This window comes from Thermobia domestica, chromosome 16 (genome assembly GCF_964235325.1).
Source record: "Thermobia domestica chromosome 16, izTheDome1.hap1.1, whole genome shotgun sequence".
NCBI classification, from domain to species: Eukaryota; Metazoa; Arthropoda; class Insecta; order Zygentoma; family Lepismatidae; genus Thermobia; species Thermobia domestica.
This window is the reverse complement of record NC_137469.1, coordinates 55,337,121-55,474,102: the sequence shown is the minus strand read 5'-3', so window position 1 is coordinate 55,474,102 and position 136,982 is coordinate 55,337,121. Positions and strand designations below refer to the sequence as shown.

The window sequence follows — 136,982 nt, the reverse complement described above, 5'->3', positions numbered from 1 at the left end:
CAATCCTTCTATGGTAACCTTTATCATAATCACTTGAAAGCGAAAAAGTAAAAATTATCTAAGTAACAAGTTTTACTTCGCGTTCCGGGGTGACCGCAGCGAAGCGGGGGCGGTTAACATAAATGACAGGCGATATAATGTTAACATTTACTGCAATCTTCTATGGTTTTTATCATATCACTTGAAAGCGAAAAAGTAAAAATTATCTAAGTAACAAAGTTTATTGCGTTCCGGGGTGACCGCAGCGAAGCGGGGCGGGTTAACATAAATGACAGGCGATATAATGTTAACATTTACTGCAATCTTCTATGGTTTTTATCATATCACTTGAAAGCGAAAAAGTAAAAATTATCTAAGTAACAAAGTTTATTGCGTTCCGGGGTGACCGCAGCGAAGCGGGGGCGGGTTAACATAAATGACAGGCGATATAATGTTAAGATTTACTGCAATCTTCTATGGTTTTTATCATATCACTTGAAAGCGAAAAAGTAAAATTATCTAAGTAACAAAGTTTATTGCGTTCCGGGGTGACCGCAGCGAAGCGGGGCGGGTTAACATAAATGACAGGCGATATAATGTTAACATTTACTGCAATCTTCTATGGTTTTTATCATATCACTTGAAAGCGAAAAAAGTAAAAATTATCTAAGTAACAAAGTTTATTGCGTTCCGGGGTGACCGCAGCGAAGCGGGGCGGGTTAACATAAATGACAGGCGATATAATGTTAAGATTTACTGCAATCTTCTATGGTTTTTATCATATCACTTGAAAGCGAAAAAGTAAAAATTATCTAAGTAACAAAGTTTATTGCGTTCCGGGGTGACCGCAGCGAAGCGGGGCGGGTTAACATAAATGACAGGCGATATAATGTTAAGATTTACTGCAATCTTCTATGGTTTTTATCATATCACTTGAAAGCGAAAAAGTAAAAATTATCTAAGTAACAAAGTTTATTGCGTTCCGGGGTGACCGCAGCGAAGCGGGGCGGGTTAACATAAATGACAGGCGATATAATGTTAACATTTACTGCAATCTTCTATGGTTTTTATCATATCACTTGAAAGCGAAAAAGTAAAAATTATCTAAGTAACAAAGTTTATTGCGTTCCGGGGTGACCGCAGCGAAGCGGGGCGGGTTAACATAAATGACAGGCGATATAATGTTAACATTTACTGCAATCTTCTATGGTTTTTATCATATCACTTGAAAGCGAAAAAGTAAAAATTATCTAAGTAACAAAGTTTATTGCGTTCCGGGGTGACCGCAGCGAAGCGGGGCGGGTTAACATAAATGACAGGCGATATAATGTTAACATTTACTGCAATCTTCTATGGTTTTTATCATATCACTTGAAAGCGAAAAAGTTAAAAATTATCTAAGTAACAAAGTTTATTGCGTTCCGGGGTGACCGCAGCGAAGCGGGGCGGGTTAACATAAATGACAGGCGATATAATGTTAACATTTACTGCAATCTTCTATGGTTTTTATCATATCACTTGAAAGCGAAAAAGTAAAAATTATCTAAGTAACAAAGTTTATTGCGTTCCGGGGTGACCGCAGCGAAGCGGGGCGGGTTAACATAAATGACAGGCGATATAATGTTAACATTTACTGCAATCTTCTATGGTTTTTATCATATCACTTGAAAGCGAAAAAGTAAAAATTATCTAAGTAACAAAGTTTATTGCGTTCCGGGGTGACCGCAGCGAAGCGGGGCGGGTTAACATAAATGACAGGCGATATAATGTTAACATTTACTGCAATCTTCTATGGTTTTTATCATATCACTTGAAAGCGAAAAAGTAAAAATTATCTAAGTAACAAAGTTTATTGCGTTCCGGGGTGACCGCAGCGAAGCGGGGCGGGTTAACATAAATGACAGGCGATATAATGTTAAGATTTACTGCAATCTTCTATGGTTTTTATCATATCACTTGAAAGCGAAAAAGTAAAAATTATCTAAGTAACAAAGTTTATTGCGTTCCGGGGTGACCGCAGCGAAGCGGGGCGGGTTAACATAAATGACAGGCGATATAATGTTAACATTTACTGCAATCTTCTATGGTTTTTATCATATCACTTGAAAGCGAAAAAGTAAAAATTATCTAAGTAACAAAGTTTATTGCGTTCCGGGGTGACCGCAGCGAAGCGGGGCGGGTTAACATAAATGACAGGCGATATAATGTTAACATTTACTGCAATCTTCTATGGTTTTTATCATATCACTTGAAAGCGAAAAAGTAAAAATTATCTAAGTAACAAAGTTTATTGCGTTCCGGGGTGACCGCAGCGAAGCGGGGCGGGTTAACATAAATGACAGGCGATATAATGTTAACATTTACTGCAATCTTCTATGGTTTTTATCATATCACTTGAAAGCGAAAAAGTAAAAATTATCTAAGTAACAAAGTTTATTGCGTTCCGGGGTGACCGCAGCGAAGCGGGGCGGGTTAACATAAATGACAGGCGATATAATGTTAACATTTACTGCAATCTTCTATGGTTTTTATCATATCACTTGAAAGCGAAAAAGTAAAAATTATCTAAGTAACAAAGTTTATTGCGTTCCGGGGTGACCGCAGCGAAGCGGGGCGGGTTAACATAAATGACAGGCGATATAATGTTAACATTTACTGCAATCTTCTATGGTTTTTATCATATCACTTGAAAGCGAAAAAGTAAAAATTATCTAAGTAACAAAGTTTATTGCGTTCCGGGGTGACCGCAGCGAAGCGGGGCGGGTTAACATAAATGACAGGCGATATAATGTTAACATTTACTGCAATCTTCTATGGTTTTTATCATATCACTTGAAAGCGAAAAAGTAAAAATTATCTAAGTAACAAAGTTTATTGCGTTCCGGGGTGACCGCAGCGAAGCGGGGCGGGTTAACATAAATGACAGGCGATATAATGTTAACATTTACTGCAATCTTCTATGGTTTTTATCATATCACTTGAAAGCGAAAAAGTAAAAATTATCTAAGTAACAAAGTTTATTGCGTTCCGGGGTGACCGCAGCGAAGCGGGGCGGGTTAACATAAATGACAGGCGATATAATGTTAACATTTACTGCAATCTTCTATGGTTTTTATCATATCACTTGAAAGCGAAAAAGTAAAAATTATCTAAGTAACAAAGTTTATTGCGTTCCGGGGTGACCGCAGCGAAGCGGGGCGGGTTAACATAAATGACAGGCGATATAATGTTAACATTTACTGCAATCTTCTATGGTTTTTATCATATCACTTGAAAGCGAAAAAGTAAAAATTATCTAAGTAACAAAGTTTATTGCGTTCCGGGGTGACCGCAGCGAAGCGGGGCGGGTTAACATAAATGACAGGCGATATAATGTTAACATTTACTGCAATCTTCTATGGTTTTTATCATATCACTTGAAAGCGAAAAAGTAAAAATTATCTAAGTAACAAAGTTTATTGCGTTCCGGGGTGACCGCAGCGAAGCGGGGCGGGTTAACATAAATGACAGGCGATATAATGTTAACATTTACTGCAATCTTCTATGGTTTTTATCATATCACTTGAAAGCGAAAAAGTAAAAATTATCTAAGTAACAAAGTTTATTGCGTTCCGGGGTGACCGCAGCGAAGCGGGGCGGGTTAACATAAATGACAGGCGATATAATGTTAACATTTACTGCAATCTTCTATGGTTTTTATCATATCACTTGAAAGCGAAAAAGTAAAAATTATCTAAGTAACAAAGTTTATTGCGTTCCGGGGTGACCGCAGCGAAGCGGGGCGGGTTAACATAAATGACAGGCGATATAATGTTAACATTTACTGCAATCTTCTATGGTTTTTATCATATCACTTGAAAGCGAAAAAGTAAAAATTATCTAAGTAACAAAGTTTATTGCGTTCCGGGGTGACCGCAGCGAAGCGGGGCGGGTTAACATAAATGACAGGCGATATAATGTTAACATTTACTGCAATCTTCTATGGTTTTTATCATATCACTTGAAAGCGAAAAAGTAAAAATTATCTAAGTAACAAAGTTTATTGCGTTCCGGGGTGACCGCAGCGAAGCGGGGCGGGTTAACATAAATGACAGGCGATATAATGTTAACATTTACTGCAATCTTCTATGGTTTTTATCATATCACTTGAAAGCGAAAAAGTAAAAATTATCTAAGTAACAAAGTTTATTGCGTTCCGGGGTGACCGCAGCGAAGCGGGGCGGGTTAACATAAATGACAGGCGATATAATGTTAACATTTACTGCAATCTTCTATGGTTTTTATCATATCACTTGAAAGCGAAAAAGTAAAAATTATCTAAGTAACAAAGTTTATTGCGTTCCGGGGTGACCGCAGCGAAGCGGGGCGGGTTAACATAAATGACAGGCGATATAATGTTAACATTTACTGCAATCTTCTATGGTTTTTATCATATCACTTGAAAGCGAAAAAGTAAAAATTATCTAAGTAACAAAGTTTATTGCGTTCCGGGGTGACCGCAGCGAAGCGGGGCGGGTTAACATAAATGACAGGCGATATAATGTTAACATTTACTGCAATCTTCTATGGTTTTTATCATATCACTTGAAAGCGAAAAAGTAAAAATTATCTAAGTAACAAAGTTTATTGCGTTCCGGGGTGACCGCAGCGAAGCGGGGCGGGTTAACATAAATGACAGGCGATATAATGTTAACATTTACTGCAATCTTCTATGGTTTTTATCATATCACTTGAAAGCGAAAAAGTAAAAATTATCTAAGTAACAAAGTTTATTGCGTTCCGGGGTGACCGCAGCGAAGCGGGGCGGGTTAACATAAATGACAGGCGATATAATGTTAACATTTACTGCAATCTTCTATGGTTTTTATCATATCACTTGAAAGCGAAAAAGTAAAAATTATCTAAGTAACAAAGTTTATTGCGTTCCGGGGTGACCGCAGCGAAGCGGGGCGGGTTAACATAAATGACAGGCGATATAATGTTAACATTTACTGCAATCTTCTATGGTTTTTATCATATCACTTGAAAGCGAAAAAGTAAAAATTATCTAAGTAACAAAGTTTATTGCGTTCCGGGGTGACCGCAGCGAAGCGGGGCGGGTTAACATAAATGACAGGCGATATAATGTTAACATTTACTGCAATCTTCTATGGTTTTTATCATATCACTTGAAAGCGAAAAAGTAAAAATTATCTAAGTAACAAAGTTTATTGCGTTCCGGGGTGACCGCAGCGAAGCGGGGCGGGTTAACATAAATGACAGGCGATATAATGTTAACATTTACTGCAATCTTCTATGGTTTTTATCATATCACTTGAAAGCGAAAAAGTAAAAATTATCTAAGTAACAAAGTTTATTGCGTTCCGGGGTGACCGCAGCGAAGCGGGGCGGGTTAACATAAATGACAGGCGATATAATGTTAACATTTACTGCAATCTTCTATGGTTTTTATCATATCACTTGAAAGCGAAAAAGTAAAAATTATCTAAGTAACAAAGTTTATTGCGTTCCGGGGTGACCGCAGCGAAGCGGGGCGGGTTAACATAAATGACAGGCGATATAATGTTAACATTTACTGCAATCTTCTATGGTTTTTATCATATCACTTGAAAGCGAAAAAGTAAAAATTATCTAAGTAACAAAGTTTATTGCGTTCCGGGGTGACCGCAGCGAAGCGGGGCGGGTTAACATAAATGACAGGCGATATAATGTTAACATTTACTGCAATCTTCTATGGTTTTTATCATATCACTTGAAAGCGAAAAAGTAAAAATTATCTAAGTAACAAAGTTTATTGCGTTCCGGGGTGACCGCAGCGAAGCGGGGCGGGTTAACATAAATGACAGGCGATATAATGTTAACATTTACTGCAATCTTCTATGGTTTTTATCATATCACTTGAAAGCGAAAAAGTAAAAATTATCTAAGTAACAAAGTTTATTGCGTTCCGGGGTGACCGCAGCGAAGCGGGGCGGGTTAACATAAATGACAGGCGATATAATGTTAACATTTACTGCAATCTTCTATGGTTTTTATCATATCACTTGAAAGCGAAAAAGTAAAAATTATCTAAGTAACAAAGTTTATTGCGTTCCGGGGTGACCGCAGCGAAGCGGGGCGGGTTAACATAAATGACAGGCGATATAATGTTAACATTTACTGCAATCTTCTATGGTTTTTATCATATCACTTGAAAGCGAAAAAGTAAAAATTATCTAAGTAACAACGTTTATTGCGTTCCGGGGTGACCGCAGCGAAGCGGGGTGAACGCTGCTAGTATTAAGATATGTAGGAAGATATTGTTTAGTGGTTACAACGTTGGACTCACATTCGCGTGGTCCTGGGTTCGATTCCCGGCCGGTGCTTCCTAATTTTCGGCGTCAACCCAGCGTCGTGAGGTAAACTGGGGAGCCACGCGAAAACAAGACGTGACGGTCACTAGGTGTGGAAAGCTCCTGATGTGCCTGTTAGGGACAGGGCATCGCAGCGCACTGACCAAGTGCTCGCCGTTAGGCTGGGCGCAGTTCAGTCGGTCACAAGCAGATGGCGCTGGAGCAGGCTTAGGCGGTTACGCCAAGTGAGTTGGTATATTAAGATATGTATAGAAAAAATACATATGACCTGGAGTCATGTAAGCTTGGAGGCTTGAACTGGCATTGATGAAATTTTGTGTACGCCACTGCTTATGCACCATCTGGCCAGCTACAATTTTCTTTTTCTAGACCAATGTTGTTAATTTGGGGGAAAAGTCGATAAATCTAGGGGATTCGACTACCAGGATAGCGACAAAATTTTTTTTTTCCGATTAGCGACTTTTTTGGTGATTTTTGAATGACAATTTGGCGACTTAGATACAAATCTAGCGACTTTCGTGCTGCGAAACTAGTCCTGTAGACAAGTACTATTAGCTCGAATAGTTCAGATATATATTTATTTCCCTTTTGCCTATTTGAATCAGCGCAAGTGTTGAGAAGCTGCCAAAGTACGTAGCATTTATTTCCTTATTCCCGCTTTGATTGCTGGTATCCCTTGCCCCCTAACGGGAACCAACTCCAATCTTCAATGTCTCTTAGTTTGCAGAGCTTCCGTTTAGAGGCACAAAGAATGCATTACCGATAGCAAGCTGATTATCTGTAGAAACTTCAGTAAAAGGGGATAGGAAATAAGTTTTTTTGTGTCTGTGTATACTTTTACTTTTATTCATTTTTCTAAACTAATTTTTGATTTTGTTGAAGTTAAATTGACCATAAAGTAAAATATATATATATATTGTACTAAAAGTGAAATTGTTATTTGTTATATGTGATTGATTTACGTTTTTACGTATACGCTTTCCTAGCTCAGATATATTATGCCTTGAATTAATCACATATCTGATATATATGATCACACACTTGATGAGAGAGAACGAGAGAAAGAAAGACGGAATGTCAGGAATATATATATATATTTTTTTTTTTTTTTTAGCGACTTTTCACCCAAAATTGGAGTCATTTCATCTCTCATTTAACTACTTTTTATATCAACTTGTTGGCAACTCTGTTCTAGACTAACGACAGGCAGTGAAACTTCAGTGTTAACAATTGAATGTGAAGCCTTTTGTTCACAAGATATTTGAATAAATTAATTTGGTATACAAATATAATTCATCTGTTAAAAATATAATATATCACGGAAACGAAATGAAATAGTGACATTAATTTACAAGATGAAATACATATCTGCTTTAGTCTTTCGGGTCTCATAACACAAGATAAATTTATGTCGTATATCTAGATTAAAAAGATGGAAAGAATAAAAAGATTAAAACTTTCAAACTAGTCTAACCTCTTAGTAATCAAATTACGAGAAATTAAGTACCTGTACGTAGACGTCTATAGCCACTTTTTCGTCCTTGGGTGTGCCTCAGGTTGAAAAAGAAGGGGAAAAAATAATACTTGGTTCAATTTCAAACACATTGGTATAGGAAAAACGTCAAAGGTGTTTTTGCAATAAATATTGGTGGCAAACAATACATTTGCCTAGGTTATTTATATGCACCAACGTAATACAATTCTAAAGGAAAGACCAGCGATTGTGTTCCGTGTGTGATTTTTTTTTTAAATAATTTATTCTATACAAGGTTATTTTATGAATTTTATTTTTGCAAACACAATGAATGTGTGTACGTAGGTATAAATATAAATAATTACATAAGAATGAATTTAAACAACAAATTATAAAATTGTATAGGCCTAATCTACGGAAGAATCTTTCAGTAGTTGCATACTAATAAAGGACATAATTACAACATTGAACACTTATACAAGTACTAGCAGCGTTCACCCCGCTTCGCTGCGGTCACCCCGGAACGCAATAAACGTTGTTACTTAGATAATTTTTACTTTTTCGCTTTCAAGTGATATGATAAAAACCATAGAAGATTGCATTAAATGTTAACATTATATCGCCTGTCATTTATGTTAACCCGCCCCGCTTCGCTGCGGTCACCCCGGAACGCAATAAACTTTGTTACTTAGATAATTTTTACTTTTTCGCTTTCAAGTGATTGCAGTAAATGTTAACATTATAGCGCCTGTCATTTATGTTAACCCGCCGAGTGACACGGTCATGCGGGTTGCATATAAATACGTTTATTTTTACCTATGATGATCTAACAAAGGATTTGTGGACACCTGAATGGTCAATTATCTCAAGACACTGGTAATTGAAAATTAAAGTGATATGATAAAAACCATCTAGGGTCCAAATCCTAATAACCCCCCAAAAATGAAAGAAATTGGTTCAGCCGTATTAGCGTGATGAGCGGACAAAGGATTTTGTACGTTCTCTTTTATATATATAGATTACTTATATACTATAACATTAATATGGACAGGAATTAAAAAGATTAATGCCTTGTACACGTTTCTTACAAGTGATAATAAAATAATAACTATGAACCGAAGCGCAATGTCCCAAATTAATGGATCACATTTTAAATTCAAATATTTTGAGTTTTAATCATCCAATTTACTACAAATTTAGTTTACGCGACCTTCCGAAACGGGCGCTAATGTAAAAAGTATTCCCATAATACTTTTCTGGTGTAATTTACATATGCCATATGTCTTGTTTTTTTTCCCCATTAACGATATATTTAATAATAGGTCCATCAGCCTTCAGGCATAATATGCTACAAATAAGTTTGTTTTGAATTGCTTGGATGAGATTTGAATTATTTGGATAAGAAAGTGTATAAAAATTTTACAAGTGGTGGATGACGCCATTTGCATTGTTGCCTGACTTTCTATAGTCGCATTGCCTGTAATATACATTAAATAAAAATGAAGTAAAGTAAAATTATAATTCGGCACAGTCATGATCAGGTAGATTAAGTTGTCAAGATCAGGAAAATAATTGAATAGTCACAATAAGATACAATAGTGGTCAAATTCGGGAAGGAGTTTGAGCGGGATGAAAAGAGCCAGCTACCCAGATGGTCGGGGTGAAAAATTGGGAAAAATGAATATTGAAAACAATTAAGAGTATGATACTTGTTGTTGTATGTATGTGTAGTCACGTGTGACAGTATGTAGACAGTGTAAAGTGTAGAATTTTCACTAAATCACACTAGAGGATGTTAACACTATCACGTTCACCGCGGAAATCCTATGCCAATTGCTCATGCTGCTAATGCTTAGTATGCTATGACATTGAAATTGTCGCGCTTTTTGCAACATGCCTGTTCTCAGATATTTTGTTAAATGTCGACGTATAATATTTTTAAAACATATTGTTACAATAAACACAACGTAATGTAAAAATGTAGATATTTAAATGAAACATGTAAGTGTCAATGAATCCCTATGTATAAAAGAAATCCTGACTTATCAATACCCAGATCAAACTGCTTAAGCTAGAAACTTGAAATTTTGAAATTGCATAAAATTTGAGACGTAAGGTATCAATAAGGAAGGATATTCGGAAAATTCGACAGGAAAGGGGAAATGGGGGTTGGCAATTATTAGAGTAAAATGTCCATATCTCTGAATCTCTGAAGGGTAAACACATGAAATTTGGTGTATATATTTTCCATTTTAAATAATTAGATGCGTGTTTCACCTTTTTTCGATATTTCCCTAAAGGGAAGAAACAAGTGGGGTTACAATTGCTATAACAAGATGACTTAAGTCGAAATCTTTTAAGATCAGAGACTCAAGACATGAAATTTGGTCTTTAGACCAGAGATGCAAATAAGCAACAAAATTTTACTAGCCCACGGAAAAAGCTACTAGCCCACATCCCATAATAAAAATCATTTACTTACCTTCGGTATTTTAATAGTGATATTAAAAACTCGCGAGCACCGATGAACCACTCGCCCCGGGTCTTTAATTACCACTTAAATCCACTTAGTACCACTTAAATCAATTTCTTTGATGTGCCCCCCAAATTTTACATGCCAGAAACGCCAGTGGTTATTTGCACCCCTGCTTTAGACTTTTCATTTAAAATAATTAAAGATGTGTTTCGGCACTTTTTTTTTTTTTTTTTTTTTTTGTCCTAGAAGGGAAGAGGAAAGGATGGGTATTGTAATTGTTATAATAAGATGGCCAGAGATATAAGAAGTTTCGAGGCCGTAGTCCGAGCAAATGCAGGGAGCTAAGCAGTGCTGGCTTTACGTATAAGCTAAACAAGCTATAGCTTAGGGTCCCCTCTCTCTTGGGGGCCCCAAAAATTAAAGGAAAAAATTGAATGTACATTGCCAAATATAAGAAAAACAATAAATAAAATAAAATATACATATAGCAACAGTGTTTATGGTCTGTAGCAACTGTAGGCTCCTATGGTGTAAGTAATGGGGTCCCTTCTGCTAGCTTGCTTCCTAAAATATCTCTAGTTTTTCATTTCTGTATATAGCATGCCTATGTTTATCTGGACACATAAAGGGCCCCCATTACCTTCAGTAGCTTAAGGCCCCACGAAACCTAAATCCAGCTCTGGAGCTGAGGGAGAAATTCCGTTAGTATACGATATGCAGTCTCGAGCAAATGTATAGTAATAAAGTTTATCATACATAGAAATTCTCTGTGGTATAATATATATATATATATAGAGAGAGAGAGAGAGAGCGAGAGAGAGAGAGAGATCGCACCCGTTTTCGCGTTTTATACTACGCCGTTTACCTGGCTTTTTTTATGTTTGTTTTATTTATATATGGCATAATAACACAGAGGAACATATGATTATATATGCCAAATCACAAGTACATGTCAATAAAGATCAAATAAATACTTTAGTAAACGAAATAAGATAAAATCAAATGAAATCACAGAATTTAGTGGTGGTATAATAAACCACGTGCAAAAATTTGAGATAATTTGTTTTTATGCAAATATTTGCTGTTTTTTATCGCAAATGTTTGCATAAAAGTTCAAGTTCTCAATTACGTGCAAATTCTCATTGCTTGTCATTAACCTAAAATTCTACAACAACAGTGTTGGCAGGGGCCATGTTTCTGTAAAAAAAAAAAAAACACCCATTTTAAGGACTTGCATTAAATAGACTTTTTACGTGGCAACACTGCATCAACTTTGGTACAGTTTCGCATTAATGGATAAATGTTGACACATACTGCATCTATGAACACGAGTCCACCGGCAGGAAAGGAGAGACATCAGTAGGTGGGAGTCACTTGACACCCGGTAGCTGAAAAATCGCCTTTTCTTCCATGGTCTCCTGAGAGCAAGGACTCAATTTTCCACTGTCTCACGATACGCTATGACCCACGCCCCGTCAACCCATGATCTTTTACGACCTCCATGTTAGGGGTGTATTTGTTCCCTTTTATGAGCACTTTTAAGGGGGTGTACTCGTTCCCTTTTATGAGCACTTTTTAGGGGTGAACTCGTTCCCTTTTATGAGCACTTTTTCCACCCCCTATTTTAACATAACAGAAATTACACTGAGACTATGAACATACAGCAGAACAGATAATACATAAGACTCGTTCCCTTTTATGAACACTCTTTCAGGGGTGAACTCGTCCCTTTTATGAGCACATTTTAAGGGTGTACTCGTTCTCTTTTATGAGCATATTTTTTAACCCTTATTTTAATTACGAACACATAGAAGAGCAGATAACACATAACACTACGTAACACACAGCAGAACAGATAACACATAAGACTCGTTCCCTTTTATGAACACTTTTTCAGGGGTGAACTCGTTCTCTTTTATGAGCACATTTTAAGGGTGTACTCGTTCTCTTTTATGAGCATATTTTTCAACCCCTATTTTAACATAGGAGATAACACATAAGATTACGAACACATAGAAGAGCTGATAACACATAGCACTATTTTAACATAGCAGAACATAAGACTACGTAACATAGCAAGGGTGTACTCGTTCCCTTTTATGAGCATATTTTTTCAACCCTTATTTTAACATAGCAGAAATTACAGTGAGAACACATAGCACAGCATAAGACTACGTAACACACAACAACTTCCATTTTAGGGGTGGACTCGTTCTCTTTTATGAGCATATTTTCCAACCCCTACGAACACATAGCAGAGGTGTATTCGTTTTCAACCCCTTAGCATAAGAGTATGTAACATAGCAGTTACGAACACATAGCAGAGCAGATAATAAACAAAACCACCTCCATTTTACGGGTGTATTCATTCCCTTTTATGAGCATATTTTCCAACCCTTATTTTACCATAACAGAGACTACGAAACATAGCACAGGGGGTGTATTCATTTTCTCCACCCCTAATTGAACATAGCAGAAATTACACTGAGACTACGAACACACAGCAGACCAGAGAATACATAAAATTCATGTATTACGACCATGCTGAGTACGAATATCATGCTTATTTTTACCTGGGTCGTATAGTTTATGTGGCATACGCCCTTTGTATGACTCGAAAACGAACCAACGTATTGAGGTGCTGTTTTCACATTTAGTAATTGGTCATCAACCACTGCAAGTTCCAAAAATAATGACCATCGAGGTCAAAGGTCAAAATACTTAAAACCTAATAACTCGAAAACGGATCCACATATTGAGATGGTGTTTCCAAATTTAGTAATTGGTCATCAGGTGCTACAAGTTCCAAAATAATGACCATCGAGGTCAAAGGTCAAAATACTTAAAACCTAATAACTCGAAAATGGATCCACATACTCAGGTGCTGTTTCCACATTTAGTAATTGGTCATCAACCACTGCAAGTTCCAAAAATAATGATCATCGAGGTCAAAGGTCAAAATACTTAAAACCTAACAACTCGAAAACGGAGCCAAATATCGAACTGGTGTTTTCATATTTAGTAATTGGTCATCAGGTACCACAAGTTCCAAAATTAGTGGTCATCGAGGTCAAAGGTCAAAATACTTAAAACCTAATAACTCGAAAATGGATCCACATACTGAGGTGCTGTTTCCACATTTAGTAATTGGTCATCAGCTACCACAAGTTCCAAAAATAATGACAATCGAGGTCAAAGGTCAACATACTTAAAACCTAATAACTCGAAAACGGAGCCAAATATTGAGGTGCTGTTTCCAAATCTAGTAATAGGTCATCAACTAGTACAAGTTCCAAAATAGTGACCATCGAGGTCAAAGGTCAAAGTACTTTTTAAAACCCAATAACTCGGAAACGGAGCCAAGTATTGAGGTGCTGTTTCCAAATCTGGTAATTGGTCATCAACTAGTACAAGTTCCAAAATAGTGACCATCAAGGTCAAAGGTCAAAATACTTAAAACCTAATAACTCGAAAACGGAGCCAAATATCGAAGTGGTGTTTCCATATTTAGTAATTGGTCATCAGGTACCACAAGTTCCAAAATTAGTGGTCATCGAGGTCAAAGGTCAAAATACTTAAAACCCAATAACTCGAAAACGAAGCAACGTATTGAGGTGATGTTTCCCCATTTAGTAATTGGTCAACAGGTACTACAACTTCCAAAATAATGACCATCGAGGTCAAAGGTCAAAATACTTAAAACCTAATAACTCGTAAACGGACCCACATATTGAGATGGTGTTTCCAAATCTAGTAATTGGTCATCAGGTACTACAAGTTCCAAAATAATGATCATCGAGGTCAAAGGTCAACATACTTAAAACCTAATCACTCGAAAACGGATCCACTTATTGAGATGGTGTTTCCAAATTTAGTAATTGGTCAACAGGTACTACAAGTTCCAAAATAATGACCATCGAGGTCAAAGGTCAAAATACTTAAAACCTAATAACTCGAAAATGCATCCACATACTCAGGTGCTGTTTCCACATTTAGTAATTGGTCATCAACCACTGCAAGTTCCAAAAATAATGATCATCGAGGTCAAAGGTCAAAATACTTAAAACCTAACAACTCGAAAACGGAGCCAAATATCGAAGTGGTGTTTCTATATTTAGTAATTGGTCATCAGGTACCACAAGTTCCAAAATTAGTGGCCATCGAGGTCAAAGGTCAAAATACTTAAAACCTTATAACTCGAAAATGGATAAACATACTGAGGTGCTGTTTCCACATTTAGTAATTGGTCATCAGCTACCACAAGTTCCAAAAATAATGACCATCGAGGTCAAAGGTCAACATACTTAAAACCTAATAACTCGAAAACGGAGCCAAATATTCAGGTGCTGTTTCCAAATCTAGTAATAGGTCATCAACTAGTACAAGTTCCAAAATAGTGACCATCGAGGTCAAAGGTCAAAGTACTTAAAACCCAATAACTCGGAAACGGAGCCAAGTATTGAGGTGCTGTTTCCAAATCTGGTAATTGGTCATCAACTAGTACAAGTTCCAAAATAGTGACCATCGAGGTCAAAGGTCAAAATACTTAAAAACCTAATAACTCGAAAACGGAGCCAAATATCGAAGTGGTGTTTCCATATTTAGTAATTGGTCATCAGGTACCACAAGTTCCAAAATTAGTGGTCATCGAGGTCAAAGGTCAAAATACTTAAAACCTAATAACTCGAAAATGGATAAACATACTGAGGTGCTGTTTCCACATTTAGTAATTGGTCATCAGCTACCACAAGTTCCAAAAATAATGACCATCGAGGTCAAAGGTCAACATACTTAAAACCTAATAACTCGAAAACGGAGCCAAATATTGAGGTGCTGTTTCCAAATCTAGTAATAGGTCATCAACTAGTACAAGTTCCAAAATAGTGACCATCGAGGTCAAAGGTCAAAGTACTTAAAACCCAATAACTCGGAAACGGAGCCAAGTATTGAGGTGCTGTTTCCAAATCTGGTAATTGGTCATCAACTAGTACAAGTTCCAAAATAGTGACCATCGAGGTCAAAGGTCAAAATACTTAAAAACCTAATAACTCGAAAACGGAGCCAAATATCGAAGTGGTGTTTCCATATTTAGTAATTGGTCATCAGGTACCACAAGTTCCAAAATTAGTGGTCATCGAGGTCAAAGGTCAAAATACTTAAAACCCAATAACTCGAAAACGAAGCAACGTATTGAGGTGATGTTTCCCCATTTAGTAATTGGTCAACAGGTACTACAACTTCCAAAATAATGACCATCGAGGTCAAAGGTCAAAATACTTAAAACCTAATAACTCGTAAACGGACCCACATATTGAGATGGTGTTTCCAAATCTAGTAATTGGTCATCAGGTACTACAAGTTCCAAAATAATGATCATCGAGGTCAAAGGTCAACATACTTAAAACCTAATCACTCGAAAACGGATCCATTTATTGAGATGGTGTTTCCAAATTTAGTAATTGGTCAACAGGTACTACAAGTTCCAAAATAATGACCATCGAGGTCAAAGGTCAAAATACTTAAAACCTAATAACTCGAAAATGGATCCACATACTCAGGTGCTGTTTCCACATTTAGTAATTGGTCATCAACCACTGCAAGTTCCAAAAATAATGATCATCGAGGTCAAAGGTCAAAATACTTAAAACCTAACAACTCGAAAACGGAGCCAAATATCGAAGTGGTGTTTCTATATTTAGTAATTGGTCATCAGGTACCACAAGTTCCAAAATTAGTGGCCATCGAGGTCAAAGGTCAAAATACTTAAAACCTTATAACTCGAAAATGGATAAACATACTGAGGTGCTGTTTCCACATTTAGTAATTGGTCATCAGCTACCACAAGTTCCAAAAATAATGACCATCGAGGTCAAAGGTCAACATACTTAAAACCTAATAACTCGAAAACGGAGCCAAATATTGAGGTGCTGTTTCCAAATCTAGTAATAGGTCATCAACTAGTACAAGTTCCAAAATAGTGACCATCGAGGTCAAAGGTCAAAGTACTTAAAACCCAATAACTCGGAAACGGAGCCAAGTATTGAGGTGCTGTTTCCAAATCTGGTAATTGGTCATCAACTAGTACAAGTTCCAAAATAGTGACCATCGAGGTCAAAGGTCAAAATACTTAAAAACCTAATAACTCGAAAACGGAGCCAAATATCGAAGTGGTGTTTCCATATTTAGTAATTGGTCATCAGGTACCACAAGTTCCAAAATTAGTGGTCATCGAGGTCAAAGGTCAAAATACTTAAAACCCAATAACTCGAAAACGAAGCAACGTATTGAGGTGATGTTTCCCCATTTAGTAATTGGTCAACAGGTACTACAACTTCCAAAATAATGACCATCGAGGTCAAAGGTCAAAATACTTAAAACCTAATAACTCGTAAACGGACCCACATATTGAGATGGTGTTTCCAAATCTAGTAATTGGTCATCAGGTACTACAAGTTCCAAAATAATGATCATCGAGGTCAAAGGTCAACATACTTAAAACCTAATCACTCGAAAACGGATCCACTTATTGAGATGGTGTTTCCAAATCTAGTAATTGGTCATCAGGTACCACAAGTTCCAAAATTAGTGGTCATCGAGGTCAAAGGTCAAAATACTTAAAACCCAATAACTCGAAAACGAAGCAACGTATTGAGGTGCTGTTTCCACATTTAGTAATAGGTCATCAACTAGTACAAGTTCCAAAATAGTGACCATCGAGGTCAAAGGTCAAAGTACTTAAAACCCAATAACTCGGAAACGGAGCCATGTATTAAGGTGCTGTTTTCAAATCTGGTAATTGGTCATCAACTAGTACAAGTTCCAAAATAGTGACCATCGAGGTCAAAATACTTAAAACCTAATAACTCGAAAATGGATCCACATACTGAGGTGCTGTTTCCACATTTAGTAATTGGTCGTCAGGTACCACAAGTTTAAAAACTAATGGTCATCGAGGTCAAAGGTCAAAAACTCGAAAGCGGAGCCAAGTATTGAGGTGTTGTTTCTACATTTAGTAATTGGTTATCAACTACTACAAGTTCCAAAATAATGACCCTCTAGGTCAAAGGTCAAATATTTAAACGCAAATAACCCTTAAACAGAGCAACGTATTGAGGTGCTGTTTCCACATTTAGTAATTGGTTATCAACTACTACAAGTTCCAAAATAATTACCATCGAGGTCAAAGGTCAAATATTTAAACGCAAATAACCCTTAAACAGAGCAACGTATTTTCAAATTAAATACCTCACTCAAATGCATTACTTTGTTTAATTGATTTTGTGTTGACACAAATTATAAGTCCTTTGTTTATTTGAATACTCCAAAATGGTGCAAAACTAAATACTCCATTGTTTATTTGAGTAGTAAAATTCTGAGCCAGTTAAATGACTTTTCTCATTGGTACAAAATTGAATAGGTCACTTAAATTTATTCTTTCGTATATTTGATTAGTAGAAAATGTATATAAATTCTGAGCTAGTTAAAGTAGCTCTTCTTCTCTTTTCCAGTTGGTACAAAAGAAAATAATTCACCTAATCTTCGCTTCTTTTTTATTGGAGTAGTACAAAATGGTATTTCTCGTTGGTACAAAATTGGTCACTCAAATTTATCCTTTCTTTTGTTTAAATAGTTAAAATGGCATATCTTTGCTTTTCTTCTGATTGGTACAAAAACTAAAATAGACCACTGAAATTTGTTCCCTCTATTATTTGAATAGCACAAAAAAGGTATAAAATGACCCTTCTTTGATTTTCTTGTGATTGATACAAAAATAAAATTTCGTTTATTTGAGTAGTACAAAATTGTACAGAAATATTGAACTAGTTAAAACGGACCTTCTTCATTTTTTCTGGTTCATACAAAGATGAATACTCCATCCAAATTTGAGTAAAATTGTCCATGTTCGCTTTCTTCGTTTTGCTTAAATAATACAAGATGACATATAATTCTCAGCTAGTTAATATGGCATATCTTTACTTGCTTTCTTGTTAATCCATTTGAATAGCCTAAAAAGGTACAGAAATTCTGCGCTAGTTAAAATTGGATTTCTTTCTCATTAATACAAAAGTAAATAAGCCACTCAAATTTATTCCTTCTTCACTTGTACAAAATTGAATAGATCACACAGGCTTTGTTTAAAGTTATTAAGGCTTAAATATTTGACCATTGACCTCGATAGTCAATACTTTTGGAACATGTAATAGTTGATGACGTATTACTAGATTTGGAAACAGCACCTCAATACGTTGCTCTGTTTAAGGGTTATTTGCGTTTAAATATTTGACCTTTGACCTCGATGGTAATTATTTTGGAACTTGTAGTAGTTGATAACCAATTACTAAATGTGGAAACAGCACCTCAATACGTTGCTCTGTTTAAGGGTTATTTGCGTTTAAATATTTGACCTTTGACCTAGAGGGTCATTATTTTGGAACTTGTAGTAGTTGATAACCAATTACTAAATGTAGAAACAACACCTCATTACTTGGCTCCGCTTTCGAGTTTTTGACCTTTGACCTCGATGACCATTAGTTTTTAAACTTGTGGTACCTGATGACCAATTACTAAATGTGGAAACAGCACCTCAGTATGTGGATCCATTTTCGAGTTATTAGGTTTTAAGTATTTTGACCTCGATGGTCACTATTTTGGAACTTGTACTAGTTGATGACCAATTACCAGATTTGAAAACAGCACCTTAATACTTGGCTCCGTTTCCGAGTTATTGGGTTTTAAGTACTTTGACCTTTGACCTCGATGGTCACTATTTTGGAACTTGTACTAGTTGATGACCTATTACTAAATGTGGAAACAGCACCTCAATACGTTGCTTCGTTTTCGAGTTATTGGGTTTTAAGTATTTTGACCTTTGACCTCGATGACCACTAATTTTGGAACTTGTGGTACCTGATGACCAATTACTAGATTTGGAAACACCGTCTCAATAAGTGGATCCGTTTTCGAGTGATTAGGTTTTAAGTATGTTGACCTTTGACCTCGATGATCATTATTTTGGAACTTGTAGTACCTGATGACCAATTACTAGATTTGGAAACACCATCTCAATATGTGGGTCCGTTTACGAGTTATTAGGTTTTAAGTATTTTGACCTTTGACCTCGATGGTCATTATTTTGGAAGTTGTAGTACCTGTTGACCAATTACTAAATGGGGAAACATCACCTCAATACGTTGCTTCGTTTTCGAGTTATTGGGTTTTAAGTATTTTGACCTTTGACCTCGATGACCACTAATTTTGGAACTTGTGGTACCTGATGACCAATTACTAAATATGGAAACACCACTTCGATATTTGGCTCCGTTTTCGAGTTATTAGGTTTTAAGTATTTTGACCTTTGACCTTGATGGTCACTATTTTGGAACTTGTACTAGTTGATGACCAATTACCAGATTTGGAAACAGCACCTCAATACTTGGCTCCGTTTCCGAGTTATTGGGTTTTAAAAAGTACTTTGACCTTTGACCTCGATGGTCACTATTTTGGAACTTGTACTAGTTGATGACCTATTACTAGATTTGGAAACAGCACCTCAATATTTGGCTCCGTTTTCGAGTTATTAGGTTTTAAGTATGTTGACCTTTGACCTCGATTGTCATTATTTTTGGAACTTGTGGTAGCTGATGACCAATTACTAAATGTGGAAACAGCACCTCAGTATGTGGATCCATTTTCGAGTTATTAGGTTTTAAGTATTTTGACCTTTGACCTCGATGACCACTAATTTTGGAACTTGTGGTACCTGATGACCAATTACTAAATATGAAAACACCAGTTCGATATTTGGCTCCGTTTTCGAGTTGTTAGGTTTTAAGTATTTTGACCTTTGACCTCGATGATCATTATTTTTGGAACTTGCAGTGGTTGATGACCAATTACTAAATGTGGAAACAGCACCTGAGTATGTGGATCCATTTTCGAGTTATTAGGTTTTAAGTATTTTGACCTTTGACCTCGATGGTCATTATTTTGGAACTTGTAGTACCTGTTGACCAATTACTAAATTTGGAAACACCATCTCAATATGTGGATCCGTTTTCGAGTTATTAGGTTTTAAGTATTTTGACCTTTGACCTCGATGGTCATTATTTTTGGAACTTGCAGTGGTTGATGACCAATTACTAAATGTGGAAACAGCACCTCAATACGTTGCTTCGTTTTCGAGTTATTGGGTTTTAAGTGTCATACAAAGGGCGTATGCCACATAAACTATAGGACCCAGGTAAAAATAAGTATGATATTCGTACTCAGCATGGTCGTAAACCCCCATATGCCGAGTTTCATCCAAATCGGTTCAAAGAGCGTATCGAATCGCTGTTACATAGGTATTCATTGTCTTAAAATAGAGGTTGAAAAAAAATCTTATGTAATTTCTGCTATGGTAAAATAGGGGTTGCAAAAGTAATTATAAAAGAGAACGAGTACACCCCTTAAAATGTACTCATAAAACGGAATGAATTTTATGTATTCTCTGGTCTGCTGTGTGTTCGTAGTCTCAGTGTAATTTCTGCTATGTTCAATTAGGGGTGGAGAAAATGAATACACCCCCTGTGCTATGTTTCGTAGTCTCTGTTATGGTAAAATAAGGGTTGGAAAATATGCTCATAAAAGGGAATGAATACACCCCCTAAAATGGAGGTGGTTTTGTTTATTATCTGCTCTGCTATGTGTTCGTAACTGCTATGTTACATACTCTTATGCTAAGGGGTTGAAAACGAATACACCTCTGCTGTGTTCGTAGGGGTTGGAAAATATGCTCATAAAAGAGAACGAGTCCACCCCTAAAATGGAAGTTGTTGTGTGTTACGTAGTCTTATGCTGTGCTATGTGTTCTCACTGTAATTTCTGCTATGTTAAAATAAGGGTTGAAAAAATATGCTCATAAAAGGGAACGAGTACACCCTTGCTATGTTACGTAGTCTTATGTTCTGCTATGTTAAAATAGTGCTATGTGTTATCAGCTCTTCTATGTGTTCGTAATCTTATGTGTTATCTCCTATGTTAAAATAGGGGTTGAAAAATATGCTCATAAAAGAGAACGAGTACACCCTTGTTATGTTACGTACTCTTTTGTGTTATCTGTTCTGCTGTGTGTTACGTAGTGTTATGTGTTATCTTCTCTTCTATGTGTTCGTAATCTTATGTGTTATCTCCTATGTTAAAATAGGGGTTGAAAAATATGCTTATAAAAGAGAACGAGTACACCCTTAAAATGTGCTCATAAAAGAGAACGAGTTCACCCCTGAAAAAGTGTTCATAAAAGGGAACGAGTCTTATGTGTTATCTGTTCTGCTGTGTGTTACGTAGTGTTATGTGTTATCTGCTCTTCTATGTGTTCGTAATTAAAATAAGGGTTAAAAAATATGCTCATAAAAGAGAACGAGTACACCCTTAAAATGTGCTCATAAAAGAGGACGAGTTCACCCCTGAAAGAGTGTTCATAAAAGGGAACGAGTCTTATGTATTATCTGTTCTGCTGTATGTTCATAGTCTCAGTGTAATTTCTGTTATGTTAAAATAGGGGGTGGAAAAAGTGCTCATAAAAGGGAACGAGTTCACCCCTAAAAAGTGCTCATAAAAGGGAACGAGTACACCCCCTTAAAAGTGCTCATAAAAGGGAACAAATACACCCCTAACATGGAGGTCGTAAAAGATCATGGGTTGACGGGGCGTGGGTCATAGCGTATCGTGAGACAGTGGAAAATTGAGTCCTTGCTCTCAGGAGACCATGGAAGAAAAGGCGATTTTTCAGCTGCCGGGTGTCAAGTGACTCCCACCTACTGACATCTATAAAAATAAATAAAACTTAACTTTTAAACCACCCGACCGATCTCGATCAAGTATTCAACATAGATGAGGTTCGGACCTGGAATGTTTTTGAAATATTTTTACTTTGACGGTAGAACTTAGGGAAGGGGGATAGGGATATTTATATATAAACTTAGCACTTCAACCACCCAGCCGATCTCATCAAATTTTTAACATAGATGACGTTCGGGCCTAAGAAAATTTTTGTCATTTAACTTTGTGCAACGTAGGGAAGGGGAGATATATCAGGACTCATAGTGGTCTGGTCTCTTGTAAATAGTTGAAAAGTGACCAAAAACTCATCATGCACCTTTTCTCTTTTGTCAATTTCCCCATCGCCTCTCTCTTTGTTTGTTGTTTTGTTTCATGTTTTCTTCTTTACTTCTTTTTGAGCTTCCTTCTTTCTTAGGTTCTCTAAGTATGGTTTGTAGTTACGGTAAGCAGACTTAGCAGATGTAAGAAGCTTCTGAGTAAGTAGAACCAGTTCTGGCCTATTTCCGAATTTCTTCATCCCAGACATTATATTTAACTTAGCATTAAGAGTTCTCAAAGTCATGGAATATTAAAATTCATCACCTACTCTTAAGAACATGCCAGAAGAATAACACAAGACGAACATGATGAACCACACACACACACAACGTTGAGCGGAGCGTTAACTATTATGACAGAAAACTAAAAGACTACTATAATAGAAGAAAGAATTGACACAAAAGGGTTCTCAACTCCATTCATTGTGCTTTAGAAAGAATAAAAGCTGAAGTGAGAATAAAACTGACTGTTTCACATATGACAGCAAGTACTGAAGCTTTCAGAAGAGTAATGAGTTACAAGTTTCTGCCTTTTTCCATTTATTTTTATATTTTTCTTAGAAAACTGCCAATGTAAAACATAAATTATACGAAAAAGTCACTTTACCTCCCAAAAAAGTAACTTTTAGTGACAAATTTGTAAAAAAGTAACTTTTAGTGACCAACTTGAAGAAAAGTAATCTTTAGTTAAAAAAGTGACTCGCTATGAGCCCTGATATATGTAAAATGGCATTTATTCCGAAGTTGGGCGTCCGCTTTCGACACATTTATTCGCTGTTATCTCCTTTCCACACTTTCTGCAATTTGTTATTAGGTTCATCAATCCGTGCTCTTCACAAACTTTTAAAAGATTTTGCTCGTTATCAACGTATTGCTTCACAAATGTTAAAACTGTTAGTTCATTGCCCTTGTACATTCGCCATGTTGATAACATAAATGCTCGTTTCTTTCCCACAATGCAACTGTTCGGTTACATTGCGCCAAGTATTTCCCTCCGCTCGCCGTATAGTACCATGTTTATAACTGCTTATATATAACAAATAAACAGATTTTTCGAGATTCCTATATATTAGCAAGCACACAAACGATCAAATTATTCATATCTTTCCTGTAAATTTTAAAAATTTTGCTGGAAACGGACGCCCAACTTTGGAACTTAACCCTGTAAAATAATAATAATAATAAAGTGTCTGTCTTTGTGACTTCATCATTCTTGAACCATGCGACCGGTCTCGATCAAGTTTTCAACATAAATGAGGTTTGGGCCTGGGATGGTATTTATCTATTCACATTGATGATAGAACTTCGGGGATGGAGAGGGGCGTTAAAAAATAAATAAAACTTAGTAACTCTTAAACCAAACGATCGATCTCTATCAAATTTTTAACGTAGGTGAGGTTCGGGCCTGAGATGTTTTTTTCTATCATTTCATTTTGACGGTAGAACTTAGGGGAGGGGGAGATATATAAAAATAAATAAAACTCTTAAACCAGCGCACCAATCTCAATCAAAGTTACAACCTAGATGAAATTTAAACTTGAGATGAATTTTGTTATATCATTTTTACGGTGTAATTTAAAGATCTGAGGAGAGAGACATTTAAAAATGATCGATAATAGTGTCGAAACCATAGTTTTCGGGGTCTCTGAGATAAACGGTGACACTTCTGATGCCGCTTAAAATCCAAATTCAGACCCGCAATTGGGGAAAGGGGAGAGTATATACAAAAATCAAATATGACCGATACCAAAGAGCGCTTTAGTAATAGTAACAGTGACTGACTAACGGAACATATTACGATTTTTTTTTCTTAATTTAACCCAGCGAAGCGGATAATTGATGCTAGTATAATTTATTTACGAAAAAGAGTAACGAAAAAGCTGAAAATAGTATCTAGGTCGGGTCGGTATGTGGCAGACTATTGAAACTACCGTACGATATACATGATGGATCGAAGTGAAATTTAACCTTTTCTTTCCTTCAGTGCCTCAATTGGTTTTGTCTTGCTCATGTAAAAGCGTAGCTTTCAGCTCTGTTCTGGAACTATAGACACAAAGTAATGAAGCAAGAATAAATTTATAAATTTTGAAATCAAAAAACAGAACAAACTCTCGAGGATCAAGGACATCTTATTCAGAATTATCTTACGTTTTTATTATTCTTGTTTCTTCAACGATGATCAAGACTTCATAAGAGAACAGAATGTTACGTACTTATAGCCTCCTGCAGAATTTGAATCAGTGAAATTCCTATGTGTGCTATGAATACAAATTATAAATATTATGGTAATTATTCCAACAAATTGTGTATACAGAAGAATTAGAATAAATGAATAAAAAGAAAGTTCTCTTTCCTTAAAGCCTTTTATTCACAATTTAGATTATAATATATCGTATAATTGACATAAAAAATAATAAAGAAACGCACATACTTTTATATTACAAGATTCGATACAATAAGGAAACAGCTCATTTAAATACGACCAGATTGAAGTAATTATGTACAGGGTGTTTGCAAATTTCTATTATGATGCGGGGAGGTGATCCTGTCCACAAAGAAAGAAAAATATACATTAAAAAAATGTTGAAATCGCCTTCGTTTCTGAGTTACAACCCCCCAATAAGTTGAGAAATAAACTTTGGAGATCACAAATAACACATGCAACTACACACTATAGAAATCATTCGAATTGCTGCGGAAGGCGATCCTCAAAGAGAATCTCAAATAATAGGCCCAGAAAAGACAATCAAAATGAAAGGCCTGTTGCGGACCATTCTCAAATTTCTAACTTTAACATCACTGTTTCACGCATAAGTTTCTGTAAAGTTTCATACTTCGTTTTTTCTCTAAGACCAGAGGCAATCCAATGGCGTTTCTGGCCACTCGATCCCGAAGTTATCGCCGCAATCGATGGCTCGCTTTAGACTCAATTTTAACTTAATTACAACAGGAAACTTTAGAATGAAGTGTGTTAAAACTAATTTGATGTTAATATTTTGCATTAAATTTACCTAATTACGAATGTATATATTTTTTTCACGCACTACTCTAGCGAACTCTTTTACGTTGGTCACAAGGAAGAACCGGGTGAGCTTACATTTACATCGAAGTTGCATCACCCGAGTGTGACCGAAATATTATCATGGGGCAAAGGTGGAATTAAACGAACCCTGCGGGGTTTCTAGCCCTCTTCAATCGCTCAGTCATGTTTCGTAACGTAAGTAAAATCACTTTTTTTTTTTTTTTTATCAATATAAGTTTTGTGTGCAAAATAGACTAATTACCACGTGACATTACGTCACGACCGGATGATGCGACTTCAAGGTAAATTTAACTACACCCTCAGGGAAGGCAAGGAAGCGTATGCCTACCTTTCCCCCTCCTAGTGCCTCCTCCCCTTCCTACAACCCCATGCTTCGCGAAAGCTCTACTTCTTACTCTTCTCTTTGTTTATAAGGGCTATAAAAATCTGTATGTAAATAGTGGAAACAGCACAATTTATGCATTATATATTACGTACAAGGGAAAATGAGTATCATTTTCATCTTATTTTAATTATAAAAGTGTTATAGAAATTTTTACAAAAATAAATTAAAAAAAACTTCCCTTGGGCCGGGTTTGAACCCACGCCAAAAGCGATTTTCATTACTAGCCCACTCGGCTACGAGGACAGACAGCAGCTGGCGTTTGATTTGTGCTATATGTATGCTACGTTGCAAGAAACGGATAACTCCAACCAATCAGTAGCTCCTATAGCTAGGGTCAAGCGTGATTCAAATAAATGCGTTACGAATGCGAAATTGCAACAGTAGTAACATTTACAAACTCTGATAAATAATCTTCTGCTTTCCATCAATCGAAAATTGCACCACTATGTGACAGAACTGTGCCCTGAAATCCGTTTTGCTTCTTCACAAGTAGTGTAAATGACAGGAATATACTACCACTTGTGACGCGATTGTGGCAAGATAAGAAGTACGTGAGTAGTCAACGGCGACACGACAAGTGATTATTCGATTCTATAGCAGGGTGTCTACTAAAATTCCAAAATGAAATTTCGTGACTTTTTCGTGACCTTTTCTTTACCAAATCATAAAATTTCCTAACATTTTCAAGTGCAAATTTGGGTGCGAATTAGGTCGAATTTTCATCCATGAGATAGAAACGTACTTTCCTTGCGATTTGGTAGCGTTTAAAGCCGACCATAGACATTTTTTGTGGTTAATTTCGACGTTTTATAGAACGAAATTTTCCAATCTGTACTTATATTTGTACAGTTTAAAAAAATCGTGACCCAAAAGGTAAATTTCGTGACTTTCATGACCGTTTTCTGAGTTCGTGACTTCTTCGTGACCGATAGACACCCTGTATAGTAGATAATTTGTGATCGTGTTATATATATCCATTTTAGTTTTCGACATATTGTGAGGCTCAAAATTCAGAAATTAAGCCGATTTCAACGACCCTTCTGAGAGATTTTAGTCTCATTTTTGTGAATACAAACCTCCCAAATATTAAAACCTCTGTAACACCTTCTATGTATATAGCTACATAGTAGCAATGAACGTTTTTTTCTTTCTTTATATTATAATACATATTTACAACTTCAGTGTAGCAAGATTAACACGGTGTTTGTTGATGTAAATAATAACAGATTTTACACATTAAAATATGGAACAGTACATGACTTTAAAAAAATAACAACATGCTACACAACCACAATAATCAGCTGACAAAAATCATTCACATTATTATTACATGTGTCAATGCAATTAATTCATCTTTGTATTTTATGAACACAAACTTTAAAAAGAAAAAAAAAATACTGTACTATTCACGAAATAAATCAGAGCACATAATCATATACGCAAATTCAACTTAAATGTTTCAGGTTTTAGAGTGCGGAAACGAGCACGAACAGGGAACAATATAACAAAAGAAGGAACATAGTAATTTATTTACAGTACATGCAACCCCAAAGAAAGAATGGGACGATATAGCTGTTTAAGAAGCTGATTTGTACGATAACCAGCACAAGCGCACACCTTTCCCGTACATGTATTCTGTTATCAGTACTTTGAAACTAGAAGCCAATTTCTTAACTCAGAGATAAATACCTCTCTCTGTGTCAAAGATTGTCCTCAAAATCCTTTGTTCATTTCGAAATTATTGATTAAAGAATATGTACGTGAATGTGTACACTTTTGATGGCATCTATTTTATAACCATGACGATGATTCAGGCAGTCGAAAAGTATTTTTTTTTCAGGAAAAATAACCTGAAATATTGGGGACTTCTCTGTTCTTTTACGCATGTAACTAATCAATCATTATTTATTGATCTAGAGCAGCTGGGCGTCACTACACCTTCTTCAGGGAGAATATGCTCATCCAACGCTAACCAAAAGTGCATATTCTCTCTGAACAGGTTTCTTTACTATATAACTTCTGAATAAATACATACCACTGAGTATACCCTCTTTTGATGCAGAAAGAACTTGTTTGTTTGAAGTTTAGCGTGTCTTATCAGCACCGAGGCTATATGAGACGTGGACCTACAGTTCAAAGTGGAATTCGAACCACTGTAATGTGTTCAAATGCTCTCCCACCAGGAATCGAACTAAGCTAGCTCATCCACTGGGCATGTAGAAAGAACGTCATTGTCTATCAGACACTGTACGCAAATATTTCAAGCTCTTCCTGCTGGTTTAGTGGCTACCACGCGTCCCTTTAATGGAAAGGGGTTCCAGTGTTCGATTCTCGGTGAGAAGCCCTGAAGTCTGAAAATATTATGGTGGTTCGGATTCCACCTTAAACTGTAGGTTTAAGTCTCATATAACCTCGGTGTTGAAAAGGGACTCTAAATTCCAACCAATCAATCAATGGCGGCTTTAGCGGGTAGGTCGGGTAGGCACGGGCCTGGCCAAAAATGTTGAAAATATATAAACGCTAAAAAAATACAATATTTTTTTCGGCCCGAGCCCGCTAAAGCCGCCATTTTTCGGCCCGAGCCCAATCCAGCCCGAATGTACGTAGGCCCGGCCCAGCCCAGCCCGGGCCTGAAAAGTTTTGAAGATTTTTGGCCCGGCCCGGCCCGATAAGTTTTTTAAAATTCTTGGCCCAAGCCCGGCCCAATAAATTTTAAGTTTCATTTTGTAACATTTTTCACGGACACACTTTTACAAAGTTTGCCTATATGCATATTATTGTTTAACGAAAGTCAATAATTATCAAAGAATTGCAATTAATCGGCCCCAGCCCGGCCCAAAGAAATAACAGAGTCGGTCCGCCCAAGCCCGGTCCGTGCAGGTCTCTAATATGTATCTATAAGCAAGGGAGCGGGCCTACCCAAAATTAAAATCCTAAAGCCGCCCCTGCAATCAAATATTTCAATACTCTTAAATGGTTTCATAGCCACCTGTCATGGAAGTGCTCTTCAATCATTCATTGAAACAAGTTCGATCACTAGCATAGCTACGCTCTTGGTAATGCTACGAACATACATCAAGTCGAGAGTCCACAGAATAATCTTACAGGTAACGTAACTTTAATAAAACATTTTTTTTTTTAAAAAAAAAGGAATTTTAAATTACCACTAGTCAAAAACCCTACAAAAGTTGAATTTCTAGCGACGCCATTGCTCAATAACACATATTCTACCTTATAATTAAACTGGAAGATTAACTTCCAAATGGAATGAAATTACGCTAGATAATAAATAAAATCCATATCTAAAAATAACAGTATCTGATCACGAGTACTTGTAATACTTTTTTATTTTCATTAATCGAGAATAAAGCATACTAGAGGCACAAGTTATATTTCTTACAAATCATAAGAAGCGAACACTATTCATAACTTGCACACCTTTTTGTTTTTATTAAAGATGTTCAGGTACAATCCAGTCTTGGATCAAACATAATTTTACAAGCGAAAAATAGAATGATTTCTATCAAAATTTCATGAAAAGCAACGCTACATAAACAGTTAGTACATAAAGTAATTTACACATGAAATTCAAGGTACGTAAGGGTACTCGCAATGGTACTACAGAACAGGTCACTTATTTCAAGAAACCAGCCACAATTCAAATATACGCAATGTATTCCACATGAATACTCAATAACAGACGGTGGTTTTGTTTTTTCTAAGAATTATAGGAAGTGTTTCGGGGCACAAAACGTAAACAGTTGATCACTATACAAAAATAAAATAAAGTGATAAAACAGCAGAAACAAAATAAATTGTATCATAGAAAAAATTTAAACAAGGGAACTGAAAGTTTGGCGCTCAATTGAATCAAATGGTGCTGAGGTACCTCGGATCTTTCTTGAGTTAACGATGAAAACTATAGGACACTTTTAAAATTGATATGTCATACTGATCTTGTAAAACACTGATATCTCAAAGGCAAACACCCGCAAATGTCACGTTAACGTTTCAATAGTAGACCCAAAGTCAGATGGCATTCGGACCGAGGATTCTGCTTATTAATTTCTGTACGCACTTCCACCTTTTCATATGAAAGTCACGTAGCTTATTTTTTCATAAATTAATAGATACTGACGTTTCTTACAGTGTGTGTGTTTTGTATTAAACGATTTTCTCACTGAAACTGCATTAAGTTCAATATGATCCAATCTTACCGCATGTGATCTCGAGTGCACCTTAGAATTGCAGGGTTAAACGTGTAATGACGCTAGTTGCAGAAATCTGTCAATACATACAGTTGGTCTTTCATACTTATTGACAAATCCTTTTCCACCACGAAGGAACTGCTCACGTACCATATCTACAATTCAATTTAGAATATACGGGTAAGGGTGGACTAGGCATTATAAAATGCAGTCATATTGGATAGTGCACCGTTGAAAACTAAGCTCTCACAAGATTTATACGAAATAATACGAACGTGCGAGTACTCAGTATCATATGACGCGAATGGATTAACAATTTTAAATGTACAAAGTATGACAACAGAAGTGACAACTCAGAAACATGACGGACAAAAATACAAAAAGAAAATTATTTTGACCTGTCCGAGGATTCTGTATATTTTACGCGTAAGAATGCGGTCGTACAACAGGCAGTGTGAACGTAACTTCTGAAGCTGAATCGATATATGACCTAGTTATCATCTTCATTACTATAAACTGTGGTCACTAATCGAGATCCACTTAATCATTTACGCAACTCATGAAACTAACAACAATGGGCAGGTGCGAACTCAGTCAGAATGGACAGAACAACAAACATTTCTCTATTGATGAATCAACAAGCAACAATCTTATTCAGACATTTCATACACAAAATAACTTGCGATAAAATAAATAATTATGTGTCGTCCCCAACACACAGTGGCCTGCCTGTTCCACATGAATTCGCTACAAATTTTCCGAATTACACAAAGATGACTCAGTTCTATGTTTTCTAGAAAGACTGAATTCTACTTTTTGCGCCTGTCGCCGTTCATCAATTTCTCAGCAAGGTGTTACCTCCTCATTCGATTGGTTGCAGCAAACTATATGACTTGGTTATTAGCAACTAGCCTACGTTCCACACTGATCACTAGTTTATCTGCTATGCTGGTATATTTTTATTTTTTATATATTTTGTTACAACTTCATATATTAATTTATAATAAAGAGCTTCTTATGATTATTCCTACAGATGTAAAACTTAAATTGTTATGAACTATCCGCTTCGGAAATACTACTTGAAGGTTTGAAACAATTCACCCTGTGTCTATTCAAGTTCGGAAACTGGTCGAACTACATGTATAAAGTTCCCAGTGCTTCTCCTCATGTTTTCTAGTACTTATAAATGAGGAAGTATATTAAATTTTTCAGATTCGAGTTGTCATGTTATAGCTTTTTTAAGTTTCAGATTACTACGATTAGGAACCATGTATTCCTGACATACTATGCGGAGTTTGTACTTCATGACTATCAATTTTTTGAATTATTACGAAAATGGTGTCTTCACGACATTGACTCGATTTTCTCCTTCCTAAATATCTCGATTTGCTTATTACATGTTGTACTCATTTTCATTGTCACGATATATTACTTTCGACAATATACTAGTCTTCGGAACAAGGTATTTCGTGACTTATTAAGTTCCAAATCACAATGAACGAACCTATTATACGTCTCTGATTCCATTTCTTCCTTCTCATTTGACCTATTATGAATTAGGATTACTAACATCGTAACTAAAAACCGAGACCTAAGAGCAACTGGCTCTAGTTCTTCCTTTGTAAATACTTTTTCTATCACCCTCATGTTTTCTATTCGTGTATTCAAAGTTTAGCTAGAAACTAAGTACTTTTATATCGTTAACAATACGAAACATTGATTAAAGCTATGAGAAAGAAATAAATTATTCGTAATAAAATGTTATTTATATTACTATTTCTGCTATAGCTAGTAATCCTCCAAAACGAAAACTCCTATATCATGAAATACAATTCCAGCCCAAGAAACGTCTTCTTACGTAAAACCATAGCAGCCATTTTTGGGTCTACTACCTACACATATATTTTAAACTAAATAGCAAAAAGGAATGTAATTGGCACAAGTTAGTTTCAGGAAAAAGTCTTATATATTATCACCAAAATGACCGCTCAATTTCACGTAGTGGAGAGCGGTGCTCTTTCTATCTATTTATGAAAACAATTACTTACACGGTGTAAAAGAAAATCTATTATAAAATCCTATGGCGGAGATTCACCGAGCTACAGTACAAAAAAGAAAGAAAAAAAAAAAAAAAAAACCGGAACCTCAAAAGGCACATGTAGATCATATTCCGACAGATTTGTTCAAAACTGCTCGGTGTGTTGTACTGAACGCAGTGATGCAATCTTTGCCATGAGGTTCTTTTTTCAACCAGATTGAACAGGTGCTCATAAATGGAACTATTCTTTTGCCTCAGGAAAAAGTCTATAGAGTTAAATCTGGAGATCGGAGAGACCGTGTCACTTGACATATCTTTCCATTTTCTCGCATAGGCTACAGCGAGGTGAGTGAATGCTAGCAGAGAAATGAGAGACGAGGATACGTATATTGGCATGAACAAACTGTTGAGGCTTCTAACTCGCAAACGAGACTTCCAGATATAGATCTGTAAGGGAATGGTGGTCATGTGATAGCTGTACGAAATCTAGACATTTATAATAAATATTCCTTTACACCCTTCACAAATAATTGTTTTTATAACGAATTTCTATTATTTCTAAGGCACATACCTTTTTCAAAAAGGCATGAACCATTAAATATGAAAATTCACACAGCTAGTTCATCCTATAGTGTTTAGTACCGTGACTGTCATGGAAGTTTTAACATACACACAACAGTAGCGGTTATTCAGTATGTTATCACATTGCTTCTTCTCTCCTTGAAAGTTCAGATCACACTAAGTTTAGTCGGATTCTTCTTGTTCCTCTTGTCAACTTCTAGCTACTTACAATTTACTCTGGTAATCCATCATCCAACTAAATACGAACTACCATCACTTTAGAATGTCGGAGCGTTTAGAATAAATAAATGATCCTCTTCTTTTTTGATCCACCTAAGGAGTTTGTTCACTGCATTAATAGCACTAAGCTTCGTGACCAGAGGTTCAAAGGTTATATATAGTTCGAACCCCGATGTAACCTATAAAGGAAAGAAAAAATTACAATGCTCAATTTATTTAATTAACACTTATCTACTACTATGTGCCCTAAATATCCTAATCGTATTTTTGTATTCCTAGTACGATTTTGGCTACTAATTCTCTTTCCTTCGACATTTACACACTAATGAAAGCTTCGGTCCCACAAATATTTAATTTAGTCCTGGGTCAATCCAAATGAAATCGACCAATGATGGTTGCTGACAAAATTTAGTTTTTGATTATTTTTTACCTAAGTTTGTACCATATTCTGGGAGTTGAAAACGGGTATTCACTTATTTTTTAGCCGCGCAGGTTTTGTCGTAGCGGCCATTTTGTATAGGCGCCTGAGCGTATTTTGAACTTTTTAGTGCATTCTGTTAAACACTGTAACTTCTTAGGTGTTAAAGATAATGAGTTCACACCAAAACTATATGAAAGATAATGGAATGGACAAGATTCTGTGTTCTGTGGACATTGAGACGTATTTTAGAACGTCGGGGGAAAAAGCTCTGAACATTGGTGTTGGAAACCTAAAAATGTTCGTTTTGGAATATACAGTTTGAAACGAAATAAATGAGACTCACCTTCAATTTTTTGTCTACATAGAGACTAGATAATAATAGACAACGGTCCAAACAAGTTTCAAATCTGAGAACCATATACTTGATTTCTTGGAAATTTTTAAAACATTGCGTATTTTCGAAAATCGTGTATTTTCACCATCAAATATCTCAAGAACGGCGCGAGTGAAATCTAAAATTTGCATAAAATACACGATAGTTTTGCAGTAACAAGTGGGTAAAATTCCATCACTGAGACTTGAGTGGTTTCTGAGTTATAAGTTTTTACTTTACTGGGACTTAATATCATGAAGCGCGGATATAAACTTTGTAGCAAAAGTCAAAATAGCACGACAGTCATGTTAAATTGGTAAAATGAGCACAATTTATGAATCATATCTTGTACAAAAAAACGAAAAGCGTCTGTTATTTCTTTTCTGCCTATAGCGCTGCTGTTAAGACATCAGTGAGGTAAACAGTTTACTAATTTGCGTAGAGGGTTTGGCACTGATGTTGAAAGTACGACCTGTAGGAATTGTGAACTCTGTGGGTATTAGTTTCCGAAGAACCTTAGTGATTGACACCCACACCTTGTCATTCGTAGGTAGTCTAAAAGAGGTTCTTGGGACATGGGGATGGAAAAAGTGAACAAAAAGATCGTCCTGACTGATGTCTTCAATTCTCCCAATCCGTCATTTCTCGTCGTAAATACAGACTACGCTATCATTAGGTAAAATTACAACATGTTATGTTCTGGAAGTACTGAAGTACTGCAATCAGTAAATTCATCTGGTTGTGACAATTCATAACATATGATATGATCTGGTATTGATAATTCTTTTACAAGCAGCAAATCTCGAATTTCTTGCTGTTTGACTGCACTTCTGATGAAACATAGATAAATTGTATGCCTGAGATACTATCAACACAAAACCTATACATCTGTTCAACTGTTAAAATTTCGAATTTCACATCATTGTAACAACTTGTAACTCAGGAACTACTCGTCTCACTGATGCAATTTTACCTACGTGTTACTGCACAAATGTTGTGCAATTTTGGGATTTTTCACTTACGTCCTACCTGAGATATTTGATGGTGAAAATAAACGATTTTCGAAAATTCAAAATGTATAAAAGCTTCCAAAAAATCAAGTACAGTGAAACCTCTTCTAACGGACACCTCTGTAAAGCGGACACCTCCCGTAATGGACATATTTTGTAATCCCCAAACACTGTAATAGGAAAAAACATATTGGCAAACCTCTCTAAAGCGGACACTCTCTAGTACGGACACGGACAGTCTTCTCTGTCTTTTATAGTTATTATTTATCTACGTATTACCGACACTTTCTCTAGAAACAAGTTGAAAAGTACAGTAAAAATACATTTTTAGTAATTCATGCATGTGTCACCAAGGAAGCATTATGACAGCATTTTGCCTTCTCAACTGTCTGCTTCCAATCCAGACGAAGCACCTCTGTTTAACAACACTCTCACGTCTTTTGCTTGCATCCCACTCCCACCCAGGCTGTTTTAGACACAAAAGTGATTGATAATTGTCCGCCGTTTGGAATGACATGCTATTCTACTAACCCGCTGGAATCTCTAACCAAACAAAAGACAAATTTGGTATTTTTTTGCCCGCGGGCACGTATATTGTCCCAAAAAAAGACACTACTGGACTGTAATTAAACACAAATTAAAGTGACATACTGAAAACGTAGTAAAGTGATAAGTGCAAAGTGCAGAGAACTATAACATGTTATTTTCATGTTATCCCTCGAACATAGAGTATTGGATGGCGGAGGATAATGCGGGTACAGTAACATTTTCGCAACATTCGTAAATTTATGATTCATGCAAAAATATTTGTTTCGAATTGCATATTACCTTGTTTACTCATTTACGTAAGAAAATATTGAAACCTCCCTAAGGCGAACACCTCTCTATAGCGGACAATTTTTTATTCCCCACGGCTGTCCGCTTTAGAGAGGTTTCACAGTATATGGTTCTCAAATCTGAAACTCGTTTGTGACGTTGTCTGTTATCTAGTCTCTATGTAGACAAAAATTGAAGGTGAGTCTCATTTCAAAATATACATTCCAAAACGGTCATTTTTAGATTTCTAACATCAATGTTCAGGGCTTTTCCCCCGACGTTCTAAAGTACACCTCAATGTCCACAGAACACAGAATCTTGTCCATTCCATTATCTTTCATATGGTTTTGGTTTGAACTCATTATCTTTAAAACCTAAAACGTTACAGCGTTTAACGGAATCCTCTGAAAAGTGCTGAATGCGCACACGCGCCTATACAAAATGGCCGCTACAAACCTGCGCGGCTAAAAAATAAATGAATACTTGTTTACAACTCCCTGAATGTGGTACAATCTTAGGTAAAAAATAAAAAATAATAAATAAATAAATTTTGTCAGCAACCTGTGACCAGGAAATTGGTCGATTTCATTTGGATTGCCCCTCCTTTTTCCCAGAGAACATTAAAATCAGCAGTAAGTTGCTAAAATACTAGTGATCACTACACACACTAACTTACTGCTGATTTTAATGTTATATACAGGGTGCTTCAAAGCAACACCGACAACGTTTAGGAGGTGATTCCTGTCATCAAGATAAGACAATAAGTATAGACCAACCTGGGTGCACAAACGCTTCCTTCCGGAGTTATGGGCTACCGAAAACATGAAAAAATGAATTTTAAAGGTTCACAGCTCCAAAACTATGGGACCTGCTGTAGTCAGGTCAAGACTATTTAGGAATTAGTATGTGCCCTATCCAAATATCTATGTTTCAGAATCCTGTGGTACTCCGCAACAATTTTTAGAGATATACTTGCTGAATACTTCAAATTATATGCCCGTAGCCAAACCGCCTCTACAAACATTGTTGCGTGAGTACCTTAGGATTCTGAAACATGTATTTTTGGATACCGCACATAATATTTTCTAAGTGAAGTCTTGATCCGACTACGGTAGTCTCATAGTTTTGGAGCTACGGACCTTTAAGTTTCTTCTTCCTTTTTTTCTTATTTTTTGTAAAACGTTTTTGACAGCCTGTAACTCCGAAAGGAAGCATTTGTGCACCTAGGCTGGTCTATACTTTTCGTCTTATCTTCCATGCCAGGAATCACCTCCCAAACGTTGATGTTTTGAAACATCCTATATATATATATATATTAGTGAAGGAAACTCTCTATTAGTGTCTAGTTATCGAAGGCAACAAGATTGGCTGCCGGAATTATACTAGGAATATAAAAATCCGATTACGACTCCAAGAGCACATACTAGGGAGCGTTATTTAAGCTTAACAAAATGTGCCAGACTGAATCTGTATTAGAGTTCTAAAGTTACTTATTATTGGCAAAGTTAAGATATTACAGTCTTGCATCTTATTTAGTCGCGTATAATTATGGGAACATAAATAATAAACATTAAAAGATAAAATCTTCTCTACGCATGTGGTTTTACTAAGAAAGATGATATAAGTTCACACACATTTTCCAACAAATACAAACACACACACTATCTTACAATTATTGCTCAATTTTCATTCATGATAGCAAACAATGAGGATGATTAGGAATTAATTTCTGTACTTTCAGCATGTACGACCATGTTAGCCCGTCATACATGAGGGATGATGTCCCTCGGCGATCATACCGCCAATGTAATTGAGGTGAAAGAAAGGAATGGAAAGGAAGGAATGCGACCTCGGAATGTGAGGTACCATCCCAACATTTGCCTGGTATGACTGAGGAAAATACAGGCAACCTCATTCAGGATGGCTGGTTAGTGTTCCCACCGGAAATCGAACCCGGAACCCTCGTACCAAAGGCGCCAATAAGGATGAGATGTCACAATGCAGTTTTTGGCAATTAAATTCTTTTTTCTACTCAAATACTTTACGCGGGTATTTGTTACAAATAGTACTAGCGAAATTATTACTACTTGCCATGTTTGCTCTCTTGCTCCTGCAGTACACTTTCGTTCTAGAACTGCCCCACCGAGTAACCACACAAATGCCAATTACGAAATGAAATCTTTAAGTTTTACGTCCCACGGTTATCCTGGTTAGGCTAAAGGAGACGGTGATTATGAGAGATGAGTGAAATGGTGAAATGAAGAAAGTGGGAGGAAACGGGAGAACCCCGAGAAAACCCACGAACACGGTGTTTGTCCACCACAAAGTTCACTTGGCGGGGGCTGGGATCGAACCCGGGACCCCAAGCACCAGAGGTGAACGCTCTACCACAGAGCCACCGCGCCCCCAAATGCCAATTACGAACTTTCCTTTATATCCCCCCCTTTCCTCCATAAAAAACCTAATTAATAACGAAAATAAAATGAATATATTTCCTGAAATATTTATATAAAGCCATAGCTACCGATGAAAAGTCCCTTATACATACCCTTCGTAAGAAACAACCCCTTCCGCAAGCACAACCACAAACGAATATGGAAGTCTTTTTTGCACTCACAGAGGGACAAGGTTCTCATATCTTTCTTTGAAAATGTGTGGACATCATACGTTCTTTCTTTTAGAGAAAACCATTGAGAAAACCGTAACAGAAGCATACTGTTCGCGTGAATGTGTGATGAAAAAACGTTCCAAGAAAAAATGTTAAATAATCCAGTACCTACAATATAATATTATAGAACGAAAATATCAAAACTAAACATGAATCATTCAAGAGTTTACTTTAAAGAACTATTATAGATAGAAACTATTATAGATGAATTTGTGCAGAATATTCCTTTGTCAGAAAAGCAAGAGCTAAAAGATTTTTCGAAATATATGTCCTATAGGGAAGCGAAAGAGGGTTCAAACAGATTTTGCTAAGAACAGAGTATCTCACGAATTCTTCAAGTGAGAAAGATGAAATTAGGTGGATCAACTTTTCATTAAAATTAACCGAAAGCATGTTTCAACGTTTTAGAAAAAAAAAAATCACTATAGGGGAAAAGAGGGGACTCTGTACTAATATTCAAATTTCCGATTTTACGTTCAGAAAATTCGAACGGAACTGGTTATTAAGGCCTGAAATTCAGTGCATACATTTTCCATTAAAACTGATAGACCGCAAGTTTCAGACTTAATTTTATTTTTAATTCCATTGCTGAGAAGGGGAAATGGGGTCAATTTCTGTAATATTATAATTTTAGTTTTATTAAAGAAGTTTTATTCTTAGGTAATTAAAAACAAACGTTAGTGTAAAATGTCAGCAAAACTGCATATTTTATTAGCACTTGATTGATAATGCTGTCACTGTAAAAAATTTAAAATAAAACTGAAAACTGGCTATTGTGGAAAACACGTCTGAAAATAAATTAACAAAAAATTGGCTACTTACCAATGAATACTCCCTTGATTCATTGGAAGGATTCATTGGTAAGTAGCATTTTTTTAAAATTTTGAATATCCCCCCATGCGCCCATTTAATTATAAGTCTAAAAATACTTTACTTTTATATTGAAATCAATGTGATTCAATTGCTTGCATGAAAACGTATCCTAAGGTTAGAGATTTTTGATTGGGTCTATGGTTCTCATCATTGAAGCCAATAAATATATGGTATTAAAGAAATGTTATTTAGACTTGTATACTATTTCGACATGTAACCTCCTTTTACTAAGTGAGGCCATTGATTTGGGACAAGCGAAAACGATTTATTTCAGTCTTAACTATTGTTGGCCACGAGACGAGACGTCTCGTCTCGTCTCGAAAAATGTCTCGTCTTATTCAATAATTTTGTATTATAAATTTTAAAAGTAATCTTGGTAAATTTTTGTACTTAGTAATAAGAAATTTAAATGCTTTATAGAGATAAATGTTGAATAATTAGCATTAATTTAAAAAATACACATTGTCCAGGTTTTTTAACCAATGTTCATACTGAAAACACATAGGGGTGGCCAGTAGGGGTGGCCAGTAGGCTAAGAAACCCAGGCACATGGTGTTTGTCCACCACGAAGTCCACTTAGAGAGACTAGAATCACACCAGGGACCCTACACATCAGACGTAAGCGCCTTATCACTGATACTCCCGGTTTGAGTATATGGATAAGGTCAGAGATAGCACTTAATTCTTGGGACACTTAATTAATATATATGTTTCAAAATTATTTGAACGATAAGAAATTGTTACATAGCGTTAAAATTATATATAGATGATAAAAATTGTATTGAAACGCTTTTAACCACATCCTCAAATTTTGTTTGGTACCGTCGTTATAGTTCGAAATTCATCCGCTAGGTGGCAAGGACAAGTCGCAAGTAGGCTTGCCAACTCACAAGAATAGAATTCCGGGAGATTTCTATGAAACAAAAAAAAAAAAAAAAGTATTGAAACTTTATTTAGTAATAATATACTAAATTAAATCTATACACGCTTAGAGGTGATAACATCTACAACGCGTTTGGAAGATACATCATTACTGTACTTAGAGACTTCTGGAGCAAACAAATGATATTTTGGTAAACCTCGTGAATCAAGCGCTGAAACACAGTAGCCTGTAACTCTAATGAGTGGTCAAATGCAGCTCCATCTCTTGAAACCATATTTGGAACTAAACTCTTTGAATTAACATTAATTACATTTATTTATACCAAACACAAAGGATAAAAAACGTGAATTTCACAGAGTAGGGAACTAAAATAACTCAACAGAAAGCATGTGTCGTTGGAGGATGAAACAATATTTTTCTGGACAGAGTATCCTCTGTCTAATTATTCTTCTTGAACTTGTACTTTACGTCACTCCTAGCAGCATTCAAAAGCTTCTGATTCTTAAGTGCATATTTATAGAAATCACTGCACTGCATAGTATAATTTTGACATATTTGAAGTTCAGCTTTCAATAATCCCTCGCCCATGTTACGCCTTTCTTTGCAAAATGATTGGTTCATTACACTGAACTGTATCTCGCAAGTTGCATTCGAAACAGGGACTGAGAGGACGAATGACACTAATTTAAGTAACTCAATCCCACATCCTTGAGGTGTAACTTTCTTGAAAAATTCCACCCAACTCTATCATTAGATTCACACAACGATGTCTTCACCTTCCTCTCAAAACAAAAGTCGTCGTATAGTTTGTTCATATCGATCTCAAACTTCAAATTTTCACAGAGACTTACCAAGTCATCCCACTTAATTGGCTGTTTCAAAGATAGAATTCCCATGAGCTTGAAACTGGATTTATCAAAATCATACCATTTCTCCAAGTATGAGATGCACTTCTCCAAGAAAATGTTAGCTTCATTTACAAACTTTGCTTTCTTGCACTCTTCCACAGTCTTCAACCTATCCATAACTGACTTCCCAAAGTACTGATCTATCTTTCTTTCAATGAGTTTCTTCCTCAGTAGTATCATGATCTCATGTAATTCTGCACTTGATATGTTCTCGCTTTCCAAGAGTCTAATGCTATTATTGAATATTTGCATTATGTTTTGGAGGAACAAACACATCATTTGAGCATATGATTCTTCTTCGTCCTTAAATGCTTCCCATATGATCTTAGAACATTCATCTTCTCCTTGTGATACAAAATATGATCGAAGTGCTGGCCAATTCAGAAGAAGAGTTCGAGAGCAGGCAGAAGGAACAACCACCTCGTAGGAACATGCCGTAATACTTCCTTATATTCTTGGTTTACAGTCAAAAAATGATTTTAGTTCTTTGGTTCTCTTCGCATAAGCAGAGAATTCACTAAAAACTTTCAGCACAAGATGTTTCACATCGAAGGAAAACGCTTTCATTGCATGTTTCACACTATTATGCAATATGTGGCACTTACAGTTAGCTTTGATCAAATTAGGAACGCGAGCTTTTAATTTCTCGTACACAGAAACATTCTTCCCGAAATTTACTGAAGCATTGTCTGCGGCAAATGAAGAAATGTTAGCAAAATCCACAAAATGTTAGTTATTTTCACAAACCGATTTTTCAATGTGTTTGCTGATACTTTCGCTGGTTTCATCGGGGTCTTCATGAAAGTCCAAGAGACTGATTTGTATCCCCTCTTCCTTCGAAAAGTATTGCACTACTAACGGGTACATTTTCAGATTACCAACATTCGAAGAATCCGTGGCCACTGAAAAGAATTTTGCTTCTTGTAGCTCTTGAATTAGCTGTTCTTGTACTAATGGCGAAAGTACGTTTTCCATAATGCTGCTGGCTTTCGTGCGCCCACATTTAATCTTTTTTGCGATTGCTGAGTCACAAAACATAACACTTGCCAGCTTGTTTGCACAATTCTGGCTGTTATAGCCAAGATGGTGCTTCACTCCATGATACGTTGCTGTAATTTCTGCCGCCGTGACGAGATCCTCCTCCTCAGTGTCGGGCTTCGTAAAAAAAAGATGTAAGTACTGCATTTTCTCTTCTCTCCTTTTCTAAACGTTGGTGCTTCGCAGAACTAGCATGAGCATTTACTGCACGAACGCCTCAAACTTTATCGAAAACGTTTGGCGACAATCTCTACATTCCGCTTCATATTCACTCTTTTCCTGCAACCAATCAAAAGTACTTTCCCACTCGTCATTAAATGTACAGTAATACTTTTTCTTTTCTTTTCTTGCGTCTCCGAATCAGACATAGCTATTGAACGACAAGAATGCCTACGAAACCCACTTACTCCACCGTGACACTCGACGAACTAAATTTATACAGTGAACCAAAATCACGTAAAGGGAAACAAAGAAGTTTCGAGACTTCGACAATGGGTTTTCGTTTTTTCAGTACTTGCGTAAACTCTTAGCCGCAACAATGTGTTTATTTCCCCTTCCCTCTCAGTTAAACAAACGCTCTTATTTTCACTAAATTTAAAACAATTATTGTAGCTATGTATTTATGTAAATCAAACGAAAGATGACGCACAAATACATGTTTAACAAACATTTGTTTATCATTTGAAGTTCTGAATATGGAGCGATTTGCCGACGTTATTGTTCACAATGAAAAACTTAGTATTGCGTTAAATCTTGAGCATTATTTTTAATTTCATAATGCATACCGTACCAAAGGAAAATTAACTTCGGAACAGAATTAAACTTCAAAAAGAAAATTAAAACTGATTACTTTCAGGAAGGCAATAAAAACAGTGACAGCATTAAATCATAATTCCGGGAGATTCCAAAGCTTGTCCGGGAGGTCGGGAGAGTGAGTTCGATTCCGGGAGACTCCCGGCCATTCCGGGAGAGGTGGCAAGCCTAGTCGCAAGATGGCTGTCAGTGGTGCAGATAACTATTCTGCCTCCTAATTTTTCACGTTAGTCGATCTGTTGTGTGTTCAAACGAGTTTCGTACAAAATTTGGTAAAGTACCGGCTCAGGGAACTTCATTCACAAGTAGTTACCAACAATTCAACACAACAGGATGCATTTGCAAGGGAAAATCGTCTGGAAGACATTTCACATATAAGGCAGATATCGAGAGAGTTTGAGCAATCAAGATTATCAAACTTAACACTCTTGCGATTTTTTTTTCTATGAGAACATCTCAAAGATATTGTGCACAAACCACATCTATCCAAGATGTTCGTGAACTGCACGAACGCGTTACTGCCGCAGTCCAAACTGTTGATGAAAACATCCTGAAACGAGTCTGCAAGTTATTAGATTACTGAACTGATGTATGCAGGATAACAAAGGGAACAAATATTGAGCATCTGAGTTACTGTATCACAATTTTACCACTAAACTTTCGACAGTTATAGTGAGTAGTATTTTAAGTAATTTGCGCAATAAAAAATTGTATATAAGGAATTAAAATCGTTTTCATCATTTTGAAATACCCTGTATATAGCTCTTTCTTAGCGTTCTTGCTCTACGGTGAATTACATTAAAACCGCAAGTGGTTGTCTCTTGCTACTTCCGGTTATAAAAGGATTCGAGTTGAGATTTAACGTATTCTTGGGACAATAAATTCATCCGGTTGCAACAGAAGGATAAGGACGGAGAAGTATTGTATTCTTGGGAGGCTGAATTAATACCAGAGACCGTTTTTCCCCGGAAGTAATGTATTCTTGGGAGGCTGAATTAATACCAGAGACCGTTTTTCCCCGGAAGTAATGTATTCTTGGGAGGCTGAATCAATACCAGAGACCGTTTTCCCCCATCTATTACATCTATTACAGTTTTTGGTGCTGTCTATCGATAGATGGATATAGTCGTTCTATATGATTTCTCAGAAAGAAAAGCCGAGTATATATATATATATATATATATATATATATATATATATATATATATATATATATATATATATATATATATATATATTTTAACTGTGTTTCGAGATATGTGACTTTTACACTGTGCACGTACAAATGCAAGATGACATTTTAAGGTATGAAATGACTATTCAGTAAACAAATACGATCTGCTAACGACGGCAAATGAAACTGCTGAAACTTAAAAATATAATAGGACGAAATAAGTGGTAAGTTCAAATACTTATAATTATTATTATTAACAAGGTTAGAGTTTGTTAATCTTACTTTTCTACCAATTTGTTTTCCTTAAGAAAGCTACTTACCCATCCTAGCATAGTTTCCTTCTCTAGCTGATGATACAGCAGCTTGAGTGGTCGCGACGAAGAATGAATACGATAATGTAAATACTGGTATAGACTAAACAAACGCTCCCTTTCTTCCTCTATGTGATACGGTGGCTCAAACTCTGGACTCGTATACTGGGCAGTAGACTTTGATTTATACAGGAAGTGTCGAACATCTTGAACAGCCACTTGAGATATAGAATAACCATGGTTACTAATGGATTCATTAATTGCTTCGAGACAATTACACCGCCGGAGTTTCTGAAAAATAAATAAATAAATAAATAAATAAAAATGAAACCATAATCTTTCGTTATTACACACTTCACAGAAAATTTCGAATATTGAGATTTATGGCACGTTCTGACATGTGTTACGCAATGTTGTATGTGTAAGCAACAAACACCGCAATAAAATATTATTGTTTTGTTTGTCGAAGTTTAACGTCCCTTTACAGAACTAAAACTACATGTGACATGGATGTAGTCAGCGAGAAAAGTTTTTTCTTCCGTTTGATGAAATTAGTTCCGTAAATAACTTCAGAATTGAAGGACAATATGAGTAGTTTTCAGTAAATTAAAAAGACTATAATTTTCTGTACGTCCCAGTCTTGAAACTCGGTGAAACTGTGTATGTTCCACCGTTATTCCCCAGATAAATTTTACCAAACGGAAAGAACTTTTGTAGCTGACTGTACATTTTAAGGTGAAACCTGAACCACCGCAATGCATTCGAATTTCAATCCTCTTCACCGGAAATTAAACCCGCGCGTGCAAAGGTGCGCACGCTAGCCACCAGACCAGCGAGGAGAGTTAATATAATTTTATGTCTGGTAGTTCGTTATGGTGTGTATGGAGGAATACGAAAATATAATAAACCTTAGAGCCTTCTGAAAACAAAGATTCTTAATCTAGATATGACACTCACTGCAGTAGGTGTGGTGGGTCGCGAAATCCTGATATCAAACTAAGTTTCCAAAATATCATTTGAAAGATACATATCTGGACTTTCAAATGACACTTTAATTTGCTCATGCAACTTTCCACTTCATATATGCGTGAAACAGGTCTCCTTTCCACGCAAAGCAAAACTTAGTATAGAAATAAGCTTGGTATGTACTTACATTTACGACTTAAGCTAATTGTCATTCAATCTAACACAAATCAACTTATCCAAACTAGCATACCCAGAAATAATCTTGTAGTTTCATTTTAAATTTCAACAAATTAGAGTAATTCTAGATACTCGTACTTATGTACGTCGCTTATTACTGTCAAATACAGTGTACAGAGTATGATATTAATAATGGCCGAAAAAGTCCAAACTACAAGAACATAAATTAATGCAATACCTAGAAGCTAATACCTACCACGAACTTCAGAAAATAACAGCTAAAGTACAAGATGAAACGTGTGTATTGCCCAAAAATATAACAGATTTGTTTCACACGTTTTCGAAAACACTATTTCCGCAGTGGTAGTAACAAGATCGTTTAAAATTCATTATTGTAAAATCCATTTTGAGGTTGGTCGCGCAACCGTAACGATTGTTTAGACTTTTGTGACAAGTTGCATCCCTTCGGAGGAAATAAAAAATCTGGTGTAATTTCCCTTTTTTTAAATATTCAAATAAGTTCGAAGTGTTTTGGTAATTCCACGTGTTTTATTCACAGGTCGTACTAACATTGGAAACATTTTGACTACAGCATGCAATATGCTTAGACTAAATTTAATTACTGAGTTATACTTTTTCTTTTCATATATTTTAGCTAAGATAATTGCAGAATTAATTAATTTACTCGTACGATAGTGTAGCACAGCGAGATACTCAATTTGCAATCGAAGCTCACTCGGCCTCGTACTACTCACTAATGTGAATGAGTCTTACGCTCATTCAGATTCGTTTTTACTAATATCAATGAGCCTCACGCTAATTCAGATTCGCATTTACTAATGTCAATGAGCCTCACGCTAATTCAGATTCGCATTTACTAATATCAATGAGTCTCACGCTAATTCAGACTCGTACTCACTAATGTCAATGAGTCTCACGCTAATTCAGAGTCGCACTCACTAATGTCAATGAGTCTCACGCTAATTCAGACTCGTACTCACTAATGTCAATGAGTCTCACGCTAATTCAGACTCGTACTCACTAATGTCAATGAGTTTCACGCTAAGTCAGATTCGCACTCACTAATGTCAATGAGTCTCACGCTAATTCAGAGTCGCACTCACTAATGTCAATGAGTCTCACGCTATCTCATATTCGCACTCGCTCCAGCTCGGGATCGTTACCTTCAAACGAGACTCATGCTAATTCGATCTCGCGCCTACTATCACTGAGCGCGCTACCCTACATAGGGTTCGCCTCGCGCTCACTAACCTCACTGGCTTTGGCTCGAACCCGAGCATTGGCTCACTATCCACATATAGAGCTCTTGACACGGGCTCGAGCTCAATGTTAAGCTCCGGGCCGATTGATCACACAGTTTGAACATCTCTGCAGTACAAAAACAAAAGCCGCAGATGCAAACGTATTATAACTTCTTTTTATTTATTTCTTTTTAGTTTGATTTGATTTTGAGTTTACCGTCCCTTTCAGCAGCTACGCTACATGAGACGTGGACTTACAGCTTAATGTGGAATTCGAACCACATGAGCTCCGCCGGAACTGAACCCGAGTCTCACACGCCATTTTCTTTCTTTTTTACGTCCCACGGTTGTGTTCCGAGGCTAAAGGAAACGGATCGTTCACTTTACGGCGTGCGTTAACAGTGAAACGTAGGGTTGTTTGTGTAAATTCTGCTATAGTTTGTGACATACTTGGAAATAAGTGATAGAAGAAATAACTTGTTTCATATTATAACAATAAGAATGTTATATGTATACAAACAATTTCATAGTTATGAAATATCATGTGAAATCATAGCTATATAAAGTGAGAAACTTGTAGTCGTGTCAAATCTTAGTTCAGCCTTTGGTGTGGGAGATCCGGGTTCGATTCCCGGCGGGAGTTAATCTGGTTCGGATTCCACATTAAAAATGAAATCTTTGAGTTTTACGTCCCACGGTTATGCTGGTTGGGCTAAAGGAGACGATGATGATGAGTTATGAATGAAATGGTGGAATGAAGAAAGTGGGAGGAAACGGGAAAACCCTGAGAAAACCCACGCACACGGTTTGTCCACCACAAAGTTCACTTGGCGGGGGATGGGATCGAACCCGGGACTCCAAGCACCAGAGGTGAACGCTCTACCACTGAGCCACCGCGGCTCCGGATTCCACATTAATCAGAAGGTCCACGTCTCATATAGCCTCACTGCTGAACGGGACGTTAAACTCAAAATCAACTCAACTCAACTCAAATCTTAATTCAACAGAATTTAATATGTGGATGTACTAAAATTTGTTAAAAGGGACAATTACTTTTTTTTTATTTCTTGTAAGTCTGAGTAAATAAACAGTGATCGTGTGATAACGTAGAAATTGTGGATCAGCAAGTGCAAATCGAGGACACTCATTGTTTTGTTTTAGGACAAAATGTGTTCTCAATGTCCATTATATTTAGAAATGTCGTTTTTTTTTTTTTTTTTTTTTTTTTTGGACATACCACGCGGTGCATAAATTTCAGTAGACTTACCTTTGTAACTCTTAGAAAATATCCTATTATTTGTGGATAATTTCTGATAGCTTTCTGATTTTGGTCACCGATATTACTATATCTGTTTTTAATTAAATATCAAATTAAAAACAGATATAGTGATGTTGGTGACCAAAATCAGAAAGCTATCAGAAATTATCTACAAATAATAGGATATTTTGAAAGTTGCACAAAGGTCACAAGTCTACTGAAAGTTATGCAATGCGTAGTATGTCTAGAAAGAAACCGATATTTCTAAATATAATGGACATTATTCAGATTTATCTCCTTCAAAACAGTTTCCTCCATTATCAATACAGCGTTGCCAGCCCGTCTTCCACTACCGCACTTCTTGGAATATCATGGAATTCTTGTTGCGAATTTTTTATTATCTCTTCTATGGACTGGAAATGGCGATCTTTCAGGATACTTTCAAATGGGGAAGGAAGAAGTTCTAGGTATCAAATTAGGTGAGTAGGGTGGTTAGGGTACAAAAGCCCTATTATTCTTTGCCACAAACTCTCTAATGAGGAAAGCCAAATGACTAGAAAGCATTGTCCTACTGCAGCATTCATTCTGTTTTTCCAAGTTTTGCGTCTCTTCTTCCTCACAGCCCCTTTTAAATAATATAATTTGTTAATGATCTGACCGCGTAGGACGTATTCATAATGAACAATGATACAGAAATCAAGAAACCAATAAGCATTACTTACAAGTCTGAGCAACTTTGACGTGCTTTTCTGGGTCTCGGCGAAAATGTATTTTGGAGGGGGGTACCCTGTGTATGTCTTTTTTTTTTTTTTTAACTCTTAGCTTACTCTTGATGTGTTACCTACTACACTTTCTTCTATATAAACTGTTGCGTGTTACTAATCAATCCGACCTCGTATATACTAGAATACTTTGGACATTAGCAGAATACTGAAATACTCACCTCAACAATCTTCTGCTTTGCTTCTGACAAGGTGAAGAACACATCTCTATCTACAGTGAGCAAAAGCAAGCAGGCTTGGCAGTCATCCGACAAATAGGAAACATGACCATGTAAAAATCCACTAGAAAGAGTAAAACAGACACATTAGTTTCCTTTATAAACTAATTCTTACCAATATTTACCTTCTTTCAAAACTTTCCTCAATTTATAAGACGAATAAATTCATTCATTTCGAGAGAGCTTGAAATAACCATATTGCAATATATTAAATAAATGAAATCGACGTTGTCTCTTACATCGTTACGAAAAAATGAACGGAAATGAATGAATAGTTAGTATCAATATCGAACTGGGTTTCTTATTATGTTACTTTCTTTAAAGTTTACCCTAATGAAGGAGCCTTAAAACGAAAGCCAAAGACACAATATCTCATGAGCCCCTCATGTTAGAGACATGAAACTTGGGATACCAACTTCAATAAAATTAATTGCACTAGTGTCCCAACATTTTCACAAATTCTACTTCTGAGCAGAGATAAATACAAGGATTGGGTTTTTAGTAATGGCAACACTGCTATACATATACTTGGGAACAAAGCAATGCATTATAATCCATACCAGTGGTAGGTTAGATGCCGACCCTCCCTCAGAGCACATTAATTCACCTGCCCTCCCCTCCATGCGCGCGCAGCGCCAGCAATTAGAAGGTAGTTTTGAGTGACTGCTCGTGGACTATAGTCACGCTGCGTGATTGCTCGCAGAATACAGTCATGTTTACGATGCAAGATCAGAGGAGCTGGTTGAAAATTGAATGCGCTAGAGGCAGGAATGCAAAACAGTGCTACGAAGTCTTGCAAGATATTTGCGATGCAAGTGCATTACCATACCGCACAGTAGCAAGGTGGGTCAAAGCCTTTAATGACGGATACAATATGTCACAGATATGCCTCGCTCCAGCCATCCTCCTGTATGTGAAGATGTGCAGAATGTGAGCGGGTTAGTGCTAGCGGATCGGGACACCACGATTCGTCAATTGGCCAACGATACAGGATTAGCGCATTCGATTGTTCTGAAAATTGCGTAAAATCGCCTCAAGGTAGGTTCTACATGATCTGACTGAACAACACAAGTGGCTGCGATATGATGCCGCTCGAACACACTTGGAGCGGTATTAACGTGAAGGTGAGGCCTTCTAACGGCGGATCATTGCTATTGATGAGACTTGGGCCAGAGCGTATGAACCACAGCTGAAACGGCAAACGAGTGGAGTTATCCTGGGACACCGAGAAAAACAACAGTTCGGAATACCCCAACCAATGTGAAAGCTATGCTCATCATTGCATACGACTAGGATGGTGTAATCATAAACCATACTGTCCCCCAAGGACACACCGTTAGTGCTGAGTACTATTGCAATTTTTTTGCAAAACAATCTGCGAGCAGTGTAAGACGAAAACGACGCCACTTCCTGACGAACCCATCCATCATTCTGCATGACAATGCAAGGGCACATTCAGCAGGTGCGGTCACTGATTTGTTGCATCGTTGGGGCTGGGAAGTGCTGTATCACTCCTCGTATTCTCCAGATTTAAGTCCCTGCTACTAAGACCTCTTCCCGAAGATGAAGGAACCACTTCGTGGGACACGCTTCCGTACAGCTGATGATCTTCTCCGGGCGGATGATCGCTCCATCTGCACTATCCAGAGATTAGGCACTGCCAACGGCATCCAGCGGCTTCCACATCGCTGGGAACACGTGATTCATAGGGACACGAGTTTTTCGCACTAAGAATTTGAAACTTTCTCGCTTCGTTTATCATACTTCGTGTTTTGTTGCATTTTCCAAATAAAGTTTCGCATTTTCTAGCTCTTGTGGAAAATATATTCCCTGACATTTTTTACAATTCCTTCTATTCATCGATCATTACAGAAATAAACCATTAATTACCTAAAAACAAAATATAGTGAATATTTCACTTGACATTGTAAATTTCACTCATAGAAAATTATATTCTTTTAACCAAACTGAAGGAAAATCAGTAAACTTACTATGAGTAGGAACCCTGATTTCCAGTGTTTTTCGCTGAGTCACCCTGACCTGCACCGTTTTCCCTGACTTCCCTGACCAGTAGGAACCCTGTCCAATGTTCCCTCCATTGTACGGGCCAAAACTACAAAGACAGCGGTCAGTGGTCTCACCGCACATTACTGTCCCTTTTTTCCCCACGAAGGGGCTCTTTGGCTAGCTAATTAAAACGGCTCCTCCCCATCCAGCTGCGATCGTGAAAGCTAATGCGCAACATGTTCTCTATAACCGTGTCCAAATCACAAAAAATGCACCGCTTATGCCACGTTCTACTATTCCATCAGCGGAAAACGGGCGTTTTTAAATTAATGAAAACGTACTTCTAAAATTTTGCGTTATATCGCGTATTGTTAGAAATTTCACGCAAATCTGACAATTTCGCGCTTTATCGCGCAACGAAAACAATGAAAATGCACATAAAATATCATAAAACGTCAAGAAACTGAAAACTACTTAATTCTGACGCATTTCGTTTTATCGCGCATTGCGAAAAACTCGTGCCCCTAGTGATTCACAATGCTGGTGATTACATCGAGGGCCTGTAAAACTTCGAACTTTCTAAGTACTCTACTTCTCAAGATATACCGTTGTTGCCATTACTAAAAATCCAACCCTTGTGTATATATATAGGGTGTTGATGAACTATACCGACAAACTGTAAGAGGTGATTCCTTACATCAAAATAAGAGAAAAAGTTAATATGGACCTGTAGGGAAAAGTGCATAGTTTCAGAACCAAGGCTGTCCAAAATCGCGAAAAAGAAATTTCAAGAGGCCCTATTTCGCATTTGAGAAACTGTGGATGGTGGGTCCTTATCAGCGTAAACGCAGTCATGCATACTTCATTAATGTACAATGGGTGTACAGAGTATTCCCCGCAGGGTGAAATTCTCAGACTTGCCATCAACCGTATTTTGTGATATGCTCTGACTTTATGATTGGTCCAAAGTAGACAAATGATAAGTCTTGATAGCAGTGAACACGGAATCCTTTGGCGCAATGTCGGAAATGTTAAGGATCGTCAGCAGAACGGTCTCTCGTACTCGGGAAAACGCATGCTGCGAAGTTTTCTTTCACGCTTGTAAGTGAAGAAAACGTGAAATATACCGTGGCGAAATGCATCGCATCACACGTTATTCTGAACACAGAAAAACATGGAGTTGCCGGTTTCTAACACTTCCGACTTCCCTCCTAAGTACTGGATGTCCATTGTTGTCTAGGCTTACCTCCAGTCTACATCGAACCCTCCTTGAAAGCAGGGTATATCTGAAAACTTTATTGAGAGCATATCTGAGAATTACACCCTGTACACTTATTGAAAATTGATAAAATATGCACTTTTGGATTGTGTATGCGTGGCTTCCTCTACGCTGATAAGGACTGCCATCCATAGTTTCTGGAATTCGAAATAGGGCCTACTGAAATTTAGTTTTTTCGCTATTTTGGACAGCCCTAGCTCTGAAACTATGCACTTTTCGCCATACAATTTGTCGGTATAGTTCATTAACACACTGTATATATATATAAAGAGAAAACGGCTGAAACGCTTGAAATGAAATTTTGAACATTGCACTTCGTTCGAGCCGGGTTTTTGCCATGTCACTTTTATTAAAATATGTATTCTAACAAGAAGGTGAGGGGATTTAAAATGTATACCAAAAATAGAGTATAATACAAGTCCCTCATGTTAGGAAAATAAAACTCAGTGTGTGAACTCATTAAAAATAAGTGAAAACGAGCGCCAAAGTTTTCCAAAAATCCGCTTCTGAGGGGGCAGGGAGGCAATTTCTGTAATGTTTGTCTCAACATATAAAAATACATCAATGTTGTCTGTCTCTATCACGGGAAGACGGCGGAAACATTTAAAAGATGAATTTTTGAACATAATTAGCCCCTACTTCGAACTGGGCTTTTATCATGTCACTTTGATCAAACTGAGTATCTTAAAGGGGATAGGTTTCAAAATTTATGCCAAAAATAGGGTACCTCACGAATCCCTCAAATTAGGCAGATGAAACTTAGTATATAAGCTCCTTATTAAAAATAAGTATCCCGACGTATTCAAAAATTCCACTTTCAAAGTGGGAAATTTTCTTTTATTCTTTGTTCTATTTTCATTTTCCATTCATTCAATAAAATGGCGAAAGTATGTAAACGGTTGAACCTTCAAAATGAGTTCTTGAACATAGGACTCGGGTAGATCTGAGTTTTTATAATTATAACTGACCATTATACAATAATGTACTTTAATTCAAATGCGTATTGTAAGGGTAAAAAAAGAATTTTAAGTTTTTAGCAAAGTATAACGGCTGCACACTTTGAAATGAATTTGCGAACATTGTTAGTACTCGAGTTAATCTGTGTTTTTAAATTTCATTTCTATTAAAGTACCCATTGTAAGGGAAGGCGTTCAAATGTACCTTTCCAATTTTCCATAAACCTATTCTTTTCGTACGAAGAACAGGCACTTCAGTTAGTTTTCTATAAAGTCTTATATTTTATATTATAAGGGGCGATCAACTGAAACCCGTTCGTTCCATGTATTATTGGTATAGTGTGTAGGGGGATATTGTTTGTTTAATAGTGTGTAATGGTTAATGTACCTGTGTGTTGGATGTACAGGGTGTCTACTAAAATTCCAAAATTAAATTTCTTCGACTTTTTCGTGACCTTTTCTTTAGCAAACCATAAAACTGCGTAGATTCTCAAGAGCAAATTTGGGTGCAAATTAGGCCGAATTTTTATGCATGCGATAGAAGCGTGCTTTGCTTGTGATTTGGTAGCGTCTAAAGCGGATCATAGATATTTTTGGTGATGAATTTTGACGTTTTATAGAACAAAATTTTCCAGTTTGTACTTATATTTGTACAAATAAATAAATAAAAAAACGGACCCAAAAGCTAAATTTCGTGCCTTTTTCTTGACTTTCATGACCGTTTTCTGATTTCGTGACTTTCGTGACCGATAGACACCCTGGTGTAGTAATGTTGTTGATACGTGTTTCTGTTTTGCAGGTATAACGAGTGAAAGATGGCGTTCAAGATTCCCAATCCGTCTAAACAGGACCAGTGTGCCGTCATCCAGTTTCTGAGTGCCGAAAGTTGTCAACCAGCTGAAGTGTTCCGGCGTATGAAAGACGTGTATGGTGATGCATGCGTCTTCAAAACAACAGTGGTGAACTGGGCCAGAATGTTTCGGAAGGGGCGTAAACAAACCATTGATTATCCCCATCCTGGTCAAGCCCATGTTGTTGCGATATCCGCCCTACAGCCCTGACCTTTCACCTTGTGACTTTCACATCTTTGGGCCTCTAAAGAAGGCATTGAAAGGTCAGAGATTTCAGTTTGACGCTGAGGTTCAGGACGCAGTGCGTGACTGGTTTAAGTCAGCCATCCAAATTTTATATGGACGGCATTTGTAAGTGTCTCAACGCTCATGGTGACTTCTTCTGAACAATATTTTTACTGCACGCTAACCACAGATAGTGTACAAGTTTCCACCCGAAATAAAATTTATTTCATGAATTATGATCACTGAACGGGTTTCAGTTGATCGCCCCTTATATTCTATCAAATAATTATTGAGCTTGCAATTTCCACTATACAGTAAAACCTGATAAATTGGTCACCTGTGTGACTTAGCCATCTACTTCAATTCTACTATAAAAACGATACAGGTATGAGAAAACATAGCAAAGTTTGTACCCACTATTATTATCATTCCAAATCTAGGAAAGAACAATCGGCGAAAAGGATACGAAGTCTCAGGAAAGGACAGGGAGTACGTCTAAGAAGGTCGATGAAGGAACAAAGGTTGACAAGGCAGTTGGTAAGGAGGTAGATATAGTCGTAGCCCGAAGTCAGTAAGATCATAGAAGACAGTGTGCTCAGATAAGATTGTTGGATTTGAGTTTAGCGTCCCATTCTGCAGCGAGGCTATAAAAGATGTGGACCTACAGTTAACGTAGGATCCAAACCACGTGAGTTCCCGCCAATTTTTGCACGGGACCTATTTCTGTTTGCCTGACCATATCTTTAGCTGCAGTTACTCCGATGGTTAAAACTTTCCTAACATTATTTCACTAGTTGATTGTACAGGAAAAAAAAAAAAAAAAAAAAAAAAAACATGGAAAAAGAGCCATGATATGGCTTTCCAATTAGCGGTTCACTTTCGGTGGTATTTCACTAGCGCCAACAAGACGCTCCGGCATCTGCAAGCTAAAACAGCGCAGTGATAATGACACCGGTTCCATGTTTCTGGCGCAACTACGCAGGCGACAGCAATGATGCCAAACAGGGCGGATATAAACCGAACAACTTTCTAAATTTTCGCTGATCAAAATGTCACCATCATCAGGAATAGAAGAACAATTAAGGGAAATGTAGATAGTGTAATTATGGACGGGTAAAAGGAACTCAATAAACAAAAATGTACTGACAAGAACCACACTTCATTTGCCATGCGCACTTTGAAACAATTGCATTTTGAAATGCTGACTTTTTTTCACTGTCTTGTGATGTAGAATTTTAATGTTGCCCCAAGAAAAATGAAAATGCACATTTTTTGAAAGTTTGTCATAAGAATTACATGACTCGGCTTAAAAAAGATCAAAGTTACATAAAGGTTAAGGAAAATTATTGCTTCATACACCAAATTTCTATGAAAGATTGGAATATTTCTCCGAAATAACCGAGCACAGAATTCCATACAGCAAAATTAATCACAAAACAAATAATAATAATAATAATAATAATAATAATAATAAGTAGTAGTTGTTGTTGTTGTTGTTGTTGTTTCAGAATGTGCATGAAGTCATTTTTTTCCTATTATATCCCTATCTATTATATAATCAACTAAGTACTAAGTATGTCACCGTGGACTCCCCTGTAATGAGTGGAAACATGTAGTTCTTGCATTTGAAGCGATGATGCCACAAGTGGCAACATATTCTCCCCACCTACATAACTATGAACCAACTATGAAAACAAAACAGAACCAATATTATTCACAGCAATGATCATTCAGCTAATGTATTGTTGTGAAGTATTGAATATTCATCTCATCAACGAATGAATACCATGACAATTATTTATTTTGTGATATTTAGCATGAAGACTGATTCCATTCAAATCAGAATTAAGAATATATATTTGAAGTACCAGATTTGTAGCTCTGCATTCGCTGAAATTCATAACAGAATTTGTGTGCGTAGTTAATGACAAGCCGCCGTGAGATAATTCCTTTTACTAATCAGTCACGCTTTCTTAAATACTTCAAATAATAATAATAATATGAAAAAGACAACGTGACCAGTGGAAATGCGTAATGTTAAAGAAATATGACACATTTTTCTCTAGAAGAATCATTTAAGATACATACTTTGTTATTGGAAGTTTTCTCTTTTGTATGCCACAAATAGAATACCATGAACCTCTGGTACGTTTTTTCGTTCTAATTTAACTTATACAATCAATCAGCACATGCTTATACCATAGACACTAATATCACCGTAGAATTTTTTTTTAAAAAAAGTAAACAGAAACTATCATTGTATGTAGTTATCGTAAATAATCATCATCCATTGAATATCAACAAACTTACCTAGAATCAAACTTAGGGAGACATATAGGAGTCCAGCTTTCAGCTGCTTTAAAAGATTCCGAAGAATTAATTAAATTAAAGATAAGATGGAGATCCACCGGATGAATGAAGTATTTCTTCATTCGTACTAACGTAATTAGCTGGTTATTGGCAATCAATATGCCGAAGACAAGATTCTGAAACAAAAGAAAGAAAAAGATCTAAAAGTATTTTATTGGAATCTAGTAACATTCATTTAAAAATACCCATAGCATGATGTTAAACAAGTTGTTTGGACTGTGTTAAACTGGCTTATTTAAGTGACATATGCCTCATGAAACAGAATATATGAATTGTTACTCTGCTGTTAGATTCATCAGTGTTGTGTGTAGCAAAATCTTAGTTTCGTCGTATATTTATCTACGATGTTATTTCTTGAAGAATGGCTTCATAATTACGTCCTTGGCACCACTTGTTTCTATAATTAAAATAAAGTAATATAGTACTGGTAACACGCACTGCGGCTCTTACGATCATTTTACTTATAGGCAACTGTAATCCCTTAAAGCACCTAGCACTTCATAGCTTTCGGCCCTCCCCTGAAGCCTTGATGACGAAGTTAAAGCAGGAGAATGAATAATTAAAACATCAGGAAAGTAGCAGGAACAGACTCATCAGAGTCGAGCAGTGAAAGAAAGAAAGAAAGAAAGAAAGAAAAAGTCCAAACTTCTGGTCATTAATCTCTGCACAGTGATTACATTCCTTTTACTTTCTTGTTTCATTATTCCTTCTCCTGTTTTTAACCTCTGTGATCAAGGCGTCAGAACAAAGCCGAAAACTAGGAAGTGCTAGATGTTTTCAGGAATTACAGTTAGCTGTAAATAAAATAAGGGTCACATAGTTGAATAATTATATGTAGCCAACACACTCTTGTGATGTAATGCGAGATGTGTTGATGCTGATTGCCAGCATAGTAGTATGTGTAAATTTATGTGCAAATCTATAGCACATGCAGTTTGGGATATAGTTTAAAAAACAAATGGTGCAATCAAAATATTCTGATAAAACCAAATGTTATTAAAGAAACCAATGTATTCTGTCATATTACATTATGTACATGTGACAGATTTTTTGGACATTGTGCATGATCTTACAAGTAATGTATATGTTCAAATAGACTTACTCAAATCCTTAGAAAACACAAAAACAATACGTAAGTAACACTTTCTTTCAGCAAAATAAAACTGGTAACGAAAACGACGATATACATTTTAGCGCCACAAATTGAATTTGTTTCTGGAAAACAACCCATGAGTTTACCCATAAGCATGTTATTTCGATCAGCTCAATACAATTTTTCAATTGATAACTCATATATCTTTAAAAATAACTCATATATCTTTTTATTTCAGATAAATAGATATTAAAATTTAAGATTTAATTATGCCTTTAGACTATATCACATTAAATAAATTTACTATTAACCTTTTCTATATTAATCTTTTCCAAGAGTAAAATTAAATGCTACTAACAGTGGGTGAAAAAAAAGTAATGTACTCTAACCTATTAACATGTATTTTGGATAGGGGCTACCCTGTGTATGTCTTTTTTTAATTTAAGTTAACTGTAAATGCACTAAGACGACAAGAAGTGGTCCTCCAGCTTGGGGGTTTGGGTAAGGCTAACAACCTCATCCTTTAAAAAAAAGGCACTTGTTCAGAAACATTCACAAAAGCCTCGGACAAGGACTGATAACTTGGCACGACCTCAGCAAAAGAAAATGGACATGAGATTCGGAACATGGAATATTAGAAGTCTTTATAGGGCAGGCGCGTTAAAATCCGTAACGAGTGAGTTAGAGAATACAGAATGGACCTAGTAGGAGTTCAGGAAGTTAGGTGGGAAGGAAATAGATCTGTGAATTCCGGAAAATTTACGTTCTTTTACGGGGAAGGAAATAAAAATCACCAATTAGGAACAGGGTTTTTCGTTCACAAACGAATATTACCAGCAATTAGGTGGGTTGAATTTGTTCCTGATAGACTTTCTTTTATTACTCTTAAGAGTCGGTGGTGTGATATTATTGTTTTAAATGTACATGCCCCAACAAAAGATAAGGATGACTATATAAAATACAGTTTTTACGAAGAAGTGGAACGGATATTTGACCAACTCCCGCGATACCATATGAAAATTCTGTTAGAGGATTTCAATGCGAAGGTAGGACGAGAGGATATTTTCAAACCGATTATAGGAAACGAAAGTCTGCATAAGAAGAGTAATGACAACGGTGTTAGACTTGTGAACTTTGTAGCATCCAAAAACCTAATTGTCAAGAGTACGAAATTCCCACATGCGACGTTCATAAATACACTTGGACATCACCAGACGGAAAAACACAATCAAATTGATCACGTTTTAGTAGATAGAAGAAGACAATCTAGCATAACTGATGTCCGGTCGTTTAGACGGGCTGATTGTGACACTAATCACTATCTGGTAGTAGCGATAACGATAATAAGAGAGATTATCGCTGAATAAAGGAAATATTTAGTGTCTGAAAACGGAGAGATCTAATTTAAAGAAATTAGATAAGAGCCAGGTAAGAAAGGAATACCAGATTGAAGTTTCGAATAGATTCTCGGCTTTAGAAGATTCGGAGTGCACTAGTGTTGAGGATACTTGGATTGAAATTAGAGATAGCATTAAAATTTCAGCAAAAGAAAAACTGGGACACGCGGAAATACGTAAGAACAAACCATGGTTCGACCAGGAATGCATTAAACTAGCAGAGAAGAGAAAACAGTCAAAATTACGTTGGCTACAAAATCCGAATGAAACAACTACACAAAATTTCGTATACAGGCGGGAAACTCCCAAAACTTTTAGAACAAAGAAACGCGATTTTTTGAAAGCTAAAATTAAGGAATTTGAAGATAATAGTAAAAATAAAAACATTCGGGACATTTATAAGAGGATCAACGAATTTAAGAAGAAAGGCTATCAACCTCGTGCTTATATATATTAAAGAAATCTGACGGAACAGTTCTCACTGATACGGATAGCATCTTAAATAGATGGAAAGATTTCTTTGACGATTTGCTTAACACGCAGCCAAAAACTAATGTGCGTGAAGAAAAGGAGATACACACCGCAGAACCGTATATTCCAGAACCCAACCGAGTCGAAGTAGAAACCGCTATAAAGATATTAAAGAAAAACAAATCTCCGGGTGTAGATGAAATTCCGGCTGAGTTAATTTTAGCTGGAGGCGACGAAAAATTGTGGAACAAGACACACAAACTCATTTTCCTTATCTGGAACAAGGGAGAATTGCCATAAGAGTGGAAACAATCAATCATTGTTCCAATTCACAAGAAAGGCGACAAAACTGACTGTAATAATTATCGAGGAATTTCTCTTTTGTCAACATCCTATAAAATCCTTTCAAATATTCTATTAGCAAGATTGAGACACCATACGCAGATGAAATTATTGGAGATTATCAGTGCGGATTTAGACGAAATCGATCAACTATCGACCAAATATTTGCCATTCGCCAAATACTCGAAAAGAAGTGGGAACACAATACCTTGGTACATCAACAATTTATTGATTTTAGAAAGGCTTACGACTCGGTTTGGAGAGAAACATTATACAACCTTCTTACAGAACTTGGAATACCGAGAAAGCTAATTAGATTAACTAAGATATGTTTAAATGACTCTCAAAGTAAAGTCCGGGTAGGAAAATTTTTGTCCACGAGCTTTCACGTCGAAAATGGCCTGAAACAAGGAGATGCGTTGTCTGCATTATTGTTCAAGTTTGTTTTGGAATATGCTATAAGGAAAATCAAAGACAGCAACCAGGGCATAGAGTTGAACGGTATTCACCAGGTTATGGCATATGCTGATGATGAAAATTCAATAGGGGATGATAGGAGCACAATAGAAAGAAATGCAGAGATCATATTAAACGCTTGCAGGGACATGGGTTTAGAAGTAAATGCAGAGAAAACTAAATACATGGAAGTGAGTCGGGACAGTAAGACGGCAAATTATGGATGCGTTAAAATATTAAATAATACTTTTGATAAAGTAGATACTTTCAAATATCTAGGATCAATATTAACAAACGAAAATCATATTCACGGAGAAATTAAATGTCAACTAAAAGCAGGAAATTCGTGTTATTATTTAGTTCAAAAACTCTTTCGTTGCGAATTTTGTCGAGGAATTTGAAGCTTAAAATATATAAAACGATAATCATGCCTGTAGTTCTGTATGGTTGCGAAACATGGTCGCTTACTCTAAGGGAAGAACATAGACTGAAAGTATTTGAGAACAAGATCCTGAGACGAATATTCGAACCCAAGAGGAACGGAAATGGGGAATGGCGGAAACTTCATAACGAGGAACTACATAAATTATATGGCTTACCAAACATTGTTAGGGTCATCAAGTCTAGAAGGCTTAGGTGGGCAGGTCATGTAGCTAGAATGGAAGAAAGTAGAAACGCTTTCAAAGTCTTGACTGGAAAACCAGTCGGAAAACGACCATTAGGAAGACCTAGGCGCAGATGGCAGGATAACATTAAGATGGATCTCGCAGAGATAGGAATACAAAGTAGAAACTGGATGCAATTAGCTAAGGATAGAAGTCAGTGGAGAGCGTTTGTAAACGCAGCACTGAACCTCCGGGTTCCATAAGCCATAGAGTTAGTTAGTAAATGCACTAAACATTAACAGGTTTTTTTTACCAATTACACTGTTATTTTTTTGCAGGTAACTATGAGTATTTTTATCCATTTCTTGACGTAATCTTCGGTTTCTCCACATACGTGTACGCGCGGAGACATATGTGCACACGGATATTCGGGTTCGATTTGCCGGTCAGTCCCCGCACTTTTTCATTCTGAATTTTCACTGAATCTACCTACTCGTATAAAGCAGTGATTCTCAAACTGTAGTCCTCTTAAACTGAACACGAACACTGAGTATCTGAAAGTTTGGAAATTACATAAACATGTTTAAATATTTCTCCACGGACTGATACTTATTCTATTGTCTACTCTATCAAATATTCTTGATAAATTGGAATTTTAATTAATATCACTTTATAATCACATCAGCATTATATATATATATAAATTATATAGCTGACCATGGAAAAATGCCACTAAGAATAGTAGTTCTCACCTAAAGAAAGAAAAAAAAATTGAGAAACGTTAGTGTAAGGCAAGTGGTTGATTCCTTCCATTTTCTCATATAATTTCATTTATTTGTTATACGTGTGTACAGTATTATTAGATTTTTAAGTAACATTATTTTCTTCAAAAAATTGAGAAGATCGTAGAAAGTGAAGTTATGTTGGGACAAACCAATACTTATTTTTTATATAATACATACACATAAAATAATGAAAATTAAATTTTTCACAACATAATTTCACTTACGCTTACTTATAATGTCTCCTGGAATCCAAAAGAATTCTTATATTCCTAGTACAATTTCGGTAATCAATTTCGTTGCCATCGACAGACAGACAGTTATTAAGAACTTCGGCTTCCCGAATATTTTTACATTTTATTCAATTTAGTCTTTTTTCCACATGGAATACTAAAATCAGCAATCCCATGGCACATTACAGGTAAGTGTTAATCTTTACAAAATGCACCAAATGGTGTGCTACAACAAAATTTCACTTGCGCCTATTTTTTTACTAGTAATTTTCTGAAAGAAAGAGAAAATTAAATCACTCTGGAAGTGTAAGAATAAAGATAGTGTTAATGAGTTTCAATTAATTTTGAAGCTCTAGGTAATATTTTGAAATGAAATCTTTAAGGTTTACGTCCCACGACGACTAGGCTAAAGGAGACGGCGATGATGAGAAATGAATGAAACGTGGAATGAAGAAAGTGGGAGGAAAGGGGAGAACCCCAAGAAAATCCAGGTGTTTCTCCATCATACAGATCACTTGGCGCTAGCTGGGATCGAACCAAGGACCCCATGCACCAGAGGTTAACGCTCTACCACTGAGCCACCACGGCTCAGGCAATATTTTGAGTCTCCTGTTTAGGATTTAGGATTTAGATTTCTGGGCTTTCGGCATCTATGGCCATGTTAGCCAGTCATGTTTGAGGGATGACGTCCCTCGGCGAGCACACTATCCGTGAAAAGGGAAGCGGCCTGGGACCTATATGTTAGGTACCACACCGGCATTTGCCTGGTGTGAATCTGGAAAACCCAAGAAAACCTTATTCAGGATGGATGGCCTGAAAACGCTTTTTACACTTTTTCGACCGAGTGCCCCCACTGGGAATCGAACCTGGGACCGCTCGTACCGAAGGCGAAAGCGTTGGCGACTATACTACGTGGGGCCACTTTGAGTCTCCTATATTAGCCTCAACAGAAAAAATGAAATTTTTGAGTTTTACGTCCCATGGTTATGCCGGTTAGGCTAAAGGAGACGGTGAAGATGAGAGATGAATGAAATGGTGGAATGAAGAAAGTGGGAGGAAACGGGAGAACCCCGATAAAACCCACGCACACGGTGTTTGTCCACCACAAAGTTCACTTGGCGGGAGCAGGGTTTGAACCCGAGACCCCTAGCACCAGAGGTGAAAGCCTCAACAGAACAATGAGAAAATACACAAACACGATCTTATCCACCGCAAACACGTCTCCTGAAATCACACAAAGGACCACTACCACCATAAGTGAGTGTTCTACCTCAGAACCACCGTGTCCCCTAAACAAACCGTCCCGTGCATATCAACCTAGTATTTAGCATAAAAAATAGCTATAGTTCACCTAAGCCAAAAATCTTTGCATACTATCTGAAAAACCGTTTCAATGCTTTCAAAAACGTTATCCCTGCTCGCAACCAAAATTATAATCTTTCCATTTCTTAGTAGAACTTTTAAATAATTGTGTGTCTTACATGCGGTTTTAGTGTCAAAAATAGGGCATTTTATTTCTTACCTTAATTTTCCCACACATCTGAATTATTGTCTGTGTGATAGTGTCCCTCATGGAGGGCGTCAAGGGTAAACACTTAACTGCTCCCAATAGAAAAGCTGGTTCTCGTTCCATAAAGTTTAACAGATGATCAATCAGTCGCTCCGCACCTGCCAATAACCTTCTCAAATCGTAATTCCGTCTTTGTTCGTATATTCTTGTTAGTTGTGTTGATGTAAGGACACTCACTATTTGGTTATACACATACCTAGAAAACAATCAGTATTTGGTTATACACATACCTAGAAAACAATCACCAAAATTTTTGGAAAGTAGTACATATTGAGAACATACAGGATACATGTATATGACGCTCACGGACAACAAAACTATTCTACAAGTGAAAATAAAGCGAGAATGCAATATATTGATATACTTTCTGGGGTCTCCTTCAGAACCTTCAGAAACCAAAAATCTGACTCCACTTACAAACCTTTGGGCTATAAGATTGGTTATGAATCCAAGTAGATATATCACTACTTTCCAGATGGCAGTTAATACCGGTAGATGGAGGAATTAACACCAGTACAATTACGACCATTAATATAAACATAGCTCACTTGCTAACAGAGTTGAGTCGATTTTGGGTTTAACGTCCCGTTCAGCAGCGAGGCTATATGAGACGTGGACCTACTGATTAACGTGGAATCCGAACCACATGAGCTCCCTCCGGGAATCGAACCCGGGTCACTTGCTAATAGAGAAACACACAAAAACATGTACAGAAATTATTAAAGATGTGCCCCTTCTTGGAGCATGATATAACCAGTGGCGGTCAACAACAACAACAACAAATAATAATAATAATAATAATAATAATGACATTTAATATTTAGTTATTCTTTTCTTATCAAATATATGTTACATAAAATCAACTATTCCCACGTTAAAATCTTAACCATGCCGATTCTCTTACACGGAATTCCCAACGCTGACTCGCCTATCTTACTTCCTAACACAACGCTATCTTTCAAACTTGTATGGAGTTGGAGAGTAGAAAGTGAAAGCGTTATTACCATAGTTATGATCCCACGTTAAAGCACTGCTCAAGTATGTAACTCCTGCGATTCTGTAGTTCAGATACCCTCACAAAAGCTTCTTGACACAATGCTGCCAGTGAATTCTAGCCGTTACCAGAAGACAATCACTGTGAGATTGTCATTAAGTCATTAATATAAATTTAGCCATTCTAACCTATTTTGTGTTTTGTGGATGAATGTGAGTATGCATTGGATTTCCTTAAATATAGATCACGTTGAATTTAATTATCTTCGCACACACATAGCGGTTAACACCCCAGAAAGAATGTTTAAAAAGCTGGTTTAATTAGTTACGTACTTATCATCAACAAAATTATGATATATAACTAGAAGGCAAATGTGTGTGTAATTTTGAAGTTGATTTATTTAGCGAATTTCAACCTACAGATCGCAACCCACTGATGAGTTCTGAGAGAACTTTTAGTGGGTCACAAAATATTTGTATCTCACAATTCAATTTCTGCTGTCAAGAATGAAATTTCTGAAATTTCGGATGAAGCTTTGGATAATTCATGTCACTCTTCACTATACGGCTAAATAAAATAAGTAGTTTTTAGATCCAAATGGAAATGAAATTTGACTCTTTAGCATTACTCTAAATATGAAAGCCCATGGGTCACTTATTTTCACAATATAAATAAAAATGATTGATCGTTTTGTGCCTATGTGCTAAAGACACTTATTTTCACAATATAAAAATGATTGATCGTTTTGTGCCTATGTGCTCAAGAGTATCTTCCTTATACTTCTGAGTTCCGTGAAGTTCGAGGTGAGCACAAACTGGAAAAAGTTGGGGAATAGTTATAGACATTGGGCTGTTATGAAATTAATGCAGGATTTTAATCAATTTAACCATTGGTACAGCGTATTGGTAGCTGCCCGTACAAGAATGATTTTTCCTTATATGTGTGAATGTGGTCAGAAACGAATCTTTTTCGTAGAGTAAGAGGAGCAGCAGCGTAAAGCAGAATTTAAATCAGCTAGTTTTTTATTTTTTATTTTATTTTATTTTTTAAATTCTTACAAGGGAACATTCCGATTTGGCGAATTCAATTGCTGAAAATAATTGCTAGCACTGGATTCAAAAGAAACAGAAAAAGAGGGTGGTGGCAAACCATATACAGAGTGGGAGATAAGTGAGGGCAAAGTGCCAAGATAAAACGTAGAAAATCTCTAGAAACACCATGTTAGTTTTGAAACGAGTAAAGAGATTGAAGTCAAATGTTGGATATGATGAATACATGTATAGCTCCACTGAATAGACGTAATGTGAATCATGGGGGTATCTAAAAAGCCGCCATGTTCGAGTTAGCTCAAGAAGAATATACGGGAAAAGGGTCATGTGACGTATGGCTCTTGAGGCACACCGTTTATTGAAATTAATATCAGCCAATACAGTTTGAGACCTCTGTTTAATTGCAACTGTTATGGAACTTAAAAATGATTGAGTGGTTGATACAAAAATGGAAACAACAGTGGGCACATTTGAAAAATGATAAAGATGGAAAATCGAGCTCGTCACAGCTGTCTCCGGTATTGAAATTGAAGCAGTAGTCGACAGGTGTCATGAATGCGCCAGGTGCTGTTTGCAAACATCCAGTTTTGTAGAAAGCATATCTAATCATAGCTTGAAACCTTGGTGCTGTAAATTGGAAGTGAGTGAGTAATTGCAAGTTAATGAAGTTGTCCCGTTGTCATATTTTGAACAGAAACGGTGTCTGTTATATATTTTATGAAATTCTTATACGGACGGAACAAGAGCACATCCAACGGTTGTATGAAGGACGTGCATCCATCAGGGATAAGGAGTCGATTATATTCAACATTGTCTGGTTTCTGCACCAACTCTTCATCTTTATTGGTTCTCCATGAATCAACGACGAGCAGCAGATTTATCTGTTTTATAGAAGGCCAGAAAATGTTAGTCATGAACTGTTTCACGTTGTCCTTGGTCATATTTGCACTTTTACCAGCACATAAACGAATATTGGGTGGATCGGGACGTTTGTAGGCTGCAAAGTGGTCTCATTCACGTTTGTGGTTGTTCCTCATTCACGTTATCTTCACGACAGTATTGCTACATTGCTATAGCGTGGAACCCCTCCTGTTACAGAGGTCTCCAACTGTATTGGCTACTATTGATTTCAATAGACGGTGTGCGTCAAGAACTATGTCACATGAACCCTTTCCAACATCTTCTTGTGCTAATCCCAATATGACGACTTTTCAGATGCCCCCATGATTCATAATACGCCTACTGAGTGGAGTTCTACATGCATTAGTCATACCCAACATTTGACTCCAATCCCTCTACTAGTTTCAAAATTAACACGGCATTTCTAGACATTTTCTACGTTCTATCTTCGCACTTTGCCCTCACTTATCTCCCACCCTGTATATGGTCTGCCACAAACAATCCTCTTTTTCTGTTTCTTTTGGTGCTGAATCCAGTGCTAGCAATCATTTATAGAATTGAATTCACCAAATCGGAATGTTCCCTTGTTAGTTAATTTGTGTGGTATCCATTTATCTCCGTTTATCCATTTTTTTTTTTTTTTTTTCGTTTCAAACGGAGTACTACGTCTGAATAAATAACGCTGTTTCACCGCAACCTTTCGTGTTGTTCCCGCGGATTTACTACCTTCAATTCGCAGTCACCAACAGTAGAACAACGTTCATCGCCTTACGTCAAACCAATAGAATTTTCGGAGCTAACTCTGTTGCAATAATCGTTTGCACTTGTTTATAACAATATTTTTGGTAAATTTTATCAATGTTGTTTACCTTATTATATGTTGAGTTGCGAGGTTACATCACTGAATAGGTTCGACGTTATCAGAATAGTCAGATGAGATGGCGGAAAAATAACATTGATTTAAAGTACGATTCGCATCGGAAGAGTATTTTACAATAATTACATAAATTTAAATATAGTTTATATAATTTATACTCAGTTATAAATGGATAACTGTATTAATTGAAAAAACTATATATATTATAATAATTCAAATAAAGCCGATAATTATTTTTGAAGAACAGAACTAAATTCATAGTCTTGTGCGTGTCCGTGTCGATATCGATAAAGCCCCTCCCTAGCAACTAAGTTAGAAAATAAAGTGGTTGGAGATTTAGATTTTTTCAGGACTTTGAAAATGGTTTGATACATAAGTTTCTATGGGTGTTAAAATATTTATAATTCTGCACTATATATTCTCTCTCACGGTTTACAGTTCATTACTGTTTCGAGGTGTTTAGGTGCTTCTTTTCGGAAAATCGTATTTTGGCATCCTATTCTTTCAGTCTCAAAACAGGCAAAATTAGTATCTTCTGTGGACTATACATACAAGAAGTGCAGTACACAAGCTTTCGAATGACATGTAACACGTAGTGTATAGACAGTATGTTTTATGGCCACAAACATGCGTCTAAGTGAAAGTACTACAAATCTTAAAGCAATTCTTCAACAACTCAATACGTGGCAATATCCTTAGGTATCCTTAGCAATAATTATGCAAACAATCAGAAAATCATATAGTAGGAAAGCTTTCTAGATTCATATATATATATATATATATATATATATAGAGAGAGAGAGAGAGAGAGAGAGTGTCATGCTGTGTTTAGTCACAAGCAACCACTAGATATAACTTATACCAATGTTAATAAACGGGGTTAGTATCAACTAGGGATGGGCAAAAGTTTTTTTATAAAACCGAAAACCGGTTTCCAGAAAACCCGATAAACCGACATTTCGGTTCGGTGAAAACTTTTGGAAAACACATAAAACTATTTCTGTGGAAACGGAATCCATTTCCGGAGAACAACGAAACACTATTCTGGTCAAAAATAGAACAAATTTTGGAAAAAACCGGAACCGGTTTCGAAGAAAACCAAAACCGGATCCGGTGAAAAACAGAACCGTTTTTTGACGAAAACCGAAACTGTTCTTTTGAAAATTTTCAAAAACCAGTTTTTGTGCCCACCACTAGTATCAACGTGAATTTGTAAAAGGCAAACTAATGGTTCAAGTTTATCTAAAATGTTGCCAAATCTTGAAATCTTTGGTTACTCCTAGTGCCTGAAGAAGGCCCTCAGAAGGTGTCATTACAATACATTTGACTTTTATTTTAATCTATATAGGAGCAAGAGATAGAGATAAAGAGAGAGAGAGAGAGTGAGAGAGAGAGAAAGCGAGTGAGAAAGAGAGAGAGGGAGGATCTATGGCCATCATACCGGCTGTATGGAAAGTTCGGCGCCACAGGCCAACTTCGTCACGACGAAATGGAGAGGGAGTAAAGTTGTTGGAAAAGCAACGTTGCTACTTTAGCAGGTAGATTCCTTGGGTTTTCACTATACTAACAATACATCAATGTTAGTTACCTCTGACAACAATGTGAACGTTTCCAGTGTCATTTTTGTGTGCCGTTGTGTTCCATCCGAACAGCCTGCTGACCTGGAAAATTGCTGTTTCATTTTACATGGGACGCCTTACCTGTGTGGAGCTCAAACAGCTAGTGCAGAAAAACCATATTATTTTAGATTGAAAACCACTTATTTCCAATAACTTATCTCTCTTTCCATTTTTTTCGTATCTTTACTAATAACGTAGTTGTCCTAAAGCCCAGTTCTACGCGTATATGTAGTATATGTAACGAATTTCTTACCGGAAAATAGTGAGAATATTATCGCCCAATAGTACATTTACACTGTAAGATATTTCGCTAAAACCTTCATCAGATAGGGAGAGTGAAATATGTAGGAAGAAAAGTAGCTATGAAACGTTTCGGCAGGTCACATCTCGCAATGTAATCACATGATACTGTTTCCAGCTGAAGGAAGAGGGAAAGAGCATTTAAAAATATATATAAACTTGATAACAAAGAAGAATATTACTGAAAAAAAAAAAAAGCAGTACCACGTGTACACTACGTTGAAGGAATTGTATGGTGTGATATTCTATCAATATTGAAACCACGAGTGGTAATAATTTCTACCACTTCCAGTTTTAGCAGACTCATTACAGTGAACCTTCGGTCTCGAAAGACTTCTTGCACAAAAGGATGGAAAAATCGCAGTGAGGTCGAAACTATCATCCGTTGTAATATTTGAGGATATAAGCTTCTTTGTAGTAACGATACACTGAAAGCAGATTATTGGTCTATATTGATCGAAAAAATATTTTTGTATCGTCTCGTTGAAACAACACAAAAAATGTATTTTCCTTTCAGAGGGGCACGATTCCTTGCCAACTGCCATGGGAAGTTTAAATCTCTCACTCTTGCCCAAAAAGATGGAAGGTACAGGGAGGAAGCACAATTCTATGCTTTCTGCCATTTAATCTGCACAATGAATGCATAATTCACCTACTTCATACCGAAATTTAATCTTTCCTAATATTTCTTCTAAATCTTTATTGAATAAAGATGGTGAGTTGGCAGTTGGTGAGACTTGTTAAACACTCATTCCAATGCACTTCTTTTCTTTATTTCTTGTTAAGCATTAAATCTCATAAATATGTTTCTTGTGAGTCTTCAATCATGCAATTTCATTCTAGCTTTTCTTGGCGATCCCACATCAAAATTTTAATCTAAAAAGACAACAGAATACACAAATTATACTTACGTAAGTTGTAAGATGACTTGTGAAACACTTTCCGAAGTTCTCGAAACCGAAACCAATATTATTGGTCCCTTAATGAGAAATACGTACTTTGTCTTGCCTGCATGAATTGACCTGATAACATCTTGATTGGCTTGAACAAATGAAACAAGAGCCTGCATCACACCGAATATTGTCACTAGTTTGTCTTCGCTACCATACCTGAAAAGTCAGGAAAAAGTTGTTATAACCAGTAGTAACGTTAACAAGCTTATTTACTGATAGACACATAGGATACATATCATAAATGGTAAACTCTCTTCTGTATGCTGGTGGCCCCGCGTAGCGTAGTCGCTAACGCCCTCGTCCTCGGTGCGAGCGGTCTCAGGTTCGATTCCTGGTCGAGGCACTCGGTCGAAATAGGTAAAACGCTTTCTAAAACCAGCAACCCTGAATGAGGTTTTCCTGGAATTTCCTCATTCACAAGACGCAAATGCCGCGGTGGTAATCTCATTTATAGGTCCCAGGCCGCTTCCTTCCTTCCTCAATCCTTGCTTCCTTCCCTTTCCCCGGATAGTATGCTCGCTGCGGGACGTCATTCCTCAAAAACGTAACGGGCTAAATGGCCGTAAATGCCGAAAGCCCAGAAATCTAAGTCCTCTGTATCCAGTGAATAATATTTTTGGTTACTGAATAATTTCGGTTCATTTTGGAACCTTCTTCTGTATCATTGCGTGAATCAAAGTTACCAAAGCTGGATTGAGAAAAACATAGTTAAGTGTGTATATTTACAATATCTTATTTTTTTAAATAGTTATTTTCACGGGCAAGTCCGTTAAAAGAGGCCCGAATTTTTTACCATTTTATAGGCGTACTTTCAAAAAATAAAATCAGTGTCATTCTTAATTGAAATATCAATACCAGAAACAAAATTCCGTAAGTGATTAAGTGCTCGAAGTAAAAAAAAAAAAAAAAAAAAAAAAAAAAAAAAAAAAAAAAAAAAAAACTGATTTGTTTTTCCGATTCACCTTTTGTAAATTTAATCTGGCCGTAATGTCTTAGTGATAGAGCGCTCATCCATGTCATGTGAGGTCTCTGGTTCGATCCCAGCTCGTGTCAAGAGGGCTTTCTGGTGAGCAAACACCGTGCGTGGGTCCTTCCACTTTTACCATTACACCATTATTATATATCTCAACGCCACTGTCTCCCTTAATCCAGGTCCATAATCGTGGGACGGTTAAACTCCAATAATAATAATAATAATAATAATAATAATAATAATAATAATAATAATAATAATAATAATAATAATATACGTTCAAACTGTGGGAAAATCATTGTTGAGTACTAGCAATATTTTGAAGTATTTCTGAAGTTACCACAAGACAAGAAATCAATAGTTGGATGCAGATATGGCATCATCACACACATTCTAACATCCGCTAACAACTTGGAGACTGTTAATAGTTTAAAAAACAGAAAGAAACATATATCGAAATCAGTGACGGCCTTTTATAACGTACTTCGGGCAAGAACAAAATAGAAACCATAATTAGAGGCCATTTTCCAATTTTCTCCTCCCTCCCCAAGGATGTGTTCGCTGAGTGTGCGTAAGTCATACATATTCTGAATCTCTGCTTTTATACCTATCGTTTCTTGTTTCACATGTCTAGGCCAATTAGGGTCTGAGCTATGAGCATTTTAATGTATGAAATTTGCAATTTTTCGATAATTGGGCCGGTACCAACGGCCTTATCTAGCAGGATGCGCTTAACAACCAGGTTAAAAAAAATCACCGTTAAAAGTCTCACATCAATTCAGCTATATTATGGCGGCCAGACAATTTACCTGTTACGCATGGAGTTAAAATAATAAAAAAAAAATATATACATTCTTTAATTTCTATTTGTGGGTCAGATGTATCCTGCAGACAGCCGTCTGTCCATTATTGATTATAATGATGAATATATGAAGCAACGTAGACTTGAGCACATACAATAACGATATATGAACGAAAGATATAATCAGAATGGCTGGTAATTATACTATTAACGGCAACTTCTATTGGCATGAATTTTTTTAGACTTCCAAACTATGCTATGCATAAGTTTTGGAAGTTTTATAGAATGACTTTGTCCACAAGGTGTCTACTAAATGTTCATTTTCAAATTCCAGGTTTTTTCAAGGTTTATTTTTCCTTTTTTTCCATGTCTATTCAGTAGAGTGACATTTATTGTAACATGTATAAGTTAATGCAATTTTATATGGTTCTTAACAAAAACTGGTTATAATTAAAGAATGCATATGGCAAGTGATAGTTTCTTTAAGTGACAAGATGAAAAGAAAAATGACTGAAATGTAGGTTCTCAAAACATTTTACACAAGAAAATGTTTAATTAAAATATCCCCTACCAGAAGGCTGGTTGAGAAAAATGTGCAGTAGCTTTAAATATCCTAATGTAGGAATACTATTCAGGGGGTAAAACCTTAATTAAACCGACAAACTTCGGGAAATGATTCTCGGTACCCAAACAAGAAAAAAAAAAAAAAAAAAATCATCTTTAACTCTTCTCCAGGGCGCATAGTTTCCGAGCTAAAAGGGCCGAAAGTGTGGAAAAATGAACTTCCGACGCCTATATTTCCAAAATTATCCAAAGTAGAGAGTGCTGCTTAAAATCTCACAAAGGAAATCATATGTTCAGAACAGATAAGACTTCCTTAAAGAGATATTAAGCTGCACTCTCTACGTTGGATAAGTTTGGAAATATAGGCCTCGGAAGTTCATTTTCCCACACTTTCGGCACATTGTAGCTCCAAAACTATGTACCGTGGAGAAAAGTTAGAGGAATTTTTTTCTTGTTTCTGGCTCGGGAATCATGTCCCGAAGTTTATCGGTTTAGTTAAGGTTTACCCTGTATAATAGTAAATTTCCGTCAAAAACATTACTTCAAATAAACTAATATTATAGTAGTAGTACGTGAGTGTTGATGAACAATGACAAAAATGGCGGGAAAATAGCTTACTCACCGCTAAGTTAGGGGATAAAATACCACAAGAGTATTTTACTACAAGCACTCCCCCTTAAAGTATTCTTGTAGTATTTTATGTTAAGTACTGGTAGGACTTAGCGGTGAGTAAGCTATTTTCCCGCCATTTTTGTCAAACTAGTATTAGTTTAGAAGTAAAAAGAAAATGATCATATATATATAATACAAATTCTTAACGCAAAATAGTCCATTGTTAAACGTTACTGCACATTCTTCTTGGATGGGGACTGGTCATCAGTTATATTTTATTTAAAAATGTATTGTTGAAAATGTTATGGAACCACGCACATCATATGAACAAATATAGAAAACAACTTTCACAGTGAACAGTTTTTGACATTTAACTTCTAAGAGTTCAACATCCCTTTTAACTTTTTTGCCTGTTCTCTCAATGCATCTACTTCTGCTTCGGCGTCAGTTAGTATTCTTTTCTTCTTTAATTCCAACTCTTTTCTTCTTAGTATCTTTCTTTTCTCGAGCTGCTCTGTCACCGCGGTCTTTCAGATATTCATTTCTTCTGCTTGATGCATTCCTCACATACTGGATCATACTCTTTGTGATATTCATATTACGTATGTCACCATCACCAGCAACACACACAGCATCCAACACACTTCTCTGGGCAATCAAGCACTCCTCTTGGAGATTTTCAACAATCCACTCTTTGTTAATGGAGAAACTCCTTTCCACTGCTACGTTGCTATGGAAAAGTACACATATTTTATGCATGAATGTTTTAAACGCATTGGAGACACTTTCTTTATTTAACAGATCATGGAGAAAAACTTCTGTCATTTTTGTGACTGAAATTCGACAGTTTTCGTGCTGTGTCTTGGTCTGAACAAAATTCTAAATATTCCCGTTTCACCATATCAGCATTGATCCTTCCCGACAAATGTCTCTAGGGCAAGTGTGATACGTGATTCACGAAGGGTTTCGTTGGTCATAGTTTCTGGAGACAAGCAATTTGCGGCTCTTGTTACACTGTATTTTAAAGGACATATTAGCATAAGTTTTTCACACATCTTCTGCATTCTTTCTTAAAGTTCAATATATCAACATACGTCACTCCTTTAAGCGATGTCACTGCAGAAAATCCAACATCAACTAGATTAAGTGGTTTTAAGATGTCCTTATCAAAAGCATCTATTGAGGTGTTTTTTTTTTTTTTAAGTTTTAGCTACTTTTAAGACATCATCTTTCACGAAGCGGCTTAACAAATTACGAATCAACGTGTTTAGGTCATTCCATAGAAACGGTAGTAATGGACTGTCTGTCTGGTACTTAATGAGGAATTATTCTAGTTCTACAGATACGGACTGAAGGAACCCTAATCTAGCAGGCAACAATACATCAGAGATGTGGACTTTTACTTTAGAGAAGTTTGATGTTTCAGGAGGTTTTGTTTTCACTGCATCAACATAAACTTTTAAAGCAGGAATTGTAGTTATGGCACGGTTGATAACTTTAAAATTCTCCACCCACCTAATAGAACAAAATTTGAGAGGGAAAACTGCTGTTCCAGATGCTGCCATGAAATCTGCTCTTCTTGAAGGGAAGTCCTTAAATAAATAGTACAACGCTCTCAAAAACTCTGTCACATTCCAACCAGCTTTGGTATGCGCAGTCTTAAAAGCACCATTAACAATATCTAAAGAGCATGTTCCTGTCTCCAAAAGCTGTGGACCTTCACTATTTTTTCACTCAGACAGGCCTTCAAATCACTCAGAAATTTCCAATTAACGTTGGGGCCATCAAGAGAAACCTGAAGTAACTTACACAAATCGGACCCTTGTCCTTGAAAGTATTTATAAATGCACTTAACAAATCCTGGGCAGTAGCATGTCCGAGGAATACTGATGTTAAATAACGTGTTAAAACTTTATTTTCATCACTGTGCCAGAAACGAACTACTAAGTCCATTTGATTTTTCTGTGAGATAGTGTTTAGGCTTTCGTCGAACGTTACTGCAAAAAATTCACAATTTTGTAGTTCACGAAGTAACGTCTGTTGGAAATATGGACCCAATCCAAAAGTGATGACATAACCTATTTTGTCTTTGTGTAACTGCATATTTTTAGCGACTTTACACTCAGGAAACATTAAAGGAAACAAATCCGCTGCACTCACTTGGCTTCTGGCCGATTTTTGACTTCTGCTTTCGTCACTTGATCTTTGATAAGATAACTCTTTATTACACCACTAGTTTTTGCTGGGCTTTCATTTTTCCCCTCAACAACTGAGTAGATGATGTGCCAGTCACTGAACTGGAAGACGCTGTAGAATTTTTTGTACAGGAAGGCTCCTTGCTAACATTGCTTGAGAACTTTACGATCGAACATTGTGCATTAAGAGCTTTAACAGCTATTTGATGTTTCTTTCCTTTTTCATGAGCTTTCAATGATCCAGCTCCCATATTTGAAATGTCAAAATCAGTTTTGCAGAGTTTACAACCTGCTTTAAATAGATCGTTGGACCTAATAACCCATTTCCACTGGACTTTCCACGAATCCGGGAATTTAGTTTTACCTTTCCCCATTTTAATGGTTGAAAAATAAAATGTTAATTGTTAGTGTGTAACAGGATTTATTGCAAGACTAGTAAAATGTTAACCTAAATCCAAAAAGTGATTCCGTTAAGATGTGGGCAATTTTACTTTTTTCCGGTGATACACCTTTCGGTCACCGGGAATGGTGTCCACTGCGACATCCGCGGGCTTGGACTCCTGTTAAAAAGCTTCGGCACAGGAGTATAAGCGGAATGTTGTTCCAGACCTGTCTACTACTCTTGCTACAGAAACATGTAAACCAATGTCTTCACAAAGCAGCAAATAACCTTGATTCATACTATGCAAATAAGCAGCAACTACAGAGAAAGCTTCTGGCTTGTATGCCAGTATCCCCAAGACACAAACTTAATAGATCATAAAATTTAATTTTTTCAATTACCTTACTCTCATCATCGGGGACTAATTTAGCTCTTTTTGTAGTCACTGTTATTCACAACGACCATGCCAAACAAATAAAATCTTATTCAGTCTCTTCTTGTACCCTCAACATACTTTCCAAAACCATTCACCGCCTGCACTCTCCTCACGTCTGTCTGTCTTTCTCAACTACGTCTCCACTGAATAAGTTACTATTGGCTTTTAACTTATGCTGTAGTATAAACTTCCTTGAATTTTACAAAAATATACTTATTCCATACCAATCCCAAAAACAATATTTTAAAAACAATTTTAAAACTTCCAGGTTCCTCATCCAATTCCAGGCTATTTCCAGGTTTTCCAGGTCAGTAGACACCCTGGTCCATCCATCCGTAAGTCTGTCGATAGGTATCAGAGCAAAAATGGTAAGATATCGAGATTTTTTTTTGTTTGGAATTGATTTAGTCCAAGAATAGGACTCATCTCTTCCGTTCATTCTCTACTCAAACCGGAAGCAATTTAAATTAGTCACATCCGGTTTCAACGTTTATTGCCATAAAACGGGAACGGTAACAGATAGTGAGAAGCGGTTTCTTGCAAACGATTCACGTCTCGAGGCAACGACCACGACTATCCAGAATACTCTACCAAAACCACAAGTGGTTCAAATTTAATATTTCTAGTTTCAATAAATAAATAAATAAATAAATAAATAAATAAATAAATAAAAAAAACTACTGACGATGTATCAATTCAGTAGAATGTATGGCATCTAGAATACACAGTGGGCTGTAGGTTAGGAGTTAGTACATTAGTTAATATTATTTATACATTTCATTAAAATAGATAATTAAAAATACTTATCCTTAAACAAGTCTGGCAACTTAAAAGAGTAGCAATCAGAAATTTACCTTGAATATACAGGCTTTCCAGCTCCACTCAATATGAACACGTGTTTTTTCTTCTCTTTCCACTCTGGATTCTGCCAGTATTCCTCCTCTGAGGCAGATCCCACAGGAGTTGCAGGTGCATTTTCCTCGTTTGATGTTAAACTAGCTTCACTTAGCTGTGAGGCAACTTCTTCCTAAAATTGATTTAAAGTCATATGAAATAACAACGTATCCTACTTGGTGCTTTATTTCTTACCATATCTTATTTAACAAGTTCTCGCGATGCCGAAGAATGAAGACCACCATAATATAAAGTACAATGATGCAACACCCCACAGTATCTATGGAATTAAAGCGCTTAGAGGATAAAGGTGTTATGATACATTTTTCGAAGCATTGAATTCTGGCAGTTCATGCACGTGTTATACATTACTCATCCTACATAACACACCATTTAGTGAGTCTACGTCCCAGTGAAGAGATTTGGAAACAGTTAAAGGTGTATGTTAAGACAGTCAATTTTATCGAAATATACAATTTGTTACATTACATCTTTATCCTCTAAACGGTTCAATTGATATTTCTGGCATATTTATTTCAACAACTAAATATGATTAATTTGTGATATTTTTCTGGTCAGTTGAGCAATAGTTCGTCACCGTATCCTAATTTGCGGTTTATTTAATATTACTTATGGACACAAAAAAGTTGATTTTCGTACTTGGAGCAACCAAGGATGAGGTAATTTCGCTGGAATAAACACAAGATCAGTACTGAAGACATGCCTTAGAATGAGGATTAGATGGTAATTGAGAGTGTTACGTTTCATAGGATTGATTGAATTCAGAGACAGTGTTGGGACTCGGCTGTTTATCTCTGAAAGATCAAGATATTGATCTGCTAGTTACGGGTGACTATATTAGAGACCGAATCAATGAAACAAGGAAGTCCTCCGTTTATATACCATGCTAGAGATAGTACTGAAATGTAGATAAGTACTACCTATGGTGTCTCAAATCCAAAATCTCGACGTGTGCAGCAAAATGTCAGTTTGAAATACGTTCTTGAACTTTAGGTACTAGAAAGTTCTTTGAGTTTGTTACAATTTGTTGCATACACAGATTTACATGATATAGAAATTATACAATAAAGACAAACAATAGAATTTACATATGTAGATACACTTTTCCGACTTGTTTGGACAATTTAACAAGCAGATAAAAAAATAATACTAAGAAATCCATGTTCTTGAAATAAAGATTTCAATAAAATATTGACTTTTACTTTCTGAGTCCACAGTGATAAATTGATCGTCGTTCCGCGCAGGGTTCAGTTACGTACAATAGTTATTAATATATCGATTCCCATAGATTTGAGATACTCCACATGTGTTTTTAGTGCATGCCTTGTGTTGCCTCATCCTGGTTTGGTTTCAGTTCACCCATCTGAAGATTCATGTTTTACCCGCATTTACAAGTATGTAATGTGTATGTTGTTTTTAACACTGGAACTACAACATGTAGAGATAAAAGCGTCTAGCTTCTAATGTGATTTTGTCATTCGTTACATGCTGCAAATAAGACACTTGCAATGTTTAATGGACGCTATAGGATACATAGAACAAATAAACGATAAACCTAGCTTTGTATTCCGTAATAATTTTCCCCTTGTATTAATGAATAATTTAAGTGTTTTGAAGTTGTTATGCGCGCAGCACACACAATAAGTGGTTTATTATTATTATTATTATTTCGGTTGAATAGTTTATTCTTCATTTTATAAAAAATCATGACATACGTATTTGGAAATGAGATAGCGATGTATTATGTGTTAAATCTTTCATAATTATTTGTGCTTACTTTTACAACGACATGAAATAAAGTTACTTTACCTCATGTGTATTATTTTGTACTTTTATGCATATTTTCGGAATAAAATCGTTTAAAATGGAATTAGGAAAGATCATAGGCTATCATGTAGTATTAGAATCTTGTACACTAGTTGATTACAACGCAATCTAGAATGGGAAATGATATATTTCAGTTTTACGTCCTACGATTATGCCGAGTAAGCTCATGGAGATGATGAGAAATGAATGCAATTGTGGAATGAATAGTGGGAGGAAACGGGAGAACTCCGAGAAAATCCACACACACACGATATTGGTCCACCACAAAGTCCACCTGGCGCGAGCTGGGATCGAACCAGGGACCCCACACACCAGATGCAATCTAGAATGGGTTCCTTGTTTATTATTATTCCATTCTACTCTCATTTTTGTGGCTTTCTCTCGTTCCGATAGATACAAGTATGGAACTTTATCCCATTTTTCTAATGACTTCATGGTAAATAAAGGACAGTAATATGCGAAGCGTATAACTTTCGTACTTTAATTTTTCTCAAAGAAATAACAACGAACCGAACTTTATCTAGATGTACTGCTGCAGATCAAAGGTTATATGCATCGTTATTACGTATGCTAAATTATAAAACAAGGTATTCATTCCGTTGAGCCCCACCAGTTTTTTCAACTTGACAATAACCAATTATGAATTGGTTAAAGGTAGGGGTGCTATTCTATTTCATAGGACTACACTTTTGTAAAGTTTACGGAACAAATGTGAATTCTTATTTTGAAAGAAGAATATAAGAAATTGAAACATGTTTTCTTGCCTGTAACATGTGTAAATCACGAAAATATGTCAAGTCTGCATTTGTGACCACATAAGAACGTACTGTCAAACACCGAAGCCACACCAAGAAGTGTTGTAAATCATGATCCCTAACGATCGACGTATCCGAAAGGTGTCCGACTTGTGGTGGATACACACCGTGTGCGTCGGTTTCCTCGGGGTTCTCCCGTTTTCTCCATTCCACCATTTCATTCATTACTCATCATCACCGCCTCCTTTAGCCTAGCCGGCATAATCATGGGACGTAAAACTTAAAAGTTTCATTTCATTTTCATTTTCGTTCAAGTGAGCGGTCTGAAGTAATGTACTGGTAATGATGTATTGTTCGAAAACAGTATAAGGAAATGTTGGAGCTCAGCGACGTGATATCGAAACATCACAAGAAATTGAAGCAGAAGGTTCAATTCCAGATATTGGAAATAATAAAACGTCAGGATTTCAAGGAATCTCTCACATGTATAACACGGTAGAAATACGAAATGCAAAGTGTTCTCCATAAGCAAACCATGTGCAAGTCAAATGCTATGTGAAATGATCACAGAAGTGTAGGAAAGCTGTGTCACACGCAAGGCATGTGTTTTTATGTCATATACAGTGTTGGGAAGTACCTAGGTACATTTAGTATTTAGTACCTAGTGCTTGTACTTAGGTACGATTTTCTTGTACTTATTTTTTTAGGTACATTTTTAGGTAGGACGCACACTAAACAAATATTGCAGACTATAGCAAATATTGTAGTTTCTGGACTAGTTGGTAAGAACTCTGTACAAATTATATTCATTAAATGCTAGTATTTCGGTTACATGTATTAACTGATAATTGTTCTTGTGAAAATAATATTTCGCAGTACAAAATCCGGAAATTTCAGATATAAATGCGAGAAACAACTCGAGCAAAAGGAAATGGATAAATTTTGGTCGGTTAGTGAGCATATTTGTGTTTTCTAGTTGATTTGCAATACTTTTCTTTGGATAAGGTTTCTTACAAACCTCAACACACATTTTCAAAAAAAGAACAAGAGAATACAAATACATACACTTAGTGCCAAAATGGATATGGACTCTTAATCTACAAAACTCAACTGTCCTTATCTAATGTACAATAAAGCCCCCCTCCGCGGGTCTATTTCTATAATTAAATATCATATTCTAACTTCATTTGCTAGGTAGCAACTTGTACCTAGAAAAGTACCCTAGGTACTTTCATCAGTACCTGTACTTAGGTACATTGGTCAGATAGTACCTAATACCTGTACCTAGGTACAATTTTGGTCAGTACCTGTACCTAGTATAAAAAAATGAGTACCTAACACAACACTGGTCATATAAATTGTTTTCCACTGTCCTCGTTTATGCGTATACCCATCGTCGCTGACATATCTACCTCTCTACGGACGAACTCTCTCCTGCTGTGCTCCTGCTCTTACTCGGTTAAATGGCATTTGTGTTTCTTACTGGCCACCTAGAACAAGTTAGTTTTGATTTTTAAAGTTTATCTGTGAGATTACTGCACGTTTTATCCCATATGTGGAAACGCTATATTTATACTGGCTAATCTTCCGCAATGGCAGCCCAGGATTAGACTCACATGAATCTGTTTTTAATGTTGAATTCCTGTTTATTTGTTTATTATGCTCTGTTGTCCTGTTTATTATGCTCTAATTGTCTACGTAGTGCAATAGTAAGAAGTATCCATGTGCACAAGACATGCGATATGCATTAAATTCCCCCCGCCCCCCCCCAACACATGGTAATAGATAAAGTACAAGGGCACTAGACATGCAGATATAAAGTACAGGTACGTTCTTTTTTATTTCGTATCAGTCGATAAGTAAATAAAAGTCTCTTTGTTACCCCCTTTGTAAGTTCGTACATACTCAATGAATAATCCCTAAAAGTATGAGCGTCCTGCTCCTTCGGGAACTGGTGAAGCTTCATGTATACTATATCCTTGAAAATACCAAACCTAAGTTAATGTCAACAGAAATTAGTGAAATTGTAACATTTCTTCAATTTGAAGAAAAAAAAAGGACTGGCCCCCTCAATTAAACATTGTCCTCCTTTAAAATTAGTCCTTCTAAATCAATCTGCGAAATTGTAACATTTTTTCAATTTGAAAAAAAAAAAAAAAAAAAAAGACTGGCCCCCTCAAACATTGACCTCCTTTAAAATTAGTCCTTCTAAATCAATCTGCACGAATTAAAGCAACTTCTCTTGTAACAAACACTTTCTACGACAGCATGAACGCATTTGCTGTTTAGGGTTGGTTTGGTTTGGTTTCTTCCACTTACTTAGTACCAGTGGCGTATTTACGATTTTGTTTCGGGAGGGGCTTTGCCTGGAAATGTGAATATTCTGCAAGATATTTCATTTACTTTACTATACTAAGTAAGATTTCGGGGGGGGGGGCTTAAGCCCGGAAGCCACCCCCCTAAATACGCCACTGCTTAGTACATATGTTTAGCCCCGCAGTGCTTATCGGAATCCTAAAACAACTACAGCGAGAATTACGAAACGTAGCTTTGTGCCAAAGAATCACCTCAAGTGTAACAAAACCCCTAACTGTAACTATATATTTTAATGTATATATATATATTAGAAACCACTAAATAGAATTTAATTTAGAATCCATTAACTAAACTCAGCCATTAATTATTTACGACTGTAAGATCAACCCGCAATTCCGTGACTCCACTATCCACGCTATGAACACAACCAACTCATACTTTTAACACACACCGTACACATTTTCGACTTACTACTTCATCATTACGATTAATTTTGTCTTCTGGATCAGAATCTTCAGGAATACTTGCTTCTAAAAGTTCCTCCTGAATTTCACTAATAGTACTAGTTGTACTTTCCTTCATTTGTCGTTCATCATAACTGGAGTCCATTTCTTGTTCAAAATCTTCAAAAGAGTCTGTAGTCACTAACATGCTCTCCATACATGCACCTGGTTGTAAATCTTTCGGAACTTCATGTGGTTCCTCGGTGGTTTCTGCTGTATTTTGGCCCGGCTCTTTCGCAGTCGACGCCATTTTTCTAAGACAAAATACAGCCGACACAGAGTGGCCAAACTCAGTAATTCATTGACAAAATTATCATCGATTCGTATTCACTGAAGTTTTTCAAAGCCCCAGGAAACATAAAATAATAAGCTTGTATAGGTTTAGTTCTAAGTGGTATCAGGCCGGTAGCCAGCCCAAAAATGTAGGGGGCCAGCTGAACTTAGGGGGGGGGGCGATCCAATAACATTATAGTTCATCATTATATTATAGTTCATTTGCAAGCCTACCGTGAAAATTTTAGGGGGCCAGCAAAATTTTAGGAGGGGCCTGGCCCCCTAGACCCCCCTGGGCCTGAGTGGTGACTCCATCATAGGAATTAATGCAACAAACAGCCCATTCATATTAAGGTTATCGTGCTATCCTATTTTACATATCAATAGACGAATTCATGATTTTTGTAGTTCTTTCATCAGGAAAACAACTTATGATTTTTTGGGGGGGGGAAGAACTGAATTCATGAATGCAAATTCTCTTTAGGAGTGTATAACCGTTATGAGTATAAGTATGGCCAGACATGTGCCATAAAAAAACTTAATCTACAAAACACAAACAAACTTGTGCTAAGTGTCCAACAAAAGCAAGTAATATATCTAATCGAGTCAAAGCAGGGCTAAGCTGTTGAGTTCACATGCTCACACAGAACTGCGCCCGAAGGTATTACACACGTAAATGATGATGGGTATGCGTGTGTCCTGCATTGCAGCTACTAGCGACAAAGTGTTACAATGTTCCGTTATATTATTCGGCTCACAACTCCGATCGTCCAGGTAATTTGCACCGAAGTGTTAAGTCCTTGGTCTTACTGGTTTGCCACTGTGTCCGAAAAATACACGGACAATTTAAATATCATCAAATTATTCCAAACTTGATGTCAACCCAGGAGTGACTTAATTGTCACCTACCAATCTCAATGCACAGTTTGTGATGTACCGTGTCTCGCATAAAGTGCAAGAAATTTAATAAAGTTCACCACTATTAAAAAGAATATAAATGTAGTAGGCTATATCAAAAAGAATATGTGGACTTCCAAATTTTGATGATATCTCGTATATGTGGAATGAATTTATTTATTTCTAATAAACTGCAAACAATCGTTGTAAATTAATTTAGGGCAATCGCTCTTATTGAATACTAATATATTTTAAAGAATGTTCAATATAAAGCAAACTGAATGCAAGCTTACACTATTTAAGTACAGTTTGCCACTAGTAGTTAGTAACCAAATGTTTTTCTTTAATTGGCTGAAATTAATTACTATTCGTGTCTTAATTCGCCTTTTAAGTTTTTATTTATATTCTTAAATATTGCTTAGGGCCAAAGCATGCCATCTTAGGGCCTAATCCTTTATTAGTCTTCGCAAAATTTACAGATCGCAACGCAACGCAGTGCAAAGACAAATGTAACTCCTAAATAGATTCTAAGGATGTTATAAAATATTATATTATGAATATTGTTGCTAGATTCTCGGAAATTTATCGTTAAATTAAAGTATCAGTGAAATGTCGCACCTGATTTAGGGCCCAACTGTAGTCTTCCACTTTCTCCTTAAAACTTTATTAAGAAAATGTATAGAGTTCATACTAAGGTATTTTCTCTATTAGGAATATTTGTTTTCTCTTAGCGTACTATTCGGAAGATGTTTAACATTTGATATTTATCCAAAAGTCAAAATGAATATGTCGGTTGGAAGTAAACTGGGAAGAAAGTACATTAGTAATCGTCTGAGTCAAGCGAACAGTGAACAGTAGCAAGCAGAAGGAAGTTCCTACAATTTGTGGGATGACATCTTTGAGCGTAGTAAATTGGGGAAATTCATCATTTATCGGTGTTTTATTTTACTATGTAGATGGAATTTATAATTTAGTATTCGAAAGATTAGGATTAAAAGCCAACAAGAATATTGACGAGGATACTGCGGTTTACTGTAGGGTGTACGAAGACCTAGTACACTGGTTTGCGTTTGACGATTTTCAATTGAAGCTATTGAAAGGTTTTCTATTTATATTGTTTGCCAATGTTTCGTTGATATTTTTAGCTTGGAAAGTTTATGGTAACAAAATATCAGAGAAATTTATGAAACCAGGTAGGATATAGTAATTAACTGTTTGTAGTAGGTGCTTCTATAGATAGTAATTAGCATAGCTCCTCCTCCTAACCGTAATTTAATTAGTTCGTAAGTCAGCTCAGTGTCATGTGATGATTGTTTATAGTTGAACTTGTCAGTGCTTAGGAAAAGTGTTGCTTGTGTATTTTTAATGTTGTAAGTTTCAATATGGTAACAGAGAAATATCTTTTTAATTATTATTGAACAAGACCCATTTCTAGATATTAATGACTGATGTAGTATGTTCTTTCGTGTAGATATCATAGGTAGTGTGTTTTTCTTATTATTATATTAAAGCTTCCACATTCTGTGTCTTGAACAGGGTAAAAAGACGCCAAGTCACATTTTGTAAATTTTTGAGGAGCAGTTTTAAAGCATGGGCTATGCGGGTTCCTTCTTATATGGGATTTCTTTAATCGTTTAGAAAATTGGATCAAACTATTACTTTCGCAGTGTTGTTATACTTTTGGCAAGATGCCGTCTTTAGCTGTCTGAAGGGATAAATATCTCAAAATCATATAATTTGGACTTAGTGTGCTTTTCCCTTGTACCCTTCATTTGTTTGTATATGGAGGGGGGGGTAGATAAAGGGGAAGCATTACTCAAACAGGCGGCTCTACCAAATTTTCACACATTTATTGCATGTTCCGGTTTCTTCTTGCAAAGCATGCATTAAATGAGGAGCTAATGCATAAACCAAGAATCAGCTTGTGCTAGGTGGCCACTAAAAGCACGAATGTGCCCGAGCAGAGCGACGGGGTGCGTCCGTAGGAAGCAAGCGCGTTAGCGACGCGGGGCATACGCATATACGAGGATATTGGGAAAATACATACCTGCGAATTTCGAAATACCCAGTCGACACACACTTCCCTACAATACGAGCTCCAATCACGGAGGTGTTAAAACCCTTTACCCCTTCCTGTTTATGCCACTGGTTACGAGTATCCTTCATCTTACATTTACACTGCACCCACTTTGTGCGTGTTGAAGCTCGTATAGAAAGAAGCCGATATTTATTTGTTTACTTCTTTATTCATTAAGTTTTATACAGCACAAGGCCAATTGACTGAAACTGATCAATATTGTAAAACTTTGTCCCATATAGGTATAGGTAGAGCGTTATTAAAAAGAGTGTCGGGAATCAACTCCCACTACCGACTTGTATTATAAAATATCTCACTATAAAAGTATTTTTACAAAATACTATACAAGTAATCTCTTCTAATTTACAAGGTAAATTACAGGTAGTCTTTGACCGTAAGGTCGCAGACAGGATCTCCACAGAGCCCCGAAGCAGAGTGGAATTAGGCACCCTATGCTCCGATGGAAGCAGAGGGAAAGTTAAATGGCCAATAGAGCCCCGAAGCAGGCTAAGCCAGGAGAAAGGATAGGCGTTGTCCCGCAGCAGACTAGAGGCCCTGGGGTTAGGTTACTCCTAATGTTCCTAAGCAAACAATAGGAGAGTCACCAGAAAACTGGTACAGAATTGAAACAGAAACAGAAAAGTTAAAAATAAGGACGCCCCTCGGGAAAGCCCGCGCCCTGGATAGTGGGTAAGGCATCAACCAACATTCTACATGCCTCTCCCCCATGCAGTTAGTAACCTAAAGCTGCTGTCGGTGGGTGTGTCTCGCGGTTTCTATCTTTTTCGAAAGATATTTACTCGCGTGTCTGTAGATAAAGTGTAAATAGAAAGAAAGAAGGTAAAATAGAAGATAGGAAAGCGCGAAAGAAGATTTTATTGTCTTAATAGAGGGATAAAAAACCTGGAAACCAGGAAAAAAAAACTGTATCGGTCATGCTGCATGCAATAGAATATACATGGCAAAATCACAACAGAAGGGTGGCAAAAATCCGTGTAAACAAGTCTGTAGTAATAAATTAAGTTAAATAACCTATCTGTAGTTGTGTTTTTTAATCTGTTTAGTCTGTAGTTGGGAGGTGTTTTGTTAGTGGGGCTTGTTGTTATTTTTTGAGCATGCAATTTGGCCGTTTGTGTGGTCCGTCATCTGTGCTTTTGGTCATCATCGGTCTGCAGGCTGCAGCTACTTCTTCACCATGTATTCTCCTCCGCTGCTACTACTGCATGTTATTTGAGGCCTGACTTCCGTTCTTCTCTGGTTGTTTCCGTCAGTGGTTGTGGCTGGTTTTGAGTTAGCTGGTTGTTTTATTTTCTGGGCATATGTTGACCTTGTGATGTGAAGTTTCCCGCTTGTTGTTGTGAGAGCGTTTATGGTTTTTCCAAAGATCTTCTTGGTTGTTGCTTGTATGGTGTCCAGTATCTTCTGATGATTGTGTACAGGTGCTGAGATGGTTAGAACTGAAGTAATCCATGTTATAATCTTGTTTATTGCTATTTCTAATGTTTCTTGGATGTGGTCCTGTGCTGGCTGTGGAGAACTCTGCTGCTGCGTATCTGATAGTGCTGGTTCGTGCTGTATGGTGTTGTGGCTCTGAACAGGGCCGCTGGGTTGGTTTTCCTCTTCGTATGTGAAGGCTGTGAATTTTTGTTGTTTGGGAGCCATTGGTCTGGATGGACAACTGCTGCTTCCTGTTCTGTGGGTCTTTGACTTACAAGTTGTGTAAAAGCTCTTATTTGTTGGGTTTTTACATTCTTCTTTATGTGAGTCCCCACACCGGAAGCATACACGTTGTGCTGTGCAGTGCAGGCGGCGATGCCCATACTGGTAGCAGTTCCAGCAGGGCATCGGTCTTGGTTGCAGTTTTGAGTTCTCTATTTTGTAGTGTCTTCTTTGGGTTTTGAGTCCATATGTAGTGAGGCGGCTTACATCTTCTGGGTATTTGGAGAACAGTCAAATCATCGGTGCTGGTCCCTTAGCTGTTTGGATCCGGATTATGTTTGTGAAGCGGATGTTTTCATTCATTAGGGCCTCTTGGATTTGTGAAATATCCGTAGATGTGGATACTCCTTTGATCACACAAGTATATGTGGTTTCTTGCTGTGGATTTCTTTTGTCTTCTATATGGTTGGATTCTGGAGTTTGGTTTTGGTGTTCCTTCTTCTTTGCTTTTCTGTTTCTCCTTGTCACCTCCTGGAAGTCATCCTCTTGGTCCTGGTTTCTTTGCATGTCTTCTTTTTGTTGATTCTTCTTCTCTCCTGGTTTAGTAGCTGTTTTTTCTGGCTGTGTTTTCCCCTGGTCCTTATAAGAGCCGGTTGTCTCGCTGGTGTGTGGTTTCAACACCTGTGTGTGTGTGTTGGTTTTTCACCTGTGTGCTTGAGTGGCCCTCATAAGAGCCGGACCGTTGGTCTTTCACCTGTATGTTCTCTGGTTTCTCTTCCTGTGCAGTTTCAACTGTTTTGTCTCTGGTGTTGGAAAAGCTTCTTTATGCTGGGTGTTCTGCTTGTCTACTATTTTTGATAGAGATCCGAAGGTTGTGGCAGAGTTTGCATTCATAAAGATCTTCAGGAAAATGTCCTTGCAACTTCTGATTTGAAGTACACATTATAATCTTGGTCCTGGATGTGTTCTATCTTAAACTGGTTGCGGTGCATCTTCCTCTCTGTGATACTGAATATGTCTCGTTCAGTATATAATCCGTAAACTTTCATAATGGTCACGGGAAGGAATTTACTGAACTCATCTGCTTCTAGGTGGGACACTTTGTCATCTTCAGGTGGTCGTCTTGTTGGCGTCTTCTTCCTTGGTCTCGGCATGGCTCTAAAAAGGACCGAACTTCTAGTTTTGAGTTATGGTATAGAACTTGTCAGGGATAGGTTTTCTCTAATTTAGTGTGCAGTGCCTCTCTATGCTATCCCAAAGAGATAATATTGCGTTCCCGTCAGCCGACTGTCGCCAAAGGGTGTACAACCTATATGGCCAGCGCGAAGCTTGACTAACAATAGGGGGTCCAGCCGACGGAAAACAATGCTTATTTCTTCAGGAAGCGGTGTGTGTAGGTGTGTTGTAGAATTTTATCTTTATTAAGGACGTAAAACTCTTCTCTCATAGTACTCTTTAAAGAGCAGATTCTCGTGAGCACACCTTCGTTAACACCGCAAGGTCTCCCGGTGTGTCACAGCGTCTTCTTCAGCAAAGCACATCTTCTTGTACAATTCTTATGTGAAAGGTGAGCTCCTCCGTGGCTAAGTGGTTAGCTAGCGTACGCGCTTTTGGCGTGGGAGACCCGGGTTCGATTCCCGGCGGGAGCTCATGTGGTTCGGATTCCACGTTAATCAGTAGGTCCACGTCTCATATAGCCTCGCTGCTGAAAGGGACGCTAAACTAAAATCAACTCAACTCTTCTGTGAAAGGCAGGAATCTTCTCGATTAGCAATCTCCCACAGACTCTCTCCTCCGTCCAGGAAAAATTTCTAGATGAGAGGAAAATCTGGTACAGAATTACCGTGGTCCATCCAATTTATAGCGTTCCTTGGGTGGCGGTGGCGCTACTGCTCCGATGTTGTCTTCTGCTCCGTGGGAGGGGCTAGAAGCCGTCGTCTGCAAGTGATTGTAGATCCATCTGGTGTAAAATCTTGTTGCCAAACCACGTGGTGGTGTTTGTAAACACTGTCGTGTGGAAATGTTTGTTTACCACATTACGTGGGGCATTACAATATATACACACACACACACACACATATATATATATATATATATATTTAAGATAAAATCACAGAATGAAGAAAAAAATAAACTAACAAAACAAATACAAATAAAAGAAGGTTCACTTCTCAATATGCAATATTCTCTTCAGTTGAGTTGTAAAGTTTCGTTCAGAAGTAAAAATGTTCAGATCTGTTGAAGTAGTATTGTAATCGTGCGCTGGTGTGGGAAACAAGGATCACTTAACAATATATAACCTAGGTGTCTCGTAAGCTATCAAATGAAGAGAGAGAGTTCGCCGCGGAGGACCTCTAAAGTTATTTTGCGATAGTAAGAACTCAGAATCAATTTTACCATTGATAATTTTATATAGATAAAGCAAATCAGCTACGCGGTGTCGTTTGTCAGGGGTACATAGTTTCATTAAAGACATCAATTTCTGTCTTGAGTGATCACGTAATTCAAGAATTCTAAATCTGGCAAGAAAGAAGTTTAAGACCGAGTCAGTGCGAGATAGATTAGTAGGTACTGCCATATTCCATACATGTGAACAATATTCAATGACTGCGAAAATAAAAGCCTTATAACACATCGTAAGGGCAGGAAGACCTTGTATTTCATCTAAAAAGTAGACCAAGTAGTTTCATAGCTCTGGATGTGGTCGATATTATGTGAATCTGAGGAAGTACATTCTTTTTTAACGAGATAGAAAGGTAGATTAGGTTTAAAGACAGATTGCAGTTAGAGCACCAGTTACTTAACATATCTATGTCAGCTTGCAGTGAAGATGCATCACGTACACAATTAATGACTAAAGAGTTTACAGTCATCAACAGGGCCCGAATCTTGTTGACAAGTCAACTTTTTTCTGTTACGCACAGGACAAGGCAACTTCAAATAAAAACGTTATCCGTCAACTCAAGGTTCTAAAAGTATATTGTTTTAGGGTCAACTTTTGGTCACTTTTTGCCGTTTTGAACATTCAGGTCATTTTTTAATATTTTAAGGTAACTTTCAGGTCACTTATGGTCATTTTAGTCTTTTTCTTCTACATAAGGAAATTTTAAAATGAACACTGTTTACGGATTTGAAAAATACGAAGTTATCTCTTTTCCTGCTTCCTGACTATTGGGTTGGAAAACTGCATTCCTAAAAAGTTAATGAACACTAAGCTGCAGTTGGTTGACGAGAGCTGGGCTTTGGTAGGTGGTCAAACAGATGGTTTTGGATTATTGACCACAAAGGATGTGATCACGTGAATAACCAAAAATGGATTAGAAGACGTACAAAGATTTTAAACAGGGTTTTTATCTATTATTCTCATGTACACAGTCTACACTTGCGAATTTCTATTCTTTAAGTGTGCTTCGTTAGTGATTTGACGCTTTCAGTACGTACAACGTCGTACAATGCACTGATCAATAGACTGCAACTAACTGAAACAGAACTTTTGAGAACGAGTAAAAAATGGTACTTAAAATCTAATAGATATTCAAAAAGTGACAATTTTTAACGGAACAAACGTTTTAAAAAAATCGCAAATTTTAAGGACAATTTTTGTGAATTTTAGGGTCATTTTACAGGAATTTTAGTGTCATTTTATAGGTTACTTTTTAGAAAATTTTAGGTCAACAAGATCCGGGCTCTGGTCATTAACAAGAAGCAAAATATTAGTTAAAGAGAATGAAAATATGCTAGGTAAGTCATCTATGTACATACAATATGTTACATGTTTATGCCCAACCACTTAAAGCTTATCAGATAATCCAATCTAGAATAATGAATACTCCATTTCACTCACTAGTATTTCTTCTGATCAAAAGAATTTCTTTGCTTACCTGTGAATGTGTGCTATTAATACAATAAGCATAATATTGTAGATGTAGCATTCTCATCCGTTTTTCTCTTTATTTCAGCTTCTACGAAGTCCTTTGAAGATTTAGCAAAAGGTGTTTCAGAACTAAAGCTTCCAAAAGAACATTCTCCAAGAGTGTGATCTTATTTATTCAATCTCTGTTTTTCGTTGCTGATCGTGAAATAACTAAAAGGTAGCACAACCATGGCGGCGATCCGCAAGTTTTTTGAAAAGAAAAAAGCAGATGCCAAATTCAAATTGGCTGGTCCTGGTCATCGTTTAAGTGAAGAAAGACCTGCACCTAAGGCTTCAGATTCTCCTAGAACATCTGTTTCTAGTAATCGAAATGCTCCTTCCGATGAGGCTAGACAAGCGGCTGCTGCCGCTTTGGCTCGTTTGGAGCAAAAGGCAGAGAAATCTGCGTTTAACACGTATGTATATCTTAAGTTATTACTTACATCGAATCATACGTAAGTTATATTTAAAAGAAGCAAGTAGGTTTTGTTACTTTTTTCATAATGTATTTACTAATCATATTGCTGAAATTTCAGTGACCGAGTTTTGCCTCCTTCTGGACATTTTAGCTAGGCATGGATTAGTATTTGGTGCTGTTGCGCGAGAACCAGAGGATTGTGAAACATTGATAGTTAGATAGAGTGCATACTAGTTCGTATATAATTCCTTGAACGCCTCTAGGAGATCCCATAACTTTGAAATAAGGGCGTTTCAAAACGCCATGTTTCGCAGTTTCGGCGGTTTATAACTCCAAAAGGAGGCCTTTTCCAACCGTGCTTGTTAGAATCGCCTCCTAAATTATGGTACAGAATTCATGAACACCTTGTATATATTTATGTAACATCGAATTATCATTGTTTCGTCGAATTCACAAAGTCGTTGCGTTAACTTGCGTACAGGATGAATTGGGATTATATGCTGAACAGTTACAAGTTTTTTAGTGTTAGATTGTCTAGTAAACGGAACACGTTTAGTCCGGTCGCGAAGTTGTTAAGTGGAGTATGAAATGTGTTTCCGAACGTCTTTCCTATATACACAATACAGGTTATTTAACAAAAATATACATATAAATTACTTATTCAGGTTATTTTAGGATTATCAGCAACCAGTTCCTCGGTGCCAGCATCATTCTTCAATTACACCTACATTTTCAGATAAAGATAGCCCTTAGCAGGAAATCAATATAGTATAAACAAATATAGTCTTGGATTTACTATAAAGTTCGTTATATATATATATATATATATATATATATATATATAATAGAAATAATTTGTTGAATTATAATTCACTGTGTTAAAATTCGGACGGACTAATAAGGTATTACTTCAAAGTATATAACAACCGAGTTTTTGCATGAATAGAATAAAAATAGACATTACAATCATGAACAATTTTAGTAGTCAAAAACTAGCAGATTTATGTAAACATCACTATATGAATTTAGAAGAAATCGAGGAACTGACAAAATTACAATTAGCAAAGACACGTACATAAACGTTTGGGCTTTGCGATGATGAAATCCTTGGTTCGATCCCAGCTCGCGCCAAGTGAGCTTTATGGTGGACAAACACTGTGTGCGTGAGTTTTCTCAGGGTTTTCTTGTTTCGTTCCACTTTCTTAATCCCATCATTTTATTCATTTCTCATCATCACTGTGTCCTTTAGCCTAGCCGGCATAACTGTGGGACGTAAAACTTAACGATTTCATTTCATGTCATTTTCTGCGGTGAGGAACCTCAAACCAGTGGACTATTTTAGTCTTTAATTCAATATGCTGTGAGAAATCTAAGAAGGCACTTTCAAAGCCAATATCTGTTTTCAAGCTTTGCATTTTTGTATTCGAAATTTATCCTTGTTTCATTTGAAGAAGAAATAAGATCATTAGGTAGAGGAATAACAAAGAAATAGTGTGGTCACACGTCGAGCAACAACAGTTTAGTGTTTCATTTGTTTAGGAAATTGTGGTTTATATTTAGAAAGATAAAACATCTTTCCGTACATTCTTACATCAATTATAACACACTTTTAAGGCTTCACACGCCTCCTCTTTGTTGTGACTCCCTCAGCTATTCTACTGAACGTATGACACGTTGGAATTTTTCTTATCCTATGCAGGTCATTCCACATTTCCAAAGTAGGAAACGTTTTACAACTGATTAGTTTACAGGAAATTTAAATATGTTATACTAGTAATTATAGATTGTGAAATGAAATGAAATCTTTAAGTTTTACGTCCCACGGTTATGCCGGTTAGGCTAAAGGAGACGGTGATGGTGAGAGATGAGTAAAATGGTGGAATGAAGAAAGTGGGAGGAAACGGGAGAACCCCGAGAAAACCCACGAGCACGGTGTTTGTCCACCACAAAGTCCACACGGCACGAGCTGGGATCGAACCAGGGACCCCAAGCACCGGAGGTGAACGCTCTACCACTGAGCCACCGCGCCCCCTTAATTATAGATTGTCTTAATTGTGGAGAGCTAGTATTAAAACGTAAGTTACAAATGTAAAATTAAAAAAAATAAAAAATGAGTGTCGAATAATTTTGAATTGTAATAAAAAATATATAAAATACATTTACTTTTTCAGAAAAAAAATAAATAAAATTATTATTTTAAGATACTGATGAGTAAATCTTAGCACTAAGTAATACGTTGAATTGCATATCTGAAAGGCTCATACCGAAGAAAGGGGGACCAAAGCCTTGAAACCGTTTTTGTGTTATAATTCAGTATAAGTATGCAAACTTCTTTAGAATATTAAATATGCATTCTATAGTTGTCCATCAGTAAATATTGTGTCTTTCTTGTTAACAGCTCATATGGGGCCATTAAGGCGCAAGTGAAGAGAGAGCTGGAAGCTGAACGTCAGGCTGCTAACTCTTCTAGTCAGAAGAAGAATGAGACAGTTGATTTGGAAGCATCACCATTGCTGGCAGTGTCGGGAGTGTATTTCAGATGCCCTATGATCGGTACGTGTGTATAATAGAAACTTTGATGTACAGTATTTAATAAAGGGTGAACGGAAGTAAACTCTGTGAATTTTATACCGAATGAACTTGAAAGATGTGCACAAACCCCGGGAAGGTGATTCGTGACATCAAGATAAGACAAGAAGTCCTCTTGCATGTTGTCCAATTCCGCGCCGTGTACGAGTAACAGGAGTGCCAACTTGGAATCGGCAATCGAATCCTGACAATTAGGACGAAACAGAAAGATGTTCACAAATTATCTCTGTCTCCTAAACTGCCTACTGTACCATTTTGCTGATGTTCATAGCCACACATTTAACTAGTTTTGGTGTTACGAATCTCTTCCCGTAGCTTGTACATATCTTTCTATTCAGAGTCGAAAGAGCAAACTTAACATCAATTGGAATCTAGGATCTCTTCAACGCTGAAATTTGAGGTGCTGTATTTTAACATTTTCCCTTGTTCCTAGAGCCTTCTCATGGCTATATGATTAGCGTACGCGTCTTCGGCGCAGGACACCCGAGTTTGATTCCCTACGGGAGCTCACGTAGTTCGGATCCCACTTTAAGTTGTAGGTCCACGTCTTATATAATCTCGATATTGAAAGGGACGCTAAACTCAATTCCAAGCAACCAATAAACCCTTCCTTTTTTTCTCCGTCTTAAACATGTTTAACTTCACAAAAGTCCTATCGCCAACCATTGAAAATCAAGAAAACTGACTGTTCACTTGGCAGACTCAGAGCTTTATTGTAATTGAAAGTGTGAGTGCTCTCAGTTTTGGTACGAGACACTATCTGGTTGGAGCACATGCGATTCTCGAGTTCCACACTAAATTGTAGGTCAAGTCTCACATAACCTTCGTGCAGAAAAGAGACGTTCAAACCCTAAACACAAAAAAAATATTAGATAAACAGAAGAACATTAGCTACACTATAAATACAAAAGAGCGGCTGGGTGACTAGGGCCTATATATCGACGTTGCTGAATTGAATTTCAGGTTCTGAGTTTATTGATATTGTGAATTAATTTCTTCATAATTCTATATTTTGTTAGTGTTGAGGCAAGTTTAAACTGTATTGAAATATATCACACTTACCTTCCTGCGCCTCAAGTCAGAGAATGTACATAAACATCTGCGATATTTCGGAAGTTGCTTTTCCTTTTTCCTACAGCACGGGTTGGTATATTTTGTACATGTTTGTATGTTTTAGAGATTTTATTTTTTGAAATTTCCTTGGATGTGTGTATATTCTATGAAATCATACTCAAAAATGTTTTTTTTTTTTTTACTGCTTAGAAGTTTATTTGATTTAAGTAAGTATATAAAATTCAGTTAAATTTTTGGTTGATATTAACTTCTTAATATTTAAACCAGGACAGTTTTTCATTTTTAAATGCACCTAAATAACCCATCATATTTTACATTTTTTAACATATTACAGTAAAAAAAAAATTGAACCCTGTTCTAAAGTATCATTGTTCCTATGCCTTATTTGAAGGGTAAGGGGAAAAAAGAAGGAATGTCACAAAACTGTATTTTCGAGAAAACTGCGTTTTAATATTGAAAGCCGCGTAAAAAAGAATAGGATTAATCAAATCTTTTGCCCCTTTATACATGGATATTTTTACATCTACGGATGCTTACATATACAGTCAAATAGTACCAAGAGTCACCTACAGATAGGACAAAGTACCCAATAAAGCACACACATGGACATTCCTTGTTTTTTCCCCTTACCCTTCATTTATATTAAGCACGAAATTACCCACTTTTTGCTCCGTCTCCTTCTTTTTCCCCTGTATTTCTTTTTACTTTGTGAATAATTATTGTCACCTCGTGATTGAGAATTATTTATCCTTGGTAATATTTTTTATCTTGGTATGTATTTCTTCCTCTTATATCTGTATGTGATATCTATTTTTTAATAGTAGTAATTAGTTTCAAAATAAAAATAAAAAATGTATACAATACGTACTATTTTGGATTCAAGGTCCTGAAATTCTATCCAAGGATGAATGGGAGTCTAAAATCAGGGAATTCCTGTACGAGCAGTTAAACGAAGAGGCAGGATTGACGTCGTGTTTGATTATTCATACGCTTAACAAAAACAAATCAAAGGTAAGCAATACGCAATGTTCGTAAGGTATTTATATTTTGCATGCCTTGTTTTTTTTTAGCAGAGGCGCTCCCCTTCTCCGATACAATTCCATAATTTCATCTGGTATGTTTCACCCCAAAAAAGAACTAGTTTTAATCTTATTCAATATCCCCACCCTCCCTCCTTATTGCAGTCTTGATTTAAAGTACTGTTCTTGTGTAAGTTAAAAACTTTTGTCTCGGCCTACCAAAATTTTAATGAAAAACTTTTGCGTTATGCCTTCCTTCTTGTAGATATCCCTGATCTTAAAGCTGGGCTGTGCCGTGGAAAATCGGCGCCCGGGGCAAGAGAGTACGACGGCACCCCCGTACATATGAGTGAGGTCGACAGACCAGCCGGCCACATGGTTGGCGCGATGCGTTAAAAAAAAAATCAAATATAAACCCTGCTTTTCCTTGATTTTCAGCACTTTTTATTACTTTTTTCCCCCTTCCATTTTATATATGTGCACAAGCATTTTCCTAACATTAATAACATTATAGGACCACTTCTCAAAGTATAAAACTGACCCTGATGAAATTAAACATTACATTGAAAAATATTGCTGTTGATCTAAAATATTCCAAGTAATTTTTCCTCTCTTTTTTCTTTCCTTCTTTTCTTTTCCTTTTTCCTCTCGAAATCTGCGCCCCCTTACTTCGGCGACTGGAGCCGCCATCCCGCTCCCCCTCCCCCTACGGTACGACACTGCCTTAAAGCAACTTTGTTAGCGGAAAAATAATTGTAATTACAATTGTTCCCTAAGATGGGGTCACTTATCAAATACTATATCCCAAATTTTGTTACAGTATGTTTGCTTTATTCTGAACCTTGCAGAAGTGGCCTTTTTCGAAGTGGGAAAGTTAAGAAATAATGAATATAATACTATAAATTCGAGGATTGTACAAATTGGCCCTTTACCCATTTAGAAGTGGAATTTTCGAAAATGCTGAAATACATTCTCCCGTGTTCTTCAGTCAAATCAAAAATTGTCAGTTTTCTACTCTCGAAGGGGGGATGGGAGTGCATTTAGCGCTTTTGCTACCTTACCCATTTTTTTTTTTTTCTGTAGTAGATGTCTGACTAGTTAAGATGCTGTGCGGTCTTCTGTTGTTCATGTCTTGCCTACTCTTCTACTGGGGCCGCGGTGGTTCAGTGGTAGAGCGTTCAACTCTGGTGCACGGGATCCTTGGTTCGATTCCAGCTCGTGCTAAGTGAGCTTTGTGGTGAATAAACACCATGTGCGTGGGTTTTCTCGGGATTCGCCCGTTTCCTCCCACTTTCTTCATACCTTTATTTCTCCACCATTTCCTTTATTTCTCATTATCACCGTCCCCTATAGCCTAACCGACATAAACGTGGGACGTAAAACTTAAAAGATTTCATTTAATTTCATTTTCTTCTACCCTGAACTGCGCTTCCTTGCTGCTTCCGCTTCAGATATGTGTCTTGTTTGTTGTGGTGTTCGAGGGCCCCGTGGAAAATTGCACTTATTATAAAACAAATGTAAACAAACAAACGTTTATGTATCACTGTGTATTGCGAGTGGTGATTATAGAAGGAAAAATACATAGAAAGCTAGTACTCACCGCAGACCAAAGTATTCCTTTAAGTAGAGTTTTTGGAAAACCCAGTTTCCATCTTCAGCTTAAAACAGTTCGAAGTGAATTTAAAACATGGAAAAGTAATATGGATGGGTAAAAAAGGTTAAAAAGGAATAAAAAGTACGAGGTACATGTCTTCTTGTCATACGAAAGTCCATGTAGCCAAGGCGACTGGTAGTACAAGCCTGGCGAATAGATAATTTAAATCCAAAATATGTAGACCCATATATCAAGTTGTATTTGTATTATTATAGTGCCTAATTTTGAGAACTGGCGCCTAGGTGAGAAGAAAAGTTTTCCTGCGTTCTCTTGTTCATGATGCTCTTAAGGCAGCCTAACTAACTGTCTGCATCTGTTCACTATAGCTTCCTTCAAACCCAAACCACCGTGGTGACCACGAAAGCATTTTCCTTGTGGAAATATATTAAAACAATAAAGATACTATATAATACAGAATAATTTATAAAGAGAAGAATAATTTTAGCTGTGATGTGTGGTGACCAACTGCTAATATGTACAGTAAATGATAGAAACAGAGAAAGGACGCAGTGGGATACGATTTTTTTTTCAATATGTTTTTTGGTGCAGAAAGTGGTGCTATATTTATAGTAATATAATACCAAGGAGATTCATTACACATTATAATATGCGTGTCAACGGTTTTCAGTATGGCTCAGAGAGGAGAGCTGACATATGACATCACGCCAAAACAGCTTGTTTCTGTTGCCATCACGTAAAATATCGCGTCTTTGCATTGTTTGAAGCTTTGTATCTCCGTAAGTAAGAAATATTTTTAAAGATTTTTGGTATGTGTTATATTGAAGACTAGTTCTACATGATGGTATCATTACATTACAACTTTTGATCAGAAAGGAAATATCCATTTCACACTTCCAATTTGAACGAATTCTTGCATTGGCATTTTCTGAATAGAGAAACGGAAATGTGAGCACTATAAAAATGGTCTCTTTTTCTCCTTTAGGAATAGTTTTCAAAAACACCGAAACACTTATTCAGTTGTTTGAGGAGTTTATATGCCGAAATTCATCTCCTTAATTTCAAAGATTCGTGAGATGATCTGTTCTTGGCAAAAATTTGAGCCTCTTCCCTTTTGGTTAGTAAGTTAAAAGCTTTTATGAAAAAGGAAGTGTTCTGTCCAAATTTTACGTTTCTAATTATAGTGGTATGGCCTGTGCATTAACGAGTCAATCAAATTATTGTTCGTGCCGGATATAATTTGTGTGTACTTGCTTACTACCTGTTTTCTCCATTAGGATATAGTTCAATAGTACTTATATATGCCCTTTATATTGTAGGTAGAGACTTGTGTAGAAACACTGTGTAAATATTTGGAGAACATATGGAATAACCCAACGGAAGAAAAGTACAGGAAGATCCGAGTATCTAACAAAGTTTTCCAAGAACGAGTATCTCCTGTGGAAGGCGCTCGTGAATTTTTACTTGCTGCTGGCTTTGAGCTGTGTAATCTTCCATACCAGGATGGTGAGGATCAGTTCTTAGTTTTTCCTGAAAACAAATTGGATAGAATAGAAGATTTGCAGGTGAGTGTTCTATTTCATACGTATACTGAGGTTCTTTATTCTAGTTGTGATAGTTACTATTTTAAAGCCTTGTCTCTCTGTTTGGAGGTTTACCCCGTTTTAAGCACTAAGTCTGTAAATAATACTTAAGGTGAGATCCGAACTGTACACTTTTCTATCGGCTTTCGAAGCATTATCTTCCACACCAGAGAGGGAGCTCACTTTGTATGATCATAAATTGTGTTGTACAGGATTTTAAATTATACTTCGCGGGCATTCAACAATTCCTAAACATGATAAGCAGAGACATTTCTCCGAGCAGGGTTTACCAACTTCTTTCACACTCACTTTTATGTTCCCTGATTCCACCATGAAAGAAGTTCGCTATCTCAAACTCTCTTCTGGTACTAAATGTTACGCCATTTTTAACGTGGTTTTACTTACATATTTTATTACACACATTTAAGGAGTCTCAAAAACTAATATATACTATAACTGTCTTCAGGAATATGTGTGCAAATGACTGTGAAAAATACAAATAAATGTACCGTACATTGTTTCCAACTTCGTAACATTCAACCTTCGGTTTCATTTCCCAGTAATCCATATTTTCGTCTGTACTCAGTGTGTCCTAATTGGAAGGTAGGTTTCGGTACTGATGATGGTCTTCTTGTAATCAATGAAATTAAGCCCACACTGTAAAATCTTATTCTTTACATGTGACTTATAAGTTGGCTACATTAATAGCTTGAGTTCTTATTTTCAATCGTTCGTCGAAAAAAAAAAAAAAAAAAAATAGTAAATGTTGTATGTACTAATATAAGGAGGAAACAATGGATTTTTTTTTTTTTTTTTTTTAGTTTTACACACCAAACCCTCTATTGGTGCGAATTGAACGCAAAAAAATGGTAAAATGACTGACTGAACCAGGACTCGAACCCGAGACCTCTGGCATACCGTGCTGGTGCGTTAATCATTACGCTACCCAGTCCGCTTCCCAGAACATACCCTCATTTTCTCACTTTAGAAGTCGGAGTTCTCATCTCGGACCACGTAGGTTGTACCACAGATTCCTCCTATGATTGGTCAATCCTGTGTCCCTTATACCGAGCACCTTATGACGGTTATGAGTTCGTATATATTAATGAAAGGAAGGAACAACCGATTTTTATTTTTTTTAATTTTACACGCCAAATCCTCTATAGGTGCGAATTCTTAACGCAAAGAGTGAAAAAGTGACTGACTGAATCGGGACTCTGGGAAGTGGACTGGGTGACGTAGTGATTAACGCATCGGCACGGTATCCCGGAGGTTCTGGGTCCGAGTCCCGCTCCAGTCAGTCAGTTTTTCACTTTTTGCGTTAAAAATATTGGTTTTAAAAGATCATGCATTTGTTCGAATAACATCCAAGAAAATATTTTAATTGTAGAATGCTATTTGCAAAGTTTCATTACTTTTGCTGAGTGTACCCAGTAATGTGTGATTTCAACTCGATTTGTGAGTGAATATGTTGTATCAAATTGCTGATACTTTCAATGCACATTGCTCTTTGAACAGTGACGCAAGCATCAAAAATATTATAGATTCGTTACTCAGGCGACAGTACAATAGTTTAAAAACACTTTTGGAATGAATTACCAACAGTCAATTTTAAACTTGCTGACTGAAAAATCTGTTTATTCTACAATAAACTAGATTGTTGGAATTAACTATAAATTTGCGTTATATTACGTCGTGACATTTCTTAAAGAAGTATAATGAAGAAAATCTGAAATTAAAATAGCTTTTCAGAATAAAATTACTCGATAACTGTATAAAACTTCGATGTCCTTTCTGGAAATGTTAAACAGAGGAGCTAGACTTTCCAGAGAAAATGGATTATTTTTGAAGCATAAGAAAGAGAGAAAATATAAAACAGATGAACAGAAAATTCATGCTTATTACCACCAAACCATATTTAGCGGGATTGAATTAAAAAAGAAAAAAAAAGTTTTTGTGAAACCTGTTAATTAGTATTGTAATTAATATGACAAATGACTCTTTGAATACGTACTGGTTTTGATAATTGAATTTGATTAGCTTTCTGTCTTAAGCTTTGGTTTTTACTTTTGTGGGTATGCATTTCTTTTCTTTTTTTCTAATATAGTGTTTTATTATTAAGGAACCTAGTACTCTTGTGAAGAAGATAAATTTTTGTTTTCCTTCTTAAGTTCAAATATCCGGAAGGTAGTTTGTGGTTGATGACAACTAAGAGAGGAGAGATATAAAAGCTATGTATAATGTCAAATACTTATTCCACTCTGTTTAAAATAAATAATTATCCCCTCATTCTTTCTTTCTTCCTTTCAATGAGTTTTTCGAAGTCGAGACTTAGTTAAGTATAGTGTAGCATTAAAAGTGGTAGATTCAGCTCATTTCTTGAAATTTATTAGGCCCTTCTGAAATAAGTTTTCTTCAAAGTACAGACTAGCAAAATCACTTTATGCCTGAAAATGTAAATCTAATCCATTCCAAAAGTTTTTTTGTTTGCAACTAACTTACATTTAAATATTAATTTAACATTAACCAGAAATTGATCGTTTTCCAGTATAGAATATTAAATCATGCGAAAAGATTGCAAATTACGCGTTTTAGCTGTTTGCTCATTAAGATAGTGTTAAGGCTACCATAAGGAGGCAACCACGGTTTTGAGTTCCGTTCATGCCCATTCAGCTTTCCAACCATAGATAGCATTCTGTACATTATACCATATACTTGACATATCTTGCGCATTGCATACCCACAAAATTTTAACGATGAGGAAACTCAAAAATCTTATTGGAACCTTTGATTCACATGTTATTAGTTTTATTTGTTTAGTTAGGTTTCTTTCTCTTTGACAGGGGGAAAGTGTGTGAAGTGATTTGAATTGTGTAAATGTATAAAGAAAATCTGAATTTAAGAACCTAATTTACTAAGATGTTCTTATTGCAGGCTCTAGTCGATGCCTTAAAGACTTGTGAACCCATTCTGCTTGAGTTGGATAGAAACGTTCGAGTTTTGTATCCGTCACAGGCGAAGTCCCAGGTTGAGTTGCCGCCAGTATTTTTTAACATGACTCCCGAGGAACTGAAACGGGAACAACAGCTAAGGTACTTCTGTTTTTGTGTATTACTTGTATGTATACAAATAACACCTAGCGAATTAAATAAAAAGCTTCGTAAGTCACTGCGAAAGTTAAAAAAAAAAAAAAAAAAAGTAATACTTTGGAGGAGCATGTTCCTCATCTTCTGCTTACTTTGAAAAAGTAAAAGCATTTGTTAAGGTAACAAGGATGAAACCTGATTCGAAGGAGGTCAAAAAATATACTACAGCACATAAACCATCGTAACAACACTATGAAATTAGTCACTGTTAACTGTTATTATTTCTCTCTTTTTCAACCGGCAACAGCGTGAAGTAAAAAGTTCACTCCAAATCGAACTTAATTTATGAATATAAAAAGACTTTAATTTTGCATTCAATCGTAGTTTTTACTTTTTCTAGTAAACGTACATTAACAGTATTATGTTCATTTTCCCTCATATATAATGACAGCCCAGATAATTGTTGATGATTGAGAATCCTAGTAACACGAACGTGTTCAGGTATTGTACGAGGGAGATTCAGAAACGAATGCCTCCAAGGTGATACCTTTATTTGTGTTTGACAGATAGCACCGATACAGGTATCAGTGAAAAATTTGCAATTTAACTACAAATGCTACCATTATTTTTCAACATAGTTCCCATTACGGGGAACATACTTGCGTCAACGCGAAACAAAGTTTTTCATGCCGTCTGCGAAGAATTGTGGTGGCTGTTGGCGACATCGTTGCTGAACTGGTGCTTCCACCTTCGCGTCACAACTGTAGCGTTGGCCCTTAAGATGATCTGTAAATTTGAGAAGAGCCAAAAGGCGCAGGGCGCAAGATCCGGACTGTAGACAGGATGAGGCAGAATGTCAACAACACTTTCCCAGTAGATGAGACAACTTTGAATTTTTGGGCGGAGAAGAGGACGTGTGGCGGTAGTCCATCGACTGATGCTTCGTTTCCGGGTCGTGATGGTACATCCCGCTGTTTCAACCGGACATTACCACTAGGTGCCATTACCTCTCGAACAAAAAGAGGTACGGAAGGTGAAATAAGTGACATTCTATATCTTAAACATCAGTGCGTTAATGATAAACAGTTCAGAATGTTTGCAGTGTTATTGGCCAAGTAGTGGGCTTGGAGGCATTATTTTCTGAATCACTCTCGTAGTACAAATATTCCTTTTTGATTTGACCTATATGTAATTTTTCATATTGGCAAGTGACATTACAAATCCCACTGAATTGTTGAGAATCGGTAAATTGAAGATTTGATGTTTGTTAAGTATTTCCCATTTTTATTCGGGGAAACTTTCGAAGTATTAATACACATATGTGAAATATTTTCTTCATTTTTGCAGAAACACGTGAAAACAAAGGAATGCCAGACCATTTCTCCGTGATAACCTTGATTTGTTATTGAGTACAAATCTTGTAAATATCATGTTGAAACTCCTTGTACCGTTTGATTAACAAAATCATTCTCTTGTTCTATTTTTATAAAGTATTGTATTTCCTTGTAAATATGAATTTTTACTGTACGATAACCATACCACTCACCTACCTACCTACCTACCTCCCTTTCTTCCTTACTAACAAACAAACAGTGAAACTCGTATTCCTAAGATGATTTAATGTAATTTCTTGCAGTACTTTTTTTGTAACAAAAGAAATTCTGACCAAAGCTTTAACACACATTGTACAGGGTGAGCACAGAAACAGTCCCAGGTTTCAAATTAGTGTAAATTTAATATGCGAAGGAATATTTTGCTGAAATTTTGAACAGTGATACATAAACTCAAAACGTTTTTGTAGCAATAATTAAATTCACAAACACTCAATGTGCGCGCCATCTGTAACGCGGGAAATATCGAGGCTGTAATCTAGCTCCAACCACACGTTGTGAAGCATATCCGGTGTGATGGAGTTGACAGCATCACTGATGCGTTCTTGGAGATCGTTCAGAGTTGCGGGTAGTGGAGATGCATACACTTTGTCCTTCACAAATCCCCACAGAAAGAAGTCACAAACAGTGAGGTCAGGTGATCTTGGATACCACTTGCAAAGAACTTGATCATTGACTCCAGAGCGCCCTATCCATCGGTTTGGGAGGTTCTCGTTTAGAAACCTGCGTACAGCACGATGCCAATGTGGCGGCGCTCCATCTTGTTGTAGAACGAAGTCGTCTATCTCTGCATTACTAAGTTGCGGAATCAACCAGTTACGTAGCAATGCTAAGTAACTTTCACCTGTAATTGTTTGTTCCTGAAAGAAGAACGGACGGTGCACCCGACGCTCTGATACTGCACAAAAAACATTGATTTTCGGTGAGTCACGTTCCACATTTACAGTTGCATGAGGATTCTGGGTTCCCCATATCCTTACATTGTGTCTATTCACCTTTCCACTTAAGTGAAATGTCGCCTCATCGCTGAAAATGATCTTCGTCAGAAAGTTTTCGTCATCCTCCATGAAATTTTGCATAGTCTCACAGAACTCACGGCGCTTTACCTTGTCTTGTGGGTATAACTTCTGAACCAAATGCAGTCGGTACGGGTAACACCGCAAACGCTTGCGTAAGATCTTACTTACTGTTGTTTGTGGCATCTGCAACTCTCTGCTAGCTTTACGTGTAGACTTTTGTGAGCTGTGTACGAAGGCTGCTCTTACGCGCTCCACAGTTTCCTCGGAGACTGGACGTCGCCCTGAATGTCCTTTTCTTTGATCACAAATGCACCCCGTCTCTATTGAACGTTCTATGTCACTTCATAATGGATTTGTGTGTGGGTGGATCAGCATTAAACTGTCGTTTGAAATCACGCTGCACTTTCACAAAACTGCTTGTTTTTGCAAATTGTAAAACGCACCAGCTTCGTTTCTGTGGGGTGAACGCCATTTTCAATGTTACTGCCCTCTAGCTACCCTGGTCAGAACTAGGATTCTGAAAAGATAGATGGGAAAATACTTTGAGTTTACTGAGCTCTGTACAAAATTTCATGTAAATATTCAATTAAATGTTAATTATATGGCACTTTAAAATCAAGTACTGTTTTTGTACTCACGCTGTATTTTAAACTATAATGTGTTAGAGTTTCGGCTATCTACCATGTCCTTCATCAGACACTATATAAACACTGTAGAACATAAATGAAGATACAGACAATGTATATAGTTATCCTTATGAAAATCATTCTCTTGTCCCATTTCTATGATGTATATTTACAAAAAATTCTATAAAATCAGTATTTCTTTTGTTACAATATCCAATCCAGAGCCATGGATAGTGTTGTTATACTTTTTGTAATGGAAAAATTTTGAATTAGAACTTTATACTTGTTTTAGGGCTGAGGGAGTAGAGAAAAGTATGATGTTGAGAACCAAGGCGATGAGAGAGAAGGAAGAACAGAGGGAGTTAAGGAGATACAGATATGCCTTAATTAGAGTGCGGTTTCCAGATGGAATTCTTCTTCAGGTAACAAGAGTGATCAAATTAATGAAGAAATATCTTGATTTGTAGTCTTTAGATTTTTTTCACTTTCTGCTATTTTTCCCTCTAGCCTTCTACTATTTGGGCATTAATTAAGAATTGAACCTGAGATAGTGTGATGAACTCAAAAATATATGAGGGGGGCGCGGTGGCTCAGTGGTATCGCGTTCACCTCCGGTGCTTGGGGTCCCTGGTTCGGTCCCAGCTCGCGCCGTGTGGACTTTGTGGTGGACAAACACCGTGCTCGTGGGTTTTCTCGGGGTCCTCCCGTTTCCTCCCACCTTCTTCATTCCACCATTACACTCATCTCTCATCATCACCGTCTCCTTTAGCCTAACCGGCATAATCGTGGGACGTAAAACTTATTTTTTTAAAGATTTCATTTAATTTCATTTTCAAAAGTATATGATTGTTTAGTAAGAAGAATACAGTTATTCACCTGCAGATCTCAAGACCTATTTCCTCTCAAAATAGTCTTCTTGGAACGTTTAAAATGAATTTTCAGCTTGTTTGAAATCATTAAAAGGAATTTTTGTGAACAGTACAGCTGGGACTTCTGCGATCTGCATAATGTCTTCTCATAGCAAATGTTTTGTAAACTTGGAGAGGACTTAAATCAGAAGCAGACGGAAGAGTATGGAGCCTAACAAAGCAAATGAATGTTGTATTTGGCTTTTTTTAAATGGAATTGTGTAGCTATGAAAACTTTCATTTCCTCTGTACAACGCACAGAATTACGTTACGAAGACGTAGAAAGACCTTCAGATAATGTATTGCCGAGCTCCTCCGTGGCTAAGCGGTTAGCATACGCGCCTTTGGCATGGAAGACCCGCCTTCGATTCCTGGCGGGAGATCACGTGGTTCCACATTAATCAGTATGCCCACGTCTCATATAGCTTCGCTGCTGAAAGGGACATTAAACTCAAAATCAACATAATATTGTCTTTACTATGTATGTTTAGTGTGCACCAACATATCGTCGAGACGCTCAAAACGACAGAATTCTAGGGCCATTGTCTCTCAGTGGTCAAGCTCTCACCTCTGGAACTGGGTTCCTGGTTTAATTCGAGCTCACGTCAAGTGGGCTTTTTGGTGGACAAACGTAGTGTGTATGTTTTTTCCCGGGGTTCTCCCTTGTTTTCCCACTTTCGTCTTCCATCACACGATTATCATTAATCCCATCATCACTGTCTCGCTTAAACTCGTGCATAATGGGATATTAAACTAAAAAAAATGAATTATTATTTCATACTTGTTTTTTTTAAATCTCTTTTTCTTTTCCAATTGATTAATTTAACGTCTAACGTCTCCTTTCAGCACTGAATTTATATGAGATGGAATGTAGTCTCAAAGTGGGATCTGCACCACTATTTGAGTTTTTATCCGAGTCTTACCGAGATTGAACCCAGGACCACGCACATTATAGGATGAACTACTTGCCATAAAAAGTGAGTGTATTTTCGCCTACCCGATGATGATTTTTTTCTACTATGGAAGACTTTTCCTTGGCTTCCGGATAGTATCCACAAATCTGTGACTCATTATTATCGATATGTACGGTCAGGAAATCAGATCCATTTTAACATGCCTGCAAGTCTTCTGCTGCTGTTAGCAATTTCAACACGAGTTTTTTGAAGACTCCCTGCGTAGTTAGAATCATCTCTAAACAGATTACATCAAATCAGCTTACTTTTTCCCTTATAAGTTCTTGTCGTGTAATGTAGGTTCCTGTCACCTGGGTATGGCACGTCCTCAGGTTGCGGATAGAGAAGGCCTCTAGGTATAGAAGTTAGCTGCGAATATATTGAATAACCAATCGCGGACAGACAAGGTGTGGTCCTCCAGCATGGTGATTAAGAACGTACTATGTATAGGAATATATATATTTATATAATGAGAGAAAAAGTTATATTTCGTGTAATCTTAGTGAGCTATACTCAAATTTTAAATGAGAATACCCCTACATAAGAATTTGAAAATGTTGTTGCCTTGAACCTAAGTGGTAAGTTTTGGCTGATGACAATGGCACACACTCAGTGTGTTTATTTACAATACATCAAAATTTGATTTTAGTGATTCACGGAGCAGGAGGAGAATGTATGCTATAGCAAACATAGGCTTCCCAGCTGTCGTATTTTCCTATTTTTTCCCTATATTTTGGAAATTTGTGTATATTTGTCCTATATTTTAATCTTGTCCTTTATTTCCTATATTTTTCAGTGATTGCATTATCAAAAATACAGGCCAAGGGCTAAATTACTACATATTAGCAATATGCTAAATGTGTCTTAGCATTTTTTTTTTTGCCTGAGGGATTAGTCACTAATCCTCACTATTATTTTTTTTAAATTTGTTTTTTCCTATCCTCTCATATCCATTCTTCTTTTCTTTGTTGCATATGTGCTTAGTCTTCCCCAATGAATCTTAGCTGAGGAACCTTGCCATGCTCTAGTTTCTTGTAACGCAAGCTATGTTAGCATTTTCTTGTGTAACAGTTGTTAGAGGTGTATATATAATTTGCTGAGCTATGATGAATGAAACGCTGTTACATTATTTATTTCAGAAGGAAATACGTTAATCAAATAATTCAATGTTTAATTAGATTCAAATATTTTATTTGAGAGAAATAAGTTATCAGTCTTCTTTTTGCATTACAAAGATACGAAGTAATGAAATATAATGTCAAAAATAAAGTTCATCTGTAAATAAAAGAACTAGAAAGATAGTAGGAAGGTAGAGAAATAGTTAATGTTTTTGCTTACATTAGTTGAATTTACGTAGGCTATTCAAAATTATGTATGAATAACGACATGTAAAAGGTGTTAAATGGCATGGTAATCCTATAAATGAGAGTTAACTATTTCTTTTTCTTCTAAGGTAGTGCGAATATGTTCTAAATTCTAATAATATTGAAGCTTCATTTTTAGTGTTTTTACTATTTTCAGTTCCTTGTTTAAATTCTATTGTTTGCACAAAAATCATAAAAACAAAAGAAAAAGTAACTTGAAAAGGATAATTCAGAATTTATGGAGAGGTGGTATTCTCAAAGGAATAATACCTCCAGTTGCATTACTAATTTGTGTTTGTGCATTGTAGTCAGAATTGTTAGTACCCTGGAAAATCTGCAATGAATACTGGAAGTCTTGGAAGTTTGGCACGTGAAGGGTGACCTTTTCTTACAATACATTTATATTTTTTTCTGTACTTCAGAGCGTAATATTTTATTGTAGAAACCAAACTTTCCTATTTTATAAACCAAACTATCCTATATTTTTTCAATGTCCTGCTGGGAGCCCTGCAAACATACAAAAATAGATAACGTTGTCGAATTTTCTCAGTCAAAATTTGAGAACTGCAATGATGAAGACCCTATTAGAACAGACAGTGAGTTTCGAGTTCGATTGATCGAACTGAATTGATACGGTGTAGTAGAAAAACTTAAAAAGTTACACATTGCTAAATCACAAGCTTCATTTAAAAAATATGTAAGGGAAACGTTTTCCTTAAATACACCTATTATTTCAATGGATTTCAGTGAAAATTATGCATTCACAATGCAAGAAGAGGCTCAAGGTTACCACTGGATCTCATATTCAATCACTCTTCATCCAGCCATGATTCCCGGTACAGATGTAAACGGTGAAAACTGATTTTGCTTCTTTGTATCATTTTGTATCATGTCTGATGACCTTAAATATGGCCTGAATATGGTATATGAGATTCCATAAAGTGTAATTGCCTTTCTGAAGGAGAACTACCCACATATAACAAACATTCACTACTTCAGTGGTGGATGTGTTGGGCACTATAAAAAAATAAATAGAGCTTCGTGAATCTATAATAAAAGGACTTTCAACACCAAGTCCAGTAGTCATTTTTTACTTCCGGTCACAATAAAATGTTTAGCTAGGAAGGGAAAATTTTCAACATCTGGACAGAAAAAAAATGTGACAATGAATGAACTTTACTAATTTTGCAAATCCAACATTATAGATATTACAAATGAAGCTGTTGATTCAATTTGCCTGGCTTTGAAAAGTCGCGCCAAAGATCTGCCACTTTTCCAGGAACAAGATCGTTCTACAGCTTTCTGCTAATATATGATTTGGAAACAATTGAGGCTAGAACAGTCACCAGTGATTGAATTACCAACTCTCGTTTTCAACTTATGTAACAACCTACGAATTTTACCGGTGACAGTAGAAGACCTATATCCTGGATATTTTATTGATTGTATTTATGCCAGCTTACAGTATTTTGATAGATGAGTGAGGCGAATACAAAAAATGGCATTGTAGTGTTCTCTTCCTCATGGACCATCACTGTCAGTTTTCTGACTCAAGAGGGAAGATGAATGTGTCGTGCCCATCCCTCATGTTTGTGCAACAATAATACCCCAAAGGCAGTAATTGGAAGAACTTAACCAATTCTTTCAAGAATGCATGATGCATGTTCAATCAACTTTTAAAATCACTGGAAGACATTAAAGAATACTTATCTAGAATTTGAAATTCTTAAATGGTAAGTTCTGTAATAATGTATTTTCCATTGCAACAAACATTTGTAATAAAAATATTCAAATTTTAATGTAGTTTTAAACTATAGTCCAGTTTAATAGAATCCGGATTAACCAAATTGATGCTAAGAAACGTTTAGCTAATCTTACGCAAAAGAATATATATATATATATATATATATATATATATATATATATATATATATAGGGCGTTCTAAAAATTGCGCCCAAGGACCACAGAGCATTATTCTACTGGTCAAAATAAAGCAAAAAATATATATAATTGTATGTCTTTCTGATGGTCGTCTAAAGACGTGATTTGCACTATGTGGCAACATCCCATTGCAGATAAAGTACCATATAGTTATCTTCCATCAAATAGTTACATCGATTCTTTTCAGATAACAGTGAAAGCCGATAACGTTGATACTAGCACCATCTATTAGTGTAGGTACAAAAATAAGTACAATTCACTTGCGAATAGGAGAGCAAATACTTACCAAGTTAAGCAAATAGTTTCTACAAAAAACATCTTTGTTCTAGCTAAATCAGTGTAATCTTATTGTTTTGCAATGAATCGGAAATAAACAATTGTGAATAACAAAAGAGAATGACTCAGATCAGAAGACTTGCTAAATTCAAATAAATTCTGCTTCATTGCTTAGATGTAATGTTTTCATTATGCCTCACCGCAATCTAGTGAGATCTCAAAATATAGGTCTATACATAAATTTTTAATATTCTTTCTAAAAAGGATATAATTATATGACCTGATGGCATGACATTAGTTCCTTGGTTGAAAGGCAAATCACTTGTATGGGACTTTACGTGTTCAGATACATTTGCCCATTCAAGTCTCCCTTTAGCTGTTATGAATGCTGGAGCTGTTGCTAGTCGTAGAGAAGTAGAAAAGCAAAGGAAATATAACAACCTCCTTGATAAATTTATTTTTGCTCCAATTGCTATCGAGACTAATGATGCTTGGGGATCTGCAAGCCTTGATTTTATTAGAGAAGTAGACAGACGCATTTCTATCGTTACTGGAGATATTCGTTCAACATCTTTCCTAATTCAACGCATATCTATTGCTATCCAACGTGGCAACGTGTCGTCGGTTCTTGGCACCTTATCACATGGAAAAGAACTAGATGAGGTGTTTCTTCTCTAACACAAAGGACAACACTGAACATTTATACAATTGGACGACATACTATACAAATAAGGTGTAATATCATTGGATGGCGTAGAAAATCAGACAGTAACACTAGATATGATGCCGTTGATAGGCGGTTTTCTACCCCTTCCTTTGGTTCGACTATCGAAATATATTTCCTGTTGACTTAATTATTTTTTCGCAATTATTTCATAAATTTATTTAATGCAATTGTTACAATTTTATTCAAATTATTATATTTTTCTGTTATTCTGTTAGCAATTATTGTTCCATTCCTCATTTATGCCTGTTGTTATTTTATTTGAATGTCGAATAATTATATGATACAGATATTTGAAATAAATACGTTATTCATACAATTAGATCGTAGGAGGAAAAAAATAAATGTAGAAGACAGTGGGATTGAACCAGGTAAAAGTGATCTCTCAAATTTGCAAAATAAGTGTGTAAGAAATGTGGCTTAGCACGCTCGGCTACCCGAGCCAACTGTAAAATCAAGTGGCACATTATAATTCTGTATAATCCATAAGACTACCTTCAGTTCTTTTGTGCATTATTAGCTTCGGTAAACATATTCATATTTTATTCTCAGCCAGGAAAGATTAAGTAATATTTTCGAAAGCTAATTTAAACATATTTTATGTAGTAACAGAATATTTAACATTCCAAACTTTGAAGTGGTGGAATGTTTGCTAGTGTAGTTGAAATATACTTTAAAATTTAGAAACATAAATTAATGTTGTTATTCAGATAACTTTACGTTAACTTGTTTCTAAAATATAATTCCCATAAATTACAAGCTCATGCATTAAGAAAACAGGTGACATTGATTGTGGCTTACTTTTTGTGGAAGAATAACGTGTAATTTGTATTCTTAAATGTAGGAAACTGTCACTAAGGTTTCAACTTGTATTTATTTATTTACAGTTTTAAGAGTTACAAGACATTATCGTTCTTGATCACTACTTAAGTAGAATGATGTGCAGTTTTACGAGCTGTGGTCTATTTTATGATATTTTATTTCAATTTTCTTTCTTAAAATAACACCTAATCCGTTCTAGAGTGCTATTATCGTGGTGCATGTCCAAATAATCGTATGTATCATTAATATGCCTGCAAACTGATACGCCTTAAAAAGATTATTGATGCGAAAAATATGCACCAACTTATTCAATAATTGCATACATGATATTTCAAAACAACACCGACAATGTTTGGGAGGTGATTCCTGACACCAGAAGATTAGACAAAAAGTATAGACTATCTTTCCTGACATTAGGATAAGACAAAAAGTATACAAATCCGTCATTTCTGAGTTATAGGCTACCGAAAACATGAAAAAATTAACTTTAAAGATCCATAGCTCCAATACTACTGGACATAGCGTAGTCGGTCAAGACTTCACTTAGGAACTAGTATATGCCCTATCCAAATATCCATGTTTCAGAATCCTAAAGGTATTTCCGCAACAATTTTTATAAAGGTAGTTAGTGAGTACTTCAAATTATATGCCCGTAGCCAAACTCCCTCTCTAGCTGATCTATTGAAGTTAAACCTATAAGACTTAATTACAATTGGACTTAATTACAATTACAATAAGACTTAATTTGGAAATTTTGATACAACGACAAAAAGAATCGTATCCTGACTATATAAATCCAGCTAAATGCTGTCGAGCAGGATATTTGTTATAATGTGTATTTTATAGGTACGGTCTGCAGGCTTTATTTATTTATTTTTATTTTTTATTTATTTATTTATTTATTTTTGTGCACGGCCTTAGTGAGAAAGGAAATTTACGTTTTTTTTAATGCTTGTTACTATAATATCACCTTTTACTATATCCAGTGTAGACAGTGTTTTCTTTGCAGAATTAATGTCTTATTCATATTCACTGACGTTGCAAATAAATGTGTATTGAAGCTATGATCGCAACACTTTTATAGAGACTACATTTTTTAATTCTCATTTTATCATCTCACTCCGCCTCCCAAAGTTACATTTGTCATATAATTGGTGAGTGAGATCCCTTGGTTCAATCGTAGCTTGCGTCAAGTAAATTTTGTTATGAACAAACATCCAATACATAGGTTCTCCCGTTTCCTTCCGCTTTCTTAATTCACATTTCATTCACTATCATCATCGTCACTGCCTCTCTTAGCCTCGGGTCATAACCGTGGAATACTAAACTGAGAAAAAAATGGTAAGCACAGATACATAATGTTTTATTCTTCCGTATGTTGGATGGACAACAAACAATCTCGTGTTAACGGTTTATTATAGATGGAGAAGTTCCTAAATGTTGTAAAAGAAAGTATAATTTTGAAATCAGTTTACATGAATGAAAAATTATATTAATGAACGGAATAGAAGCGCCGACTCTGGAGGTGTGCTCGAGCACTACTAATAATTTTAGTGGGATTCTCGACACAACACAAAATGGACAAAAATAGTTTTTAAAAAAATTAATTAAAGAAGAATTAAAAAAAAAAAAAGAAAACTAAATTCTAATCTCCATGATAATTCCTAAATGGGGCACTCAGTACAAAATGGATTCAAATCCACTTTTTTGGGGGGGATATTTTGGTGATATTTTATACTTAATATTTTTGCATGACGCTCTTTTCAGTGCTTGAAAGGTTAATGTCCAGGTATTGTAAATAGCTCTTATATTGTAGAAAACAGTACTCATTCTTCTAGGTACACAAACTTGATCATTTTTTCTCACAGCATTGATAATTGAACTTGAATTCCTTGTGTTCTGAACGCTCCATATGATAGTAGGGCCCGACATTTTCATAGGATAGATAAAAGGGATAAAATTTTGGCTGAGATTTAAGCATGAATAGAAAAATCTGGAATTGTGATCCTGATGATGAAAAGATAGCGAAACTCATTTTCACTGTATTTTTTTCTCGACGAAGTGCAGATTCCTTTAAATGACAAATTGAACTATAATTTTTCACATATCTTCTATCACAAACCGCAGGTGTTGATAATAGCGTAGGGAAAACTAAGGTCGAGGGTTAGAATCTTAGAAAACTCGCTAAAGCTCGCTGGGGGCTCCGCCCCCAGACCCCCGGTCATGGCTTTGCCATAAGGTGTCAATTTCTAGAAAACTTCCTTGAGGAATTCACTTCCCTTTACAGCACACACCTGTTACCAACACATACTTCAATTGAACCGGTATTATTTCTTCCATTTAACTTTGGACAGCAAACACACAATTTATAAGAAGAACTCTATTACTACTTCTATTCTGGCAATCATGTACATGGCTAATTATATACACTTTGCGCACATCTATACATGTTAGAGACAATAACAGAATTTATTTTCTGAAACATAAACAGCGTAAACTGTCTTGCAATAGCCTACCAATTAAACCTGTCATTTTCCGAAAACACTCACTGTTTACAAATGTGAATTTTTCCATCCTTTTAAATATTATGTTTTGCAGTGTAATTTAGTACGTACAATGTATTATAATAGTGTCCCTGTTGTTAATTGTACATATTACCTGCACTGAAAGTAATTCACATCTGTTATAGAGTGCGAAAATATTTCAGGCTCCCTGCATATTTATTCTTGTATTTACAATGAATGCTACAATTTACTAGGTAATTTACAAATATGAATATTGTTGGATATTATTTAATTTTTTTTCATAGCATTTCAGTGAACACTACTTTTGTACTGTAATGTAGTACAGTGGATTATAATGGAAACCTTGGGCGTAGTTGTACATATTACCTGCAGCAAGACTTTTTCAAATATTTCATATTTACTGGACAATTTCTTGCAGTCAACCTGTATCTCTCGTCTTGTATTTTCAATAAAGACTACAATTTGTAGGTAATTTATACAAATGAATTTTGTTAAGGCTTTTTAAACATTAGTTCATAACATTTGATTCAACACTAGTTTTTGCAGTGTAACGTAGTACATCTTATTATAATGGTGTCCTTTGGTAAAAAATGTACTTACTGGGCAGCAAGACTTCTTGAAATGTTTATATACACTGGGCAATTACATAGAGTCTTCGTGTATCTCTACTCTCATATTTTCAATGAAGACGATTATTAACTAAGTAATTTAGAATATGAATATTATTGAAGGCTTTTGAAAATTTGTTTATAGCATTTTAAACAAACCACTTTTTGCATAGTAGTATAACAGTGTATTAGAATGGTGTCTTTCTCATTTCTTAATACAATTAAATAACAAGACATCATTTCCTTAATGATACTAAAAAACGCATATATAACCCGATTACTATTCCGATTTTAGAGGTATAATTCCGCACAGATGCCGGCAGCAACGTACCAGTATCATGTGAGCAGTAAGAACGAAGTCGAAAATCTAAGGAAATCGGTAGTGTAGGGGATTGACGTGAGCCTACTGGACAGGAGACCTGGGTTCGATTCCTAACAATCTTTTTCTCACTTTTTCTTTCTTTGAAAGTTTATTTTCATAGCATATATTGTTTGCCTATAAGGTTGAGTCTATATTATAAAACGCATTTCACTCCAACCGGTCCTGTAAACAAACTACTGAACCGAAAGAGGCACTTTTCCACGTATCCCGTATATTATAACTATATACGCTGCCAACGAGAAAATTGTCAAAAGGTGCGTATATATATATATATATATATATATATATATATATATATATATATATATATATGTGTGTGTGTGTGTGTGTGTATTTCCTTAAAAGTTATAATCTTATACTTTTTCAGTTGTGGTATAGACTTCAAACTTGGTATACACATCTATCTAAACGACCAGTATAAAAAGGGAGATTGTTTGCAATTATTTCCGGTTCGAAGCACACACTATCCTCGCGAGACAAAATGTATTTTTGTCTCGTCTGTATACTATATCGTGGAAATGATGCTCAATGTTTTTTTCCAAAATGTTTTTGTGGGGTACACTGCCTCCTTGGGGCTCTTAGAGTGCCCACGCAGGAGACCAAATAATACGTGTATAATAGAATAATAAATAGAATACTATGAGCAGTGCCCCTGGGAATACTAACTGTGATCCTCAGGAACATTGTTTTTGAAAGAAACACTGGTGTTGCCCCATCTCTAAAGCTACATATGTTTCTTTCTAAATAGTTGAGTATCGTCTCGAAGCTTCACACGAACATACTGCCTAGTTTCGAGACGATATCAACAGTTAGTGTATAAATATATTCTTTTCGTCTGTGTCTGTAATAACGAAAATATTTTGTTCACGCAATGCCAACAGAAACTATTTTGATAAAACGAAGCAACGTGATAAGAAAAAAAACGTAAGAAGAAAGAAGGTTCGGCGGGGAATCGAACCCAGACCTGCTACTCAGAAAGCAGACACTTTACCGCGGAGCTAACTTACTGCGTTGAGTTTTGTTTGTTTTATTCTCCTCAATATAGCACATAAGAGTCCAAATGAAGGCAATTCAAAAATATGGCAATTTTGCATTCAAGATGGCGACTTCTCCAATGATTTGTTTCTTCACTTAAACTGAACTACGTCCTTAATAACATAGCGAAACCTGGCTTACCTACCAAGAGCACAACTTACAATTTTTATGGTTACAAATTTTTGAGCCGCCATTTTGAATCGAAGATGGCGACTTTTCCAACATGTCGCATTTTTCCCCTCACATGCCCTGTAATCTACACACTTGAACGCAATTTCGTGATTGCACCATATCTACAAGTTGTGTAGAATTAGACGCCCCCTTATAACATTCCTAGCACTTTCTTACACCGAACATGACTATTTTTTCAAGTTTAAGAGCGGATTCGCAAACTACGCATCAGAATAAACATCACCTCGAAATTTCAACGTCCTACATACAGCCATTACAAATTTCACATTTTTTCGATTTGCGCCGCGAAACGAAAACGAATTTTAATGCTCTTTTTTCTATCATAAACTATGTTCCTAGCTTCACTGCCCGACAAAATATGACGATTCTATGGTGTGCGGAACTACTCTAAAAACCAGCATTTTGAAACGACGAAAAATTTCGACACTTCATTTACACGGAAAATGTCGCATTTTTCGTGATATCGGAATTTTCCCATTACTCACATCCTATGACGAACAAGTATGCAAAATTTGGTGTTTGTATGTTTTGTGGAAGTATGCAAACAATTAAGTGTGTTTCCGATTATAGAGGTATATAAAATTCCGCACAGATGCCGGCCGCAACGTACCAGTATCATGTGAGCAGTAAGAACGAAGTCGAAAATCTAAGGAAATCGGTAGTGTAGGGGATTGACGTGAGCCTAGTGCACAGGAGACCTGGGTTCGATTCCTAACAATCTTTTTCTCACTTTTTCTTTCTTTGAAAGTTTATTTTCATAGCATATATTGTTTGCCTATAAGGTTGAGTCTATTATAAAACGCATTTCACTCCAACCGGTCCTGTAAACAAACTACTGAACCGAAAGAGGCACTTTTCCACGTATCCCGTATATTATAACTATATACGCTGCCAACGAGAAAATTGTCAAAAGGTGCGTATATATATATATATATATATATATATATATATATATATATATATATATATATATATATATATGTGTGTGTGTGTGTGTGTGTGTGTATTTCCTTAAAAGTTATAATCTTATACTTTTTCAGTTGTGGTATAGACTTCAAACTTGGTATACACATCTATCTAAACGACCAGTATAAAAAGGGAGATTGTTTGCAATTATTTCCGGTTCGAAGCACACACTATCCTCGCGAGACAAAATGTATTTTTGTCTCGTCTGTATACTATATCGTGGAAATGATGCTCAATGTTTTTTTCCAAAATGTTTTTGTGGGGTACACTGCCTCCTTGGGGCTCTTAGAGTGCCCACGCAGGAGACCAAATAATACGTGTATAATAGAATAATAAATAGAATACTATGAGCAGTGCCCCTGGGAATACTAACTGTGATCCTCAGGAACATTGTTTCTGAAAGAAACACTGGTGTTGCCCCATCTCTAAAGCTACATATGTTTCTTTCTAAATAGTTGAGTATCGTCTCGAAGCTTCACACGAACATACTGCCTAGTTTCGAGACGATATCAACAGTTAGTGTATAAATATATTCTTTTCGTCTGTGTCTGTAATAACGAAAATATTTTGTTCACGCAATGCCAACAGAAACTATTTTGATAAAACGAAGCAACGTGATAAGAAAAAAAAACGTAAGAAGAAAGAAGGTTCGGCGGGGAATCGAACCCAGACCTGCTACTCAGAAAGCAGACACTTTACCGCGGAGCTAACTTACTGCGTTGAGTTTTGTTTGTTTTATTCTCCTCAATATAGCACATAAGAGTCCAAATGAAGGCAATTCAAAAATATGGCAATTTTGCATTCAAGATGGCGACTTCTCCAATGATTTGTTTCTTCACTTAAACTGAACTACGTCCTTAATAACATAGCGAAACCTGGCTTACCTACCAAGAGCACAACTTACAATTTTTATGGTTACAAATTTTTGAGCCGCCATTTTGAATCGAAGATGGCGACTTTTCCAACATGTCGCATTTTTCCCCTCACATGCCCTGTAATCTACACACTTGAACGCAATTTCGTGATTGCACCATATCTACAAGTTGTGTAGAATTAGACGCCCCCTTATAACATTCCTAGCACTTTCTTACACCGAACATGACTATTTTTTCAAGTTTAAGGGCGGATTCGCAAACTACGCATCAGAATAAACATCACCTCGAAATTTCAACGTCCTACATACAGCCATTACAAATTTCACATTTTTTCGATTTGCGCCGCGAAACGAAAACGAATTTTAATGCTCTTTTTTCTATCATAAACTATGTTCCTAGCTTCACTGCCCGACAAAATATGACGATTCTATGGTGTGCGGAACTACTCTACAAACCAGCATTTTGAAACGACGAAAAATTTCGACACTTCATTTACACGGAAAATGTCGCCTTTTTCGTGATATCGGAATTTTCCCATTACTCACATCCCATGACGAACAAGTATGCAAAATTTGGTGTTTGTATGTTTTGTGGAAGTATGCAAACAATTAAGTGTGTTTCCGATTATAGAGGTATATAATTCCTAGTTGTACCGCCATACTCTCATTCAAGAATACATATTTTCCACTGTGAAAAAAGAGAGAAAAAACCGAAAAACTCTATTCATTCAACAATACCTAAAATTGCATTTTTAGGAGGGCCAATTTTCAGAATTATCCGGGAAAGTGTCCAAGTGGTACCTAGTCTTGAAAAATTACTTAAAGGACACCTACTGATTTTTTTTTAAAGCGATTCTGCATCGAAATATTCCTGAGGATTGGCACTTTTTGCTCTTGTTTCGCAGAAGGTACTAATTTCGTAATACTAATATAGAAATAATAAGAAATGTTTTCTTCAATTGCACTTTTTTTCTTCAGTTTTTACAATTAACATGACAATTATTTCACTACTACAAGTGTCTGCAAGTGCATTTTGTTGTTACCATGTTAAACAAGTTAGTAACACGAGATTTGCTTTCGTATCAATCCGCTGCGTAAGTTGTGTAACGCACACACACACATATAAATTACTCTAGTTGTCACTTTTCTTAGATCAGGATATAACGCTACTGATGCTAAGAGATGGCGTTAATATCAACGTCTATCAGACTAAAGAAAAATACAAGCAATGACAAACTATTCTGCAATTGAGAAAGGATTAGCCAATGAAAAACACTGAAACAGACGACAAACCAATCAGCATGTTCGATATAATCCCCAGTTACCCTCAATATTACTGTTTGAAATATATCATTTAATTTCCATTTACTCTGCGCCTGTCAGCTATAACTCCATCTGGCGATAATCGATGTAACTACGTGAAGAATTCGTAGAGTAACTGCTATGTTTCAAAGTTAATCTACAACGTTGCCACATTGTAAATTTTCAGTTCTCCGTAGCGGCTGAAGGAGGCCGCGGAGGGTATTTCATCATATAGCGTTTTCGCTTTATTTTGACCTGTAGAACAGTGCTCTGCGGACCGTGGGCGCCATTTTTAGAACACCCGATATATATATATATATATAATATATATGTGTGTGTGTGTTTTTTCACAGATTGAATTAAACTTCATTGTTTTAGTCGTACGGCTTTAATTTAGCAATGTTTAGTGTTGAATATATTACAAACAACGCGTTTCCACAGTGAAAATGTATCAAATTTACAGTACTGTACATCAAAAACCTTTATTCCAGTTTAACCGAACCTTCGCTCATCGGAAGGACCATTTGTTCCATCAAATTCGGTAAACGGGGCTCTAATGTGGTTTTAATTTCGCTAGGGAAAAAAAATGTTAATTTTAATTTTGCATGTGGTAGAATATATCTTTTAGAACAAGAAAAAAAAATGAAATGAAATCTTTAAGTTTTACGTCCCACGGTTATGCCGGTTAGGCTAAAGGAGACGGTGATAATGAGAGATGAGTGAAATGGTGGAATGAAGAAAGTGGGAGGAAACGGGAGAACCCCGAGAAAACCCACGAGCACGGTGTTTGTCCACCACAAGGTTCACTTGGCGGGGGCTGGGATCGAACCCTGGACCCCAAGCACCAGAGGTGAACGCTCTACCACTGAGCCACCGCACCCCCCTTAGAACAAGAATAAAGCATTTTTTTTTTATTATGCTTGTCCCTTTTGAAGATATTTCACATAGCGTAGAACTCAGTATTTTATTATAAAACATCTATAACTAATACTTTAGGATTCTTTTCTGACCATGTATAGATACTTGTTGGTTTAATTCATTTTTTTTCTAGATTCCTTACAAATTGTATAACTCAAAAAGTTTCATCAACATTGATTAGTAAACAAGAAAAGATATAGTTTATTTTCTATGTATATAAACAAATTGCGTTTCCTCCGCCTGATCGATAAAACACACAAAATTCGAAAATTTGAACAGGCCGTAAACCCTAAATCACTTGAAATAAATAAAAATAAAAAATTTAAAAAATATATGCTCACTTAAATCCATAAAAGGAACTAACATTCCAAGTTATATCAAAATCTGATATCATGATTGTCTAATCTTTTTTAGTGCTTGATTTGATATGGAGTGACCAACCCTAGAGGGAAGCTTTAAAGTTTATAAAAAGTTTTCACTTGTGATAGGTTAAAGATTTTAAATTTTCATTATAGTGAACCTTTAAATTTTATGAGTTCTCATCTGTGATAGATTAAATATTTTGATTTTCAATGTAGGTGACCTTTAGAGTTTATGAAAAGTTTTCATCTGTGATGGGTTAAACATTTTGATTTTCATTGTAGGAAATCTTTAAAGTTGTCAAAAGTTTTCGTTTGAGATGGGTAAAATATTTTTATTTTTATTATAGGGAACCTTTAGAGTTTATGAAAAGTTTTCATCTGTGGTGGAGTTTGTGAGAGAACACCTCGTGAATGACTGGATGCCTTTCGCCCTGAGTGCTTCTACAGGACACAAACTAGAGGAACATGATGCAACGCTATTAGATCTTCACTTAGTGCCTGCAAGCATTTTAAACTTTACGTGGGATGAGGCTGTGGCAAATGATGTCAGACAGCATACAAGCAAGGATACAGGTTACCTGAAAGAAGAAATGTTAGCACTGCTTCAACCGTTGTGATTAGTGAGCGTTTATCTTTAACTGTGATACAAATGCTAGCTTACTTACTTCAGGACTTTGTAATTTACGTCCTATTATATTTTATTGTGATCGACTCTTCCACTGTCAATGGTACATCAAGCAGTTGTCGTTGTTGTGTATATATTTAAGATGTAATTATTTGCCTGAAGAAAAAATGATGAAAATTAAAATTGTTGAAATGAATTGTTCAAGTCATCGTTTTGTGCTAGTGTATTCGGGACCTTGTTCAAAAAACTGTGCAGAGAACATGTTCTGTATGGGTTCACTATTACCAATCGTAAATACTATGATAAAGATATAAAGCTTTCTTATATGTGCTTTTATTGCTTTTAGCGATAGTCTCAACATCTAGTCTGTGAAACAAGTGTGAGGTGAATGAAAACAGTAACGTAATAGTTCTACCACCAAAATCAATATCATCCGTACACATGCATGATACATATAATTTAACTTTCTTAAAAAATAGGGGAGAATTAAAATTTACAAGACAATCCAGAATAAATTGTCAGTCACATGAAAGTATATAAAACATGTAAATCACTTATGACTGTGCTCTAGTAACTAACAGACTTCTTGTATCCAACTGTTTTTCGTTTACATCCTTACATTAGCGGAGATAATCAGCTATTGGTTATGGAACATGGGTACCGCCTAGGCATAATTTTCTTCCTGCGTTGCGTATGTCTTTTGATTTTAAAGTACTCTATCCAAATTATCCAAATAGAGGAATTAATATGTACTCTATCCAAAAATGCATGTTTCAGAATCGTGAGGTACTCACAATTTTTGTAGAGGGAGTTTGGCTTCGGGTATATAATTTGAAGTACTCACCAACTACTTCTATAAAAATTGTTGCGGAAGTACCACGGGATTCTGAAACATAGATATTTGAATAGGGCACATACTAGTTCTTAAGAGAAGTCTTGACCCGACTATGGTAGGCCCCATAGTATTGGAGTTATGGACCTTTAAAGTTAATTTTTTCATGTTTTAGGCAGCCTATAACTCCGAAAGGAAACATTTATGCACCCAGGTTGGTGTATACGTTTTGTCTTGGTGTCAGCAATCACCTCCCAAACGTTTTCGGTGTTGTTTTGAAACACCCTGTATATATGTCTATAAAGTCACTAACAATACAATATACCAACCCCATATTTGTTTTTCTGTTAGTAACTCGGCATTGAAACGTTACCGAAAGCTAAACGTAAATTAATCAATTTGGTTCGAAGTTAACAAAAGAACCGACAGCCAGGGGGTATATTATGTTGCGGTGTCTTTATTTTGACTAATTTTTCATATAATTGAATGAATGAAATTTTTAAAATTGCCTCATTTTTCTAGAACCTTTAATTGTCACGGCTGTCTATCCTTTCTTAATCTATAGTACAACACACTATTTAAAATTGTTAATAACTAGAACATCCCAAGTTATAAGCTATTATGTTTATAAATCTAATACTCCAGGTAACCCAGATGAACAACAGATGTTTCGACAATGAGATACAAGCTTCAGATATTTTGAAGAGTGATCACACATCACACTGGTGTAAAAACAAAGGTCAATGGCTCCTCATTGGGGCTATAGACTGAAAACTAAATTGTTCCAATATATTTTTAAAAGCCTGTTCACAAAATGTAGAATTATAACAGTTTTTGAGAATAATTCTATTTGAGGAGTCAATTGCGCACTACGCCATCTATAGGATAATTCTATCAAATACTTGAAAACAACACATCATTGTCTCAACAAATTTGTGTAGATGTGTTATCGATACTGATACTTTAATGCAGTGCTTTCCAACCCTATGAGTTCACACAATTTTACACGATATACATTCTTTAACACTAATTATAGAACGTAGATTCTAATGTAACAGAGATAGTTTAGTTTATCTAATGTAACAAAGATGGTTTAGTTTAAAGAAATATTAGTTTATAGAAGAAATTTCTAAAGTATATTCAGTGGTGAGGCATCAGGAGAGGCAAGGTGTAAGTTCTTTTTTTATTTTTTATTAACGATGCAGCTAGATACTTTTCTAGATCCTTCTTCCATAAAAGTAGACAGCATCTAGGGGAATCTTGAACATTAACCCTGTGGTTAGATCCATGTTCCTTGCATTATTGCATTGCAATATTGGTATAACGTGCACTTGAAAAACAAATTTTGTACACATATTGTCGTTTACTTGTTCGATATCCGAAAAAAAAAAAAAATCTCCCTAGTGGAATGGTTTGGCAACTCTCCCTCTATTGTATATTTTGCGCAAGTGACAAATGGAAGTGATATGATAATTGCAATTTTTTTCTGTGATACAGCAATAACACGTGCCCGTCTCTGGCGGGGAGACGTGTCCAAACATTTTCTGTAGAAGATACAATAGCTCAAGACTGAAAGTACTTGCAAAGCATACTTTTTGCCCTAAGTTCGTTATTTCAGAATTTCGGGAACTAATTAAAACGTAGTTGACTCACTAAATATTTCAATGATAGCACACAAATAAAAGGTATTTAAACATGTATTTTCCGTAGATTTTCTGCCTTTACCATTCTATTTTTACAAAATTCCTTTTTTAAAATTGAAAATACATCCACAATTAATTGCTTCTTTATGTATCATACCTTCTACTGCTTAAACAAACATGTTTATACATGTCTGGCTACACAATTTCACAACAAAAATGTTCAGATCTAGACATACAAGAAAACGATATGATACGACACGGACTATTGTCCATATCAACCTATACATATTTATTAATGTTATCGTTATAAGAATGAGAGAAGAAATGAAAACAAATAAATGTTATACCTCTTATAAAGTATTAATATTGCAGTGTATGACTGTACCTGAACTTTAATATATGCATCTTAAAGGTAATATGAAAAAGAATTGTCATTTTTCTATCTAGAGATAATAAGCGATAATGAAAAATGGAGAATGAATTCTTTCTTTCTTTTTTTATCCTTATTTTCAATGAAACTCATCCGACCTTAACCAAACTATGTACAGTGGTAGAACTCTACATGGATAGTATGCGTATAAAATACAGATCCTAATCTATATAATGGAAACATCTGAAAAAGTGCAACACATCAGATTAATTTGGCATTCGACTACAGAACAACTCTGATGCAACGTGAAATAAAGTTGTAAGAGTTCATGAACGGTAGTGGGTGAAATATTACACCATTTCATGTACACTGTATCATTCAGTTCCGTGAGAGATAGTAGAGTGGAAATTTGTGTCGGATTCGTGTCTCAAAAACATTATGTTCAGGTCCAGGTGGTGTTCAGCTTCAACCCGGTGTCCCTCAAATTATACCACAACAGGTCTAGTTGTGTGAATTGGCATATTATCACTGTTGAATATAGCATCATTTCCCGGAAACATCTGGACCATAGGATGCACGTAGTTTCCTAAAATGGCAACATAATCATGAGCAGGGACGCAACCGGTAAGCGTCAGCACAGGACCTGTTGAAAAATAGAAATTATAGTTTACACTAACAAGCTGCCGCCATGTTCCACGATTGGACACAGACACTGTGAATCGTACGCTTTTTTGGGCATCTACCTCACACAAACACGATTTAATGTTTTAAGTAAGGACTCATTCGACCATATCATACGTTTCCAGTCATCAACAGCCAGTGTTGTATGGTCGTGGTACAATTGGCGTCATGCTAAAACGTTATGATCTCTTATCAGGGTTTGACCCATACAATCCGATACCTATGTCCATACCATATTCGTAGTAGACTATGTTTGTCAATGCAGGCTGTGGAAGGTGCTGCTTGAGTCTTCCGTCGCTTGCACCGCAGTCGCACGACGCTTGGCAGGACCTTTCACTAAGGGTTTTTTCCCGGCTACTGTTGCTCTTTGCCGATGTGGTTTTGCTGCGAGTTTTGTAGGTCTCCATTACCTTACACACTGCCCCTCCGACACATCCAACACACTTGCCACTTTTGTCACGCTCACATAACTATAAATAAACAATTTGCCATCGTTTTAAATCAGAGTCGCTCATTTTACACTATCACCGTGTTTCCATATATATATATATATATATATATATATATATATATATATATATATACGTACGTTTGTGTTTTTGTTATGTGTCTATCCAAATTGTTCACGGCATGCTTCGCCACTGAGTACAGTAATAGTAAAGGCCTTTTCCTCATACAAAACTGTGCGTTTACACATTTTCAGTAATATCGAAAAGTTTCATTTCTATGTAGCAGTTCAATGACTCACACTGACTTGACGAGCGTTACAATATCACAGTCTCGTGGTTCGCTGAGGTGTCACGACTCCAAGAGTTAAAATATGAACCCACATACAACATTAAGAACAAACACATCTAGTGTCATCATTGAATGTTACTCGCACAAGATTGCAGAAATGAAAAGAAGGATATTTAGTATTATTTTGTCTCAAGTTAGTAATTTATTTTATTTTCTGAATTTATAACAAAACTCTCGTGAAACCCTTGATTCAAGTTGGAAAGCTCTGCTCTAAGTTCACAAGTCCGTTTTAAATATGTATTCCAAATATATTTTCGAAATTAATCTTACTTGGTAAATCGTTCTTCCATCATCGACCTTATACAAATAGGAACAGAGAATAGATACTGTATGTTTGTAATTAAAAAAAAAAAAAAAAAAAAAAAAAAAAATGCAAGTCCAGTGACACTGTTATGTTAGTATATTGTTACTGTGGAACGGTGGTAGTTAACAGATAAGTACTTGATTAAGAATACTTTACAAATTTGTAATATACCTCAACAATTATTTTATAAAATAATAAAATATGTCACACCATCCCTTTTGGGCTGTCTTGTAAATATAAATGCTACAGGGTGTTCGAAAAGTCCGGCATCATATGGAAGTGTTAATATTTGTAAATTGTACATAGTTATTTATTAATAATTAGTAACTTATATGTTTCTAATTGAAAGGCTCATTAAGGTTCGTGAATTATGCTTGCTACACGTAAGACTTTGTTCTCTGTAAATCATCGAAGTTGCGAACGCTAATCATTTCCTCGTCAGAATCGATGATGAATCTGTATCATACCACTGAGAATGGTGTTACATATTCTGAAGAACATAAAATTCAGTCTGGTAATTCGTTTTCAGCTTAGGATAGGTTGGTTGAAGTATAATGTGGAATCCAAGCCACATAAGCTCATATTGTGTCTTTCGCTTGGAATGCGAGAGCAATATCCATTGGCTACGAAGGAACCATTTGAACTTAAGGAAGAGTGGTTATGAAATTTGCTGTACTATCCGGAAGGAGCGAGTGATGAATGTAAACTTGCTGATGGACTCTCCACATACTCTTTATATGAACATAACGCAGATCCTAGTTGTAGAACTTCCTCGGAAATCATGGCTAATCGTCCCAAAAATACTGACCACGAACTGCGAACTAAAGCGAGAAAAGAGGAAGAAGTCGTTGGGTACTAAGTCGGGAGAATATGGTAATGGGAAACAGAATTTCATAGCCCAAAGTACCAGCAAATGCTACTGTCTCCTATACGCATACATTGTCTGCAAGGAACAGACTCCTTTCCTCAACATTCCTCAATGATTTTGTTTAAGAACCCGTCGTAATTTAGCCAAGGAAATGATATTAACGTCCCACGATTATGCCCTTTAGATAATGGACACATGATTAGTGAAAGTGAATTATCGTGAAATTAAAATTTTGTGGTCTCTCACTGGCAATCGAACCCGGGATCACGTTCACGAAAGGCAGCCTAGCCACGAGACCAACATGGAGATATATTATTTCCTAGTGCGTTTGGCTTTTGCAATCATAATTAGTTATGAGTATTATTAGTACAATCTGGGAAAACACTGAACGTTACTTTCTGAGATTACGGTTACTTTTTCGCTTTTGGTAACGGAGAATGTATGCGCACTTCCATTTCTTTACGTATTGCCTTGCTTTTGTGGTAAGAGTGATATAACTATACCTTCCCATGATAGTAATCTGTTTATAGGAATTGGCTATAGCTGCCTTGCATGGCACTGCGTGAGTATTTCTTCTTCGGATCATGTTTCTGTTTTTGTATATAGAAGTGAGCAGTCTTTGAGATCGACCTTATTCATGTGGAAGGAATTATGAATTGTAACATGATTGATGGATCCTTAACTGATCCTGATGGTTCCTTACTGAACAGCGGCCTATTACTTTGTGGTTCATCATCAAGACTTGTTTTTCCACATTTTAAAGCGTCTCATGTATTGTACTTTGTTTGCTTACATATAGACCAGATCAGCATAAATATCCTTGGCGTTCTGCTGCTTTAAATGCAGGAAACTAGTCAGACAGCAGAGCTTGTCTTCTCGCACAGAGAAGGATGCTGGATATAGTTGTGTCTGGCAGTATTTCAACGTGTAAAAGTTAGCACCCCTGGAAACTTACAAGACTAACTTTCACAGATTACAGAACTCCCGCGCTACGTTTTTGCTGCGTAATATTAAAAATTAAATGACTGTCCCTTGTATACATCATGTAGCTTATCCATAATGCAGGATTTTTAGACACCCTGAAATTCCATCTCCATTTACCATTATATAACTATTTATATTTGTTTATTCGTATTGCACCATAGAGCTCCATAAAATTTTACTATAATTATTATTGTCAAAAATTGGATACTGATTAATGTCATATATACACTACATTATATTTGTCCATATATGTGAAAGGTACTGCGTGCTCACATGTTGCGCGCTTGTTGTTTCATGTATTCGATCGTTCAAGAAGTATTGTTGGATATATATTAAATGTTAATGTATTTATTTTATCTGTATAAAGTTGTTTCTCCTTTCCTTAGTGAAATTTAAAACAGACTGTGTAATGACTTTCAGTGTACACATCTAAAACAATTTCCAAGTTCCTAATAAGGTCATACATTCCGTGCACTTCTTATTGATAGCTTCATTCCGTGCTGCTTTGTATCATAGATTAATGATGGATATGTATTCAAATGTTCTCAAGTATAATAGGAATTTCCAACCGGCATACAGATAACACGTAGATACATAATTGATGTTTGGTTAGTGATGCAAAAAGTTTAAGAGCACACTAAGTGACGTTAATGTTAAAACAGCAGCATGAAGACTGCCAAAAACAAACCATTTTAGAATTATGGACTGAAAACTCTATTTAGTGTAGAAAATTAAATTTTTCGAATGTTTTTGAACACCTAATTGCCTTATGAAACCAAAAGTCGTAACAGACTTTGAAAATAAGCCAGGTCTCCACTATAACTGAAAGTGATAGTGACTGAGAAATGATGTGCCCCCACTGGAACTGAAATTTTGCGAATATGAATCAATTTGAAAGTATTAAGGTCTTGAGAACATGGTATCAACATTTTTCGCTTGCTCATTACAATGATGAAAGATAATTGTATATTCATTGCTTTTGTTGATTGAAGTTTGGAGTCTTTGTACACCGAGGTTATATGAGATGTGGACCTGTAGTTTCAGCTGGAACCCGATGCTCTGAAATTATTTCAGATTTCCACGTGCTTCCATTGGCAATCAAACCCAGGAGTCTGGGAGGGCAATTGTATCTTCATATTACCGTTTTACTCGTGGTACATGCATCCAATTCTTCGTTGATCGATCCTCCGAAATTTCCTCTGGTACTGTTCATATTATATGCTATTAATCTTATATAAACGTGTCTGTATTTAAGATAAACCTATTGTTTCAAATCAATATTTTCATAGATAGCAAAACATTACTCTAACAACATTTTTTTACTGTGTTTTCTCTTCTTTTTTTTTTTCCGGCTAGAGCATGACATTAAGCACTTCTCACTGGCTGTGTGTTATCGTTACACCTGAAAGAAATAATTTCCGTTCTCTGTTGTACTGTGTGTGATGTCATTTTGCTACTAATTGAAGAACTTATATTTTGTGTACCTTAATCATTCAGCGCTACAACACGCTGTGGGCCTTGGCCTTCCTAACTGTGGGCTTCTATTCCTGTCTGTTATCCTACCATCTCTTCACTCTTAACGTAGATAGATAATTATATCGTTTATCTATCTGGTTATTGGTCTTCCTTTTCTCCTTGATGAGTACACTTTTTTTATTATTATTATTACCACCTTCTTATCACTTTACTCTTTTTCATCTTTTGTACATGTCCCAGCCATCCTATCCTTTGCAACTTTATGAATCTCATTATATTTCACTCTAGAAAAATGTGTTAATTTCTTCATTGTTCCTTATTTTCCAGTTGTAATTCTCTTTAACTAATCCATGAATTTTACATATTGGTCGTCTTTCATATCTATGCAACGCTCCGCCTGTTTCATTCCTAACGAATGCCTCCGCTACGTAGGTTATGGCTGATCTAAATTTTATATATAGTAAGTTTGAACGTAATGTTCATTAGTATGGTTTTCATTAATTGCATATTTGGTTAGTAGGCTCTATTATTTTTATTCTCTTCTAATTAGGTGTTTTTCTTGATCTTTGTTCTTTTCTGTAGGTATGGTTGAGTTTCTCACTGAACCTGTTGTTCAAATGTGCTTATTCTGTCATTAATAGGCATATATTTTAACACACATTCTCTTATTTATTTTGTGATTATAAATCTTGTATATTGACCAGTTGTTTGCTGAGTTTCACTGCCGAAGCTCGTGTAATCTTTGTTAGTTATTTTCCTGTGTGGAGTTTTTGTTCCTTGTGTTGCTATTTATGTTCGATTTTTCAATAGTTCTTAAGTATGTCCTGCAACTTCTAAACTTCTGTCTTTATATTCCAAGTGATCAATACTATATCTGTTCATCCTCTAGCCAGTTCATAATTTGTTTTATATATATATCGTGTAGCCATTGAGTTTCTGAAGAGTGGATTTTTGTAAAGTGGGATTATTAACTTCATAGTCGGTGATTTTCTGTCAGTTTCCTTCCCTTTCCCCTTGTAGATTTCTCTACTTACTACAAGGCAGCAATTTAAAAATGTGATTTCTCCGGCGCTTTGTATGTCTAGTAGACATTGCCCTATCCGCCACCTGGGGAGGCGCGTGGTTCAAGACCGTCAACTCTAAAACAGGTTATATTCTGTTGACAGGGCCTAATTGTATATAGCGCTATTGGCCACTTTATACATACTGCTTCACACTACAATATGCTTGGACACTGTGAAATATAACATGAGACACATTATGAGGTTTAACATTCATGCGTAATCATTGGTTCGATCTGTTGTAGAGACCTGTCTTCATTAGCATGAATATTATTGAATTTAAGTGTAAATATTTTGATGAAATTGACATAGTAAAATACAAAATGATTTGTATTTTTCTTGTTTCCCAAATTTTAAAATATCAAGTCAACTTACAGCCTTAAACGCAGCCTCTGTAGTTATTTTCTGCACTGGAAAATTAATCGTCTCCACTGCTGATGACACTCCATTTGCAAAATCTTGCGTGAACGATTCCAGCATGTAATCGTTAGCATACTCATCTTGTCATCCGTTTTTGCAATTGACAGATCGAAAACCGTGGTGGAGGCACTCCCTAATGTTTAACTATATGAGAATTACGCAGAATTTCCCAATTCCTTTTTGAAAAGCATATGGAGAATTAAGAACAAAGAGAATGTCAGTGTAAAAAATTTTTTTCAAAAAGGAATTTAGAAATAAGAAAGAAACTTAGAGAGGTACGAAAGAAATGAAGGCAAATAGATCGATTGGTTTCTACTATTTACTCGACCGTAATTTCCTAAAAAGAAGAATAATAACTCAATCTTACTTATCAGCCGTTTAGCGAATGAGCTTAATGTGTGATAGTGCTGAATTTACAACAGTTAATCCAATACTGAAAGCCTCTGCACCCGTGCTCATACAGAGTGTGAATTTTAGTTGTGTGTGTCCGCAACCTTATAAAGAGGATTGGAAACTGTTGGGCATCCTCAAGGATATTTGAATATAGAGGGTAAGACTATTTAGCGATGTCTTTCTCACTGCTACCATATTTGTCGCGCAACTTGTGAGAACATAACTAGAAATAAACATTAGACAGGTGGTTTCAAATAAATTCTTTACCATCGAAATATAAAAGATGTAAACAGTGGCGTACACAAGGAGGGTGTTCGAGGTTTTAAAGAACAAACATCTCTGATATGAAGATATAAAAAATCTCGTGTTCTGAAAGTATATGATATTTACTGCTTGAACACTCTCTTCTTCCTTTGAAATTGAAGATTGAATTGAAGATGAAATTATCTCAGCATGTGATGTGAGAGTCCTTCTCGATTTCCAGCAAGTGACCTGTCAGTAATGAATTGTCACTCATGATGATGATCAGCAGGAGGAAGATTGGTACAGGATTTGACTAATAAAACTCAGAGGATAATTAAAGATCTGAAACCAATACGAAAGTAACACCAAATACTCAGTACGTGGAACATTCTTTGGAAAGGACAATATAATGTTTTGTATGCCTTGCTAGAATTGTTGAACAAGTAATGTATATGTATACCGATGTTTTGGTATGGTTCTCACATACAGTATCACCAAGTATTGGTAATATTTGTTTAATACTATCTCCTGTAAGATCATCTCCGATTCGTGCACTCTGGAGACGAGAGAAAATGGCGACCGGATAAGTATAAAAAGTTTTGAACTCACTTTCAATACAATTTTACTCTTCGGTATTCTTTGAATTATAGACAATCTATAATATTAAATAAATTTTTATATACAGATCAAATGCAACATATCCGGCGCTGAAGTAATAATTAATTTAGTAGAATTAAATTTGATTCGACTTAGACTTGAATACAGACACTTTGGACTAATATCCGTGCCATTGAGGCTACAACTTGCAATGTAACTAATGAATACAAATAAGAACACCTCCCTTCCAATAAATGTAAATAAGACAATAAAATTTCTCTCTACATTCATTTAATTTTCAATTGAAATGTTATTAATTGTATCTTCTGATCATACAACAACAATACACAGCTAACGAGTCTTTCATTGTAGAATAAACATTTCAATGTGAATAAATTTGCAAAGCCCAAGCGCAAATACAAGATCAGTAAGTTCAAATGTTTTCCAGCGTCAGTCTGTTATTGAGAAAAGCTAGCTATAGACCCCTATTCAAAGACATTTGATCTTGGTTAGAATTCTGGTATTTTTCTACTTTCCTTAAATTTTAAGTACTTCGGGATCTAGTAGGATCACAGTATGGCAGATCGCCGGTTGGAAATTTCTAGTTCAGAATGTCGTAGACTCTATTATTATTATTATTATTATTATTATTATTATTATTATTATTATTATTATTATTATTATTATTACTGTTGTAGTATTGATAGATTTTTATATGAACGTACACTTGTGATCCAACTCATTACTACGCCTAAAACATAATGCATTGTAAATTTCTTTGTATTCCTGTTATTTAATTAGTGTGTCAACAGATAATTATTGGGAATATTAAGCATTAATTATGCTACTTTTATAAACAATATACGAGGCTCGTTTTTTAATTGCAGACCGTTTTGAAATAAAAACATACAAAGGAAGAAATTCAGTTACCTCTATGCCTGTTCTTATGTACACCATCAGCTACTTCTCAACGTAGATTGTATAGTTGTTGAGACTCTTGTCGTAGCTGTAGATGAGCTTTGGTAAACCCTCATAAGAGAGTTGAGTTCGTTTTAACGTCCCGTTTAGCAGCGAGGCTGTATGAGACGTGGACCCGTCGGGAATCGAACTCGGGTCACCCACGTCAAAGGCGCGTACGCTAACCGCTTAGCCACGAAGGAGCTCTACCCTCATAAAATAAATTTGTTGCAAGTTTAGATAGCCAGTCCTTCACGGCATTGTTGAATCACTTTCCAGAGGGTGTTTTCAAGTGGTGTCAGTGGTGATAATCTCTAGGGGCGAGGTCCGGACTGTACGAAGGATGGTTTATCCACTTCCATCAAAATAAATCTGTAATGGGTCCTATTCGTTGTTCGTCATGGACATTCGTGCGACCGGCCATAAATAAACAATACCCACTTACGCACATTGCGTTCACATATGACATTCTTACCAGACACTTAATAATTTCACATCTTTCGCTGTTAAAACATCTAGTCACTGACCGTATCTCACACTTGGTGGTATTTTTTTTTAAGTACGTGCATCATAATCACACAAAACACGCCACAGCTTGCCAATGGCGTCTGCTTACGTGCAAAGCATGCTGGTAATTAACGCAATGCGCAAAACGGCCCTTAATTAAAAAATAAGCCTCGTATATATAATCCAATTTCACTTTGTTATTGCTTTATCTTTTAATTTTTCCCGTCTTTTCTTCCCTATCGAAGGGTTCAACGACAGGGGTATAGTTTACTTTCTTTTAACTGTGTGATTTTTTTTCTTTTACGTGTCCGCTTCAAAATTCCTTTGTTCCAGATATATATATATATACATATTTTGTGAAGAGAAATTATAACAAGACACATATCCAGTTCATTACATTGTGACATCTGTTTAAGTTAGTTACCTATGGTTCCACAAAAGTTGGCCTACTCATAGAGTGATGGTTGTACTTGAGGTTTTTCTTTATAAATAAAATAAATAAATGAACCGAATCTAAATGGATATATTATATAAACATATGTATTGTAAAATTCAAAGAATTTGGTCTATATGAAAAACTAAGTGGCATATTTTCAAACAAAATTCATAATAATAAATGCTAATAAATTTGTACACGTTTCATTCATTCATTCATTCTTTTTTTAAATTGCAGTCCTAATGTTTTGTACAGTCATGTTCAAAAGTAGTGTCTCTTAATTTAGTGATTTCTAAACGAATGATCTAATTTTAGTACTTTTCTGATACTTAATCAGAACCGTGCCGTGGGGATGCGAGCGGGGCAACGGCCCCTGACGCCGAAGTAAGGGGGCGAAAAACTCGAAAGAAAAAGGGGCAAAAGAAAGGAAAAATACTTGGAATATATGTATGGGGGCGCCGTCGTATACTCTCTCCCCGGGCGCTGATTTTCCACGGCACGGCACTGTAATTAATTTGTTATGTTTTAAAGTAGTCAGCGCTTTACTTCAGTTTATTCCAAAGGTATCATCGAAAGTAATTTCATTACACTAACACACTTTTTGAACTTGATCTGATTTCAGCATATGGATTGAAGTAACTTAAATAACTTGATTTTAAGATATAGATTTCAAAAGAACAAAGAAGAAATACACTACTGCTCAAAAGTTTTCGAACACCCCGGATTTTTGTAAGCATTTACTGTGATCCTATTATTTTGGCACGAGAACTTTGCCGGGTTGCACCAGATGTATGTCTGCCTAAAGTATAGAATTTGACGACAGTTGAATTGAGGTCTGAGAGGTAATGCAGATTATATGTCAAATTATAATTATTAAAATTGAAACCAAAAAATACGATATATATATATATATATATATATATATATATATATATATATATATATATATATATATATATTGCATAGTATAAACAAAAGTGTGGGAGTTGAGGCAAGACATTAGTTTTGTTTGGAAAGTGTAGACATAGTACGTCAATGCAGTGACAAAAATTTGAAGAAGAAAGTCATTTTCCAAGTTTTGTAGTTCTCTATACCTTATGGATATGCCGGCATTAAAAAGCTAAACACGCAAGGAAGTGTATTAATTTTTGAGATAGTAGGTATGTATAATAACTAAAATTTCATCATTGCACGGGCATTCTTTCTGGATTGGACTTCGAACTTTTCAACAGTCCGACGTACCTGATGTTCAGCATTTATTTATGAGGAGCTTGTTTCCAAAAGGCAGTGTATCCGTTTTTTTTTCTTCAGAATTTGAAATTTTATTGGGAACAGATGGGTTAATAGTACTTCTGTATAAATAATTATGATAATGTGTGCCAGGACGCTCTGAAAGCACGACCCGCTCGGGAGAGTAATACTCTCGGAAGTACGTTTTTTCGCGCATTGCCCTAACCAGCTGTTTTATGTTCGTCACAAAATTCATATCATGGGGGTCAAGGTGGAACAAAACGAGTCCTGCGGGGCTTCTAACCCGTTCCTACTACTACGCCTACTCCTATCCTACTACTACTAGCAGTAGTACTAGTACTACTACTACTATTACTAGTACTGTTACTACTAATCTGCACAAAAGAAAATAAATAATTTTTGAGTATTATTTTAATTTTATTTTAAAGGAAAACGTTATGAAAATTTAAAAAAAAAACGTTCCTTGGGCTGGGTTTGAACCCACGCCAAAAGCGATTTCTGTTCTTAGCTGGTAGCGCTAGCACGCTCGGCCATGAGGACTGACAGCAGCAAACGTATGATTTCTGCTATATCTATGCTACGTGGCAAGAAACGGATAACGCCAACCAATCAGAACCATGTATTTAGTTCCTACTTCCGGGAGTATTACTCTCCCGAGCTAGTCCCCTGAAACCGTGTTAAAAAAACAAACTT

The 136,982-nt window shown here is 36.2% G+C and overlaps 2 protein-coding genes across 4 annotated transcripts; one reads left to right on the top strand and one right to left on the bottom strand.

Moving 5' to 3' along the window:
• Positions 1 to 30,259: 30,259 nt before the first annotated feature.
• LOC145673062 (vacuolar fusion protein MON1 homolog A-like) lies at positions 30,260 to 82,729 on the bottom strand. Of its 3 annotated transcripts, none has more exons than XM_081742406.1 (8): positions 82,423 to 82,729; positions 76,993 to 77,165; positions 70,133 to 70,330; positions 63,435 to 63,678; positions 56,474 to 56,649; positions 48,789 to 48,909; positions 44,192 to 44,473; positions 30,260 to 33,073 (listed from the first exon to the last, which is right to left on the bottom strand). In XM_081742406.1, the coding sequence occupies exons 1-8, from the start codon at positions 82,702 to 82,704 to the stop codon at positions 32,933 to 32,935; spliced, it is 1,617 nt and encodes a 538-aa protein (XP_081598532.1). In that variant the 5' UTR covers positions 82,705 to 82,729; the 3' UTR covers positions 30,260 to 32,932. The 3 variants fall into 3 exon arrangements, with proteins under 3 accessions (XP_081598532.1, XP_081598533.1, XP_081598534.1); XM_081742407.1 differs by having other exon boundaries at positions 76,993 to 77,161; positions 82,476 to 82,729; XM_081742408.1 differs by having other exon boundaries at positions 76,993 to 77,161; positions 82,524 to 82,729.
• A 1,704-nt stretch (positions 82,730 to 84,433) lies between these two features.
• On the top strand, positions 84,434 to 134,862 carry LOC145673061 (UBX domain-containing protein 6-like). Its single transcript, XM_081742405.1, has 8 exons — positions 84,434 to 84,817; positions 91,320 to 91,689; positions 94,090 to 94,244; positions 96,238 to 96,365; positions 99,305 to 99,550; positions 102,503 to 102,660; positions 105,983 to 106,112; positions 122,191 to 134,862. The coding sequence occupies exons 2-8, from the start codon at positions 91,463 to 91,465 to the stop codon at positions 122,458 to 122,460; spliced, it is 1,314 nt and encodes a 437-aa protein (XP_081598531.1). The 5' UTR covers positions 84,434 to 84,817; positions 91,320 to 91,462; the 3' UTR covers positions 122,461 to 134,862.
• The last annotated feature ends 2,120 nt before the right edge of the window (positions 134,863 to 136,982 follow it).

What these genes read in the sequence shown, in the direction of transcription:
- LOC145673062 (XM_081742406.1), bottom strand. Translation starts at nt 82,704, where the DNA reads ATGGCGTCGACTGCGAAAGAGCCGGGCCAAAATACAGCAGAAACCACC. An exon ending in TTAATCGTAATGATGAAGTA is followed by an intron (nt 77,166 to 82,422) that starts GTAAGTCGAAAA and finishes AATCAATTTTAG; the next exon opens with GAAGAAGTTGCCTCACAGCT. An exon ending in AGGAAACTATGCTAGGATGG is followed by an intron (nt 33,074 to 44,191) that starts GTAAGTAGCTTT and finishes TTTCCTTTATAG; the next exon opens with GTTACATCGGGGTTCGAACT.
- LOC145673061 (XM_081742405.1), top strand. Translation starts at nt 91,463, where the DNA reads ATGGCGGCGATCCGCAAGTTTTTTGAAAAGAAAAAAGCAGATGCCAAA. An exon ending in TTTCAGATGCCCTATGATCG is followed by an intron (nt 94,245 to 96,237) that starts GTACGTGTGTAT and finishes TTTGGATTCAAG; the next exon opens with GTCCTGAAATTCTATCCAAG. An exon ending in ATAGAATAGAAGATTTGCAG is followed by an intron (nt 99,551 to 102,502) that starts GTGAGTGTTCTA and finishes TTCTTATTGCAG; the next exon opens with GCTCTAGTCGATGCCTTAAA.